The sequence below is a fragment of the Bos mutus genome, chromosome 9, assembly GCF_027580195.1.
Source record: "Bos mutus isolate GX-2022 chromosome 9, NWIPB_WYAK_1.1, whole genome shotgun sequence".
Lineage (NCBI taxonomy): Eukaryota > Metazoa > Chordata > Mammalia > Artiodactyla > Bovidae > Bos > Bos mutus.
Window position 1 is genome coordinate 68,602,509 of NC_091625.1, and position 144,179 is coordinate 68,746,687.

General features: G+C 40.5%; 1 protein-coding gene across 3 annotated transcripts; it reads left to right on the plus strand.

Moving 5' to 3' along the window:
* Positions 1 to 21,180: 21,180 nt before the first annotated feature.
* TMEM200A (transmembrane protein 200A) lies at positions 21,181 to 107,155 on the plus strand. 3 transcript variants are annotated; one of them, XM_070376661.1, is made up of 3 exons: positions 21,181 to 22,110; positions 30,544 to 30,586; positions 104,179 to 107,155. In XM_070376661.1, the coding sequence occupies exons 2-3, from the start codon at positions 30,546 to 30,548 to the stop codon at positions 105,668 to 105,670; spliced, it is 1,533 nt and encodes a 510-aa protein (XP_070232762.1). In that variant the 5' UTR covers positions 21,181 to 22,110; positions 30,544 to 30,545; the 3' UTR covers positions 105,671 to 107,155. The 3 variants fall into 3 exon arrangements, with proteins under 3 accessions (XP_070232762.1, XP_005907464.1, XP_070232764.1); XM_005907402.3 differs by lacking the exon at positions 30,544 to 30,586; XM_070376663.1 differs by lacking the exon at positions 30,544 to 30,586 and having other exon boundaries at positions 21,264 to 21,369.
* Positions 107,156 to 144,179: the final 37,024 nt, after the last annotated feature.

The following is a 144,179-nucleotide window of genomic DNA, read 5'->3' on the forward strand; positions in this document are numbered from 1 at the left end:
CCATGGGGTTGCAAAGAGTCAGATATGACTTAGCAACTTCACTTACACTTTCACTGACAGACAGGGGCTTCCCTGGTGGCTCAGATGGTAGATAGTCTTGCCTGCAATGCGGCAGATCCAGGATTGATCCCTGGGTCAGGAAGATCCCCTGGAGAAGGAAATGACAACCCACTCCAGTACTCTTGCCTGGAAAATCCCACGGATGGAGGAGCCTGGTAGGCTACAGTCCATGGGGTCACAAAGAGTTGGACACGACTGAGTGACTTCACTTTCACTTTCCCTTTATTGACAGACAGAGTGTAAGAATTCAGATATGGAAGGGGAAGGAGAGGACAATGAAATATGGGTCCTAATTTTGTTTTTGTTTAGAGTGACCAATGCTGTAGAAGGTGGTGCTACTTACTGAGAAGAAAAAGACTGAGTAAAGAAGAGTTCGGAGGGAAAAGCAAGATTTACATTTGGGCAAGTTAAATTTGAGAGATACATTACATATTCAAATGGAGATGTCAATCCCTGGTTTTTGGTAGAGGTTTTCAGCATTAAAGATATTTTAATATATTTTTGATACATGCAAAAAAGTATTTATTATGTACTTGCAAGTTATAAAATATGCATAATAAAGGGAAAACCTTGTGCTCTTACCACGCACTTGAGATCTAGACTTTAGAAGTTGATCACAACTACTCACATGCCTATGTGTTCTTCCCTGATCCCATTGGTCTGCTTTATCTCCAGAAGTAGCCAAGATTCTGAAATGTGTGTTGTAGCCTAAGTATGAACTAGCGCTGCATCTTGAGCCCTTCCAGCCTGATGGTTTCATGAGTGACTATTGGCAATTATATTGTTAAATAGACTTAGATCTATTAGCAATTCTAATGGAAACTCAATATAATTTAGTGTAGAATTTTGAGTAGCTTACATTTAATTCTTTTAAAATTACACTGTGAAAGGGGGACCTTATGACAGATTGTAAACAACAGGAAGATAAGTTTGAATAAAGCTTCCATATGCACTTGACTCATGTTTGAGTCACATCCAATACTGCAGAGCAGGTGTGATTCAGCCTATAAACTCTGGTGGCAGGAAATATCACCTATTTATTATTTTAAATTCATATAAAATCTATTCTAAGCTCCTATACAGACAAGGGAGAAATTCAGTCTTAGTCACTAAGATTCAAGGAAGTGTATGTGGTAATGACAAATTGAGGGAAGACTGTTTCATCCCAGTTCACCGTGGTCATCTTATCCTCAGGCTTTTCGCCCACGTGCTCTGTTTCTAAGCCACACGGAGGCTGCAAAGCCTATGCTTGGGACCTAGCCACAATGGGACCGGAGGACATCCAGACCCCTCCATGGAGCTGTCACTTTTCCAGGGCTCTGCCCTGGAGCTCTGCTCAGGTTCCAGCATACAGATCTCCGTTCTTTTCCGTTTCTGTTGAAATCTTTCCACCTCCCTCTGTTAACCTCAAAGGCACTCCTTTCTCTTTCATCTATCCTTGGAGCACTTATCATAAGTTTAGGCATCTACAAAAACTAGGAAAACTCTCTGATTTCAAGGGGTTTCTGCTTTCCAACCTGCCACACATGTCTTCTGAGTAGAAAGAGCATAGCCCTGCCCACTGCTTGAAACAGGCAGTAGGAGAAGAAGGGGGAAAGGAAACACATTTAAACAAATTACTATCTCAGTGTATAATCCTGCAGCACTTCTAAATAAGGCATGGGCATGTCATTAAAGAAAATGTTTTTAAAAGAAAAGGAAGAGAAAGAAAAATAAGAAAGACTATGGCCTTCTTAGCATTGGATTTCGACCTCTTGTGGTTCTCTACTGAGAAAATGTAGATGCCCCATCTAGTCCATATCTTCTACTTTATGGATGAGATGACTTAAGTTCCAGAGGCCACGTGGTATGGAAGAAACTGCAGGGGCTTTACAATGAGCTGAATTAAGTTAGCTTTCTAATTCTGTTGCTTACTAATTCAAGGGTCTTGGGCAAGTTACAGACTCTCTGAGCTTCAGCTTCTTCATCCACAAAATGGCAATGATTATACCAATCTTATAGAATTGTTGGGAGATTTAAAGGATTTACGTGCCCACGTGGTATTTTACCCAGAAACTGACACACAGAAGACATTCAACAATGCTAGCTTCTCCCTCTTTACTCAAAGCCATATATGCAATGTGTGACAGACCCAGAATGAGAGCCTAGCTTCCCCTACTCCCAGAGTGAACTGCACATCAGGGTGGCCTTTGGAGACACACAGCGACTTATTGACAACCACGCTATATTAACAGTAGACAAAGCTCTTATCAGCAGACACATGATATGCATGCTCAGTTGTAAAAAGGACACGTCACTTATCAATCAACACTTTTTACTTAAAAGATGTAGAACCTTTTCCAAAACACGTGGAAACACCAATCACCTTTGTCTCTGGGTGGTAGGGGATAAGCCTAGGCCCAACAGTAGCAAAGGGTCAGACCCCCAGCTGCTGTTTTTCTCAAGTTGGTTTTCTATTCTCACAGGCAAGTCAAATGGTCAGCCAGCAGCTACTTAGCAGCATTTGTCATGTTCCAGGGGCGGGGAGCGGGGATGGAAATGAGGCCAAGGCTGGGAGTTCTCTCCACTCATAGGCAGGTATATTCCAGACAGGGAAAACAATGTGCAGAGCGAGATTAATAATACTAAGTGATGATGAGGCCAGCCCTGAACCTGACTGAGCAACTCTCTGATGTGTATGACCTGTCACCAGGACAAGCACCTGGGGAGGGGATGGCTCAGCTGCATCCATCACCCCCAGGGAGACAAGCCCATTAGTGAAACTTCCTGAGAGAGGACCCTCACCTACGTTCTGCTCAGTGAAGAACAGTGTATTCTCTACATGTTATGCACGCATGTGTGCTGAGTCACTTCAGTCATGTCCGACTCTTTGCGACCCCATATTATAGACTTAAGCAAACCAGGTAAAACAATCATGAATTCTTTTATTCACTCAAACAGTATCAAACCTGGGACTTTGTAACCAACATTATCAACAAATACCTCATGTTAGTAGATATCTATGCTTTGGCTATTAAACTGAAAGCTAACATTTATTAATATAATTTATTGAGGACTTTACATGAATTATCTCTTTAATAATTAAAAAAATAACTTTGAAATATTTTACAGCATCCCTGCTTCACAGAGGATGAAAGTGAGGTTCAGATTGCTAGGGTCACACACAATGGTAAGAGCCAGGACTGGAATCTTGATTTGTCTGTATTTAATCACTGAATCATGCTGTCTTCAAGGGCTACAGCTCAGTATGTGGGACTATCTCTGGGAAATTTTTATTCTTCAAAAGAGAGGAAGAATACTACTTACAACTATAGAGGATATACCAGGTGAGTTGAAGTAACATTTTTCATAGCTGGTTCTGTATTTGTGCATTTTCCATAAGTAAAATAGGTATCTCATAGTGATTTCTATTCAAAAATATTCAGAGGAAAAATTCGCTGTATTCTCCTACATGCTGCAAGGTAGTGGTCTTACATGAGCACTTATTATAATCTGTATTATTGAATACATATTGTTTTACCAGCTCTGCATTAAAGATTGGGTACATACTGAGGTATAAATCATGGTCCTACACCCTCAATTGCTGCTGTAACAAATCACCACACACTTAGTGATTTAAACAACATAAATTTATTTCAATTTTGGAGACCAGAAGTCCAAAATGAATCTGATTGGGTTAAAGTGTTAATAGGGCTGCTTCCTTCTGGAGACTGTAGAGGAAAATCAATGTCCTTCCCTTTTTCAACATTTTTTGGCTTGTAGCCCCTTTCATCTTGATAGCCAGAGCCTTAGCATATTCAGATTTCTCTCTAACTCTGACTCTCCTAACCTCTTTTACCTACAAGGACTCTGTGATTACATTGGGTTACCTGGATAAGGCAGGATAAACTCCTCCTATCAAGGCCAGCTAATTAATAAGCTTAACTCCACCACAATCTTAATTCTTCATTGCTGTATAATATAAGATATTCACAGTTTCTAGGGCATTGGGGCACAGATATTTTAAGGAGCCGTTACTCTGCTAAGCATAAACACTAATCATTTTAGTAGAAAGAAGATTTAAGGTGAAATCAGGATGGATTCTCCAAACCTCATCTTGTAATTCTACAAAAATTCCTAGGATCTCTTAAAAAAAAGAAGAAAACACTACATACAATTAAATTTGATGTTCTGATCATATTTATTACATATTTACATCATTCTGAGTTTCTTTCAAACACCTTAGTTTCTTGCTGTTGTAGCCGGCCATCTGGCATCCTTTATGATTAAGTTCAAGGTTATGTTGTTTCAAATTGTGTTCAATTGCTTCTTAAGCCTTTTTTTTTTTTTTTTTCCTGAGGATGTTTAATTTCCCTGATGAAGTCAAGCCTCCAGACAGACAAGGTGTGTCATCTTTGAGTGGAATCTGTCCGGAAGCAAAAGCTGATGCCAGAAGCATTAAAAGGTTTCCAATGCATTTGTACCAAAGGTTTAGGTGCCTCTAATGACTGAGCCTTACCGACCTTAGATACCACAAACTCCCAGTTAAGATTTGTTTGTGTACTGTTTGACAGTTTTCAAGAAAGAAAGGAAAGCTAAGTGGTGATAACTAATGCTGTCCATCATTCTTCCTTCAACACAACACACGACATCAGCATTCATCAGTTGGTTAACAACTTAGACTATTCTATGGACAATGCAAAATGGTCAAACATTAAAGACATTTAGAATAAAGATGTAGTAGATATGCCGAGTTCTTGCTTTCAATTCAGAGTTTAGTTTTATTTGTTGTATTTTTTTTTTTCACCTAAGAGCCTATTGAGATTTGTTGGATAAGAAATGGAAGAAAACCAAATGAGCCAAACAAATGAAGCTCACTCTAGTTCGTTGAAGCCCACTCTGGCTTACAAATTCCAAAGACATTTAGATTATAAATATGGGTGAACGAAGATATTCTAGGGCTGTAGGTTGATTCCATGGCACAGACTAGGAATGTGGTGTGTTTGCAGTCAAAGCTTTGTGTCATATGCAGTGACTTTCATCTTTGCATGAGCGTGGACCTGGATTGGTCTTGGAATTGGTGCACATCGCCTGGTGTTGATGGAAGCATGTATGAGTGGAAAGTTGTTGGTATCATTGTTGCTATTGTGTTCACTCAGTCGTCTCAGTTCTTTGCAACCCCTTGGACTATAGCCCACCAGTTTCCTTTGTTCATCAGATTCTCCAGGCAAGAATACTGGAACCAGTTGCCATTTTCTTCTCCAGAGGATATTCCTTACTCAGGGGTCGAATCTGTGTCTCTTGCATCCCCTACATTGGCAGGATGATTCTTTACCACTGTGCCATCTAGGTTGGTATCATAGCACGTTGTTAAACTCATTGAAACATGATCTTTTGGAACCTTTTCAGGAAATAAATGGTGAAAAGATGGCATTTCACTATGTCATCTCTGCTTTCTCTAACCTTCTGACTGGCTGAAATATTAAAATATGTAATTATGTGCTTTCCACACACAAACACCTTTAGAAATGTAGCTCAATAAATATTAAATATTCATAAACCCTTCCTGCTATTCTACCGATGGATTAAACTTGGCATGGAAGTAGTTCCTACAAAGCAAAGATACAGACATGCCTTTTGATCTTACATAAAACCTTGACCTGACTCTTGGACAAGGTTCTTAACCTCCAAGGTTTATGGATAATTGAACGGTCCTGCAGGATATCAGGCTGACAGTGAATTCTCTCTAAGCATAGGGGAAAATTGCTGATATAATTGCATGTGTATTTTTCTGGAATGAGAAGGCATAGCTTTCATTTGATTCTGTGTCTAATAGATAATAATGAAGAAAATAAAATGCTAAGAACCAGAGATTTAGAACCTTTTTTTATAACAAGATGTTGCTTACAAACTCAGAAAAACATTGGTTTGGAATCTAATGAGCTGTTTTTGGCTATCATGCATAAACTGAGCAGCCACTTTGGAAAATTAATATGAAAACATAAAAATGTAATTGCTAAGCAACCTGTGCATTAAGCATCATTTTCAATTAATTTTAGCTAAGAATTGGGCTATTAATTTTAATATCTTACAATCACATTCATGGTTAATTAAAGATAATCTCTTTAAAACTCACTTTAGAGGCTCTGCAAACCATGGCATGTTTTGATTTTCACAAGAATTTCTTTCTTTTTAAAGATATGAAATGCCATATCATCTTGACAGAGTCCCCATAATGCTGCAAATGTATAGATCTTTTTCTTTAATGTTAGCTTAAAATCTGAGACTCTATTGTTAAAAAATCAAAAAAGAAAGTTATTTAACCCAATTCTTAATTATGTAGTAAGTTTCACATGTAACTCAACATTTTAGTTAATTTTTAACACTTCTTGACTTACTCTAAGAAGCTAACTAGCTTTCTTGCAAGGTAGAAATAACAAAATTATTAACATTTTATAAAGTTATAGAAATATTCATCTCTAGAGCATAAAAGAAAAGTAAATATTGACCATGCTTTGGTAAGCAGTGTTGCTGGTGAATCTAGAAAACTCAGACCATGTTGAGAGAGGGTCTTGATTCAAAACTACTAGGAACAAAACCTGACTCTTCTAGAGTAAAATCAAATAAGGAAGTTTAGAAAGCTTTTGGAAGAAGACTTAACTTTTTGGAAATGATGATGGAATTTAATTACTTTGGGATTGTTGTTATTGATTTTATGCACTTTGGGTTTTTTTGTGAAATTTTATATTGATTCTGACATAAAAGGTAATTTCAATGCGTTATCAGCAGCTCTCAGAATTTTGCCAAATAATCTTTTTAACTTAGAAAAGATTTCATTGCAATGAACATTCATTCTCCTAGACACCCCTTGAGTCAGCCCCAAATCTCCACAATGTGGAGTCTTAAGTGAATTACCTGTATTATAAGTCATGACTGAGAGATGAAGAGATGCTTTCTAGTCACAGAGGACTTTTTTTGAAACTTCTGACCAGCCCCAAGATAACATGCCGATGTACGGGTGGAGAAATAATAAAGGGCTCGTCTCAGCAGTATCGCCACAAAGCCAAATGTATCCTATAGCCGTAATTCTCTGATACTGTTAGGTTCAAAATGTGTCCACGTATTCTTCTCCTAAGGGTCAGAGGATGAATGCTGATTCACTGAGGAGAGTTCAGTATCGAGGGCAAAGGACAGGTGGCTCAGTAGGAGCTGAGCAAGTTAGAGGCCAGGAGTTCTGTGGGAAAAGGCAGGAGACAAAATGCCAGACTTAGAAGAAATCACCAATGAAGAGCCATGGCACCTCTTTACCCCAGTAAATCCCCTGAGAGAGGGGCTTGCTGGACTTCCCATGCCAGCAGGCAACACTCAGGGAGGAAACTATTTCTGGGTTTTGTTTTCCTTATCTTATTAATGATTTACTTTTCTTATTATAGAGGAACAAATGTTCATTGCAGAAAATTTGGTTTTATATATATATATATATATATATATATATATATATAAATTTACCCTAATTGGAGAAGGCAATGGCACCCCACTCCAGTACTCTTGCCTGGAAAATCCCATGGATGGAGGAGCCTGGTAGGCTGCAGTCCATGGGGTCACTGAGGGTCGGACATGACTGAATGACTTCACTTTCACTTTTCACTTTCATGCATTGGAGAAGGAAATGGCAACCCACTCCAGTGTTCTTGCCTGGAGAATCCCAGGGACGGCGGAGCCTGGTGGGCTGCCGTCTATGGGGTCGCACAGAGTCGGACACGACTGAAGCGACTTAGTAACAGCAGCAATAAGAAAAACTACTGACATTCTGTTATTTTTGCTCCCAGGGGTTTGCTACATATCTATTGCTATCCATCTATATGCTGGAACACTGATGAAATCCCGAAATCTAATTGGTAACCCAATTTTATTCTTTTAATGTATTACGTGTCAATATTTCTCCAGAGACACTGGCTTCTGACTTTCTCTGGTTCTGATAGATATTCCCTCCCTACTGACACTTCATTCCAAATACATACATATTTGGAAGGAAAGGAGAAAGCAAGGAGGTAGGGAGGGAGGGAATGAAGGAAGGAAGGAAGGTAGGAAGGGAGAAACGAAAAGGGGAAAGGAAAGAAACAGAGATAGACTGTGTCAGTTTTACTTTGGCCTAGGAAATTTTCCTTCTGCCATTTCAGGACACCTGCCCCCACTATGCCCAGCTCACCCCTTGCATTTCCTCTATCAATATTTCTGCACACTTTTTTTGAGCCCAAACACAGACTAGTACACAAATGAAGAAAAGAGGGACTCTTTATTGACCTAAAATTGTGCTGTGAATACATTTCTGTTGAATTAATCAACCTCCTTAAAATCTCTTAAAGTTAGGCCATGATCAAGTGGCCCAATAGTTAGTAAGCACTTAATGAATGATTGCTGAACTCAGGTGAATTCTTTGGGTGGGGAGAGGGCAGGGAAAGATGGAAGAAGCCTGAAGGGAACAGGAAGGCATTATGGAGGTACAGGGGGCCCCCCTCCAGGGAGAGAGGTGTTGTGAAAAGGGGCCTTGGGATGAAAAAGACAAAATTTCAAATACTCACCATTTCTTTTCATCAATAGGAAATGAGTACATGCTGCCATCCACTGAGGGATTTCCTGTCTGACAGTCATGGAAACAGCTTCTCCAACCTGGGAGGGTGTCCTCATCTTGAAAGAAGTGCTTGGGACGAAACAGGAAGAACTGTGTTAGGTTGATCAACTGTATTCACCTTGGTGAATAAGAACCCCTTAGGCTGAGACAAACCTTAGGCAGAATCCTGAGTTGTTTTGAAGAGGTGGGGCTAGGCAGAGACTTCAAGTCTCCAGCAACCCCCTTGGAGAAGCAACATTCAGAGTGCTTTCAAGTCCTTGAACCTGGCTCATGGCAGGCTCTTGGCACATGTTCCTTGAAAGAGTAAACACAGAAACTGAGCTTTAGGCTCCTTCCCAGCAATGATGTGAGAATTCATCAGTTGTCCCCAAATGACAAAAAAGAAGTTGGGCTGCTTGACTTCACATATGAACAAAGGGAGCTCAAAAATAAAAAGGACAGAGAATAGATGATCATAACAGGGACTAGAAAATTCTCAGTATCAGTCCTGGGTAACAGATCATGCCCTGTTCCAAGCTGAATATTAGGACAATAAGTAAGGCAGTTCTATTAGTGCCCTGGGTAACAGAGAAATCTAGAAAGGTCAAAAACACACTAGGTTGTTAGGACAAGCTGAATATTTTGTACTTTATCTTGTTGTAATAGGCTGCCATAGAAGTTTTTAGGCAAGAAAATGATCTGATTAAAAATTAATATGGTAAAAAAAAATTAATATGGTCATTTTGGGAAAGAAAAAGTGGGGGTCAACTCCAGTCAAGGAGCTATGTTAATGAATAAAGATATTAAGTCTTTATGAGTAAAAGTCCATTAAAATTATTTCAGCACACGGTTTTCCTTATTATCTTTTAAAACCCAAGTATGACTCACAACTTAAGGAGTTTTGAATTGAAACTGCTTGCTTTATGACTTTTCTTACTATACATAGAACCCCCACCCCTGCCACAGGTAACCACCAATTCTCATGTTTATGAAAACAAATTATTTCCAATGAGAAGGGCCCCAATTGCCTGTTCTTTCAACACCAATGCTAACATGAAATCAGGGATAAGGTGATACAGCTATACTAAAAGGTCATTGAAGAAAATGAAAATCTCTTCTCAGAATTTATCATTGCAAGATGTCTGGGATCTTCATGCTCACTGAGTTAGAAATTAAACATTTTGAAGAGTAGACCTTTTATTTTGCTTGGAATTCATGGTTTCTGTGAGCAGCAAAGAATGCGAGATGTACCTATATCAGCATGTCTTCATTCTGAGATTCTTAGAGTTTTCATATTAATGGGCCTCAGCCAAAAGGATCAGTTGTGATATAACTTATATGTTTAGGACTTTCCTGGTGGCTCAGATCGTAAAGAATCTCCCTGCAATGCAGGAGACCAGGGTTCAGTCCCTGAGTCTGGAAGATCCCCTGAAGAAGGGACTGTCTATCCACTCCAGTATTCTTGCCTGGAGAAGTCCATGGACAGAGGAGCCTGGCAGGTTACAGTACAGTCCATGGGGTTCCTAAGAGTCAGACATGACTGAGGGACTAACACTTTACATATCTTGGGTTTGTGGTTGTTGAAAAACTGTACTGTTGGAGGTGGTTAAAATGTTAATTTTCCATTTTCCTCATGTTTCTCTGGGCAAAAGCATAGTAAGGTTGTTGAAGTACCTACTTCTTACCTCTTGAGTTTCTCTGGGGTCTCTCTGATGGACAGGAAACGTGTATTCTTCTTCTAGGCCTCACATTTATTAGATGTCAGAATCTGGGCTAGTTAAACTCTTTGAGCTCCAACATTCTAATATGTGTCTTCTCTCTCAAGGTTAAAAAAGTAATTTCAAATTCTCTATTGGGTAATTAATCAATCTGTGAAGGAAAACCTTCTGTCACACTATACACTTTATAAAACACTGTAAAAGAGCATTGTTCATGATTGTATTTGGTAAACTTTGTGAAAGCACTGTTCTCAATTTTTTTGTTGGCACCTGTCAACTTTTGCTTAATTAATGAGAAGCTTACAGGAAGACAAAAGAGCTGATTTGACAAACACTTGAAGAATGGGGGTTTATCTTGTTAATAGGAAAAGAAATGCTAAATTAGGGATAAGGCTAGTTAATAGGATTTATTTCTCTAAAAGCAATAGCATATCACTTTCTGTTTTTTTTTTTTAATCATATAATGGTTGTTATTCAAATATACTATAGCAAAAAGTTCTGTTCTCCCATAGGACCAGAAAAGTGTATAAGTAGATAATGCTCTTGCTAGCAAGATAACAGAAAACTAGGCAACCATTACTTTGCCTTTTTCCACATTTGAAGTAAATTATTCTTTAGCACATATACAAGAAGGAAATACAATGAAGCTGCAGCTTGATTGCATTTGCAGAAGATTCCTTGGGACTTCCTTTTAGATAGAACGAAAGCTCAGGAAGCTTTCAATCCAGTTTGCAGATCTCAGAAAGGATTCTAGACATTTTGTATTTCAGTTGATGAATTGTAAAGTGAAATCTGGTTCTTAAATTTGTGGCTGCTTGTACATGACAGGTTTGGAGAAGTTCTAATGAGGTGGATGAAACTGGAGCCTATTAAACAGAGTGAAGTAAGCCAGAAAGAAAAACACCAATACAGTATACTAACGCATATATATGGAATTTAGAAAGATGCTAACAATAACCCGGTGTACGAGACAGCAAAAGAGACACTGGTGTATAGAACAGTCTTATGGACTCTGTTGCAGAGGGAGAGGGTGAAAAGATTTGGGAGAATGGCATTGAAACATGTATAATATCATGTATGAACCGAGTTGCCAGTTCAGGTTCGATGCACGATACTGGATGCTTGGGGCTAGTGCACTGGGACGACCCAGAGGGATGGTATGGGGAGGGAGGAGGGAGGAGGGTTCAGGATGGGGAACACATGTATACCTGTGGCGGATTCATTTTGATATTTGGCAAAACTAATACAATTTGTAAAGTTTAAAAATAAAATAAAATTAAAAAAAAGAAAATATGAAGGTGAATTTCCTAAATCTATCATTTATAAGTAAGATCCATTCTGCTGCTAGGTCCACAGTTGTAGAGAAGTGAAAGGTCTCAATGGTTTTTATTGTCATTTTTTGAATGTTTATTATAAAAGTGATGTAAGGTCACTATAAAACAATTTAAGATCAAAATTGTGTAAAATAAGAAGAATCCTTTCAATCTTTAGTATTTCCCTTGTAGCTCAGCTGGTAAAGAATCTGCCTGCAATGTGGGAGACCTAGGTTCGATCCCTGGGTTGGGAAGATCCCCTGGAGAAGGGAAAGGCTACTCATTTTGGTACTCTTGCCTGGAGAATTCCATGGACTGTATAGTCCATGTGGTCACAAAGTGTCGGAGACAACAGAGTGACTTTCACTTTCACTTTCTTTTTTTCACTCTTTGATTTTATTCCCCACTAGTAGCCTCTGCTAATATTTTACTATGCATCCTTTCATGCCTTATACCACACACACACACACACAAACACACACACACTTTAAACAAAGATGAGATCACTCTTTTTGAGATGTTCTACAACTTCTTTCCTCACTTACCAGTGTCTCCTTGATATCTATCCATATTGCTGGATATAGACCTTTCCTGTTTAATGCTACATGATATTAAACATTATATGAATATATCATAATTTAACCAGTGATGAGCACAGAGTGATTTCTAGTTTTCCCTGAGAAAAGCTAATGTAGTTCTTGAGAGCCCAGACTCCGGCAACAGACCACATGGGCTCATAAACCCAGTTCCTCTACTTCCTAACTTATGTAAATTATTCAACCTTCTTAATTCTCAGTTATTTCATTTGTAAATGGATAAAGACTAGCATTTAATCTGGGAACTTGTTGCAAAGAATTAATAAATATGAAATGCTTAAATAGTGCCTTTCTCATAGTAAATACTACATGAAGGTTCTCCGTGATATTTTTGTTACTAGGGACAATACTGCAATCCATTGCTTTCATATATATATATACACATATATCTGAATTTTAACTCGGACAGATCATACACTTTTATTCATTATTTATATTTTATTTTTGACTGTACTGGGTCTTCATTGCTTTGCATGGGCTTTCTCTAGTTGTGGTGAGTGGGGAACTCTCTCTAGTTGCGGCATGCAAGCTTTTCATTGCATAGCTCCTCTTGCCACAGAGCACAGACTCTAGGCTGGGAGACTCAGTAGTTGTGGTCCTTGGGCTTAGGTGCTCTGTGGCATGAGGAATCTTCCCAGGCCAGCAATTGAAACTGCATGCTCTGTTTTGGCATGTAGTTTTTGATAAATTCAGATTCTTATCCACTGTGCCACCAGAGAAGTCTAATCATATGTTTTTGAGGACACAGAATTAGACTGGTGAAAACAGTCAATGAACACTTAGTCTTCATTTCTTATTTAGCAGAAGTAGTATGAAGAGAAAAGGCAACACATTGCTGTGATCATGCACTATCAGAGCTAGAGACTGTAAATAAAGATATTTATTTTCCGAATTTCTCCAATTTATCCCTGTTTCCAATATCCTAGTTCAGTTTGTCATCTTCCCTTACCCAAGCTGTTAACATCTTCATCTGCCTGCTTCTGAGTCCCCCATCCCTTCCAACCACCCTTTACCACTGCTTCCATAGGAATATTTGAATGTTCCTTAATTTTTCCGGGTTAAAACTTAAACTCTTTAACCTCGCTGGCAAGGCCCTTTGTGAGCTGGTCTGTTTGTGCCTGTCTCTCCAAACCCCCTTTGATAGTTCTGGCTCACTGCCACACTCCAGCCACACTGGTTTTACTGACACACCTCTGGATGTACCATACTGTTTTCTCCTCTGGAAATTGCACACACAGTTCTCCTTATCTGAATCCTGTTCCCCCTTCATCAACCTTTTGAAGCCTTCTTTTCTTTTAAGACCAAGATCTTGTATGTCAGTATCTCTGAACTATAGCTTCTGAATGATTTCTGATGACCCTTACTTTATATTACCATTCTGTATCCTAGTTAGGATACTTTTCATACTACAATCATATGCTTATGAAAATGCCAAACATTTCAGGTCACAAACATGAAGAAAAGAGCTCTGACTCTTTCATTTTTATTGGAGCCTAGCTGAATGATGGATGATGGACACAAAGATGCTTCACTTTCTTACACACTATGCTGACAAGATTGAATCCCTTCATTTTTCAGACCAGTTCTCTGGTCCAATAATTTTTGGAGTATGTATGAGATAAAAATACTGGTCAGTTTTCTTCACTAGCTTTCTGTGTTGAAATACCTGCAAGGTGCTTTTGCAATTACCTTCCCAAATGAGTTTTCCTTTGCTTTGACTGCATGATCGTGAAGGTAATTGAAAACCTATGGGAAACAATCAAATAAGCCCCCTCTGTTTGCGTGTGTCACTGCATGTACGCATCACCCACTCAGTGAGGTAAAGGAGAATCGTACAGACTGGCTGGTACTAAGAAAATACAACTAGTAATCTCTGTCTTTTGTAGTCTAGGGTTTTTTTTGTTTTGTTTTTTAATTTATGATGTGAATCTGTGATGTCTGACTTGTGTTTGATTGATTGCAAATATAAGCATTTTGTAATTCATGGCCTTTTCTGGCTTCCTTCTTTAATGGTTGGGTGAATATATTCTTTCTAGTATCATTTTCAGAGAAGGCAATGGCAACCCACTCCACTACTCTTGCCTGGAAAATCGCATGGACTGAGTAGCCTGGTTGCCTGCAGTCCATGGAGTCGCAAGGAGTTGGACACGACTGAGCGACTTCACTTTCACTTTTCACTTTCATGCACTGGAGAAAGAAATGGCAACCCACTCCAGTATTCTTGCCTGGAGAATCCCAGGGACGGGAGCCTTGTGGGCTGCCATCTATGGGGTCTCACAGAGTTGGACATGACTGACGTGACTTAGCAGCAGCTGAGTATAATGTCCAATACATTGTGTGAATATTTTCTGAATGAAGAAATGAACAAACTAAAACTGAAGTTCGGCTTATTTTATCACAAGGCTGTTTCCTTTGCTGTGGAGGTATGGTAAGACTAGGGAAATGTATATACTTTCAGGGATATGTTGACATTTTTCAATCCCCTTGGCACATTAAAACAGTGTATAATTGCCGAGGTCCAGCCCCGGCTGATCCAGGGTGTTCGAAGTGGGGATGGCGTCGGCGAGGGTCAGGATACAATAGCTTTGATTAGATATTAATTAGAGATGTAACGAGTAATAGAATGAGGATAGTTCCGTAGGAAAATTCAGTGGAGAAAAGAGGCTGAGTAGCTTGGTTTACGCGGGAGACCAAAAAAACTTCAAGACAAGAAGTTTGCACCACTTACGTAGGCCACAGGCGTCCTTCCGTTCTCCCAAAGGAGAGGAGACACTGAGGCCTCCCTGGTCGGATCTTAGAAGCCCAGGCATAATTAGTAAGCATGGTGGGTTCCACGCTCCAGAAGGAGACTCAGCCAGAGTGAGAGAGAGAGCGACATGGGGAGACCAGTATTTCGAGAAACTGATCCCAATTCTTTATTTTCCATGGTCTACTTTTATACACTGAGATGTTATGCAAAAGTCACGCGGGGTCAGCGGTCCTGACTTTTATCAAAGCCAGGTGCTTCATACAAATGTATACAGAGGTCTTAGGGGTGTTACATCATCTTCTGGCCAGGGGGCCTGCTGACAATTTATGACCCTCTCCTTGTGACAGCGGTCAGTCAACCAGGACACTTATTTCTCCAGGGGTGATTATTCTTAAAACAGACGCCACCCAAATAAAGTTACATTCCTACAGGGTGAGGGTATAATGGGTTTTAGTTAAGGAAAGAATTTACTTAGCCTAAGGTCTAACATGATTAATACCAAAGGTTAATACTTATTTCTTCTATATATTCATTAATGTGTGTAAGGGCAGGGGATATGGAGACTTAGCAACAAACATTGGTTCAACAAATGAAAAACCCTTCACCAACACAATTTCTAATCAGCCCATTATACTTATACTTATACTTATAGAAAAGTTTTCTAACTTTTCTAAGGAACCTGTTTTTAGAAGGTTTAAAGCATCTCGTGCCTCTCACAGTTGGGAGGCTGTGAGCAATCACATGTGGCCGGACAAGCCTGTCAGGCAGGCCAGAGAACCTTCAGAGGAGTTTGTAGGTTAAAACACTCTTGTCACACCCAGGAGTTTTGATTAGGAGCTCTAGGTTAACTTCTTCTCCGAAAGAGGTGGTGGGGGACAGCCCCCGTAAAGTCAGAGGTGTAGGTGAGAGCACAAAGTAGTAAAGTAGGCAGGCTCTGGTTATGGGGGTAAATGCTCGAGGATTTCCAGGGGGACTCCTGAGGCTCGATCTCGCCTTTGCGTATGTCCAGCCTCCTTCCTCATGACCTTTGCCACGGGCGGAGTACCTCACTCTGGCCCCCAACATATAATTATCATGTTTTACAAGTGTTGAATAAACACCAAATAGAAATAGGCAGACTCAGGTTCTGGTCATGGTTCCACCACTCTCTGGTTATATGATCCCAAGACAGGTACTTATCTTCTGTTCATAAATTTAAAAATGAAGGAGCTGAAAGGAATGACAACTAATGTATTTTAAAGGTTGTTTTCTAGCAACTTTAAAAACTGAATGTAGTGCCTAAGAGACAATTTGACCTGCTCAAGTTCATTATAGTTCATTCATTTATAGAAAAAGGTGTTTTCAGATCATCAGTGGCACAATGAGCAATGATCCTAAGTGTCAAAATTCATCAAATGACTATTATAATAAAACAGATGATCAAATTTGACATTTCTTTCAAAAAATGAATTTTTCAATATTTCCTCGTGTTCTAAAATAAATGTGTGAAATGTGCCTATCTACAAAACAGAAAAGGACTCTAGACATAGAGAATTGACTTCCCCCTTTCAAAGGGAGAAGAGAGGGAATGGACTGGGAGTTTGGAGGTTAGTAGATGCGAGTTATTACATTTAGAATGGATAAACAACAAGGTCCTAATGTATATTCAATATCCTGTGATAAACCATAATAGTAAAGAATATTTTAAAAAGAATGCAAAATAAAATAAAATAAATCTGTGAAAGGGTATCTTCAGGGCTTCTAAATACCACAATTTAAGTTGCATTCTGTTTTACCAGCATTGTAACTTAATTAAGATCTATACATAATTGTAAATGATTACGTTTACAAAGTCAGCTCTGTGATGTGCACATTTCTGTTAGTAGTATAATTAAGACATCCAGATATTTGTACACATGTTTGATATCAAAATGCCAAGTTATCTCATTCAAATTTAATAAAAAAACATATCTAATATAATTGTCAAGAAAGACATTATCTTTCTTAAATTACAGTTGTAAAAACTCTAAACTGAAAGATTTGGTACATTTAAAATTTCAATTTTATCAAATATTATTAATTTAATATGTATGTGACATGCTGTTGATTTAATTGAGCAGAAATCAGAGATTAAACTGTTTTACAATAAATTTTCTCTATGCCTAGGAGTGTTATGCTAAGAAGGCATCCTTCACACAGTGGTTGAGAGACATGTTAAATATCTGCTATGTAACAGGCTAAGTACTTTACAAATACTATTTTATCATCACTGAATTCTTAAAACAGCATTATAAGGGCATACTATAATTATTGACACTATGAATGAGAGCCATGAAGCTTAGAATGGTCAGTACAAGTTAAGATTTTAACCTAGTTGTTTGATTCAAAGCCTGCGCTCTCTGGGTAACACCACGCCACCATAACCAAAAAATGTAGCTAAAAGAGCAACATTTGGGGTGTGTATCTGGAGAGAACTGAAATGAGGGGTGATATAAGCAGGGCACCAGGGAAGTCAAAGGTGGTGGAAATCGTGTCCTAGGGCAACACTTCTCAAGTTTAAACAAGTAGACTAATCACCTGAAGATGTTGTCAGTTGAAGAATATCATTCAAGAGGTTTGGGTTGGAGCTGAGATCCTACTATTCTAACAACTCCTCAGTGATGTCAGTGTTGCCCAACCTCCAACCACACTTTGAGTAGCCAGGTGCTAATGCCGCTTGACTGTTTCAGTACCATGGACAGTGGACCCAGCGTGCCACACTGCCACCTCTGCCATTTCTCTCAAATCTCTAATATCTTCTGTGGGTAGATTCTTGTAACAAAATGCACAGACAGACTATTAAAAAAAAAACTGCTTCTTGGATTTGTATGTACCCTTTAGGTACGTGCAAATATATCCAGAGGAAAGAACTGGGGCTTTAGAAAGGAGAGAGCATATCTGCTTCTGCAATTTAAAAAGGGATGCTGCTACTGCTCCTCAGGTAGAAAGAATCTAATCAGGACAAATAGGGAATTCATAAAATATTTAAGCAATAGCATTAGCTTCAATATTATAAAGTATCTATTTGAGATATCAAACTTGCACATTTGATGAACAGAAATTAGCAGTGTCTTTCTGCCACTAAATCTACTCAACTATTAGCCAATGCATAATGAGAGAGAAAAATTTAAAATACAGCAAAATGCTACTCAAAAGAAGAGTGAAATTGAAATGATTTAAAATTTTTACTTTTAAATATATTTCTGCTATCTTTTACTTTCTTCTGGATTCTTTCTACCTAATACCATATTTTTAGGATAAACTCAAATAGACAATTTTCTTTGACTTTGTCCTTCTTTACCCCTTACTTTGCTGGCTACTCTGGGTGACAGCAAAGCTTCCTCAGGGGCTTTACGACTATCAATCTATTTCACAGCTGGAGCAGAGTAATTCAGATAAGAATCTGGCAAACAATTCCATTTGTTTGCCATTGAAGATATTTTTATTTTCTGGTTGAGGAATTTTTGCTCAGATCTAGAGATGTTATGGGCTACAATTAATGGCAAAAGCAAATGAGTACCATCCCACATAAACTTCACCAGTCTTCCCTTAGCCTTATTACATGATCTACTTAAGAATACTTGTTCTTTTCCATTCCAATGTGTGTTTTCAAAATCAATTCATTTAAAATGTGTTGCCATCCATTGGGCTTACTTGGTACATTTGTAAATTCTTGGTACATTTGTAGTGTACCAAGAACAAAAATGTTGGTTTGCATATTTTAACATTTTTCTCAAGCTAATTCTAAATTCCAGAGGAAGCATCTTACTCTATTAATAGCATTAAGACAAGCTTGGGTGTGTGTGTGTGTGTGTGTGTAACCAAAAATGTGATGAGGATCTGTGTCACATGTTAAAAGAGTCTTACATGTATTACTTCATTTAATTTGCAAAAAATACTTTGTAAATAAAATACTTTGAAATACAGAATACTTTGAAATAGATTTGTTCCTACTTAAGGGTTGGGAGAAATGAGGGTTCATTTCCCTCGATTAGTATTTAGTTGAATTTGAATTATAGAGATTGTTTTGCTCCCATTACTCACTCTTGTAAGACGGGCTTGTTCTAGTGCAAATTGATGCATCTCAGAAGGACACTGCCAAAAATATTATGTGTGAAGTGCAGTGCAGCTTGATGGTTGAGAGGTGCCATCCATTACCTCAAAGGAGGATATGGAGCTAAATTCAAAACCCATTACAGGCATGGTATTTTCACTGCTCTTTTTCAACATGGAGAGATACTGCCCATTAGCAGAGATTAAATAATTTACCTGAGTTTGTTTTGAGCACTCAATGCCAAGGAAGAGTTTATGAGAATGCCAAGAATTTATCTTGGAAGTTGCTTGGTCTACTGAATTACAAACAATCCTCTATAGAATATTTTATCCTTGTTTTTTCTGGGACTAATAGTAATTCTTTTAAATGCAAATAATTATCCTTTGGTGATCTTACATAGTTTATTTTAAGTTGGATCACTGAAATCTAAGTTCAAAAATGAATCATCAGTATTTATGACCAAAAGAATGTGCTGATGCCTCTTTCAAGGCCTTCATCTTTGAGGCAGGTTCAGTCTTACAGAATGTGAAATGGTTAGATGACCATTTTAAATGTGCCACTACTTGTCTTAGGATGTGATGTTTGATGATCTTGATCACTTGTGCCCATTCTTCATTTCCTAGGAAGCCACTAGGAAACATAATTAGGAAATATCTCTCAGGGGCTGTACAGAAAAATGTGGTTTCAAGATACTTTGTTATGAATTGAAGAGGTTACAACTAAAAGGAAGGCCCCTTGGAATCACAGCCCTTGAATGGGATGCCTGCACAAATGTGTGAGAACACCTAAGCAAGTTGAGCAGGTGGCTGTGGATTAAAGAGTATAGAGACAGGTGGGGCAAAAATAAAACTTACAGATGGTTTACAGGGGTGACTCATTTCTCTACCCCTTCCAACTTCCAACCCCTTTAGTGTTTAGTTTTGTTTTTAACATTTTGATTGTGAAATTTTTACTAAAAGTGTCAAATCTCCCAATGCTTCTAGTCAAGACAGGAAAAGTGTACCAAAGAAATCCATTTCTACAGCAGTCTCTCCTCATTGCCAAATCTGATATCCAAGATTCTTTTTTAATGTTAAAGTTTTTCATGGAATTCTCTTCTTTTTCTCGTACATTTCCCACATCCAGAAACAAATTTTTGTTGAAAATGAAATCAGCAGACTGCACATTGAAAGACACAAATTCACTGCACTAGAATGCCATACTTGTCTTCCAGTCATTAGCTTAAATATATTCAGGAGACCCACAGGTACACCCTACACCCAGCGCTGGGGGATTGTATGCTCTGTACATGGCAGGGTCGTGGGTGGACTATCTGGTAATCCCGTTTTACATAAAACTTTATTTACTGAATTGACCTGCATATATACAATCACCAGTTCGGTCTCTGCCAAATAGGAGGTACCTAGTATAACCTTTAGCAGCTTTCCAGGTGGCAGAGTGGTAAAGAATCCGCCTGCCAATGCAGACAACACGGAGACCGAGGTTTGATCCCTGGATCAGAAGATCCTCTGAAGGAGGAAATGGCAACCCAAGTCAGTATTCTTGCCTGGAAAATTCCACCGAGCCTGGTGGGCTACAGTCCATGGGGGTCACAAAGAGTTGGACGACTGAGCGCGCGCGTGCATACACACACACACACACACACACACACACACACACGCACACGTCAGATAACCTTCTTCTCTGTGAATCGGGGACAGTCCCCACTTACTGGATGTTTGAGGGTAAGGAAGATTAACCCATACTCCTCCTTGGCTGTGACGTTTACAGTTGAACCTAAGTACTGCTCACCGAAGCTCTCAAAGATCCGGTTCGCCCTTGTCCGCCCTGCCCATGACCCTCATATCGGGCCACTCTCGCGGGGCTCTTTTCGGTGCTAGATCGGGTGGGCGCTCCAGGGCCGTGTTGATAGTAGACGCCAGGTCTGGTTCCGCTCGCGCAGCGCTCGCGCAGCCCGCCAGGGGGACCCCGACCAGCTCAGGCAGCGTCTGATAAGAGAGAGTCCGAGGGGCGTGGAGCGAGAGTCCTGCAGCGTCGGCTCCAGGAATACCCAGAATCAGCCGGGGCTTCCCCACTGGTGCAGGGGCTGGTGGGACCCCGGCTCCGAATCCTGGGGTTCCAGTGAGAGGCGCGCCCGGCTGGTGGGTGTATTCTTTTCCACTCTCTGGGCTTCCAGCAGGGAGAAGAGCCCCAGAAAGCGGGTATTTTGTTCCCAACGATAGGTTTTGTCTGCGGTGATCCCTGCACTTCAAGTACAACTTTGAGGCCAGGGTACGCCTCCTGGGGTCTGGGAGTCCGGGGGAGGGGGATTGGATTTTGTCTGCATCCTCAAGGAGGAGGCTGGCGGCTAGAGTGGGGGCGGCAGGGCCTGGGGAGTTCCTACCGGTCGTGGGCAGCGAGAGACTCGCGCGCACCCGGGTCGCGATCGCGTGGCCACGCTCCTGGAAGCCCGCCCGGCACCCTACGCGCCGCCCCCAGACTCCTCTTTCTGCGACTGGAGCGTGAGGTCGGTGGGGATCCGTTCAGTGGGGATCTGAGCACTGCTGAAAACTTTTCTCCTCTCAGCCCCCGTGAGTCTTTTGTCTTGTGCGGCTGAGAGTCCCTGTCCGCTGCCCGGCGCACGGGCCGGGTGACCACCGAGGGCAGGAGCGCTCGGACTCCGTGAGCCCTATGGCTGCGGCCGGCGGCCCGGCGACCCGCGGCTGGCACAGCCAGCGGCGCGCCCCCAGCCCCGAGGCCGCCGCCCCCACCCACTTCGGCCCTCCGGCAGCCCTCGCCGTCCGCCCCCTCGCCTGACTCATCCGCCCGCGGTGGCCGCGCCGCGTCCGCTGCCCGAGCCCCGCCGGGATGGGGAGGGAGACCGCGGCTGCCCAAGGCTGCGGAGGTTTCTGCTGACGCCCCCAACCCCGCTGCCTCCTGCGCTCTGCTCGGGAGGCGCCCGACGTCCCACCCGCTCCGGGAGTGAGAGCCGTGAGAGGCGACTGGACCCCCGAGGCCCCGCGCTCGGGACAGGTGAGGAGGGAAGAAAAGAACGCTGCCAGGGATGGGAAGGTGGGTGGGCAATCGGTGCAGTTGAAACGGGGCGCTGCTTCACCACCCTCTCCCTCCCCGCGCCACCTCGGCCCCCAGAGTTAGGATAAACACTGACTCCTGAAGTTTGGGGAATAAACCAAACCCGCCATCAGTTCTGGACTCCCCAGTACCCGGAGCGCAAGAGGAGCGGTGTAGGGCAGCCTCCCAGGACCCCGGAGCCTTGGAGCGGCTGGCTGGGTTTCTCCAAGCTACACCCTCCTTTGTCTCCGTTCCAGAGTCAGCATTCTCTGTAAAGATGTCCACAGTATTAATTTATAGTAGTTCTTGGCAAAAGCAAAGTGTGGTCAGGGTTTCCTAAAGCAAAATCTGTATGTGGTAGGATCTTCATAGACAAAATGGAGAGGCGAAGCAATTATTTGCCCAATTCAGCGCTATTCTTCTCCGTATATAATCTGTCCTTAAGAGAAAGGGCTGAGCGTTTGCAAGATTTGCTCCATTAATCATTCTTTTGCTCTAATTAATTGCCCAAGCCAGCATTTCACATTTTGTAGGTACAGGCTCTCTGTGGATATTTACTGCCACTAGTTTTCGACTGAGAAGTATGTGTCTGTGTGTGTGAATGGTGTATATAATCAGAATAATTCATTTTTCAGTACCAGGCATAGGCAATGACAGAAAGTCAGATGCTTCCCAATATATGTAATTTACTCACTAAAGTCAGATCAAGTACACCTTAGCCTGGTATTGGACTATGTATGTTGGACCTAAGTGTTTATTACCTTTTTTTTTTTTCTAAAGACCTTCAAAAATACTTGTGGACAACAGAAAGCATTTCAGGAATTGACAATTGTTCTTATTTGTCAGTAAGAATATTGAACTCTTTAGGTTTTGCTGTCAAACCAAGTTCTAAGGTACACTTTTTGTAGTTCTTTACAAAATTATGAACAAATATTAACAGCTCTGTGAAAGCTATTAACTTTGCTGGCTTGTCATGTCTTGCATTACAGAAACACGTAAAATGACCTTCAGTTTGTTATTTGGCCACCAATACCGGAACATATCACCATTTTGTGAAAAGTAGGCTGAACTTCAAAACTTCTCAAACCTTACTTTGTTTTTCCACTACTTTTTCCCTATACAGAAACAGCCACTAAAGCATGAAACACTTTAGTTTCATGCTTCTCAGACAGCTTAAGTGAAGGAGTTGTTCTTAACAGAAAATAATGTTTCTCTTAAGTAAATTAATGCTTGAGATTTTTTTTTAACTCTTAAAATATGTCTTCTGAAGTGTTAGGAATGATTTTTCTCTAATGAAGTCTTAGTATAGAGCTCATTATTGTGAGATGATTTAACTATAATTTGTAACCTTGGTTATAATTAGCTTTGTATCCTAGGCTGGGGAAGCTTTCAGTGAAAGAGTTGTGTGGGGAGCATCTGTATGGTTTGCAGGCAGCTGACAGAGAGATTTAACCTGTTGCTTCTGAGTCAGGTTCAGGGAAATATATGTAATATCCAAAGGCTTTCTGGAAGGGATTCTTCAGCAAAGGTCACTGTAAAGTGTCATGGCTGCTCTTTTTATTCCAATTTAGAGGAATTACTAGTGATGCTTTCGAACATTCCAAGAGAATGCTATACTTGAACTTTTGTAGCTTCAGCATTTTGACAACAGCTCATTGGACAAAGATAACTACTAGCATATAGGGGGAGAGGATTCAAACCGTTTATTTAAATTTTCTTATTCCCATGATAAATCTCAGCATAAAGGAACAGAAATTTAAGAAAATAGGTAAGAACAAAGATAAGAACAGATGTCACTTTTTTATGTTTCTTCAACAAAATTGGTAGATGATAAAATTAAGTCTTCATGGTAATACCTATTACTTATCATATAGAATGTAGAGTCTAAAAGAGGAGGCAATTCTAAAATAAATTTCATTTCATGTTACTTTCGCTAAATGAGAGACAGCATGAGGAGTTCAGTCAAACAAAGCACGTTTGGGAAAAGAACTTGTGTAGAGATGGAAAAAATGTGTCTGCAGTAAGATAGACCCTTCATTTTATTAAGGGATATATGATTTGCAGTTTTGTCAAGGGTATTTGTTTCAGGATTTAAGATATGCTTTGTCTGCTAAGATCTGATATGTGTCCAGCCATTCAGAAAACATCCGTGAACCCTTGTCATGGTGCTAGGTTTGCTGATTGGTGGCAAACTAGCCTCTCCTCCTGGGAGTTTGCAGGCTGGCAGGGAGAGGACTGGGAAACGTGTCAGATCACTGAGCATCTGCAATGGTCCTTGAGCATCAGGGGTCTGGTCCACACTGGATTTCCAAGGGCATTGGATGGGGAGCTGGAAAACCCAAGTTGTTATCCTGGCTGAGATACTGGTTATGTGGCCTTGGATACCTTTCTAGGCTTTTCAGTCTCTCTGCTCTCGTTGGCAGACCAAGGACTTTGGACTGTGGTCTTTTCATCCTCTTTGTAGAATGCTGCGTGATGAAGAGAAATCAGAATGTGGTGGGGCTGGTGCGGTGAGCAGAGTTTGGGTTGGGAGAAGACAGACTGGAGACTGCATTGGACGTTGGGAAAGAGTAATGACCATGATAGTAGGAGGTCAAGGAGACTGAACATCTGGCCCATCACTGATTCTACAAGTTCAAAATACATAACAAAATAATGAATTAGCAACATTCACTTAGTCCTTGATGGTTTTCAGTGAATTTTCACAAATAATGGCAGTTGATTTTCTTTACATTTCCAAGAGGTTATTCAAGTAGAAAGGTGATGAAACCAGGACTAATTTCGCAGAGCATGTTTGTGCCAGTATGCTCCATTGCTTTTTTGCAGGATCTGTAGAGACAAGAGAAGCTAGAACACACTTTGGAAACCTTGTGTAAATAGGAGACAGAAATATGGGTGGCATCAGATTTTAGTGGCGTTTCAAATGTATGAGGAAAAGTTTAGGTTATATTCTGGAAGATGTGTGCGTGCTAAGTTGCTTCAGTTGTGTCTGACTCTTTGTGATCCCATGAACTGTAGCCCGCCAGGCTCCTCTGGCCATGGAATTCACCAGGCAAGAATACTGGAGTGGGTTGCTCCAGAGGAATTTGCCCTGCCCAGGGGTCGAATCCACATCTCCCACATTGCAAGCAAATTCTTTACTGATGAGCCACTGGGGAAGCCTATACTGGAAGCTAAGAATCTCCAATTGTGATATTAAGACCTGAAACATCTGAAATTCTGATTGTTAATCTTTAGTTTGATTACTCCTCAGGGCTTCCTCCTCATCTCATTCCCCTTCCCATCCCCAGCAGGAATTCTGGTGATTTGAGTATTACAGTCATGGATAAGACTCTTCCAGAAACTTTGAGTGCAGTTGGAAAAAGAAAATTCTCATATAAAGATGGGCATTCTTGGGCCATTGTACTATTAATCAATGGAATATGTTCCAGTAGCAAGTTATTCTTTGGAAATTTTGTCACCAGAGGTGAAATTACACAAAATTCATGGGCGCGTGAGCAAAGTGGGAAGATGTGGACATGTAAGTTCTTTTCTACAGTGTCCTTGTCACTCTGCCCCAGACATAGAGTGCACTAATGGAGGTCAAGTCCCCTCCCCTTTACCCTGTGTTCCTGCAGAAGAGAGTTATCAGGATTCATCTGGTTATGCACGCGAGGAACCTACATTTAACTGTGTTAAGCAAAAAAAAAAAAAGTATATTTATTGGCTCATGTGACTGGAAAGTCCAAAGGTGAACTTTGCTTTAATCATGGCTGGAACACAGAGCCTCATGGCTGGAACACACACCCTCCCTCCCCATTTCTCAGTTTCTCTTCTTTCCGAATCAGCTTCATTCTGAGACCCCTTTCCATGTGTTTCACATGCTGAGAAAGGTGAGCATTGGTGGTACCAAACCTGCATTCGTGGGCTTTTGATCCGTAAGAAGAGAAGACTTGTCTCTTCCAGGTCCCATTTATGGAAGTCTTCTAAAAGGTCTCTGATTGGTTGTGCTTGGCGGTCATTGACTCAGTCTCCATGTCCAACCAAGAGTTCTGCTGAAATAGACTTGGACTGGAAGGCGTGCCCGACCCTGTTTGTATGTGGTGCTGGTGGTGGAGTGGGGCAAAGGACTGCGAGGGGCACCATGACTGACGGTTCTGTCAAGAGCTTATAGATCCTCCAAACTTATGAGGCTGCCAATCAAAAACAGCATGTCTATTACTGGGGAGGATTGCTCCCTCCTTTTGGGGGATAGCCTCCTGGACAATGATGTGAAGTTTGTGTGTAGAGGCAACTCAGATGCCCAAGGCCATGCAAAATCCAGAAATGGGACCTTCCTCCCAGCCAAGACAAAGTCATGAGATGAAATAATTCCTTCCATGTCTAGAGTTTGGTAATAGGGTCCAGAGGATTACGGAGTGAGGAACCCACCATTTATCCATGTCCATGTGCTTTTAGGAAACACCCTTGTGCCCTATTTTCAGCCTAGGGATTTTATTTTCAAAAGCCTTGGTCATCCTGGGATCATGAGATTGGAGACCCCCTATTTTGGGCATTACAAGATCTAGTGACACAGTGACAGTTTGAACGAGGAAGTAAAGTGACGAACATACAACTATTGTTTTAAACAGATTTGTTGAGATTGTGGGAACTGGGCAGAGAGGAGGCAGTGGGCAGAGATTAGGGTTATCGCTTAGGAGGCCGAAGATGATTGGTCCCAATAAAATATTGGCTTGTGTGAGCAACTTTATGAAGGTCTGATGAGGACTAGGGAGCCTTTGTGTTGACAGAAGTATTGGAAGGATAAAACAAATCGGGAGGGACAAGACCAGAAGGTAGGCTGGGTCAGTAGGTGAAGTGACTATGTGTTGTACATTTGTTCATAGCAAACGGGCTGTATCAAGAGACGTCCTGTAGCCACCACACATCCTGGGGGCAAAGCCTTTATATGTGTAGCACTGACATTTATCAAAGACCTAACTTCTGTGCCAGGTCCCATGTTACATGCTTTACATCCATTACTCATAAAAGCCCTCTAAGATGCGAAAACAGAAAGTAAGGGAAGTAAATGACTTGCTCAGGGTTATACCGTCATTAAGTGGATTCAAACCCTGGCAATCTGAAACAAAAGCCTGTGCTTAAACTATGCAACACTGTCTCTCAAAGTCAAGATAAAAATCCAGTTCATCAGGCCAAATTGAAGGATGAGTGCCAAACTGGACCATCCGATGGGCATCCAGACTGCCAGGAATACAGGCCAGACAGAGGGGATGGGATGGAGGCTATTGGGGTGAAGAGGTAGAGCATCGGGGTTCAGTAGCAAACTTAGTGCCTGAGTAAGAAAGGCACAGGCATAGATTCTTGGCTTGGGGTTTGGGTGCGGCGAGGAACGTGGGTAGGAACAGCTCAGGAAGTTGAACAGGTGGGCAGATCAATAGAACAACTAGAGCTTGATTGTTGATCTGAGGCCAGGAACTCTGCCATCTGCCTCGCTTTAAATATCCTTCATGATGGAAGTCAATACAAATACAGCATGGGCAGCTCCTTAGAGGGAGACGGAGTTCTATTAGTTGTCAGGCACTATTGGGGAAAAAAGAGCTAACATTTGTAGAGCACCTGCCATGTGCCTTCTATACATAATCTCACCAAATCTTCATTAGAGTCCTGGGAGGAGATGTATTGTGGCTTTTTTTTTTTTTTTTTGGTTGTTGAGCCAGGAAATGAAGGCTTAGAGAGGTTAAATTACTTGCCTGAGCTCCTGGAGCCAGACTGGAAGTTGAAGGCGCTGTCATGGAAACTGAAATCTATCTGTAGCTCAGTCTCATCCTGAGTCTTCAGGGAGTCATCCTGGTTCCAGCAGGGCAAGGTCAATTTCAACTCTGGGCCATAGACTTGGGGAAGTCAGCAGAGGCATATGATTGGAAAGGGAGACTGTGAGTTGAACGTTTAGACATTTGAATGGGAGCTGAGAGCAGGTCATCTGAATAGAGTTGTCCAGCAGGACTGTATCTGGCTTTGGCAGAAAACTCAATAACCTAGTAGATTTTTCCCCTCAGTGCAGGATCTCTATCATTACGCAGGATAGATACGTCAGCAAGTCAGATGTTTGGAGGGCTTAATTTTAGTTACTGATTTCAGTTGAAGAGAAGGGACCTTTGCCAGCTGCTATGGCCTGAATTTACCTTTATACATGCAGGTACTTTTCCCAGAAATATGATAAATAAGAAATAGATACATAGAGGAAGAGCATTAGCACATGCTCAATGTCGCAAGAATGTAGAATACACTCCAGCTATAAATGTCCGTACTTGAAGATGCTCTAAATGATGAAATATTTAGAGTTATTTACTGATGAAATATGAGTGATATATCATTTCCCAACAAATGCAAGGTCAAATTGGTCACTGTGTAAATTTGACTGGATGTAGGCGTTTGCTGTGTGCAGTGAACTGTGTATACATATGGTAAGAAGAAGGGGAATGAGAAGGTACATGAGAAAAAATATTTGAGACATATTTTCGAGACTCCATAGCTCATTTGGAGAAGTGAGACAGTCATGTTTAAAATGTTAAAGCAGCACAATAGAATAGTATGATTTTAGAGTTGACGGGATCTTTCAGACAGTGATCAAGATCACAGTGCTAGCCAGTACTATGAAGTACAAACTTATTAGGAGCAGTTGAACATAAATGTTATGGAAACTAAAAAGAATGGAACTGTCTGAGCCTGGAAGACAGATCAGGGGAGGCTTCCTAGAGGAGGCAAGTTCTGATGAGCATGTGACAGAAGGGGTTTCCAGGTAGCATGCTGCTGCTGCTGTTTCGTCACTAAGTTGTATCTGACTCTTTTGCGACCCCCACGGACTGTAGCCCACCAGGTTCCTCTGTCTATAGGATTCCCCAAACAAGAATACTGGAGCGGGTTGTCATTTCCTTCTCCAGAGGATCTTTCTGATCCAGGGATTGAACGCACGTCTCCTGTTTGGCAGGTGGATTCTTTAGCACTGAGCCACCTGGGAAGCCCAAGGTAGCATGACCAGGAACTTATAAATATCCTGTAGCCAGAGACCACCGGGAAATGACTTGTAGTTGAACAGGTTATGTTTGCTACTTGTTACAGTGAAGGAAAATGTACAGTCCAGGAAAACATGGAGCATTGCAGTAAATGTTAGAAATGAGTGATTATAGGAGTTGGTCTTGTAAGTGATTTGAAAGAGGGTTTAAAGAAATAGGACTTTGCATTGAAGCAGAAATAATCTTATGAGTTTGTATCTTAATAAGTCTTATCTAGAAGTAGCAAGACTAGAGACGCTAACACTATTATTGGCAAAGATGCAGCAAACACTCATTAGCCAGATTAGGAGACTACTGGTCATTTACGGGATTGGATATTTGTGCTTTTGTGTTCAGATAAGATTACACAGTGGTCTTCTTTTTGTCCTGATCCGTCACGGTCACAGAGTGGCCTTATCTGGTGTTGATACTCTGTGAAATCATTTCCATCCAACAAGAGAGCCCCAGGGCCAGTTCCCAGATGCCTGTTCTACTTTTGTGCTCTTTCATAAACTGGAAATTACGTTCCACAGGGTATCTGATTTTATGCACTGACCAAGATACCCATTTACAATAGGAGCCTGTTAGTGAATACTTCTTTGAGGGTTATTGAGGTGATTTTCTTCCTATTCTGTAAAATTGTACTTAATGTTAACAGCGTTTATTAAGTTCTCACTGTTTACTAGGTACCCTGTAAGATTCCAGGGATGTCAAGATAACAAGGATCTCAAGAATCTTATAATCTATTGAGAAAACCACATGTGAATCAGTGATTATGATGCATTGAAATAAAACTGGTAGAGATATGAGAATGGGTAAAGAATAACAGGGGCTTTGGGGATGAAAGTGATGCTGAGAAAAAGCAGGCTCTTCTGCAAACAGTGAGCTAATCACAGAGGTGCTGAATAGGTTGGCAACTGCTGAGGTATGTTTGCAGTTTGGAGAATCAGCATCTTTGGGCTGAAATGCAGTATGAATTCAAAGATTCTCCATCCTCTCTCTAAGCTGATCTTAGCATAGAAGAGGCATGCATTTTTGGCTCACTTGGCAAACCAAGTATCAGATCAGCTCAGTGAAAGAATGAGAACATACATGTGCAAGCATTTGTAATACAGTAGGGTTACTTATTAAAAGGAAAACTCCCACAATTATGGAGAGGATCTACATGGTTAACACCAGGCTATGGTCATTTAGGTTTAAAGGCTCCTGGGAACTGTTAAATCATACTAAAAATGATCAACCTGGTAATTATGAGACAAGGCTGGGTGCTTTATGAACTATGCCTATTATTACCCTTAGAGAGAGTTATTGGTATGTAACTCAGTGGATTTGTGGCACTAATCTATGGCCCTCACATCTACAGGGATGGATATGAAGGTGGAGCCTGGGATTCCCATGAATTTAAGGTCAGACATGTTAACAAATTAGAGGTAACCCTAACCAATCTAACATTAGTATGATCCCATTAGGTAAAAGATCTGTATTCTACTGGTGTGACCACTTAACAGCTTATGTGTGTGTGTGTGTGTGCCTTCAATGGGGTTGGAGGATGTAATTGACCATATCTAAGCCTTAACACGGAGAAGGCAATGGCACCCCACTCCAGTGCTCTTGCCTGGAAAATCCCATGGATGGAGGAGCCTGATGGGCTGCAGTCCATGGAGTCGCGAAGAGTCAGACACAACTGAGTGACTTCACTTTCACTTTTCACTTTCATGCACTGGAGAAAGAAATGGCAACCCACTCCAGTGTTCTTGCCTGGAGAATCCCAGGGACAGGGGAGCCTGGTGGGCTGCTGTCTATGGGGTCACATAGAGTTGGACACGACTGAAGCGACTTAGCAGCAGCAGCAGGGTTACTTAGCATTTCTGAAGGATGTTATTATTTCTAATCATAAAAGTATACATGCTTCCAATGAAAACTTTGGAAAATACATTATGTATTTTTAAAAATCAGGGAGAAAGTTTGCCTATAATCCCATGACCCAGAAGTACCCATAACATTTTGGCATTTTTCTTCTTTATTTTTAATGAAGTTTTTCCATAGTTAAATGCGCTCTGTTTGCTTAACCTTATGTCCTAAATATTTTCCAGCTTCTCGGAAAGCTTTATTAATGTTGTATAATATTTGATTGCATGATTTACCATAATTTATTAGCTATTCCCTTAAAATTGGACCTTTAGGCTGTTTCCAAATATTTGGTATTATAACTGGCATTTTGATGAAATCTTTGTTCATATTTCAGATTACTTCTTTAAGGAAGATCCATGGAAGGGTCATTCCAGGGTCAAAGAGTAAGAATACTTTAAGACCTTTGGTACTTACTGCCAAACCGATTTTCAGAGTAGGTAAACTTGTGATTGCCAGTGCACAGAAATCCCCTCTCACCTGCTTGCATGAGGGGTTACTTATTTTTTTCTTAAGTGAATAGCAGTTTTGCCAATTGCTGATTTTGTTCCTTTGTTACCAAGACCTCTCTTTTAGAATGGTGATTGGTCAGATGTTGCGATGAGTCACTCCATTAAAAAACATTATTCACAGAGTGGCCCTGAATATCCAGATAGGGGCCCATGACAGAGAGAAACATTAGTTTGTGAATGATTTCTTAAAGCCAGTGACAGGCAGGCACATCTTGTAAGGGCACTCTTCAGACCTTTGTGTGGAGCACCTCCTAGTGAAGGTGAGGCTGGATAAAGGCCCCACTTTTCAGGCCAAAATCCTCTGCCAACTCTGTCCTGTAGTTTGGCGGTTGGGTGCTTGGACTCCTGGACTCCTGGAACATTTGGGATCATTGTGCTTGTGGTCCCTACACTGTTGGAAGGGGCTGTCAGCCAGGGAGCATGGGTCTGTGTCTATTTTGTTCACGCTGTTCTCTGAGCAGGCGACCCAGGTGGGTACAATGTGAGGTCGGCTGTGCCCTAATGTAGCATGTGGACACCTGAGAGATACCCCCTCCCCAAAGCCCTCTGCCCTCTTAGTCACTGATCCACCCCCCCCAAACAAGTCAAGCAAAGATCCTGAATTTTGAACTTTCTGGGTTTACTCCCTTTCCCAAAGACTAGCCAACCATATCAAAGTGTCTTGTTTTCAGAGTGATAAACCTTGCTTTATTCCACAAGAAGGAGGAACTTGGAGCTTACTCAAACCTCCATGGGGAGTTTTGTTGTCCAAAACATTGCTTCAGACTACAAGGGAACTATTGAACTTACCACCGCAGTCAGTTTGAGGTGGTTTTTGAGTTCCAATTTCAGTTTTTCCACAACTGCTATTTTGCTGCAGAAATAATTTACAACTACAATAAAAATACGTCTGGTTTTCTTCTAAGAGTTGGAGGGGAAAATTATTATAGTGTTATGATTCCATTTTCTTTTGTGGATCTCAGTAATTTTGAGCAAAATTGTTTTCATTCATTTGTTCACCAAATCATTATTTAGCGAGATTCATTTAGTAGTTGCTGTTGAATCATATTTATGACCCATTTTGGTCAAATGTGAGGTCATCTTATACATGGTAATGTAGAAAAACGGGGAGGAAATCATGACCTAAACATTTATTGGTTGCTTTCTGATGAGACATATAAAAGTCCTCATAGCTTGCATAAAGTAGTACCCAAAGTACCCACGCTCTGTAGGAAGTTCATTAATTAATAATTGATTCAATAAATGTTACATGCTGGTAACAGGATATGGTAGGCATCAAAACAGAGGTTGTGGTGGAGTGTACCTCTAAGTGGGAAAGACAGGTCTGCTTCAGAGTAGAAAGTGCTTGTGAGGAAAGTAAGGAAATCTAATGAATAGAGTGCCTGGGTTTTTGTAGATCGAAGGGTAGGAAGGACTTCTCTGTGTTTGAGACATTTGAACTAAGACCAGTCTTGCATACTGAGGAAGGGGTGTGTGCACGCATGCTAAGTCACTTCAGTCATGTCCAGTTGTGTCCAACCTTTTGCGACCTGATGGACTGTAGCCCACCAGGTTCCTCTGTCCGTGGGATTCTCCAGGCAAGAATACTGGAGTGGCCTGCCATGCCCTTCTCCAGGAGATCTTCCCAACTCACAGATTGAACCCACGTCTCCTGCAGCTCCTGCATTTCAGGTGGATTCTTTACCACTGAGCCACCGAGGAAGCACATTGGGGAGGGGAAGTAGGCTTTATTCTCAGGGCACTGGGAAACCATTAGGAAGTTTTTATTTGGGAGCATGATATTTGAGGTCATTTATTAAAAATAGGGTTGAGGGAGTTTCCCGGCTAAGTGGTTACGACTTTGCCTTTCAATGGAGGGGACGCTTACTTGATCCCTTGTTGGGGGACTAAGGTACCACACACCACAGGATGCAGCCAAAAATTAAAAACCTAACCACAGGGGTTGAGATTAAGAATGTTAAGCAGTTCCTCGCTGTGATGATCGTATTGGAAGTGAGAACAAAAGTGGCATTCGCACTTAGAAACTTCTTGGGTTGTTCTGTTCAAGGTGTGCCCTGTATCACTAAGTGGCTGAAAACATTCCATGAACAGTACGCATATGTGTGTGCACGCTAATTCACTTCACTAGTGTCTGACTGTGACCCTATGGACTATAGCCTGCTAGGCTCCTCGGTCCATGGGATTCTCCAGGCAAGAATACTGGAGTAGATTGCCGTGCCCTCCTCCAGGGGATCTTCTAGACCCAGGGATTGAACCCATGTCTCTTATGTCCCTTCATTGGCAGGCTGGTTCTCTATCACTAGCACCACCTCCATAAACAGTATATCCACCTTTAACAGTATATCACCCTCCATAAACAGCATTCAGTTCAGTCGCTCAGTCGTGTCCAACTCTTTGCGACCCCATGAACTGCAGCACGCCAGGCCTCCCTGTCTATCACCAACTCCCGGAGTCTACCCAAACCCATGTCCATCGAGTCAGTGATGCCATTCAACCATCTCATCCTCTGTCATCCCCTTCTCCACCTGCCCTCAATCTTTCCCAGCATCAGGGTCTTTTCAAATGAGTCCCTTCAAAAAGTTTTTAATATAAATACAAATATTTATTTATCCAAAGAATATAAGCAGCTTAATGAGTCTGCCACGAAGTTCTTATGTAAAGCTTTTTTAAAAAAACAACTGTTCCTAGCATAGTGGGTCTTCCATGGTAGCTCAGCTGGTAAAGAAGCCACCTGCAATGCAGGAGACCCTGATTCTAATCCTGGGTCTGGAAGATCCCTTGGAGAAGGGATAGGTTACCCACTCCAGTATTCTAGGGCTTCCCTTGTGGCTCAGATGGTAAAGAATCCACCTGCAATGAGGGAGACCTGGGTTCAGTCCCTGGGTTAGGAAGATCCCCTGGAGGATGGCATGGCAACCCACTCCAGTATTCTTGCCTGGAGAATCCACATGGACAAGGGAACCTGGCGAGCTACAGGGCATGGGTCACAGAGTCGGACATGACTGAGCAACGAAGCACAGTACAGCATAGTGACTTGTGTATGGTATGCATTCAGTAAATGTTTGCTGAATCAGTTATAATGAATCTTCTATACTGTCAGTAAAATATCATCCTAGGATATAGAATCACATTGAAATCACAGTATTTTTATGAAAAGACCAAATAATATCTTTGGAAAAAAATTAGATAACATGTTAACTGTACTATGAATATTAATGATTTTCAATTAGAGTCAAATTAACAGTTAAAATATTGAATATAAATATCTAATACACAGCTATAATTATCTTCTTTAAATACCTCTCACCACACAGTATAGGTGGAAATCTCTGCAAAGTCCACACATTAGATAAAGATTTTGCTAGTATCAGTTGTTTTTTTCACACTCTATTTAGCACATGTGAAAATAAGCACATTCCTTATTTATTTTATGAATCTCCCAATTGTTGAACCAACCTCTGTTCAGAACTCTTCTGCCAGCCCCCACAGAATGGAGTATAGATGGTGATAGCATATAATTAGTGATGTTTGTTAATGAATGTTTAACTCAGTGTCTTCCAGGAGATTGAGTTCAAAATATCCTCTCTGAGTCATCAGACATTTATGGAGAGTGTGCCAAGTGCCGTCCATTGTGGTCAGTTTTGGGAGTTAACAGGCAGGAACTCACAGTCCAGTGGGCAATCTGGTCAGTACTTAGAGCAAAGAGGAGAGTTTTGAAAGATGATCTTTGGGTAGTGTCCCTGAGTCTAAGCTTGGGGAAAGGAGAGAGTAGTGAGTGAAGCTGTGCATTATTTCACAGAAGTAGAATTTGGTTAAGTGTTTTTTTCAAAGACAGATTACGAAAAGAAGACAAAGATGAAAAAGGCAGCATGTGCCTTCCATCTTTAGGTAACAGGGCCACTTGCGTCCTGATTCTCATTTCTGTTGAGATTCCCGTGGGGATTCCCCGGCTGTCAGTGACTCAGTGTTCATTTGGCACTGGCTGCAACATCCTCCTCGCTTCAACACCAAGCCCCATGAAGCCCGCCCCCTTGGCTCACAAGCCTTGGGATCTACCCCATGGCCTCCACTCCTGCTGACCCTCACATACTCCTGCAGCTTCATTTTATTTTTTTGACCACACTGTGCAGCACATGGCATCTTAGTTCCCTGACCAGGGATTGAACCATATCCCTGCATTGGAAGTACAGAGTCTTAAACACTGGACCACTAGGGGAAGTCCCCACATATTCCTGCAGCTTTAGATTGGCAGATTCTTGACTTTGCTGCCTTCTTGGTTGCTAGCAGAGCATCACTTATTCATTGCTTTATTCATTCATTCACTCATTCATTCTTTCAATAACTATTTTTTTCAGTATCTACTCATTTAAACACTGGCTATATAACGGAAAACAAAGCCAAGTTCCTCTCCTTATGATCCCTACGTTCCAGTTGGAGGAGACAGCCAATGTGTGTATAGTTGTAATGACAAATATTAAGAAGAATGAAGGCCAGCCCAGGAACAGAGAGCACTGGGATGGGGGTAGAGGGGTGGGTAGAATAGCCTAGACACAGAAAGCCTCAGGGATCAGGTCTGAAATTTGAGCAAAGACGTGACTGAAAGGGAGGGAAGGAGTCATTAGAATGTCTGGGTGGGAGGAGAGCTCCAGGCTGAGAGCAGGAAGTGCAAAGGCCAGAGGAGGCAGCAGGAGAGGTGGGAGTAGGTTTGGAATGTTTGAATAGCAAAGAGGCTGGTGTGATTAAAACAATGCACGGGCTTATAGAGGGCCTTGGGACCTTGAGGGAACTTTGGACTTTACTCTGAGACGCAAGGAAGCACCTGCCAGGATCCTAACCTACCCGAAGCTTTGTTAGGCCCAATCCTAATAGAGTTAACTAGTTTCAGGAAGGAATGTGCAGTGAGTGGAGGCCTGTTCATCTCCCGTATGCACTGCCTGATGGGCCTGAACTCCAACTCAAGATTCTTGAAAGTGATGTGATCAAATGAGAGTGCCATTGACAAAGACTTTGAATCAAGGATAACCCAGAGAATTTCAAAGGGGATGTTTTACTTTGGGTGTGAGCAAAATTTGGTTGTGGATAGAAAACAGTATGCATTCACAGATTCAGTGCCCTGAGGAGACTTTTTCATACAGTAAGAAATCTGAAGACTGGAGAACCCGTCTACTTTGGCTAAAGTTCACTCGCTAAGTATTTGATGCAGATACAAGATTAAAATCCAGGCCTTTCTCCTCTTGATTTTGACTCTTGAGAAAAGGGGTGATGCACATGGGTTAAGCAAGAGAAACAATGTGAAATTTGGCCTGAGATTAGCTACCTAATAAGAACCGGAACTGTCAGGGTTAGTGACTTGGAGCATGCCCATCAGCATCAGCATAAGCATGCCCATAAACATCAGCATTTGTTTGGTCAACAGATGCCCATGAAGCAACTGCTGTGTTCTCGGTATGACTGTGTGTGATGCTGGGGGAACAGGGAGCTGTGTTCACAGGGGCAACAGGAAGCTTGTACTGTAGTAATAGAGGCAAATAATAATAATAATAAGTCATAAGTAGTAAGTGTGGTTTGTAACATGAAGACACAGGCTGCTAGGAGAGAGGGTCATGAGTCAGAGGGGAAATGAAAGTTCCCCTGAGAAATGTCTTGTTAAGATAGGACCAGAGACCAGAGGAGCTTGTCTGGACAAGATCCTTGCCAGAGAGAAAAACCCAGGCAGGAAGGTTGAAAAAGGAAGGAGTTGGGTTGTTTTTGAGAAACAGAGAGCAAGTTGTGTTATTGGATCAAAGTGAGCCTAGGAGAGAGAGTGGAAGGAAAAGTTGTAAGCTGGGCCAGCGGCATCATGTAGTGTCCTGAGGGAAGTGGAAATCCGAAGAGCCAGCTTTGAGAAAAAGAGAGTTGACAAATGAATTGCATTTGGATATCATTCTAGGAGTTTTCTGGTGAAGGGGCTGGAGGAAGCAAGAATGCATAAAGGAGAAAGGAGATAACAGGGCGTTGGATTGGGTGGTGGCAGAGATGAAAGAAGTGGAGAGAGAAAAGGGAGGTTTTGAAGGCAGAACCAGTGGAGCTTGGTAACTGATAGCACATGGGAAATTGTGGTCCAGGATGCTCCAAGACTTTAGCAGGGATGGTGGTAACATTCACATAGGTGAGGAAGACTTTTCCCAAGTTCCGTTCATGTGTTCAGTTTTGGACACATAACATTTGAGTTATAGGTGAGATATCTCAGAGGAAAGGGCAAGTAGGCGTTTGGACAGATGGGTGTGGAGCTTAGATGATAAATTTAGAACGGGCACCTAAATTTGAGAGTCTTTAGCCTGTAGTTGGTAATAAAGTCATGCAGAGAATAGAGACTGAACAAAGAAGGTGACTGAGGAGCATGCTTTGGGATTTCCACCTTAAAGGGTAGTCGAAGAAACATACAGAGAAGTATTAATAGCAGCCCTGGAAGTAGGAGAAAAGCCAGGGGTGTGATGTCATTGATGAAAGTCACATGATATTAGTGAAAAAGTTTGTTTGCACATGCTCCTTACTGAGCCCTTTCTGAAGATTTGGGTTCAGTCTCTTTCTCCAATTTAACCTACCGGTGCAACCATAGAGTAGCCTGTAAGTTTTGGGTGAGATGAGATTAGAAGTTACTGAAAATCTTTTTTTTTTATTCCATGGGCATAGTTGTTGATATTAAATTAGAATAGAATAAATGCTCAAATCATACCTTCACAATAAAATGATGATAGAATAGCGTATCTGAAGGTCAGTTTCATCATTATCATGTTCATTATTTTTCTATTTCTGCTATCAATTCCATGGCTGCCTTCCAATTTAGTAGGTGGAGAAGGACATGTAACCCCATTCCAGTATTCTTGCCTGGAGAATCCTATGGACGGAGGAGCCTGGTGGGCTGCTGTCCATGGGGTCACACAGAGTCGGACACGACTGAAGTGACTTAGCATTGAACTTTGTAAAGTATTTGCATATATACTTTTAACAAATTGAAATATAATTGACGTGTAATACATTGGTTTTGGGTAGACAACACAGTGATTTAATATATGTGTGTATTGTGAGATACTTATCCCAATAAGTCTTACTAAATTAGCATCTATCACAACACATAGTTACAACTTTTTTTTCTTGTGATGAGAATTTTTAAGAACTACTTTCATCAGCTTTCAAATATGCAATACAATGTTATTAACTGTAAGTCACCATGCTGTACATTACATTCCCTAGGACATTTATTTTATAACTTTATTTTAAACCATTACTACATCATATTTAATATATTATCTACGTGATAGGCATTTTTTTAAAACCACAAATAGAAGTTTAAGCTATTTTCTTTTCCAGGACAATATGAGGAAAATATATCATGTAAAAGCAAGTTGCTTGGATAACTAGCAAAAGACTCAGAGGATTACCCTGGCTCTTGTTATTAAAATGCATTTTAGCTCATTAAAACTGAAGAGAAAAGACACCTGTTAATTGAGATTGCCTTTGGCCTCTCCCCTTGGGAGCTTAGCCCGTCCTGTATGTGACAGTGGACCCTGAGGGAGCATCATATCTTTGTTTCTGTATTTTCCTACAGGAAAAGACACAGTAGAAAGTCACTAGTAGTACATGAAACGAATGTACAAAAATCGAAAACCATCCTGTGTGTGCATTTTCAGATTAGAAGGGATTAACTACATTTACATTTTCTCTAATCTTCTAATGTAGTCTTTTCATTTTTAAAATATGTTTCATCATATTAAAAGACTGTTTAAGATTCAGGAATAACCTTATTTATAAGAGGAGTTTATAAAAGCGCTTAGTGCTTATTATGTCCATTGTTATTTTAGTCGCTAAGTGGCCTCCGACTCTTTTGCTACCCCATGGACTGTAGCCCACCAGGCTCTTCTGTCCATGGGATTTCCCAGGCAAGAATACTACAGTGGGTTGCCAGTTCCTTCTCCAGGGGATCCTTTTGACCGAGAGGGATTAAACTCATGTCTCCTGCATTGGCAAGTGGATTCTTCACTACTGAGCCACCAGGGAAGCCTGTATTCTGTCCATAGTACTTTCTTAACCTATGATTGAAAAATATATAATAAAAAACTCTCCTGGACTTTGAGTGTTTGGGGAGTTTGCTCTGGATCCCCTGGATCAGTGAGAATCCTCCAGACCTCCTCGGGCACCTTTCTTTTCTTACCTGAATGCTTAGAAGGTGAGCCTACCAATGGTTTTAGGTGTCTTGGCATAAGTGTCTGTAGTTATATGAGACCTTCACAGCAGTGTGTCCTAAGAAGCAGTACTATGTACTTGCTGGCTATATTTGATGATCCATCTTATTGCTTGCTCTTAACCAAAAAAGAAAAAAGAATTTCCCCCTAAATCTGTGCCTTTGGGTGAACCATTGCTGATAATCTTTGAAGAGGGAAGTAGGGCTGCTTTCAGCTTCAGAGAGGACTTCTGTAAGAATTTGTGGAAGTTGACGCCCCTTGGATAACTATGTCTGGTGCAGAAGTTGAGTGAAAGATAACTCTCAGCCCATGGGATACTGTGCTGGGGACTCCAGTAGCTTTCCTACAAGTGCAGTGCTTTTGGAATGTCAGCCACTTTTTTCTGTATGACTGCAGTAAATTGAGTGACAGTCCCTCAGCTGTCTTGTGCAATGTTAGACACACATTACAGCATATTATTCCTGAAAAGCGGGAGACAAACTTTTTTTTTCTGTTGAGGTACCCATTTAAAAAGCAGTTTGTGGAAAGAGAGTGCCATTTAAAATTTTAAGTGTAAGTACCAGAAAGGTTTATTTGGTTCTTATCTTTTATTTCTGGGCTTCTTAGGTGGTGCTAGTGGTAAAGAACCTGCCTCCCAATGCAGGAGACATGAGAGACTCGAGTTTGATCCTTAGGTGGGGAAGATCCCCTGGAGGAGGGCATGCAACCCACTCTAGTATTCTTGCCTGGAGAATCCCATGGACCAAGGAGCCTGGTGGGCTATGGTCCATAGGGTTGCAAAGAGTCTGACACGACTGAAGCAACTTAGCACACAGGTATGCATCCTTTGTCAACAAAGGTCTGTCTAGTGAAAACTATGGTTTTTCCAGTAGTCATGCATGGATGTGAGAGTTGGACTATAAAGAAAGCTGAGCACTGAAGAATTGGTGCTTTTGAACTGTGGTGTTAGAGAAGACTCTTGAGAGTCTCTTGGACAACAAGGAGATGTAACCAGTCCATCCTAAAGGAAATCAGTCCTGAATATTCTTTGGAAGGACTGATGCTGAAGCTGAAACTCCAATACTCTGGCCACCTGATGCGCAGAACTGACTCGTTTGAAAAGACCCTGATTGTGGGAAAGATTAAAGTCAGGAGAAGGGGATGGCAGAGGATGAGATGGTTGGATGGCATCACCAACTCAGTGGCCATGAGTTTGAGTAAGCTCCGCAAGTTGGTGATGAACAGGGAAGCCTGGTGTGCTGCAGTCCGTGGGGTCGCAAAGAGTCGGACACGACTGAGGGACTGAACTGAACTGAACTGAAGGCATCCTTTATTTTTATAGCTTAGCCAATGAGATTTGAGAATTGCTAATTAAAGGTTAACCTTTGATAGTCTGGTTCCCATATCTGAGTGGGATGCCGTGTCTTATCTGCACTCTGTCTTCCATTCATTCCAGAATCCCTACCACTTGGCTATGTAGCTGAGGTGGCTACCCTTCAAGTTCAGTTCAGTTCAAAGATATTTTTAAATATATAGTCAATCTTCGATTATCTGGGCTATTGATTTAAATCAGATTTTGTTTGAAAAAGAGTCCCATTGCCTGGGATAATTTGATAGTCACTGGAGAATTTGAATTTTGCCCCCAAGAGCCATGTGATTTTGTTGAGGTTACTTAAGCTTGCTGAGCCTTAGTTCACTCTGCTTAGCCTGGGACAGTATAACCTCCTTAGAAAGGTAGTTGGGTCATAAATGGTGAGATAGGTAAAGGGTCTGGCACAGGGGGAAGCACGAAGTGGAAACGGTATGAGGCAGCCAGTGTGGGCGCCCTAGCGTTCCAGAATGAGGCCAGAGGGGGAGCGCTGTCTCCTCAACTCGTGCTCAGTTGTGTCCGACCCTTTGCAATCCTATGGACTGTATCCTGCCAGGCTCCTGTGTCCATGGGATTCTCCAGGCAAGAATACTAGAGTGGTTTACCACTTCCTCCTCCAGGGGATCTTCCTGACCCGGGGATCAAACCCATGTCCCTTGCGTCTCCTGCATTGGCAGGCAGGTTCTTTACCGCTGGGCCACCTGGGAAGCCCATAAGAGGGGGAGTATTCAATGGCAGTAGATAATCCAGTCCTTTACTTGTCCTTTTTCTCCACTGGCTCCCACCACCATGCCCCGGTGTGCACATATGCTCTGTGTGAAACAGCTGTTTTCTCTGCCTGCTACTTAAGCTGAAATTCTTTCTTGGGGTGGGGGAAGCACTTTTCATTCTAGACACACTTTGACTGCACCTCTTCTGTAGTCTTCCCCTGCCTTTCCAGGGAGAGTAGTTGTACTTTCCAGCACCTTTGAGATACTTTGCTCATGCCAGCAGTTAAAACTGATACATAAAGAGTGACTTCTCTGCTCTCTCTGTTGCAGACCTAAGAGCATGAGTAGTAAAAGTGGATCTAATGTCTCCCTCAGGACAACAAAAAGAGTTGAATGGAGAGTGAAAGGGGAATTATTTTCTTCCACTGGTGGTATTATCACCAGCAATGTTACCGAAAAAAAAAAAAAGGAACTGCTTCAGCTCTAAGGATACTGGCTTGAGCACTTGCAGTTTGGAGACCAGTGGACAGGGGTCTCAAGAAGGGCTGCAGCCCTGAATTAAGTCGGAGTATGCCATGAAGAGTTACAAACGAGCTACTGTGTATAACATAGAACAGCCACCAGGATATACTCTATAGCACAAGGAATTATAGCCATTATCTTATAATAAATTATAATGGAGCATAATCTATAAAAATACTGTTTTGCTGTGCTGTACACCTGAAATCCTGAAACTAAAACAACATTGTAAATGAACTATTGTGTTTAGTTGCTAAATCATGTCTGACTCTTTGTGACCCAGTGGACTACAGCATGCCAAGCTTTCCTGTCCTTCACTATCTCCTGGAATTTGCTCAAATTCATGTCCATTGAATTGGTGATGCTCTCCAACCATCTCGTGCTCTGCCACCCTCTTCTCTTTTTGCCCTCAATCTTTTCCAGCATCAGGGTCTTTTCCAATGAGTTGGCTCTTCGCATTAGGTGGCCAAAGTATTGGAGCTTCAGCTTCAGCATCAGTTCTTCCAATGAATATTCAGGGTTAATTTCCTTTAGGAAAGTCAACTATTCTTCAGAAAAACAAACAAACAAACAAACAAACAGTAGAAGCACCTCCTTCCCATCCCCAGGAAGCTTCTCTCTCTCTCTTCTGGGGGCAGGGGCAAAGTAGATACACTGGGCAGGGAAGCTTCTCTCCTAAGTTTGCTAAGGTCCTGCTATTAAGTTTCTCCTGTGGCCAGGCTCCTGGCACCTGCTCTGGCCCCGTAGGGACTCCAGACTAGAAGTGCACCCTCTTACCTGATGAATGGTGTGAGCTCCTTAAGGCCAGATGTGGTATTCTATCTATTGTGTTTAAGACTCCTCTCTAGTTTTTGGATGGTATAATTCAGTTGAATTAAGACAGAAGCTCTGAGGGGTTCAGAGGTGCCTGTAGCATCAGGTGGGATAATGTCACCTTGATTGATGGGCAGGTCTTATCAAGTCTAAGGTATTAACTAGTTCAGAGGAAGAGCTACCCTAGACTTAGAGGTTGACTTTTTCCTGATAGCTGAGAAGTCAGCAGTGGCATCCTGAGTTGAATGAAACAGTATGAGGCAGCAAGTCTGGGCGTCCTGGCATTCCAACTCATAGCCAGATGGAGAGTATTAAATGATAATAGATAACCAGGCCTTTTCTTGGCCTTTTTCATTTTGATATTTTGAAATATCCATGAAGCTATCTTAGTAAAATTCAAAGTTGAACACTTGGAATGCCTGGTGGTGACATATAATCTGCTTCCCAAACATAGTTCATAACTCAGCTGTGTATCTAGATATTACTTCCTGGATCTCTCTGAAAACACTGATCAATAAATTATGAGCTGTCAGGTTCAAAACCCAATAAATGTCTTCAGTTTTAATTTTTAGTGTTTCAGTAAATCACATTTTGTTGGCATAGAGATAAAAATGAATATCCAAAAGTGTGAATACTATCTTCATTATAAGTACAAAGGATTATTAATGTATTAAAATTTTTTTTGAATAATTCTGACAAATATTAAAATTTTGAGGGCCAATGGACTCAAAGAGTTCAATAGGAATAATTTATTAAAAAAATGTGAAAAAAGAAGAAATCATTTCTTAATTACTTTCTCAACATTATAAGTTGTTTTTATGAGTACATATATAAAATAAGTTTATTATTTATGAAAGATTTTATTTTACTATAAATATCTGTCTTGTTACTTAAGTTTTGATAAACATACCTCTCTAAAGACCACATGATGGTCTGTTACCTGCATTTCTAAATTATAGTTTTTAATTAATTAAAAAGGAAATATTGAGTCTTCTGATGTTTAAAACTTTGCAATTTCTTTGCAGTCTTGGGAAAGAAAAGCATGATTTTCAGCTGTATCATTGGACACTTTGGTATTTTTTAAATGAAGCTTAACCTTTAAAGTGATGATCAGATCGTGCTTGTTAACTTGTCAGAGGGCAGATAGCCATTCCCTAAGGCGTTCTGATGGAATTTTTTTCTCTTCTTAGAAGGTTCACCATGTCAGACACTTTGGCATTATTTTTTGCTTTTCTTTTAATATTACAACAGTTAACATTTGAAGTAGATTTATTATCTTTTTTGTAAAAGGATGTATCTTTTTACCATCTCATCCAGTGGTAGACAGAAACACAGGAAGACTATCAATCAGGTTTAATACAATCTTTTGAATATAAATATGGAAGAAAAATGTCTTTATCTAGAAATGGGATTTTCTTTGTTAACATTATGCTCCATGCATGCATTCTGAGGGAATTATCAGTTACAGAGACCACATGATAAAATTTTGGATTTCCATTAGCCTTAAGCCACTGCAAGGTTTGATGGGGACCAGGGCTCCCTACTGGGACCATGTGCCCGGAGGGGAGTGAGCGACAGTGTGGGCTGAAGTCAGGGCCCTGGTGGGCTGTTGTCACCCTGAAGGTGGCTTTTTATGATTATTTTTATATCCTGTTTATTCTTCCAAGGATCTAACAGAGTTCCTTTAAATTCCTAACAGTTTATTGTCAGGGATTTGGCAGGCTGTTTCTTTTGTTAACGTTATTATATAAAACGGTTGTATTATTTTGCCAAATCGAAGTTTCTCCAATAAATACTTTTAACACACAGTAAAGACAGACCACTACTCTGGAAAAACACTTACTCTATAAACGAGTTTACAGATTGTTTTGTTGGGGAGGCTTTTTTAGCAGGATTGTTCCTCATTCCTCCCCAAAAGAAAATACCCTTAATTAGAAGCTCATTGTTGAAAGGAAAAATTAATTTCTTTGCACTTCTGTAATTTTAAAATTACATTATGTTCTGCTTGAGATTAAAGGAGGTTTATAACCTTGCAACCACTGATCTTGCCTGTCCTTTTCCTTTTGAAAACCTTAGCATCAACGAACTCATAACACTATGTAATCTCACATTATTATAAATAAACTGCAAGAAGAATTTTCAGATGAGTTTTTAAAGGTGACCTGTTGCCCTTTGGTTGTGCTTTGAAATGCAAAATAAACAGTTGAGAAAATTATCCTTCAGTTGAGGAAGAAATTCCAGTTTTTCTGAAATCCTATTGCTATTCTAAGGAAAACTGTTAATATATTTGTGAGCAGAGGGCTTTTAAATTTACATTATCTAGAATTCTATCATTTTTTATTTCACTTCTGTTTGTATCTGGGTTTATACAGTGACTGTATAGTCATTGGTAAAAAAATGTCTATAAAGTATGGGAAAGTATTTCAGTATCTAATGTATTAAAAGAGATTTGGGGGTTTCTGCAGGATTTGGTTCCCATCCTTGAAATGATCTCTAATAAAGTAAAACAGTAGTTCCACCCTGTCCTGTTTCTTCACCAAAGCTCAGAGGAAAGGTGTGCGATATCCATGGCACTTGGGTGTTTTGAAATCTTCTCTGCTGAAAGGGTGGTGGCTAAGTTTTGGTGGAGATGAAAGTTGCACGGGACCCAGATTCTGTGTGTCAGAGCAAGCTATGATGGCCCTAATCGTGTACATTTACAGTCTGCTGTTTACAGCCGCTGAGGAAATCTTGTATTGTCAGCCATAAGCACTGGCACGTGGAAATCAATGATCTTTTCAGAACAGTAGAGAGAATCTGGGAAAGTGATTAGAAAAGCCTTCTAGCCTCATCAAGCTTCCCTGGTAGCTCAGCTGGTAAAGAATTCACCTGCAATGTGGGAGATCTGCATTCAATCCCTGGGATGGGAAGATCCTCTGGAGAAGGAAATGACTACCCACCCCAGTATTCTGGCTTGGAGAATTCCAATTCTACTGCCCCCCCTACAGATGTAACAGTGCCCAATCTCTGTCCCTTCTGAACATCAACATTTTAGGGCAGAAAGGAAACCACAGGTCTTTAAAAGCTACTCTAGGTCATTGGCATTGAAATACTTTTTCACTGCCCCCCCATCCAAAAAAGAAAGAAAAAAGAAACTAGTAAAAATGTAATCTCAGCAGATATGACCTTGGAACATATTATAATAAATTTGCTTTGCAAATTTTGTCTTGTTAATTTAAAACCATGCTCAAAAGTCAACATTTCTAGTTCTCCATCAGCAGCAGTTGAAAGCCAAGTCCTTTTATAGATTCCCCTGAAGGATTCCCAGGCACTCCCTTCTGGAGGACCTATTTCTAAACCGGAAACCTTTCCTTTCTGATGAAGGCAGTCACACAACACAGCTCATTCATCGATAATCCTTTAATGCTGTTAAAATGAGTGGGTAGAAGAGGGCCCTTTAATTATCAATTATAAGAAGATTTGACCTTTATGATCCTCTTCTATTATCTTGTGATAGTATATCTTTGGTGAAGTTGGTGGTGCAAGACTTTGAAATGCATGAAAAGAAAGAAGGGGGAGTTACCTATCTGTAACTGTCCCCTAGACCTATTGTATTTATAATAAAAATACATTAGAAGCCCATAATTCCTTTGTATCAGAAGGGATGTTTGTTTGCAAAGGGTTTTAAAAGGGTAGGTGACCCTGCGTGTTTTGAGTGGATTCAACCACGTGACTTTTCAAGTTTGTTTACAAGTGGTTGAGCCGAGCGGACTCAAATCTGTAGAGGGAATTCTAGAACAAAATCATAACACAGTTTCCATACCCTTAACTATGTTTTCTTGGAACAGTTGTGTGAGGCTCTTTGGCAGCCAGACTTGGGAATGTGTTATGCTAAGTCTTGTCAGTCGTGTCCAGCTCTTTGTGACCCAGTGGACTGTAACCCGCCAGGCTCCTCTGTCTATGGGGATTCTCCAGGCACAAATACTGAAGTGGGTTGCCACTTCCTACTCCAGGGGGGATCGTCCCTACTCAGGGATCAAACCCACATCTCCTGCAATGGCAGGCAGGTTCTTTACTACTAGTGCCATCTGGGAAGCCCTGGGAATATTCAAGTTTAAACTTTCTGACTAGAGCAGCTCAGAGCCCTGTCCAATTGCTGGGGGTTTTCTCTTTGGAAGTTTCAAAAATCCTGTTTGCCTTTGTGAAAGTAGGAAAGGGTACAGAGATGTTAGGAGTAGGTATGCCAGTGTCTTAGAGAACTGAAAATTTAGTTTCTGCTTCTTGAATAGTTTTTCTCACAGGTGGATGTTTTCACAGTGAGTAGTATGGGAGTGGAAGGGAGAAAGGCACACTCCCCTCTGCAAAGAGGAGAGTGAAACTTTAAATGTCAGTAACTACCTTCTGCTGTACCCTCGCGGATGGCCCATGGAGATTATTGTGTCCACTTCAATGGTGTCCAAATGAAGAGGGATATGAGGGAAATCAAAGTTTAGGTGAGCCATAAGGCCTGATTAAGATGTTGCAAAATGTGAAAGGAACTAGAGCTATTCTGGAGAAGAGAAAGTTTTATATTAAATGCTTTCAAATATAAGGATCAGATATCTCCTCCTTAAGAAAAAAAATTAAAAAGGAAATACATTTAAATAATGGTATTAGGAAATTAGCTACCTGGATATTTCCTAAATTAAATAATCCCCAGAATGCATTCTCAAGAGAGGTATTATATATGTACTCAGGGAAAATGGGACCTAATCATGTCTTCAGAGTGTGACGACTCATTGCCTGGATAAGTGCAGCATCTGTTGCTGCGACGTGTGTTTTCACTCCATAATCTAAGTTCATATAGTTTTTCTATTTTTCCTACTAACGAATTTTTTTGTAAGTGGCATGATTAGGTAATCATGCTTTCTCAATCTTGTTACCAGAAACAAAGGCAATTAATTTTTATGTTTATTTATTATATAATAATAATAATCAATAACAATTAATAATCACAATTAATAAAATTAAATTAAAATGAATACAATTTATTTATTTATTGAAATAAAATTATCAAAAAATTATCAAAAATCAAATATGTAAGCATATATTTGATCTTTAAAATAATTCCAGTACCTAAAAAATACTTGCATCACTCGATTATAAACACTAAAATTACTGAGACTAAAAAAAGGAAGCATTTCAGTATCCTTACAGAAAGCATAAATTGCACATTCAGTTTCTGTAAGTTACATCAACCATTAAAGGTATATATGTTTACAAAACCATATGACTCATGTCATTCAGCATATCACTGAATGGCAATAATTTTAACACTGATCATTGTATTTAAGGAGAAGACAAAAATGCTTATAAAAAAACTGTTCATCATTCATCTAATATTTTATATTGAATATAAAAATAAAATAAAATATGAAAATACTACTATAGTCTATCATAGATTATAGATTATAGAAAATCTTCTAATAAATTCATCTAATTTTTACATATCAGAGAACAAAGAAATCGAATTAGGATCTGGTCATACAGCGAGATATTAGTAGAATATTAGTGAAAGCAGGAAGCAGATTGAGAAGTGGGGAAAGGGTCTTCTGGTTCCCAGCCCAGGGCATGTTCTACTGAAGTGTGCTGTTCAGAATGCTAAGTGTAGATTTTGAAAAGGGCAGTGAAGGCCTGTGCTGAGAATAAAGATGAAGGAAGTAGATATGTCAGTGTCTGTACCGTTAAGGGAAGAGGGAGGTGTAAGCTCGCAGAGCAGGATTAAGGAAAGCTAGGAGCAGGGACTGGGCTTCCCAAGTGGTGCTGGTGGTAAAGAACCTGCCTACCAGTGCAGGAAACAAGAAATGCGCATTCGATTCCTGAGGTAGGAAGAGCCCCTTGGAAGAGGGTATGGCGACCCACTCCAGAATTCTTGCCTGGAGAACCCCATGGACAGAGGAGTCTGGTGGGCAGTACAGCCCGTAGGATCACAAAGAGTCGGACACGACTGAAGCAACTTAGGATGCACATTTGAGCAGGAACTGCATCTCACCAAGCCAGCGTCACTGTAATGGCCCCTGTGAAAGGTGGCCTTTCCAAATATAAAGGGCTGTATGAGGTAATCACTTTAGAACTTGAACTTCATCTTTCTGTGAAGGAAAATGTCTAACATTTGTTAGTATGTACTCTGTGGACCTTGCTAGGTACTTTGTTCATACCTTTTCCCTTGATTCTCACTGGACCATGTGAAGTAACAATTCTCTACCTAAGAATATTCTATTAAAGTGAAGGAACTTGTTCTTTGTTGTTCATCAAGTAATGCTATGAATGCTTTATCAGTTTCCAAAAAAGTGTAAAACATTAAATGCCCAACAGCCTTCAAACTATTTTTGACTATAATTTAATTTTCTTTGATTATAAGATTTCAGGCCTGATAGACATGATTATAAATCATATAATTTTATTTATTTTATCTCAGTTGTTTGGAGAAACGAGATCTTATTATACCTCTCAGTTATCTAGTGTGTTCTTTTTTAAGATTTTATTTTATTTTCATTAACATATAGTTGATTTAAGGGCTTTCCTGGTGCCTCAGCTGGTAAAGAATCTGCCTGCAGTGTGGGAGACCTGGATTTGATCCCTGGGTTGGGAAGATCCTCTGGAGAAGGGAAAGGCTACCCACACCAGTATTCTGGCCTGGAGAAATTCCATGGGGTCAAAAAGAATCAGACACGACTGAGTGGCTTTCACTTTCACTTTCTTTCATAGTTGATTTACAATGTTATTATAGTTTCAGGTGTACAGTAAAGTGATTCAGTAACACACACACACACTCACACACACATATATATATTTTTTTCAGATTCTTTTTCATTATAGCTTATTACAAGGTGTTGAGTATAATTCCCTGTGCCATACAGCAGGTCCTTGTGGTTTATCTATTTTATGTGTGAAAGTGAAAGTCACTCAGTCGTGTCTGACTCTTTGAGACCCCAAGGACTATACAGTCCACGGAATTCTCCAGGCCAGAATACTGGAGTGGGTAGCCTTTCTCTTCTCCAGGGGATCTTCCCAACCCAGGGATTGAATTCAGGTCTCCCACATTGCAGGTGGATTCTTTACCAACTGAGCCACCAGAGAAGCCCAAGAATACTAGAGTGGGAAGCCCTTCTCTTCTCCAGCAGATCTTCCTGACCCAGGAATCAAACTGGTGTTTCCTGCATTGCAGACAGATTCTTTAGCAGCTGAGCTACCAGGAAGGCCCATTTTATGTATAGCAGTATGTATTTGTTAATTCCAAACTCCTAACTTATCCTTCCCCCTACCCCCGCAGTCATCTAGTTTTAACCAAGAAGCACTCTGAAGTTCTTCACTGTAGCTGTAGAGCAAACTTTCTGTGCCCCATTTTGGTGAAATAATAGGTGTCTTTTGTCATGTCAGGTGAGTGTGACCCACATCCTGCAGGGTGCTGTCATGCAGAGAGCAGAAGGTGCAGGAGGATCAGGATGTGTCAGTGTTTGGAGTAGCACCACCACTTTCTGTGTGGTCTGAAGTATGTCATTTAATCTCAGTGAGCCATTTCTGAATTTACAAAGTGCATCAAGTACTACCTGCTTCACAGGAATTACTCTGAGATTTAAATGATGAAGGATGTGAAAAAGCTTGCTAAGAGTTAGTATTCTTTATACCCTTAAGGGTGTGAACCCATCTTTCTTATGAATATTTCTCCTCCATATCATGGGGGGATTGCATTGCATATGTGTTAGTCTCTCAGTCGTTTCCAACTCTTTGCAACCCCATGGACTGTAGCTCACCAGCCTCCTCTGTCCATGCATATAGTAAGTGCTTAATAAATGCTGGTAATGGATTGGGACTGTAGAAAAAAAGAAAAAAGAATACTGCTCATCAAGGGACATGGGTGCACTAAGATCAGATATCCACTCATTTCCTGGCAAGTTTCTTCTCTTGGAATCTGCTCCAGTGTTGAGGTTGCTTGATCCTCCAAGGCAGCCTTGAGTTTTTGTCCGTCTGCCCTGGATTTTGTCTGCTCCCCCTCATTACAACAGGATTTTTCAGCCCTCTCACTATTGATAGCTTGAATCAGATAATCCTTTGTTGTGGCAGATTGTCCTGTGCATTGTACGATGTTTAGTTACGTCTGTAGTCTCTACTTCTCTTTCTGTGCTGTGCTCAGTCATGTCTGACTCTTTGCAACCACTTGGACTGTAGCCCCCAAGGCTCCTCTTGTCTGTGGGATTTTCCAGTCAAAAATACTGGAGTGGGTTACCATTTCCTTCCTCCAGGGGTCTTCCCGACCCAAGGATTGAACTCCCGTCTTCTACATCTCCTTCTTGGCAGATGGATTCTTTACCACTGAGTCACCTCTTGCCAGTAACTTCAGCCTTAAGAGCAGACCAAGTTGAACAATAAAAAAAATATCTCCAGACGTTGCCTTTGTCCTCTGAGGACAAAATTGCCCACAGTTGAAAAATCACTGTATACAACAGTCATACAACAGCCTCGAATGTGTGAAAGTGAAAGTTGCTCAGTTGTGTCTAACTCTTTGTGACCCCATGGACTATACAGTCAAAATACTGGAGTGGGTAGCCATTTCCTTCGCCAGGGGATCTTCCCAACCCAGGGATAGAAGCCAGATCTCCCACATTGCAGGTGAATTCTTTATCAGCTGAGCCACCAGGGTGTAATCATTATTAATAGCTTGCCTGTGCCTGCTCCCCACCAGACTGCCAACCCCTAGAGGACAGCACTGTGTCTTTCTCTGAACCCATGTCCCACACCAGGCAGAAGTACACTGAATATGGAAAGAAAAGGAAAGCACTTAAAGAACTACTCAGTAATTATAGTAATTGTATTGGTTCATTATATGGATTTTTTGTTTTCTTCTGGACCAAAAGGGCAAGGACTCACCAAAACCTCAAGTCTTGTTTCTAAAACCATTAGTGCCACCACCTTTTCCTCAAGCTTCCTTTTCCCATGCCCTGATTGCTGACAGAATTATTCAGTGTGTTCACTCTAAGTGGCATTGGCTACTTGAGACTTTAGGCTTCAAGGTCCAGGCAGAGATCAAAGGTTCCTCCTTCTCTCTTTCTCTCCACCTCTTTTAAAAACTTCATAACACCTTCCACCCCCAGGTTCCAAAGACCACCTATACCCTGAAGATTCCTAAATTCTTAGCTTAGAACCTCCCAATGAATTCCAGAATCATGTATCCTAGCCCTACTAAGATATCTTCTCTCACATATTTCACAAACTCCTGAAACAAAAACCCCATGTGGGTACAGTTGAACTCATGATCTTACTTCTTTGTCCGTTTTCTGGAGCAGGGCTTTGGAGTCAGAGTCTTCCTTTGTTCCTTGATAACTCAGTGACCTTGTGAGATGATTTCTCCTTTTGTTGCACCATTGTCCTCATCTGATAAATGGATACTTGTCTTCCAGGGTTCTTGAGAAGATTAAATTAGGTAATGCATGTAAGCCACTTAGAAAATATTGCCTGAACTGCTTAATAAATGCGAAGTGTTGTTATTGTCTAAAAACATGCCTCCATGTTTACTTATGTTTACATTACTCAACTGTAAGTGGTTATTAAATGATATTATGTGCCAAGAGATGAGCTACTCACTATAGAAACCAAAATGAATGAGAAATCAGAATGATTCTCATCTCTTACTCCTCCCCTTACCATTTCCCTGTTGCCACCCGGCAAATCCCTACGAATCCCTTTTGTTAATCCCACCTGTCATTTTATTCAGTATAGTCCATTCTTATCCATTTCAAGTGCAATGGCTTCCATGAAGGTTTTGACCCTTTCTTGCTTAGATTATTACAGCTGTCCTTAAAACCAGCCGTTTTGCTTCCAGTTTCATCTCCAGCTTGTCCGTTCATTGTCTGGCTTCCTAGTGTCTTTCATGGCCTTTATAATGAAGGTCAGCCTCTCTAGCATGATGTAGATGGCCCTCGGTGACCTGCTTATCTTTTAGGCTCACGATGGGTGGTATCCCAACATGCTTTAGCACTCAAACTCCAACATGACAGATTCACTCATATTTTCATACCTTTCTGGCAGCTGTTCCTGCCTCCTTGTTTTCCCTCTTTTCTTTGTTAAGCTAACATCTATTCATCTTTCATTCAAAGCCCCATAATTCCCTAAATTGTGAATTTTTGACATTGTACTCATTTTGATTTCTCATTCATTTCGGTTTCTATAGCGAGTAGCTCATCTCTTGGCACACAGTAGGATTTAAAAACCATTTATAGTTTAGTAAAGCTACGATTCCATAAGACTGAATCAGCCAGTGCAGCCTTATAGAACTGCAGGAATAAAACTGAATCAGAATAAATTGACAGAACTAAGCAGCAAAATTAAGAGTGAAGAAAACATGTAGGTATCTCTAATGGGTAGAATACAGTGGCCAGTAGATACAGAATCTTAAAGCTGAGATCGAGTTAGAAGCCTTGACGGAAAAAGCTCATCTGTAATAGATAATAGAGGGAGGAGTACCTAGGGGCCTGGGGGTTAAGGCATGCTACCTTCTTTTACTGTCCCTGCTTTCAAGGAGTTTGATCTCATGAGGGAGAAACCCCAGAGGAAAAAGTGAATCATTTCTTACAATAGAGTACTATTTAAAAAGGTACACACCTAGTATTACGGCAACAGAGATGAACTAATTTTTCAACAAATGGGGTCACGTCATTGCCTGGGGGCCAGAAATGACCAGCTCAAACATCAAAGGCACATGTGCAGTGGGCAGATGTTTTACATCATAGCCAAGCCTCCCGTGCCAGTAACAGCTTCTTATAAAGAGCCTGATCAAAGATCGTGTTCAGCGGACCAGACTGCCTTGGGATCACATGGCCTGAGCCACAAAAGATGCCAGTGTTTCGTCATTTTCTACCTAGGTGTTTTTTTGACTAGTTTGCTGCTAAAAGCATGTCTTTTTTTTTTCTCTCTCTCTCTCTTTCAATCCTTTTATTTTAACTCAAACTGTTCTGCTAAGAGATTACTCTCAACTTATGTTACCTCCTAATACTCTCTGCCCACAACGTGGCCCGAGGCTCTCAAATCCTTGGATTAGCCAGGGGGTTGGGTCAGAGCACAGCACATGCTCGGAAATGGACACTCTGCGGGATACATGTGGTCCCCAAGTCTGGAGGGCGGCATGGTAGAACCTTGAGAACAACCCCTGGACTGCAAGAGCACCTGTCCCAGGCTTCTGAGTCCACTCCATCTTTTGCTCAGAAGCAGCCCTGGTTCTTCGGGAACCTTCATCTTTCTCTACTTGAAATGCTGGCTGAGGACAGAACCAGGCAGTGTTTGCCCAGGAAGCGGGAATTTGGGCAGAGCAAGGGAACAGTGCCTCTTTTGTGCACCTCCATGGGCAGTCCCCCGCAACCCTGCTGGCCCCCTCAAATCATCAGATAGCCGGGGATGAGCTAGAGTTCTGTCTCAGGCTCCAGAGGGAAGAAGGAAGGAAGCCCACGCAGTCTTCGGTGCAGCTGAAATATCCCTGATCTGACAGGGGCCCGGTTGCAGGGAGGAACGGGACTCTTCTGATTTGATTTTAATAATTACAACAGCATCAAAAGTATGAATGTTCAGCACATCCTCTGTGTGCATGCATAAAAGTACATCCTTTTTTCAGGAAGATTATTTTTCAGACCTGACATGTAAAGTGGGGAAGCATAGGATACTTTCTCAATACTAAGAAGATGACCAAAACATCATTTAGTGTCACTAATCGGGAAGATCCTTGGAGAAATGGCAACTCACTCCAGTATTCTTGCCTGGGAAATCCCATGGACAGAGGAAACTGGAGAGCTACCGTCCATGGGGTCACAAAAGTGTCGGACACGACTGAGCGACTAAACAGCAACGATAAACCATTTTAATCCATGATTTCCTTGAAGGAACCATGTTGTTCTGGTTGGGTCAAGGAATGCATTTCTTTGTTGTTCAAATATGTGCCTTTATAAATTATATTGGGAAAATCTCTAATCATGTTTTATCTTTTGAATTGTCAGCTCATCTTCTTGGGGAGGATTTCTCTTCGTTTTTTTTGTTTGACAGATTGAGTATCACATGCTGCCCTTCAATTAGGGTAATGTAAGCAGTTTCCACTCCTGTTATGTGTACACCACTTCATCGTTGAGGTGAAATAGCAGTGAATCACATCCCTGGTTGTGTTTCGGGATTCAATAAACTATTTTCAAGCCAGTTGTTAGCGTTTGAAGTCAATGTCCATTTTTCCGAAACCTTTTACCAACCCCAGAAGACTTGGCTCTTGACTGCTTTGTGTGGAAGGAGCCACCACCCTTGCCCTCTACCCAGTCTAGAGTCTGTAAAGCCTGGGACTGTTTCAAGGGAAGTGCTGAACTGATGTGCAAGAAAGACCCTTTATCAAGACTTGATCTGATTTTGCTGTTGCACAACTGTCACACTGAAATCCCTTCCGCTCCTACAGAAGGGAATACTTACTTCTGCCAGCAGCTTCCTGCCAGAAGTTGGAATGCTTCCCTGTAAATAGTCGGAGTAGCGGGGGTGGAAGAGCTTTCTTCTCTCCCCACGCTGCCTCTGCTTCTGGCAAAGGTTTGGATATTGGCAGGGGCGCCCCGCCTCTGCACAGTCTGTTCCTGGAGGTGGGGGATTCCTCTTACTTCCAATTACCAGTTTCTTTACACGAGGGAGGACATTTTTTGGCACAGATTATCCTTTTCGCTTCATGTCTGGCTGACAGCGCCCTTGCTAATTTATTTTTTTGGCATTTTTTATGCATTTGTTAAGATGTCAAATGGTACGCACAGACCTTTGGAGTGAAGGCTGAGTTTACATCCTGGAGCTTGCAGTAGGTATGGGATGTTGGAAGTTCTCTTTGGAATAGAAGTTATAGTACTGGGTAAATAGAGGGTGTTAAAAGTCATTCAGTTGGGTCTCTTTGGGATCCCATGGACTGTAGCCCACCAGGCTCCTCTGTCCTTGGAATTCTCCAGACAAAATTACTCGAGTAAGTGGGTAGCCATTCCCTTCTCCAGGAGATCTTCCCCACCCAAGAATGGAACCCAGGTCTCCCATGTTGAAGGCAGATTCTTTACCATCTGAACCACCAGGGAAGTCCAAATATAGGGCATCATGTGTGATTTACTTGTCTTCTTGCAAAAGTCTCATGACCCTTTAGTAAAGAGTGAATCACAGAATCCTAAACTTATAAGTAGGTCAGGATTTGAAAATTCATGTTCCCCATTGCCTCCATTTCCTTGCTAAGGAAGTTAAAGCCCCAAAACACTTAAGTGACTCACCCAAGGCCACCCAGCTGGCCAGTGCTAGAACCTATGCCAGAATACCAGTCTTCTCTTCTTGTCTTGCATTATTTTCCCTATATTTCAATGCTTTGAAAGTACTGGTCACTTGGTACATTGTATTAGGTACAGCAAATTTATCTTCATAGTTCCTTCTGTGTAGGATGGGGAAAAAAAGAGAAAACCTTACCCCTTTCCCCACCAAAACAATTCTGACTAGCTGTATAGCCATTCTCGATGGATTGGCTATAATTCTTGCAACTAGCTTGAGTTGCCTGGAAAAAGGGTCATGTCAGTGGTTTTCTCCTCTCCCAAGTGGTTGGAACCCTTTGTGGAAACGCCAGCCAGCTGAAACATGTCAAAATCAATCTGTAATTTTGGAGGCTGTGGAAAAGCAGCTCCTGTTGCCTGCCCTGGACAGTCTGTTCTATTATACTATCTGAAACATTAATAGTGCGTTTGTGAAGGCATACTCAGGAAGAACAGAGCTCACAAATTGTTTCTTCAGAGGGGGTGATTATAATAAACAACTAATTTGAGTGAAAGTGGCTCAGAAAATATTTCAGGTTCTGGCTGAGACTCCTATATGCTTAATTAAGTAATTTTTACAAATCTCTTATGAAACCTGATGTTAGGAAGTGCTTTTTTTTTTTTTTTTTAATAAAAAGTTAATGAACACGGTATCTGTTCAGAACAATTGCTTTTAAATTCACTGGTGAGATGGGGAAGGTTTTTCTGGTAATGATGTTAGAAGAGACTCATCACACATTTCTTGACTGGATTGTGTTATACCAGAAGGTTACTAGCTGGATCAGAGTCTGATTGAATTTTTTTTTTTCTTTTAAGCACTGATCTTCTAACTCGAATTTTAGTGCCCTTTACCTTACAGCCCATTATTTTATTTATTTTGTTTCGGCTGTGCTACACAACATGTGGGGTCTTAGTTTCCTGACCAGAGCTCAAATTTGAACCCCCTGCATTGGAAACCTGGAGTATTAACCACTGGACACACAGGGAAGTCCTGTGATTAGATTTAAAGGAAATTTGAATCCCCTGCATTGGAAGCCTGGAGTATTAATCACTGGACACCTAGGAAAGTCCTGTGATTGAATTTAAAGGAAATGCTGCACATAATGGTAGTTAAAATCCAGAGCCTGTAACAAAGTGGTCTTTTTTTTTTGACAGCAGTTATTAAAAGGGCAAGGATATAAAACTTGTGATGGTGTCATTAGTGGCTAAAACTTAACACTTTAACATTTAAATAAGAAAACGGTGATAAAGGACATTTGGTGTTGGAGTTACATTTTGGGGGGGTTGTTGGAGTTACATTTTGGGGGGGCTTAATAAAACAACTAAAGCTTTAAAAAATGTTCTCTACCCTTAGACTTTATATTTATTAGTATTTCTGACATTTATGGTCATGGGACTGACAGTTTCTTACACACAGTGGGTGCTCTGCAGATATTGGCAGGTCATAGTATATAGAAGATTAAAAATTTTAAGGAAAATTTTTGTATCAACTTTTCATTTATGTATTTTAAAATTTATTTTTGAAGTATAGTTGATTTACAATGTTGTGTTAGTTGCAGTTGTACAGCAAAGGGATTCAGGTTTGCATATACGTATATACATTCTTTTTCATATTTTCCATTATGATTTATAATAGGATATCGAATTTAACTTCCTTGTGCTAAATAGTAGGACCTTTGTTGTTTATCCATTCTATATGTAATTATTTTCATCTCCTAATCCCAAACTCCCACTCCATCATTCTCCTGTCCCCCATTGGAAACCACAAATCTGTTTTTTAGGTCTCTGAGTTTGTTTCTATTTTGTAAGTAAGCTCATTTGTGTCTAAGTTTAGATACTACATATATGTGATATCATAGGGTATTTGTTTTTTTCTTTCTGACTTACTTCATTTAGTATGATAAGCCTCTAGGTCCATAAAGGTTGCTACAGATGTCATTATTTTTTTATATTTTATGGCTGAGTAGTTTTCTATTGTATGTATGCACCACATCTTGTTTAAACATTCATCCCTTGATGGACATTTAAGTTGTTTCCATGTATTAGCTGCATTATTTATATATTTTTATTGCTTAGAATTGTATTATAATTTTGAGAAAATCCTCAGACATTTTGGATTTTTACCAGTTCTTTTAAATTAATAATATTCTAAATTGATATGATAAAAGTTATTCTAAAAGATATGATAAAAGTTCAAATTTCCCAAGAGGAAATGAGGGGCTGTTTTGTTGGTGATGGTTTTGTGAATATAATACTCAACTTTTCTCTTTAAAAAATCATATAATTTAGGAAAGTTCAGTTCAGTTCTGTCACTCAGTCATGTCTGACTCTTTGCAACACCATGGACTTCAGCATGCCAGGCTTCCGTGTCCTTAACCAACTCCTGAAGCCTGCTCAAACTCACGTCCATCCTGTTGGTGATGCCATCCAGCCATCTCATCCTCTGTCGTCCCCTTCTCCTCCCGCCTTCAATCGTTCCCACCATCAGGGTCTTTTCCAATGAGTCAGTTCTTCTCATCAGGTGGCCAAACTATTGGAGTTTCAGCTTCAACATCAGTTCTTCCAATGAATATTAGTATTGACAGGATGGATCTCCTTGCTGACCAAGGGACTCTCAAGAGTCTTCTCTAACACCACAGTTCAAAAGCATCAATTCTTCAGTACTCAGCTTTCTTTATAGTCCAACTCTCACATCCATACATGAATACTGGAAAAACCATAGCTTTCACTAGACAGACCTTTGTTTGTAAAGTAATGTCTCTGCATTTTAATATGCTGACTAGGTTGGTGATAGCTTTTCTTCCAAGGAGCAAGTGTCTTTTAATTTCATGGTTGCAGTCACCATCTGCAGTGATTTTGGAGTCCCCCAAAATAAAGTATCTCACTGTTTCCATTGTTTCCCCATCTATTTGCCATGAAGTGATGGGATGGGATGCCATGATCTTAGCTTTTTGAATGTTGAGTTTTAAGCCAACTTTTTCACTCTCCTGTTTCACTTTCATCAAGAGGCTCTTTAGTTCTTTTTCACTTTCTGCCATAAGGGTGGTGTCATCTTCATACCTGATGTTATTGATATTTCTCCCAGCAATCTTTTCCCTTTAAAAAATCATATAATTTAGGAAAGTATAAAGAAATAAATACCCATCAGTACACCCTTCATCTTCCAAATCTGCCATAGCTTAATTTCATATTATCTCTGTCACTGGCAGCCTTGCCTTGCATCTCTTTTTCTATCACTAGGTGCAGCTGCACCAGGTAAAAACATTTGCAAAAAATACATGGATGGAACATCTGTCGAATTCCTCACACTGATGATCCCCTCCATGCTGAGAGGTATCTGACATGTGACTGTATTCAGTTCAGTTCAGTTCAGTCACTCAGTCGTGTCCGACTCTTTGCGAACCTGTGAATTGCAGCACGCCAGGCCTCCTGTCCATCACCAACTCCCAGAGTTCACTCAGACTCACGTCCATCGAGTCAGGGATGCCATCCAGCCATCTCATCCTCTGTCGTCCCCTTCTCCTCCTGCCCCCAATCCCTCCCAGCATCAGAGTCTTTTCCAATGAGTCAACTCTTCGCATGAGGTGGCCAAAGTACTGGAGTTTCAGCTTTAGCATCATTCCTTCCAAAGAACACCCAGGGCTGATCTCCTTCCGAATGGACTGGTTGGATCTCCTTGCAGTCCAAGGAACTCTCAAGAGTAGTGATCACTAATAACTTATTTGAATTCTGTTGACAGTATATCACAGATTTCCTTTCTCCTTGTTCAGACAGAATGTATGATCAAGGAAGGTATCACTTTCATACCAAGCAAATTCTAGATCAAGTTGAGTAGTGGAATCTTCTTTATTATTGTTATTATTTTGATAAATAGTGTCCAGACATAGTGCTCTCTCTCTTTTTTTAATTTGAAGACTTTTTTTCCCTGCTAATTTACACTGGTGATCACTTACATGATTAGTGTTATTGGAAGAAGCAAATGTATATTTAATATTACTGAATTTTGAAAGAAAAATGTATAATCTTTGATAGCTTATATTTGAACTGCAAACGCATGGGTCATTTTATGGTTTTTCAGTGAATCATCCTTACAAAAGAAACTTTGAAGAATTGCTCCACTCACTTAAATCCACTATGGCAGAATTTGTTTTGATTTCTTCATACCATTTACTTTCCATTAGCTGATTTTGTCTCATGGTAGGAGAGTCATTTTAAGGGGGAGAAAGGATGTGCACTCACATTCATGTGAACAGTCACCCACCTCTGACAACTGGATTGCTCAGGGCTGCTGGAGATAACGCCGCAACTTTCCAAATCACTGCCCTTACTCAGTTGAGGTTTGCAGCCTGGAGCTTGCTTTCAGCCCTGCCTCGAGGTCCTCTTGGGAGTCTCTTGTGCTCTCCATGTGCTGGTTCACACCATCCTCCTCAGGTGTCCTCATCTCCTGTTTCCTGGTCCCGATGACAAACCTGCAATGCTTACCACCTCTCTGTACCACAGCCTTTCCACATATTGAACAATAATATTGAACGGACATGAAATTTTCAATGTTTGACTGGTTTTGACTTGCAAAATCAGCAGTCACATCTGCTTCAAGCCACTGCATGCTTGTTTTCATGTTTTCATCCTTCTACCGTTCCCTGACTTCTGGGAATAGTCGACCCTTCCCTGAAAGGTTCATTCGTCCATCTCAGTTCAGCTCAGTCACTCAGTTGTGTCCGACTCTTTGCAACCCCATGAACCGCAGCATGCCAGGCCTCCCGGTCCATCACCAACTCCCAGAGTCCACTCAGACTCATGTCCATCGAGTCAGTGATGCCATCCAGCTATCTCATCCTCTGTCATCCCCTTTTCCTGCCCCCAATCCCTCCCAGCATCAGGGTCTTTTCCAATGAGTTAACTCTTCACATGAAGTGGCCAAAGTACTGGAGTTTCAGCTTTAGCACCATTCTTTCCAAAGAACACCCAGGGCTGATCTCCTTCAGAATGGACTGGTTGGATCTCCTTGCAGTCCAAGGAACTCTCAAGAGTCTTCTCCAACACCACAGTTCAAAAGCATCAATTCTTTGGCGCTCAGCTTTCTTCACAGTCCAACTCTCACATCCAAATGTGACCACAGGAAAAACCAGAGCTTTGACTAGATGAACATTTGTTGGCAAAGTAATGTCTCTGCTTTTCAATATGCTATCTAGGTTGGTCATAACTTTCCTTCCAAGGAGTAAGCGTCTTTTAATTTCATGGCTGCAGTCACCATCTGCAGTGATTTAAAATAAAGTCTGACACTGTTTCCACTGTTTCCCCATCTATTTCCCTTAAACTATTTCTCTTCTGGGATCCACGTCCACCTCCACTGGTTATCCTTTTCTTTTCATAGCTTCCACTTCTAACATTCACCTTGGCTCCTTTCATTAACATATAACATAACCAAGTAATTTCTGTCTTTATATTGGATTTTAAAAACTATAGACAACATTCCACATGTATACACAAGAAATATAAAATGTGTGTGCAGTATAAAGAATTATTGTATAATAAACGCAATTAGTTTAGCTTAACACTAGATCCTTTCTGATACTTCTGAACAGTTATGTGCTCTGATCACTCTTCTTTATCTCCTCCAAACAATATCCTAAATTTTATATTATTTTACCCTTTTTCTTTATAGTTTAATCACATATGTATGTCTCCTTAAAGATCTTTTGTAATAATCTCACATGCTATTTAATATAAATGCTACTGGAGAAGGAAATGGCAACCCACTCCAGTATTCATGCCTGGGAAATGCCCATGAACAGAGGGGCTAGTGGGCTACAGTGGATGGGGTTGCAAAAGAGTCAGACACAACTTAGAGACTAAACAACAACAAGTATATTCTACAAGAAGTCCTTAAATAAAATATAAAGTCTTTAAAAAATATAAATGCAATGATAATATCTTCTGAAACCGGGCTTTTCACTCACATTTGTGAGATTAATTTACATTAACACGTAGTTTTCTCTCATCTGATTTCCATTTTCCAGGTGTGCCGTTGGAGACTCTATACCTGATCATTGTTGTTGTTCAGTCACGCAGTTGTGTCTGACTCTTCGTGACCCCATGGACTGCAGCACACCAGGCTTCCCTGTCCCTCACCATCCTCTGGAGAGTGCCCAAGTTCATGTCCGTTGAATTGATGATGCCATCCAACCATCTCATCCTCTGTCACCCTCTCTTTCTGCCTTCCATCTTTCCCAGCATCAGGGTCTTTTTCAATGAGTCAGCTGTTCACATCATGTGGCCAAAATATTGGAGCTTCAGCTTTAGCATCAGTCCTTCCAAAGAGTATTCAGGGTTGATTTCCTTTAGGATTCACTGGTTTGATCTCCCTGCTTTCAAAGGGACCCTTGAGAGTCTTCTCCAGCAACACAATTCAAAAACATCAATTCTTCAGCTTTCTGCCTTCATTATTTCCAACTCTCACATCCATACATGATTACCAGTAGAGCTATACCTGATGCATGTCCTGAATTCCAAAGTAACTTCTCACTTTTTATTCCCTGACTTTAGCTTATTTTGTTTCACTTTGTCAGTTTTGTTGCCAGAAAGAAAACTCTTCTGTCTTAAACAGAAAGGCAAAACCCTCTGCTTAATTGTGTCTCTATTTCTCACTGCTGTCCTTTCTCTTTTCCTTCAAGACTAAAAGCTTAGAGTAGTTCACATTGATTGTCTCTATGTATTGATGTCCCAGCCAGGCTTCATTTGACCTCTTGATGGTTGGCTTCTGCACGTTTTTATTTTTCTTTAATCTTCATGACAAAGCTCATGACAGACTCTTTTTTCCCCCTTTTTCTACTTAATGTTAAATGTAAGCCTCCAAGACTGTATAATCAGATTTTCTTGGTTTGAGTGCACTGTAACTGATTTTAATAAGCATTCCTTTTATTTTCATATTGATGGCGTAAAGACTCCCTTACATAATGTAAAAGGCTCCTGGAATTATAATTATGCTCTTAAAGTCTCATATTAAGACAGTGTGGGTGACGTGGTAAGAGAAGGAGGAGAAACAACTTTGCATCAGAAAGTGCTTAAACATATTTTAAATACCTTCTGAATAATAGTGATAGAAGTAAAATTGGAAAAAATTCTAATGGAATATTTTCTTTTATCCAGGGATTCAGTTCACTTGGGAATGTGACAGTTATCAAGACTCTGAAATATCACAGATGTTTGGCAGCAGGATTAATAGTGTCTTCTCATTTAGACCAGGAGATTACTAGTAGGATTATTGTGCTTAAGACATATATTTGTCTGCATTTGCAAAGTTTAGCAAAGATTATTAAAACAATGATCTAGGTAATTCAAAACCAAGAACTTTGTTGCCTAAATTACTAATATCTCTATTCAAATAATTATCTCAATAATTTAACATTGATTATACCTTTACGCCTATGTTCATGAAAATACCCAATGTGGTCAATATCATGGGGCTGCATGGAGAAGGAAATGGCAACCCACTCCAGTATTCTTGCTTGGGAAATCCCATGGACAGAGGAGCCTGGCAGGCTCCAGTCCATGGGGCTATAGAAGTCAGACAAGACTTAGTGACTGAACCACCACCCACCATGGGGCTGCAAGCAAGTGATGAATAGCAGAGATAGCCCTCAAGTTGCTGCCAATCGAGAGAGAAAAAAAAATCAAAGTAGAGAAATAGTTTATATTGCAGATCGGCCTACAAATGGCATTTACAGAACAGAAAAGGTATATAAAGATTCATGTGAAAGGGGAACTTGATTCTCACAAACTGTATGACAATTTTCCTTTGGAGCAGATTTAAGAGACTACATCTCAAACCTGATTTATGAAATTCCTTTTATTTTTATATAGCCACTGTATTGATGGGTTATTTGCATATCATCTGTGTTCTAATACATGATAAATTTATTTCATTCATCAAACCTGTGTTGTTACTAAACTATATTCCACTACAAAGAACAGGCACACAGAGCCTGATAAGATGTAGTTGAGAAGTTTAGGGTAGTAAGGAGGTAGATATGGACCATGGGACAAGGGAAGGAAGCATTAGAAATTTGAGATTAACAGATGCAAAATATTATATGTAGGATGAATAAGCAACAAGGTCGTACTGTATAGCACAGGGAGCTATATTCAATATCCTGTGATAATTCATAACAGTGGGCTTCCCTGGAAGCTCAGCTGGTAAAGAATTCACCTGCAATGTGGGAGACCTGGATTTGATCGCTGGGTTGGGAAGATCCCCTGGAGGAGGACATGGCAACCCACTCCAGTATTCTTGCCTAGAGAATCCCCATGGGCAGAGGAGCCTGGTGAGCTACAGTTCATGGGGTGGCAAAGCATCACACATGACTGAAGCAACTTAGCACAGCACAGCATAAAGCATAATAAAAGAGAATATGAAAAAGAATTTATACATATATATATGTATAACTGAGTCACTTTTGTGTACAGCAGAAATGAAACACAACATTGTAAATCAACTGTGCTTCAATAGAATTTAAAAAAAAAAGAAACAGTATTCTCAGTACAATATAAAAAGTGCTCCAATGTGTACGGTACTATAGATGGAGAGAGGCAGGCAGGAGCTCTGACCGATTAGATAAAGCAGGTGCACAGGCTTCCAGACCCAGTGGAACTCTTGAAGGATAAGTAGAAACTTAGCAGACTACTATTTGCTCAGTCATGTCCGACTCTTTGCGACCCCATGGACTATAGCCCACCAGGCTCCTCCATCCATGGGATTCTCCAGGCGAGAATACTGGAGTGGGTTGCCATTTCCTTCTCCAGGGGATCTTCCTGACCCAGAGATAGAACCCAGGTCTCCTGCATTGCAGGCAGACACTTTAACCTCTGAGCCACCAGGGAATCCCTCAGAAACTTAGCAGAGAGACACACAAAAAAGAGTGTTCCAGGTTTTCTGCCAAGGTGGATATTTTTCAAGGATTTTTCTCCAACTATGCATGGGACTGGCAAAAGTCTATGATAGACCTCTTCTGAGACCCCGTGATTCATTCTAGCATTGCTCCAGTCTCCACCCTCCATCCTCTGATCCCAGCCTCTTATTTTTTTTTTAATCTACTTTTCCTGAATTCTGACTCTAGGCTCTGAATGGTCCAGTATGCATTTGTCAGGTGTTGCGGTTTGGATAAGGCTGGGGAACCAGACACAGCAGGAAAGAAAGGAGCCTGAGAAGAGTCAGAGAAGCAAAATGGGTGTGTGGCACTTGGGGAGCAGGAGTGAATATGCCTGACTAGAGCACAGGTGGGATGCTTATGGAGAAGAGGTGAGAATGGAGTTGACCAGAGAAAGCAGGGTCCAGAACCCAAAGCAACATATGTGCTTTGCTGAGGAGTTTGGACATTATCATGTTCAAAATGGGAAAACCCTGAAAGGCTTTCCAAGTAGCAGAATGACATGAAAGGCTTGTGTAGTAAGTGTATGTGTACTGTTTAGCTAGTTTTATTGTTTCTGCATTGAAGCCATTGATGAGGTTGCTGTTCTGACCTGCTTTCAGGAAGGAACTTCTGTGGGAGTATTAATAGTTGGTCAGCAGCCTTCAGGTGCCATATCTTCTGCTTTGCCACTGCATGCCCACAGAGCTTCAGGGGTAATGACTGAGCATGGCAAGGAACCGGGGCCAGGCTAGTCTGCCCAGAGCAGACTCATTCTAGTGAGCAGTACACTTGAGGTGAAGCTGGCAGACTTTCTCAGAGCCGAACACATGAGTCTCCTCTTATTCAATCCTCTTTCTTTTCATGGTTGCCAAGGGTTTATGGTGGTCTGTGGGTTCCTCTCTTTCTTCTCAAACCCTCCCTCTTTATCTGTCACAGGTGTTTTCCCCAATAATCTCTTTTAGTTCTAATTCTGTTTTGACATTGGCCTTTCATAGAGTATGAACTGACATATGATGCCTCAAAGCCTATTTTTAAATTTTAGTATGTACCTTTAACTGGTTGTTTACATTTTTACCCTCTGAACTAGCATGCTTTCTTTATATGAAATACACTGTTTTATGAAGTCAGAGGTAATCTTAAATAAATTATCTCAGGACAGTTTGGACCCCCGGGCATGCCAAGCTTCTCTGCACAAGTTTATCATTACAACTACTTGGGATCTGACAGGCTTCTGGGGGACTAGGGCAGAACTGCCAGCCTTACTTAGTTCTACTTAATAATGTATTTCCCACATCCCATCATGGCAGGATTGGCTCAAGTTCAATGAGTTGATGGACAGGAAATGCTTCAGACAGAGGAGATTTTTTTTTTCTTGACTGTCATTCTTATAAAGTATTTTGATATCTCATGACTAGCAGGTGGTTAGATAAAGGAGGAAGATAATTTAGCATCTTAAAAGCCTATGACCTAGCATTTGGGAAGACAGGATTAATTACAGCAAATCACTGTGTGATTTTTGCTGCATTGTTTCTCTCTGGAATATTATGCCTTATGGATGAAGAGCAATTCCTCTCTGTTTCTTTAATAAAAAGGCACTTTCAGTAAAAACAGTGAATCATGTTCTTGAAGTAGATTGTGATCTTCAAACATGAGAAAAGCATGTACGTTAACCTTTTTGTTTTTAGAAGGTCTGTCATATTGCAGTTTATATAATATGACTAACGGCAAAACTGTGCACTATATTTATTTAAAATAAAACGCTAGGCTGAATATCAAGATTTTTGAAACTAAAGTGAATTTGTTTAAGTTGTAGAATTGAGTGTTATTTAATCTCCTGGGCAGACTTTCAAGTGTCTCTGTGATCAGAGCTCTTCTGTGAATTCTCTGTGAATGGGGATTCCTGGTGTGGTTCAGGATTTAGGGAGGGATGGAAGACCAACCTCATGGTTTTGAGTGTACTGCGTTGCTCTCAATTTATACATTTAGATCTCTTCAGTAAGTAACAACTAAAAGGCTGAGAGAAATTCAAATGTATTCAGAATACGTGAAATGATAAAATGTTAAATATCTTTAACATTAACTTTTACATTAAATATATATATATCTATTAAGTCCTAATGATATAACTGTAATTGTGGGCATTTTCTAGTAAGTTTTCATTTAAAAAGAATACATAGTAGTTGCTTAAAAGTGAAATGAACCATGTGACAAAAGATCTCCTATTTATTTGAATTTGTTCAATAGTACTAGGAAGTCTATCTGGTAGAAGGACTTCATTTGATATAATTTTATAGTATTAAGACCCATGCACAATTGAGATATTGTTCCTGTTCATGTGACACATTCCTTGCTTAAACAAAGCTAAATTATAATCAATGAACATGAGAAGAGTGATTATTTCAAAAGCCCAAGTGAAATGCTAATGAACTCATGTCTTAATTCTGGTAAGATTGAATTTGGGGGGGCATGACCTTCTTATTCAACTAAAAATAGGTTATCACTGTTGCTCTAGAGAAACCACAGTGGATTGTAGACTTGGCTACTGTTGGGAGGCTGCATTTGTCAAGTGGAAGTTTTGGAAAAGTCAAAATGCACCTCCCATTGACACTAGAAATTTGTTTTAAACCTGCAATGGACCGTGTTGGGATAAGTGGATAAGGCAATAAAGCAAAACAGTGCCATTTTTGGAAGTGTTTATTTATTTATTTTTTAATCTTATGCTTACAGAATTTTTGCAAGTATAGTACAAAGAACATTTATTCCTAAGTCACTTGAAAATATTCAATAACTTGTTGGCATGATATCCTCACCTTCAAGGACTCTAATGTGCATTTCTTACAAACAAAGACATTTTCTACATAACTTACATTATAACCACTGAATTCAAAACTTTCACATTGGTACATTACCACCATCTAATTTTCAGGCTTTACCCAAGTTTTGCCAGTTATCTCAGTAAAGGATCCAGTCCGGAATCCTGTGTTGGATTCAGTAGTCCTGTCTCTTTATCTCCTTCAATCTGGAATGCTTCTTTAGTCTTTCCCAGACTTTCATGATCTTGAAAGGCTAGTTATTGTAGGATGTCTTTTAGTGTGGGTTTGTCTGATGCTTCTTTGTTAGATTCAGGTTTGGTGGGAATATCAAAGAAGCAGGTTTGGGGGTGGAAAATCACTTCTTTACCCTCTTTAGTTCTGACAAAAGACAGATTAGAAGAGGAAAGAAAAATGAATTTAATGCACGTATGCACAGGAGTTCAGAAAGAAATATGACTCAAAGAGGAAGTTAGGATTTGGAGCTTTTATACCATCTTGATAGGGAATGGGGAGAGCCAGAGGGACACTTCCGGGAGAACAAACAACTTCCTAGAAGGGGAGTAGAAAGAAAGAGCACTTAAGGAAAAAATGACTTTTTGAAAGCTAAGTGGACATTAGGAGAATAGATGGGATATATAATAGTTTTGTGACTGTTTGGTTGTAATACTAACTTCTTCTTCTGAAAGAGAAGATTGGAGTTGTTCCCAGGGATGGGATTTATGACAATTGAATTTTTTAGTTCTTTTGAGAGGCTCTGCTTTTAGGCAGATAAGGGATTTTAGAAACTCAGATGGCTTTAGCTTAAAATCATTTTTATGCCACAGTGGCTTATTCTGGATCCCTTCTTGGCACTGTATTCTCACTGTGTCATTTAAGTGTACAATTTCAGTTCATCTCTTGATAATGATGCTCACTTTGATCCCTTGATAAAGAGGTATCTGTCATTGTAAAGTTTCACATTGTTTTTCATTTGTAGTTAATAAGTAGTTTGTGCAGGGTGCTTTGAATTTACGCAAATATCTTTAAATTTACAAATATCTGAGTTTTTGTTATTATGGTCACCTGGTTTAATAGGTTATAATCTGCTGTGCTGTGCTGTGCTTAGTCGTGTCTGACTCTTGGTGACCCCATGTAGCCCGCTAGGCTCCTCTGTCCATGGGGATTCTCCAGGCAAGAATAGTGGAGTGGGTTGCCATGCCCTTCTCCAAGGGATCTTCCCAACCCAGGGATTGAACCCAGGTTTCCCTCATTGTAGAAAGATTCTTTACCATCTGAGCCACCAGGGAAGCCCAAGAATACTGGGGTGGGTAGCCTATCTCTTCTTCAGGGGATCTTCCCAACCCAGGAATCGAGCCAGGGTCTCCTGTATTGCAGGCTGATTCTTTACCTGCTGGGCTACCAGGGAAGCCCTATAATCTCTACTGTCATATATTTTGATGCTCAGTTATCCCATATTTGGCTAGTGGTAGATGGCACCCCACTCCAGTACTCTTGCTTGGAAAATCCCGTGGATGGAGGAGCCTGGTGGGCTGCAGTCCATGGGTTCACTAAGAGTCAGACACGACTGAGCGACTTCACTTTCACTTTTCACTCTCATGCATTGGAGAAGGAAATGGCAACCCACTCCAGTGTTCTTGCCTGGAGAATCCCAGGGACAGAAGAGCCTGGTAGGTTGCCATCTCTGGGGTCGCACAGAGTTGGACACGACTGAAGTGACTTAGCAGCAGCAGCGGCTTATTCAAACTGACTTTTCTGTTGACACACCCCCACTATTCTTTGAACATTTCCTTGCTTTTTTGGAAAGCACATGTTGTTTTGAGATCATCTTATACTTTCCTTGCCTTAGTTCTGAAATGAGCCATTTTCCCAGAAGCCCTGATTCTTAGAAACTAAGATCAGGATGATGGGTGTGCTCATTGCTATCAGGGTGTTGGCTGCTGCTCACAGACCCTCTTAGTAGGTATATAATCTCTCATCACTGCTGCTCCCACTCTATCTCTTGGGGACACCCTCTTCATTATCAGGGCTCTGATCCTCTTCACTGGGCTCCTGTGCAATAACACTCCTTCCTCATGTTGCCTGGATCTCAACACCCACATCAGACCATCTTGCCCCCTCCCACAGGGAGTCCTACATCATTTTCCTCAGGCTCTGATACCATGTGCTGGGTCACAGCCCCAGGTAGAAATACTCTGCTTCACTTGGGCTCTGAAACTCTGTATCTGGACACCTGCCCCTCCTACCTCCCCTGGGGATGCCTTCTTTCCTCCACTCAAAGTTTGACACCTTGGTTGGAGCTGCCACCCCTCTGAATGTACATCATCCTCATCCTAACCAGGATCCAGTACTCCACTCTTGGCCATCATGGTTCCTCTACTTCTGTGTGGATTTCTGTCTTGCTCAGCTTCACCAAATGACTTCAGAAATAAATTGTTCATGAAGGGGAATGGAGTTCAATTACATTTTAAAGTGTGGATTTAGAAGTTACCTAATAATTTACCAAACTTGGAAGATCTGCAGTCATATTTTTTAACCAAGACTCTGGAACATATAATTGAAAAGAAATTATTGTATGAGTCTCCATGCATCAGTTTTTTTAATATTTATTTTTAATGTAAAGGTACATATTTTAATAAGGCAAAGCTCTGATGTTTAATCAAGTCTGCAATCAATGAGAAATGGACACATTTACAGCTTATCTTCTTGAAAATGTACACATGCATTAATTACTTAGAAATAAGTTGTCTTCAGAGAATTTTGTGTTCAAAACCCATGATGAAAATTTCAGAATCCCAAGTAGCAGCGAGTTCCTCATTTACATTCCATCAGATTTTATGGCCTTTTAAATTAGACAAAAAGGTCTAAGTTATTTTGTTTTACACATGGAATGTATACTTAGGACATGGAATTTATATTTCCAACCCAGATCCTGACCCTATAACTACCTTCAAACCCCCTCTGTTTTCGACTACCCTTTAGTTCACTTGTGCACTAAGATGCCTGTAACATAAAGTGCAGATGTCAAGTACGCATCCCCTGTGCTTCATGCTCCTACAGCCAGTGCCTACGTGGCATCTGCCTTTTGACGTGTCACGGGCATCTCATGGGCTTCCTGGTGACTCCCAGATAAAGAATCTGCCTGCAGTACAGCAGACTCAGGTTCAAACCCTGTGTCGGGAAGATCCCTTGGAGAAGGGAATGACTAACTCAACATGCCCATATCTGAACTTTTGACTCTTGATACTGCCCTCTGAGCACAAATCTTCTTTCCAGTGTCAGTGAACGGCAGAACCACCCCCACCCAACCCTGGCCAGAAATCTGGAAATGTTCTTGGTTCTTCTTTTCTTTTATTGAGAATAGATCCGTGTATGCTATGGTCTGTTCTGTTTTTTTCAGCAGTTCCTGTCTCAAGCCTAGTCCAACCCACCAACATCTCTCACCTGGTATGCTTCTTACTCCATTCTTGCCACCTTGTGATTCATTATCCTCACAGCTGCCAAAGTGATGTCTGTATATTGGATCATCTTTCTAACCCACTTAAACACACTTAACAAATTCCACAATTCTTATATACACCTGCACAACCAGCCCCCTGCTCATCTCTCTAGCTTCATCTTGTGTTCTTCATTCCCAAGCACTTGGCCTTCTTTCTGTTCCTAAAACATATCAAATATTTTGCTACATTAGAACTTTTGAATATCATCTCCCTAAAATATCATTAACTTCCTTGTTCCAAATAGAACCTTTGTATCTTTATACTACAGCCAAATGCTTACTGATGAATATGATTTGGGGACCAATTTCTGTTCTCTTACATATTACTTATTTTGTACTCAAAGGAGAATTTCAGTGACAGTATGGGATAATTGTTGAACTTAATTTACTATTAAGAAAAAAACATTAAAGTTGCTTCCAACTGCTTCCAAAATAAAAATCTTAATAAAAGTCAATGTAATTATGACATTTAAAATGTAAAAAAGAAAAAAAGGGACTGTGTCTATAAAATATTCAGTATATGAAACACTTTGAAACCTTAGAAGGAAAGAGAATTCAAAGTATTATTGTTACCAAATTATTACTAGTTTAATTTTCATAAGACTCATTTCAGTAAAGATGGTGAATTTTTATTAATGGTGTTCATAAATACCATAAAATAATTCCTTATATGTACATTGCACAGTCCAGTGTGTGCACACATTATTTTTCTTGAATTCTGACTCATGAGCACAGAGAAGTGACTTGTAGCATCACTTGGCCAAGTCCAGTTCTTTAGACTTCATCTTCATTCAAGAAATATTATCTGGAAGTATATTGTGCTACTTTGCCTACAAAGGTCCATCTAGTCAAAGCTATGGTTTTTGCAGTAGTTATGTATGGATATGAGAGCTGGACAATAAAAAAGACTGAGCATCAAAAAATTTATATCTACAAAGTGTGCTGGAGAAGACTTTTGAAAGTCTCTTGGACAACAAGGAGATCCAACCAGTCAATACTAAAGGAAATCAATCCTGAATGTTCATTGGAAGGACTGATGCTGAAGTTGAAGCTCCAATACTTTGGCCACCTGATGCGAAGAACTGACTCACTGGAAAAAGCTGTGATGCTGGGAACGACTGAAGCAGGAGGAGAAGGGGACGAGAGAGGATGAGATGGTTGGATGGCATCACTGACTTAATGGACATGAGTTTGAGCAAACTCCAGAAGATGATGAAGGACAGAGAAGCCTGGTGTGCTGCAGTCCATGGGGTTGCAAAGAGTTGGACGTGACTGAGTGACGGAACAACAAATATTGTGCACCCTGTAGAGAGGACAGGATAAAACTGGAAGCCGAAGGGATGAACCATTTAGTATGTGCTTCTCAATTCTGTGTGCTTGACTTACCAACAGCAAGCTTCATTATTAAGAACTGCACCATTACCTGGTGAAGAAGTCAGCTCTTTATAATTTAAAGAAAACTACACGTCAGTAGTTGGCAAAAAAGAGAGCCAAAGTCGCCATAACATAATAGATCCTTAACTTTTGAAAGGACATTGGTACTCCTTGGAACCTCGTTTTTGTAGTTTACTAAATAATTATAATAAATGTGCCCCCCTTTCCTGCTCATGAGATCTATTTTTCTCTACTTAGGTGTCATTAGATGTCTCCTTTCCACTGCCCACAAGACAGTTCTTGGAGGGTGTCTGAGACTGTGCCTTTAAAAAGGGCAACTGCAATCTGATGTGTCAATGAGTTACTGTGCTGTGTGTGTGTAAAGAAATTAAAATTTATCATCTTTATCGAAACAAATCATTTGAAAATTAACTGGAAATATTTGGTTAACAATAATACACTGAATTCCCTTTTCTTCCAAGGCAAAGTATTTCATATACTGAATATTTTATAGACATTGCAGCCTTTTTTCTTTTTGCATTTTAAATGTCATAATTACAATGATTTTTATTAAGACATTTATTTTGGAATCAAGCTTTTTTGGGTTGTTGTTTTCTTAATAGTAAATTAAGCTTCACAATTATTCCATACTAATTACTACTGAGATTCTCTTTCAAGTTATGAAATAAATAATATTGTAAGAGAACAGAAACTAGTTCCAAAATCACATTTATCATGTAGTATTTGACTAGTGTCAAAACGCCAAGATTCTATTTCACTAAGGAAAACAACATTATTATGATTCATAGTCATTAAGCCTCATGCTTATTTTATGGATTGAATTTTCAGCTTTTGATTATCATGTGTATATGTCTGTGTGTATATGCATTGTGAATTAACAATAAGTCTTTAGGAATGTAAGATCCAATAACATGTTCAAAACTTAAATTTACTCTCCAACAGCTTCGTTTCATTTGTTCCTTATTTCTCTAAATTTGCCATCATTCACATCTAATTGCACAAGCCAGCCACTGGGCATTGTCTTGATAATTTTGTCTCCTTTACCTTCCACATCTACTCTAATGCCAAGATCTGTTTATTCTACCTTCTAAACTGCCTTCTTAGTTTTTCCATTCATTGATCCCATAGCTGCCACCTTGGTTCAAGTTATGATCATCTCTTACCTAGATTGCTGTTGGGCTTCTTAACTGTTCTTCCGAGACTGTTTTTGCCTCCTTTCCATATAGCAGCAGGAATCTTATAATAATGCAGATCTGATCCTAGTCTGGGCTTCCCAGGAGGCTCAATGGTAAAGAATCCGCCTACCAGTGCAGAAGATGTAAGAGACTCAGGTTTGATCCCTAGGTTGGGAAGATCCCCTGGAGGAGGAAATGGCAACCCACTCCAGTATTCCCACTCCAGTATCCTTGCCTGAAAAATCCCATAGACCGAGGAACCTGGTGGGCCACAGTTCATGGGGTTGCAAACAGTTGAACACTGAGCATGCATGATCCTAGTCTGTCTCTGCATGAAGCCCATTCACTCTGTCTCCTAAGGGAAAGTTCAAAGCTTTACAATCTGTGAAACTTCATGTGATCTTGACCCTACTGCCTTTTCACTCATCCCTTTGCCAGAGTGCCACTGCTTCTGTTCATTTCTTTGAGAACCGGGTACTTGACCCTTTCAGCATCTTAGAACGTGCTGTTTTCCCCTCTCTTCTGTACACTGTCTCAATGTGAAGTCAGATCCTTATACTTCTCAGACTAAGATAGGCCACCATGACATTCACTTCCATGCCATCCTACATTTCCCCTTCTTAACACATGTAATACATAATTACTTATTCAAAGTCTAGCTTTTCCACTCAACAGGAGGTGAAGATCAAGTCTGAGTTGTTCGTCATTTTATTCCTTACCCCAGCTGAGTGCTTGACACATCGTGAATGCACAGCAAGCATTTGTTGAGTGAATGAAAATGAATGAATGGAAGACGTATATGAATATCACTCAGATATTTACTTTTGATGTCGAATTGTGACAAATGAAGTTCAAAAAAATCAAATAATGAACATTTGAGCCCAGGTGAGTGGTGCTTTTTAAAAGTTTATTTGAAAGTATCATCACCAGTCATGTCTACTAGGGTTCTTGGCAATGTATGGATACATATAGAAAGAATCTTTCAGATGAAGAAACTTAAATATATTGGTAAGCCCTGAACAAGTGAAAAGGATTCCCTTTGAGAATACACATGGAATGTAAAATCTAGAAGAGATTTGTTTTCCCGTAGGCGTTTTTTTATAGCTGTTCAGTCCAGTCATCTAAACAACTCTCAAACATATGAAGGATGATTACATAATAATTTTAGACTCACTGGAAATTTGCAGATGTATCAAGAATAAAGCAAAAGAAGAAATAGGCACATACCCAAAAGTCAAAAAGCAAGTCAAATAGATGTCATAAAGCCCAAAGTGTATGTATTCTCAAAGTCTTTATTCCAACTTTGATTGCTCTCAATACACCTATTGCTTGGCTTTTTCATTTCTAAAACCAAAGCCCCAAACAGGAACTGGAGAGAGAAAGAAGTTGTAGGAATCCACTGTTCCCAATGGCAGGGTTAGCAGACAGCAGAGTCATCTCGCCCTCCTCCAGACTTCTGCGGAAATTGACTGCATGGCAGCACTGACCATATTCACCTAGTGGCGTGATTATGCTTTTAGAAGGTCATTTTCCATTCTTGATCATAAGCTCATCAGGAAAACCTTGACTTTTTACAAGGCTTTCAGAGAATCACACAAAACCATGTCATAGTTGATATTCATAATCAAAACAAAGCAAAACAACTCTGAGTCATCAAGAGAAAATTAAATTATGTTCAATATTGTTTGAGGAGCCTGGAAAGAAATACTGTATTTTAGAAATGTTTTCTTCTCTAATAATGGAAATAAAAAGCTTTTCTTCTAAAAGAGCTGAATATAAAGTTATTGCTTCCATTTTTTTAGAGCCATGCATAAACCATGGAATGTCTCAGAGCTAAAGTTTTATTATTTACTACTTCTAATTCTATTGATGTTTAGTTCAGAAACCCTTTAAACAACCTAGCTGATAGCAACCTATGAAGAAAGGTAAGTGTTCATACAAGTAAAAACCTGAAGCTGTAACTTAAATTCTTATCTCAAGATCACAGCTATTAAAGACCAGAAATGTTTGGTCTTTCTGGATACACTTAGCCATAAAAACAATGTAGCATTGTGGTAAAATCACAAGCTTTAGTCAGATACATCCTGGTTGGTATCTTTCCTTTGGTCAATACCAACTGAGGCACAGTGGGCAATGTGCTTAATCTCTTTAGGTGAGAGAAAACTGAGCAACTACTGTTTGTTGTTGTTGTTATGTAGTTGCTAAGTTATGTCCGACTCTTTGCAACCCCATGGATTGCAGCATGCCAGGCTTCTGTGTCGTTCCCTATCTCCTGGAGTTTGCTGAAACTCATGTCCATTGAGTCATGAGTTGTGGTGATGCCATCTAACCATCTCTTCCTCTATCTTCCCCTTCTCCTCCTGTCCTCAGTCTTGCCCAGCATCAAGGTCTTTTCCAATGAGTCAGCTCTTAGCATCAGGTGGCCAAAGTACTGGAGCTTCAGCTTCAGCATCAGTCCTTTCAATGAATTTTAAGGGTTGATTTCCTTTAGGATTGACTGGTTTGATCTCCTTGCAGTCTAAGGGACTCTGAAGCTATGACAAGCCTAGGCAATGTATTAAAAGGCAGAGACATCACTTTGCCAACAAAGATCCATATCGTCAAAGCTATGGTTTTTCCAGTAGTCATGTACGGATGTGAGAGTTGGACTATAAGGAAGGCTAAGTGCTGAAGAACTGATGCTTTTGAATTGTGGTGCTGGAGAACAGCAACTATTAGTCATGTGATATTATCACTTATCAGTTTGGCAAAGTATGAACTGGAGGCAGGAGGGGGGAAATCTTTGAGAAATCAGCTAATGAATTTCCTTTGGGTTTTGAAGCCAGTGTGTGTGTGTGTGTGTGTGTATTAGTTACTGTGTTGTGTCTGACTCTTTGTGACCCCATGGACTGTGGCCCACCAGGCTCTTCTGTCCATGGTATTCTCTGGGCAAGAATACCAGAGTGGTTTGCCATTTCCTTCTCCAGGGGATCTTCCCTTCCCAGGGATCGAACCTGAGTTTCCTGCATTGTAGGCCGATTCTTTACTGTCTGAAACACCAGGGAAGCCCAAGATCAGGTATTAAATAAAAAGACATTTCCCAATGACACCAACCCTGTGTGTTTTAGTAAGTTATTTTTTAGTTCATCTGCCCCTCAGTTTCTCTGAGTATATCATTGGAATAACAGTAGTACCTATCTGTACCAGCCAGAATAGATCATGTACAATAACAAACAGTCCCCAAATCTCAATGATTTAAAATAACAAAATGTATTTCTCATTCATTCATGTCAGTTGTGGGTTGGCCAGTAGCTCTTTCACATCATCCTTATATGAGAACCTGGAGTGATTGACGTTTTTTATGTAGAAGGTTGTCAATCATCATGGCCAAGGGGGGAAGAGATCATAGCAAATCACACACTGATTCTTAAAGGTTTTTGCCAGAAAAAGGCATATATCTCTCCACTTACATTGACAAACCATGGCAATTCATCTCTCTTGCCTGACATTATGGAGTTGGGACAATGAAATCCAACAATGGGCCAATAGGTCTGGAAAGAGAAGTGAACTATTGATGAACAGCCCTAATGATCACCACCTGGATTTATTAGGGTTGTCCGGAGGATTCATTTAGTGATGCAAATAATAAGGCTCATTCCTGATACCTTACAAGAACTAAATAAATGTTAGGGACCGTTATGACGTACATTGATTACAAACTTTATTCATAATAATGACTTGAACTTTATTTTAGTGTCCCTTAAATAAAAAAAATTTTGAGCATTCTTTAGCATTGCTTTTCTTTGGGATTGGAATGAAACCTGACCTTTTCCAGTCCTGTGGCCACTGCTGAGTTTTCCAAATTTGCTGGCATATTGAGTGCAGCACTTTCATAGCATCATCTTCCAGGATTTGAAATAGCTCAATTGGATTTTCATCACCTCCACTACCCTTGTTCACAGTGATGCTTCCTAAGGCCCACTTGACTTCACATTCCAGGATGTCTGGCTCTAGGTGAGTAATCACACCATCGTGATTATCTGGGTCATGAAGATCTTTTTTGTTCTGCTTCTGTTATGTCCCTACCATTTCTGTCCTTTATTGAGCCCATCTTTGCATGAAAATGTTCCCTTGGTATCTCTAATTTTCTTGAAGAGATCTCTAGTCTTTCCCATTCTATTGTTTTCCTCCGTATGTTTGCATTGATCACTGAGGAAGGCTTTCCTATCTCTCCTTGCTATTCTTTGGAAATCTGCATTCAAATGGGTATATCTTTCCTTTTCTCTTTTGCTTTTTGCTTCCTTCTTTTCACAGCTATTTGTAAAGCCTCCTCAGACAGCCATTTTGCTTTTTTGCATTTCTTTTTCTTGGGGATGGTCTTGAGTCCTATCTCTCGTACAGTGTCACGAACCTCTGTCCATAGTTCTTCAGGCACTCTATCAGATCTAGTCCCTTAAATCTATTTCTCACTTCCACTGTATAGTCATAAGGGATTTGAATTAGGTCATATTTGAATGGTCTAGTGGTTTTCCCCACTTTCTTCAATTTAAGTCTGAATTTGGCAATAAGGAGTTCATGATCTGAGCCACAGTTAGCTCCCAGGCTTGTCTTTGCTGACTGTATAAAGCTTCTCCATCTTTGGCTGCAAAGAATATAATCAATCTGATTTCAGTGTTGACCATCTAGTGATGTCCATGTGTAGAGTCTTCTCTTGTGTTGTTGGAAAAGGGTGATTGCTATGACCAGTGTATTCTCTTGGCAGAACTCTATTAGCCTTTGCGCTTCTTCATTCTGTACTCCAAGGCCAAAGTTGCCTGTTACTCCAGGTGCTTCTTGACTTCCTACTTTTGCATTCCAGTCCCCTATAATGAAAAGGACATCTTTTTTGGGTGTTTTAGAAGGTCTTGTAGATCTTCATAGAACTGTTCAACTTTAGCTTCTTCAGCGTTACTGGTCGGGACATAGATTTGGATAAGGCAGAGGAACCAGAGATCAAATTGCCAACATCCACTGGATCATGGAAAAAGCAAGAGACTTCCAGAAAAACATCTATTTCTGCCTTATTGACTATGCCAAAGCCTTTGACTGTGTGGATCACAATAAACTGTGGAAAATTCTTCAAGAGATGGGAATACCAGACCATCTGACCTGCCTCTTGAGAAACCTGTATGCAGGTCAGGAAGCAACAGTTAGAACTAGACATGGAACCACAGACTGGTTCCAAGTAGGAAAAGGAGTACGTCAAGGCTGTATATTGTCACCCTGCTTATTTAACTTCTATGCAGAGTACATCATGAGAAATGCTGGGCTGGAAGAAGCACAAGCTGGAATCAAGATTGCCGGGAGAAATATCAATAACCTCAGCTATGCAGATGACACCACCCTTATGGCAGAAAGTGAAGAACTAAAGAGCCTCTTGATGAAAGCGAAGGAGGAGAGTGAAAAGTTGGCTTAAAGCTCAACATTCAGAAAACTAAGATCATGGCATCTGGTCACATCACTTCATGGGAAATAGATGGGGAAACAGTGGAAACAGTGTCAGACTTTATTTTTTGGGGCTCCAAAATCACTACAGATGGTGATTGCAGCCATGAAATTAAAAGATGCTTACTCCTTTGAAAGAAAGTTATGACCAACCTAGACAGCGTATTAAAAAGCAGAGACATTACTTTGTCAACAAAGGTCTGTCTAGTCAAGGCTATGGTTTTTCCAATGGTCATGTATGGATGTGAAAGTTGGACTATAAAGATAGCTGAGTGCTGAAGAATTGATGCTTTTGAATTGTGGTGTTGGAGAAGACTCTTGAAAGTCCCTTGGACTGCAAGGAGATCCAATCAGTCCATCCTAAAGGAAATCAGTCCTGGGTGTTCACTGGAAGGACCGATGCTGAAGCTGAAACTCCAATACTTTGGCCACCTGATGTGAAGAGCTGACTCATTTGAAAAGACCCTTATGCTGGAAAAGGTTGAAGGCAGGAGGAGAAGGGGATGACAGAGGATGAGATGGTTGGATGGCATCATCAACACAATGGACATGGGTTTGGGTGGACTCCAGGAGTTGGTGATGGACAGGGAGGCCTGGCGTGCTGCAGTTCATGGGATCACAAAGAGTCGGACACGACTGAGTGACTGAACTGAACTGAAATGAAAATTTTAAATAAACCCTGTGTCTGGGAAAAAATAGAGCTGCATAAGGAAGCATTACACATTCCTTCATAACCTGGCATGAAGGAAATGCCTCAGTGTGCTGGACAAACTCAGCATCAGGCCTTGGATGACTTAGATGTTACAGTAGTCAGTTATTCTTTCTGTCCAGTTGGGAAATTTATTATTTATAAACTGCTAAATAACAAATTTTAAATTATACATTTCATGTTATGGAGCCAACTTCATCATTTTCGAGTGTCCAACCCTGTTTCTGCACATTCCTTGTAAAGGTAATGTGTATTAAAATTGTGGATATATAAAGTTGAATGTAAAGCGCAAAGCCTTGCTTATGGTTCAGGGGTTCTTCCAAGTTGAAGATAGGCAGGTCAGATCATAGTCAAATTCGTTTAGGCAAAAATAGGTCTTCTTAGGTTTTAGAGTCCTCCTTCATTTCCCTTTCTTCTTGGGGGGGACCTTTCTCTCTTTGGGTCATTGTGATGGATGGCTGATTGGCTACATTTTAGCACAAATGACTTTGTGCGTTAGTTGGGTCTTAAGTCTTAAATGCGTTGATCTGGCCTGTGAACTTCTCTACAGTGAAGACTCTGTCATCCTTGGGTGTGGGTCCCCAGTGCCCAGAAGCATCTGGAACTTGGTCTTCATTAACTGTGAGTGAAAAACAGAAGGACTGTACAACAAAGGTATTGTTCCCAATTAAAGCTATTTTGGGCATCAAGAGAGAACAAGGGGGCATTTTCTTAGTGCCGGGCCCTGAAATCCTTTGCTAATTGTATTTATCCTTTCTCATTTCTTTTGTCCTCATGGCTGGTGGTGACCGTTAGGGAGACAAAAGTGGGGTCTCTTGATCCTCCAGCACCGCTGGACACTGTTGCCTCAAGCCATATTTCTCTAATTACAACATTCCCTTCCCCGCTTCCTTCCACCCCTGGAAAAGCATCTGTTTTAGAAGAAATAGTCAGCAGTCCTCTGCCACTGTTTGATCTGTGTAAAGACTGGGTCTGTTAAGAAAATCCCTTCATCTCAGTGGCTCTCAAACTTCAGTAGCATCCACATCACCTAGAGGGCTTGTGAAAACAGATTGCTGGGCCCATCCCCAGGGTTCCTGATGCAGTAGGTAGCACTAAGCCCATTAATCTGTATTTCTAACAAGCTCATGAGTTATACTAATGCTGCCCTATGTTGAGCACACTTTTCCATCTGAACTCTTCCAGGGCTCCTTCCCCAACCCGCCCCCAAATTTCCCAGTGCTAGTTTTTCTCCAGGTACTGGTTTTGCTTTTTCATATTACTTTTGAACTACTGGAATGTTCCTGATTATTTCTCTTTCTGATATTTTATGTGTCTACCCAAATGTTGTTTTGATTGTTATGGATTATGAATTCTTACTCTTGTGAACTGTCTTATCCCAGAAGACTTTCTAGAGAGAGAAATCTGAGGGAGTTGCCTGCCCAGCTCATATGAAGGCTGTATTTGGTCAGTAAAGGGATGGTTTCCTTATAGCAAACATTTGGGCCCTTTAACTAATTATTTAAGAAATGTATCATTTTTGTTGTTGTTGTTATACTCCTGGTATCTAGCTTATTAGCTCGTCGGCCTTTTAGAAATTATTAAAAAAAGAATCACTTCAGTATATTGGTGAAAGATAAAATTAATGTGTCTGCAATTTTGCACAAGGAGTTTTGTCATTTAGTTGACTGCTTCAAGCTTTAAATTCATGGTTGTAACTCTGAAGTTGAGCTTGGCATAACAACAGAGCAATTTGACTTTTAAGAATAAAGACACATGTGAGCCTAAAGAAATGAAAGTCCAGGGGCTTCCCTGGTGGCTCAGTGGTAAAGAATCCACCTGCCGATGCAGGAGACATGGGTTTGATCCCTGATCCAGGAAGATTCTACGTGATGCGGAGCAACTAAGCCCGTGTGCCATGACTATTGAGCCTGTTCTCTAGAGCCCAGGAGCCACAACTACTGACCCCACGTGCTGCAGCTACTGAAGCTGGCACTCCCTAGAGCCCTGAACAAGAGAAGCCACTGCAGTGAGAAGCCCTCACACTGCAGCTCGAGAGTAGCCCTGCTCACCTCAACTAGAGAACAACCTGTGCAGCAGTGAAGACCCACCATAGTCAAAGATAAATACGCAAATAAAATTCTCAGAAAAAAAGAAAGTCTAAATTTTGAGTGATCTTTGGTATGGGGAGGGAGGAGGGAGGAGGGTTTGGGATGGGGAACACATGTATACCTGTGGTGGATTCATTTCGATGTATGGCAAAACCATTAGAATATTGTAAATTTAAAAAATAAAATTAAATTAAAAAAATGTTTGTTAATAAATTAGTAAACTACAAGTTACATTTAATGAGACCATAAAGTCAACTTTTTCCAGATGGCTTATCTGGGTATTTTCTTTATGTGTATCTTTTCTCTGTGTATATCTCTAGTTACAAGCGGGGCATTTGTATACCTCAGTTGGTAAATTAAGAACAGCTGTGTACATTTTGGTGCTCGTTCTCCAGTGGTGTATGTGTGTAGTATACAAAATATATTTTTGAATAAATGAGAGCTTACTACATTTTTCTTTTTATATTAATTAGCATATTTATTGAACATTTCTTCCTGTCATTAAATGATTTTTTACATTTTAAAAACTGACTACATAATTTATGTGAATGTATCCTAATTAGTAGATCAAATCATTGTGCTAATATAGTCAAAAGAAAAAAGAAAACCATGTTGCCAGATTACCCTCTGGAAAGAGAGAAAAAACTTTTGTATAAACATTACGCAAAAAACTTTTTGCTGATATTTCCTTGGTTTATACTTCTTATCTGATACTTTAGGTAAAAAGTGAAGTCTTTATATTGATTGGGTACTAAAATATTATCTATGAGTTTAGGGTAAATAGGAGTCAATTTTTTATATTCTTTTCAGTTTGGGAAATAGATAGTCCAATCTGTAGCAATAAAAAGATGAAATACCAAAAATTATGCCCCAAAGTAATGAGATACATAAGAAACTAAATAGATTGAGTGTTACCATCTGTTACTTTCTTTGGGGAATATTTGATCTTTATTTCATCTATGCATTGGGTGATATGGTATTTGTTTTTTGTTTTGAGAAACTTGATTACTTCTCACATACCATCTTGATAATTTTTATGTAACTAGTTCTTATAAAGGTTAGAAGCTGAGCTCATTTTGTCATCACAACACTTGGAAGTGATTGAGGGCATGCCACTGTGCCATTCAATTCAGAGATGCATATGATTTCATTCTTTAACATATTTTTTCTTTAAAGGATAAACTTTGTTCTTTCTTTAAAGAATATATTTTTCCTCACTACATTCTAAATTCATGATCATAAACTCTTCTTTCTCCCCTTTATCTCCTTGTTTTCTCTCAGCCTTTCCAATTAGACCTCCTTCCCCTAATTCTGTTGCTGTTAACAAGCAGTACATTTGAAGAAGGATCACATGATTTCAAGCTAAACAGCTCTGGACTTGAAATCTTGCTTTTCTACTTCTTTACTGTGTGCTGTTGAGCAAATTACCCTCTCTGAGCCTCAGTGAAATGGTACAGTTTTTCCTCCCTCACAGACTTTTTCTGAAGATTAAATATGATGATATGTACAAAGTTCCTAAAAAAACTCAGTAAACACTAATACCTTTCTCATCTTAAATTTTTTATTCTTTGTTCTCAAGTTGCATCCTTTCCCCCAGAGTCTCCAGATGACTCATTTGAACCTCTTGGCAGATCTCTTGGAAAAGATTCAGGATAAACCTTTTCCCGTTCTTTCTGGGATTCATCAGTATTAAAAAGTCACCATTTAACTAACATTTACTTTGATCTCAGTAAGTCCATAGAGTTTAGTTTAGTCAACTTTATTCCATTTAAGTCTGAATGAATCCTAAAATGAGTTTTTAAGCAGGACATAGTCCTCAAGTCTTTTATAAGAAGGAATTACTATCTGAGATCACAGGTCAAGCAAGGAGCTATAATGGTGACTAGTGTCTCCAACAAGCAAGGCTTAAGTATGTTACCACTGAATTCTGTGTTCTGCTTTGGAATTGCTGACAGAAAGTGATACTTTTTGGGTCTAAACTTCCAGCCAGTCTGAATTCGCGCAAGTGCACTTGTGGCTTATCTTCCTTCTGTTTCCTCTGTTGGGAATTCCTCTGCCTGTCTGCTTTTGCTCTTCCCTTCTTTTAAGACAGCTTGAGGGTCATCTTCTTTATGAAATCTCTCCTACTCATTCCTTCTCCTCCCCAACTCCAAGGTCATTATCTCCTTTTGACCCCTTGAATACTCGCATCATCGTGCCAAGAACCTTTTTCAGTACTTGCTTGTCCTCCTGCTCCAGGCGCTCAGCCCGATAAGAGCACAGAGGATGTCAGATTTACTTTGAAGCTCTGGACAGAATCTGTGTTCAATTGGAAGAATTAGGAATGTTATTTGATTTACTTAATTACTTGATTTCATTATCTTACACAGATTTTAAGAAGAAATGATGAAAAGTCCTCTTCATCATTCAAAAAGTAATAAAACAAAATAATCCAGACACCCTATAAATACATGGTTTAAAGCAAAGGACACTAAATCCTGAATAAGCTGGGTGATCAATTCTCTACACTGTTTTTGTTTTAAAGATACAACCAGTTCTTCAGGAAGTGATGTCATGGCTACAGAAGTTGTATAGTCAGAACTGGAGTTGGAGATCCTACAAAACAGTTGTTGTTGTTTAGTTGCTAAATTGTGTTCAATTCTTTGTGACCCCATGGACGCTAGCCCTCCAGGCTCCTCTGTCCATATTTCCCAGGCAGGAATACTGGAATGGGTTGCCATGTACATCTTCCCAACCCAGGGATCAAAACTTACATATAAATTACATGTGTTCTTGGACTCTTTGTTCATTGGTATGATGGGGATATTGATAACAGCTTTTCACAGTTATTGAGAATTTAAGGAGACAATATGAGAATAAGCCAACCTATGTCTGGTTAAACTCGAAGAAGCTATGAATAAAATCTGTGGTATAAGCATGTAACTATAAAAAAAAATATATATATATACTCAGTACACAAATGAAAATTTACCACTATAACCCTACTAGTATTTGATTTTGATGAAAAAAATCACGATTGAAAGCATTTTATTCATTTATCTGGAGGAAAATTCCTTTACAATGTTATGTTGGCTTCTGTGAACAACAAGGCGAATTGGTCATAATTATATATATGGGTCCCCTCCCTCTGGAGCCTCCCTCCCTTGAAGACATTTTAAAACTCAGATTGAAGTCAAGTGAACTGATCAAAAAGCCCAACCTTGGCATAAACTCATCTTAAATAAGCCCCAAGGATGTTAATGCCTTGAAGAAAAGTTAAATGTAAATATTAATAAACTAGTTACTCAGTCATGTCTGAATCTTTGAGACTCTGTGGACTGTAGCCCACCAGTCTGTTCCATTCATGGGATTCTCCAGGCAAGAATACTAGAGTAGGAAGCCATTCCCTTCTCCCAGGGTTCTTCCCGATCCAGGGATAGAACTTGAGTCTCTTGCATTGCAGGCAGATTCTTTACCATCTGAGACATTAGATTAAGCGTGGAAAAGGCACATATGAGGTAACCTTTGAGTGCATGGATGGTTTCTACATAGCTCCTGCCATAAGGACCTGCCAAGTCGGACCCATGCACTGGGATAATTCATGGGTCTCTGTAGACATAAGCTGTGCTGCATATGAAGGATGAAATGGTAAATTGAGGGGATAGAAGAGAGAGTTCATTGCAGAGTTTGAAAATTAAATAAAGTTTAGTCTTGCTCCATCATCTTTAGGAGAAGATGAATGTAACTCAGGTTAAGTGGAAGACCCCTTTCCGGACCCCCAGCCCAGTTTCCCTCTCATAATGAAGCTAAAGATCTCCATCCAGCCTTGGTGGCTGCATGCTTTATGAGAATAATAATTTTGAAGTTTCAGAGTGCTTCTCCGTAAGAAGCTCATTTGCATAACTGAGTCAAAACTAGAGGTCAGAGTAACTGAAGGCTGTGAGCAAGGACTGGGCTTTGGGCAAAGGAAGCAAACCACACCACCTCCAAAAGCCAGAAGGGAGTTGTGTGAATAAGTTAGGATAACCCAGGCACAGAGATAGCTGATCAATCCTGATAAAATATTTTCTTTACAGTACACAGCATTATCCTTGAGAATATTCTAGATTATAAATTTCTTCAAGACAGACACCAATTCTTAATTCATCCTTTATATTGCCTTGTATCCAGTAAATGCAGGTGTTGCCAGAAAAGGTAGAATTGTTTTCTGTGTTTCAAGATTGTGATGTACAGTAAGTAAACCTTTCGTTCCTGAATTTCTGATTTAGTCGAGTTAGTGATTTTAGCCATTTTCTACTTTTTCAAGCTCTGCATTTTGGCCTCAAAGGTTATATTACACCTGCTTTTAAATTAGCAAGTCCACTGAATTACCCAAAGATCTAGCAGGTCTACCTTTTACTCTGTTTTCCAAGTTTCAGGATCTTTTTTGTTGTTGTTGGTCTATATTTAATTAGAGTCCCACAGTGGAAATGAAATAAAAGTAATGCATGCTTCATGCAGAGGTGAATAATTAGATATGCAGAAAGTGAGTGTTCTGTTTCATATTCTCCACAACCCCACTCTTCAAGCATAAACCTTGTTAACAGTGATGCTGCTTCCCACATCACTTCAGTGCATATCCAAACACATATCTGTATGTTTGATGTAAACAGGACCTTACTCTTACAGTTGTTATAAAATCTCAAAAATATGATGTGAATGTTTTTCCTTATTGGTCCATGTTAATCATTTTGAATATCTGAATAATACTCTATTCTACAGATGCAGCACAGTCCTCTGTTAATGAGTCTTAAGTTGTTTCCAAGCATTTTCTATTATCGTGGCACTGAATGCATGATTTTCTATGTACTTCTACAAGTCTTTCTAAAGGATGTCTTCTTAGAAGTGAAATGGGGGCATCACAAAGAAAATGAACATTTAAACTTTGGAAAGTCATTCTCATATTAACCTCAAAAAAATACCAATTTGTCCTCTCATGCCAGCTTGTTAGAGTTTGTTTTCTTGCACCTCACCAGTAAGGGGCATAATTAATCCCTCTTTTTTTCCCCCCATGTTTATCAATTAGCTACTTTACTTCTGAAGTAGCTTTTGTTTGCATTTCTTTACTTACTATTGAGTTGCCCCCTTTTTATTGGAGTACAGTTGCTTTACAGTGTTGTGTTAGTTTCTGCTGTACAATAAAGTGAATCAGTGTAAAATATATCTGCTCCCCTTTGAGCCTCCCACCCATCCCCACCATCCCATCCTCTAGGTCATCACAGAGCACTGAGCTGAGCTCCCTGTGCTCTACAGCCACTTTCTGCTTGCTATCTATTTGACACGTAGCAGTGTAATATACCGGAGAAGGCAATGACATCCCACTCCAGTACTCTTGCCTGGAAAATCCCATGGACGGAGGAGCCTGGAAGGCTGCAGTCCATGGAGTTGCTGAGGGTCGGACACGACTGAGCAACTTCCCTTTCACTTTTCACTTTCATGCATTGGAGAAGGAAATGGCAACCCACTCCAGTATTCTTGCCTGGAGAATCCCAGGGACGGGGGAGCCTGGTGGGCTGCCGTCTATGGGGTCACACAGAGTCGGACACAACTGAAGCGACTTAGCAGCAGCAGTGTAATATACATCTCAATCCTACTCTCCCAGTTCCTCCGTCCTACTGCCCTTTTCAGTTGTTAACTGGACTTTTGAATTTTTTCTTCTGTGAATTGACTATGAATGTCTTTTGTCCATTTTTCTCTTGAATTGCTATCTCTCACAGGAAACTACCAATGAAGCAAACCATTCTAAAGTATAACAGATAGTTGAAGCTAAAAATATTTCAGGCGTGATCCCAATATGCCCTGCCCCTGTAGAAAATCATAATGCACATGTATAATGTTTTTAGAAACACGGTGTTATGCCCCGTTGATTTTAGGTTAGGTCTCTCTTGAATCATTTTTACTGCTAAGCATTCTTTCCAGTCTTTTTCATATTCCTGACATTTCATGTAGTCTATCATTATTCTCAGTTTTCCCTTTTTAGCTAATCTGTTTAGAGCCAGGATTTGTGGAAGATTCAGTCATCCCAGCAACCCTCAGAGGACAAGTCTAGTCCTTATATGAATGTTTTTTTAAAAGAGGTGAAAAAAAGTAAGGACTTTAAGGAAATATACGGGAGTTGTTTATGCCTTCAGATAGTTAATGTTTGCAATAATAATCCATAGTTTTCTCCCCCAGTACATTTCTCATCCGCCACTTTCCCACCTTTCTCTCTTCCTTCTTTTCTGCCTTTTGCCCATTTTCTCTGTCTCTCTTCTCCAGCACCAGCTCGAATCCATTAATTTTTGTCTCCTGGAATTCTAGATAGAAACTCAGTAAAATAGGTATCTACTGGTAATTCTTCAATGGTGAAACAGTGGTTGTTCCCATTCAGTAGACCAGAGAGAGGCAAGGATGTCACTTATCCTGTTGTTTACTTGTTTGCCTTTGTGCTCTGGGTGGTAGGGGATATAGATAGGTAATAGCAATTGTAAGTTTAAACTTGGGCTTCCCTAGTGGCTCAGATGGTAAAGAGCCCACCTGCAGTGCAGGAGACCTGGGTTTGATCCCTGGGTTGGGAAGACTCTTGGAGAAGGGAATGGTTACACCCTCCAGTATTCTTGCCTAGAGAATTCTATGGACAGAGGAGCCTGGTGGGCTACAGTCCATGGGGTTGCATAGAGTCAGACATGACTGAATGGAGATTTAAACTTGGGAAAAGGAAAGCTAAAATGTATCTGGATGATATAATTATATTTCTAGAACACCTAAGAGAATGAACTGGAAAGTTTTTTCTTTTTTATTACTAAGTGAGCAAGTTCAGTAGAAGTAGCTTAGTTCAAAACTAATGTATAAAAATCAGTAGGCTTCCTACATCCAAACAGCTACCTGAAGATAGAAATGATACTGACAGAAAACATACCAGTGTGCAACAGAAATCCAGTGATAAAATACCCAAGGAATAATAAGTAACAAAAAATAAGAAAGATCAATGTTTAAAAAAAACTATGACATAAAACTTTTTAGATAAAATGTTGCAGTGGTATAACAAAGCCAAGTTTCCTTTGGCATGATCCCATAAACATACTAACCAGATTTTTAAAAACCAAATTTGTAAGTTCATAGGCAACATAAAATATGTAACAGTAGACAAGAAACTTTTGGCTAAACAGAATGAGAATGGGCTAATCTTATCAGATATTCAAATATACACTTTAATACAAATGCTAATTAAATCAGTTTGGTTCTGGCAAATTAATAGACCAATCAATGGAACGAAATGGTAAGTCTTAATTTTGACCCATATGCACATGAGATTTGGTATATAGTACAAATATATGAAATTAATATGTGATGGAAGTAGCATTTTAAACCAAGGAAGGAGAGATTGGTTACCTGTTCAACAAAGTAGATATTTATCTCAGTTCTTACACAAAAAGAAATTCCAGATACATTAGAAAATTAAAATGGAAGAGAATTGGAACATAGAATTATTGAAAGAAAACATGGGAAAATTTTAAAATATGATCTAATCTTGAAGATCTTTCTAATGATCATATGAGGGGCCTTGACCTTCCACGGCTTGAAGTGGAGCTTAGCTTTCCAGGCAGAGACTGGGTCACATTGGAGAGAGCACCAGATCCTAGCCACTAGACCAGTGGTCAGTGACAAGGGCCCTGGCCCTTCAGAAAAGAATTTCCACAAGGGAGGAAAGTAGTGAAGCAGGTATTTACTAGGAGGAAAAGAGAGGATAGTACCTGTGGATAGTCACACAGGACACAGGTGAACTCGCCCACACAGAGAGGGAGAGACGTGCCCTTGTGGTAGTTTAAATCACTTATATGGGACATTCCTTCTGACTTTTCTTTGGCCAGTCATTTTGGTTTGCCTGGTTCACAGCCTATATCTGGGCTTCCTTGGTGGCTCAGTTGATAAAGAATCCCCCTGCAGTGCGGGAGACCGGGGTTCAATCCCTGGGTTGGGAAGATCCCCTGGAGGAGGGCAGGCAACCCACTCCAGTATTCTTGCCTGGAGGATCCCCATGGGCAGAGGAGCCTGGCGGGCTGCAGTCCATGGGGTCACAGAGTCAGACAGGACTGAGTGACTGAGCACAGCACAGCTCTGTCCATATTTGGTAGATCTCAGGATCCTCCTTTGTGTGTGCGTGCATCTCTTGACATCACACCCGTTTGACCAACAAGGAGCCTTTCTGCATGTGTGGTCAGGGAGGTCTTCTGACTTGAGAATGAGAAGTATGTGGTCTGGGCAAAGCCCAGCCACCTCCCTTAATTGTCCTGCTATTCTCTCCTTGGAGTTTCCTCCACAGGGAATGAATCTCCAATTGCTTTACCCTGGGGTGGGGCGGCATCTACCTCCTGCCTCAAGGCCATCAATCAACATACTGATATTTTCTGTTTGCTTAAAGATACAATCAAAAAAAGTAAAAAATATAAATTAACTATGGTTGCCAGCATATCACTACCAGAGAGCTGATTTCTTTGGCATATAAACAGCTTGTATAAATCAATTCTAAAAAACCAAATGAGAAAAAATTCTCCCCTTCTATGGAAAGTAGTATGAGAAATCCAACACTGGGCTTACCTCTGGGAAGGGGAACTAGAGAAACCATGAGTGGGAGAGATTTCCTCTTTGTACTGTGGGGTTTTTATAATACCTTGAGCACAAGTAGTTCCGAAATAAAGATGAGAGAAAGACAGATTGGGCACCGAGTACTTTTTGAAGCTGGAAGCTTCAAAATCTGTTTTCCCCAATTCCCCTTGCTGCCTGCCACCAACCTGTACAAGTAGGAGAAGAAGGGGAAGAAAACGAAAATAGAAATAGTTACATGCATTTCCACTGCCTTCTTTTTTTTTTTTTTTTTCTTTAAATACATTTACCATTAGCAGAGGCTTCCCTGATGGCTCAGATGGTAAAGAATCTGCCCACAATGTGGGAGATGTGGGTTTGATCCCTGGATTGGAAAGATCCCCTGGAGAAGGGAACGGCAATCCACTCCAGTATTCTTGCCTGGAGAATCCCACGCACAGAAGAGCCTGGCGGGCTACACAGTCCATGGGGCCGCAAAGAGTCAGACACAACTGAGCAACGGACACACACACCATTAGCAGCTTTTCTCTAAAGGACCTATGGAAAATGTCTTGCTCTACTCACCGCAGGGTAGGCCAATAAATCTGAGACAAGGTATTGAGACAAAAGGACTTTATTTGGGAGCCGGCTGACAGAGAAGATGGCAGGCTAGAGCCTCAAAATAAGCACTTGTCAAGGCCTGGATGGTTCTTTTAGGGATCAGAGAGGAGACGGGAGGTGAGGAAACAAACAAAAAAACATTTACTTCTTACAGATAACTTCTAGAGCAGCAAACTTCAGGCAGGGGCATGTGTTAGTTTCACTTCCATACAATCCTTCACTGGTGGGTCAGGCTATCTCCTTGAGGCAGGCCATGATGTTACCTACAAAAACAAAAGTGGCTAGATTAGGGATCCAGTCACAGAAGCAAATTCAGTATGAATTCAAAATTAACCCTTCCTGATTACATATCCTCTAAATGCTGAAGGACTTTTGTATTTCCAGGCTTAATAGATTGCTTTTGTGTGTGTGTGTGTGAGTCAAGAGGAGTTTGATCTTGCCATCCCTCACAAGGCCTCTCTTCATACCACTTTTTATCTTGCCTGAAAGGCATTCTTGCTCAGATTTTACTTACGGGAAAAATAAGTAAGTTCTCTAGAGGGAATGATGGACTTTGAACTATTTCCTAGTGTTTTTCTAGGATTTTAAAAATGCTACATAGCTTAGAGCTACTGAAATTTGATGTACTATCTTGTTACTGAGGATTAAAAAGATGACATGTGTGTGTCCGACTCTGTGCCCCCATACACTGTAGACTTCCAGGCTCCTCTGTCCATGGGATTCTCCAGGCAAGAATACTGGAGTGGGTTGCCGTACCCTCCTCCACGGGATCCTCCCAACCCAGGGATCAAACCCGCGTCTCTTTTGTCTCCTGCATTGGCAGGTGGATTCTTTACCACTAGTGCCACCTGGGAAGCCTGAAAGATGACATGGCTCACCTCTAATTTAAATGGTGTTTTTGCTTCCCTGGTGGCTCAGAGGTTAAAGTGTCTGCCTGGAATGCAGGAGACCTGGGTTCGATCCCTGGGTCAGGAAGATCCCCTGGAGAATGAAATGGCAACCCACTCCAGTACTCTTGCCTGGAGAATCCCATGGCGGGAGGAGCCTGATAGGCTACAGTCCCTGGGGTCACAAAGAGTAGGACACAACTGAGTGACTTCACTTTCACTTTCCTCTAGTGAGAGATGTTCCTTCTTTACAGTAGAGAAGAAGGTAAGACCTTTTGCCTTATTAATGGTATTGGCACAGCTGTGTCACACGCAAAGCTGATAGATGTATCAAGACACTGGCTTCAAAGTGGAGCAGCTGAAATCGAAACTTCCTAGTGCACTCTAGCTTTCCCCCTCATCTTATAGGAATATCAGCCTGTGTTTGGATTTTCCAGGCATTTAAAATAACTGGAAAGGACATTACTACTACTTAGAGTCTCACTTTCCAAAACCATCTTCGAAAACATGGTCATGCTACCTGTAAGTGAAATTACCAGATATGTTCTCCTGCAGAGGAGGAATCCATATAAAAGGTCCAGTTTGTGATTTAGATACTTCAGCTCTTTTTCCAGGAGTATCTCAGCTAATTTCGTGCACCTTAGTAAGTCTGTGATTTCTTTAGCTTCTTTATACCAATTCCAAGTCCACATCCTGCCAGGAAATGCAGTGAACATGGGTCATTACAGTCCTTACAAAAACTTCTTCAGATTCGAAGAACTGGGGTCCAGGGTGAGAAGTATATTTCTACTTTGGGGAAAATAAGTTCTGATATCTTCTGTTCCTGCAGAAAATGTCTCCCACTGTCTCTCCGCAGGGTTTTACCTAACAGCTCATTATGGAGCTGTTATTTGGCCTCCTGAAGATTTTTGTGTTCTGTGGGCTTCCTGGCTTGTAGCTCTTAGAGAAAATTGTTCCATGTCATTGTTGCACAGCTCATGATTGGTTTAGGCCCATATTTTATAGTTTGTCAGGCCGGCAGGTTATGGAAGCATCAGTAACAAAGAATATATATAGATTTCCAAGTGCATTCTACATTCTTAGCATTTTCTGTATGTTTAGAAGGTACTTGACCATAAAGTGACATTTTTTCTGGGTATCGTGTTGATAATTATAAAAAATTCTGTATATCCCCTTAGTTCCAGCATTCATGTGGAAGTTGAACTATACTAAGTATAAGAATTGATACTTTTGAACTGTGGTGCTGGAGAAGACTCTTGAGAGTCCCTTGGACTGCAAGGAGATTCAACTAGTCCATTCTAAAGGAGATCAGTCCTGGGTGCTCTTTGGAAGGAATGATGCTCAAGCTGAAACTCCAGTACTTTGGCTACCTCATGCGAAGAATTGACTCATTGGAAAAGATTCTGATGCTGGGAGGGATTGGGGGCAGGAGGAGAAGGGGACAACAGAGGATGAGATGGCTGGATGGCATCACTGACTCGATGGATGTGAGTTTGAGTGAACTCTGGGAGTTGTTGATGGACAGGAGGCCTGCAGTGCTGCAATTCACAGGGTCGCAAAGAGTCGGACACGACTGAGCAACTGAACTGAACTGAACTGAAGTATAAAGAAACCATTCTCTCCAGGGCAGACCAGCAAAGGTCTTCAGAATGTACATAAAATCATAGCTTAAATTTGTCACAAAATTCACATTTCTTGAATTTTCGCTTTCTATCAATATCTTCCCTAGTTCTCATATTCCCAACCCATATTCTTCATTTTCAGTCTGTTTTATGTTCAGGTGTCCCAGTGGGAACAGAATGGTGCTTGCAGAATTGATCAGATTACTCAGGCGTTTGATTTAATTGTGTCATTAAAATAAGTAAAAATATCAGATGAACTGGTTTGGGTTTGTCTACTTTGTTTTTATTATTGCTAATATTATTTTTTGACACAGATGTATCTAAATCTCAACAAATAGAATGAATTGAAAAAGGAAATCATGCTTTATTCTTTTGGTAGTATATTTCCCACCTGTCTCTCTCTTATATACACTCAACTCTTCTTGCAACTACCACATTTTTAATGCTTCTAGCACTAAAATACACAGATTCCACTCAGATAGTTTTTGACTGTAAATCCCGGAACAAACTTGCAGTCATAATTTCCTTCCCCTGCGCAGTGACCCATCACTAATTATTTAACTCAATATATTAAAATATGTTTTTAGTTTGCCTACCTGAGCAATGAAAGGGTTAATAATATTGAACAACGAATTAATAATAATAGCTACTGTTCATTGAGAAGTTATTTTAACCAACACTATAGTGGACAGTTTATATATATATATATATATACACACACACACACACACATGCTATGCTAAGTCACTTCAGTCGTGTCCAACTCTGTACGACCCCATAGACGGCAGCCCACCAGGCTCCCCCGTCCCCGGGATTCTCCAGGCAAGAACACGGGAGTGGGTTGCCATTTCCTTCTACAATGCATGAAAGTGAAAAGTGAAAGTTAAGTCGCTCAGCCGTGTCCGACTCTTAGCGACCCCATGGACCGCAGCCTGCCAGGCTCCTCCATCCATGGGAATTCTCCAGGCAAGAATACTAGAGTGGGTTGCCATGCCCTCCTCCAGGGGATCTTCCCAACCCAGGGATCGAACCCAGGTCTCCTGCATTGCAGACAGATTTTTTACCATATGAGCCACCAGGGAAGCCTTTTCATGTATAAATGTGTGTGTGTGTGTGTGTATAAAACTTAGCTTTATCCCTAAGAAGATCTTAAAGTCAGACACAGATGCTGACCGTAGCTCCCAGACACTGAACTGTATTATTTCCTCTGCCTATTAACAACCCTATCGGTATTATCCTCATTTTACAGGCAAGGAAACTGAGGTTGCAAGAAGATGAACCAGTTTTTCAAGGATAGTTGTTAAGTGATATGCAGGGATTCAAGTTCCCTCGGGTCTTCTGCCACCAGTGTACTGTATCCTCTCTATTCAGGACAGGTTTTGTCATTTTATACATGGAGGAACCAATGTAACAAAAATTTAAAACAACATGTCCAAAATTGCATGGCTATCAAGTGATGAAGCAAGGATGTAAAGTCTTGTCTTTCTGATTTCAAGGTCCACATGCGAAACCATTATGCTACACATTAAAAAATGATTTCTATTCTATCCTTATTTTTTAAACTTTAATATGATTGAGCTATCAGTCACCCATAGGCATTTTCTCTTTCAACTCTGGGAAGTATGTAGATTAGAAATACTCTTCTAAAAAAGTTTCAAATGTCTCTACAGGGAAGAAAGTCCTAAAACTGTTCTAGCTTGAACAGAAAATATTTCCATCTGTCACATTTGTGGATACCACATGGGGTTTTTATATAATGCTTTTGTTTGGTCCTGAAAGCATAGATTAATTTTTACTTCCCTTTGGCAGATAGCCGTACCGTCTGGCAACTTGTTAAACCTTGAGATAAGAATAAAAATTCAAACAAAAAAGTAAGGCGATATCAAGTATATTTAAAATAATAGGCAGACTTCAGCTGAGAAGATGAAGAAAACCCATGGAGCAAGGACCCTTGTGAAACAGTGAGAAATAATGATGACTTTGAATCTGTGTGGCAAACTTCTACTGATGCCCCAGGTGTCCATGACCTGCTGCTGCTTCTTGGAAGCCTCCCTGATTCCTCCAGATAGTATGGAAGAGCATTCTGTTGTAACTTCATCAGAGCTGTTCATTCATTCGATTTTAAATGTATACTCTGTGTTCCCACTGGACTGCATACTCTTTGAAATCAGGGACTGAGTGTTATTATCTTTGTGTCCCTAGTACCTAGCATATTTCAGTTGTATTTAAGCTTTCATCAAGGCAGTTCACAGTCAACAGATAAACTTGCTGAGCACTAATTACATTCTAAGCACTGTGTGAGGCCTTGGCAGATAGCATGAAAAATAATAGAAAAAAGGCGTCTAACCAAGAATGAACATTGGACTTGGAGTCAGAAAACTTGAATTTCAGTCTTGTTTTCTGCTTCTTCATTGTTGGATCTTAGACAGCATTCTTGGTTCTTAGTTGGCTAGAAGGAATGTCCGGATTCAGAGTCTTCTAAAGCTTTTAACTCTCCAAATCTAGTTACTTCCTCAGATATAAGGATATGAATACATCTAGAATCACATCTGGTGGATAGTAGGCTCATGTGTGGTCAAAAAGTAGGTCAGTATGGTTAACAGAAGACCTAAGTGTACAGGAATAAACTTCCTTCCATGAGGGTGTAAATATTAAAAACCGGATTTAGGGCTATGAAAAGCAAATCTAGGATGTGCTTAAACTTGTTAAAAAAAAAAGAGTAAAGGACAACAGAAATAAGGTTTTTAGAATTACAATCAGAGCAAGAATAGGAGAGGATAAACCTGATGTTTAGATGAGATGGTGTAGTGTTGATAATGTAACACACAGGCAGAAATCTTCTTTGTCAAGGAGAAAGAGTTTTTGGCTGAGATGTGTAGAATAAAAATGGTCTGGAGGGGATATGAGCTCAAGGTGATGAGTAGATGGTAATGGAGTCCCTGAAACAATGCAAGAGTCTGCATCTCTAGCAAGAAAGGTAGCCAATAAGATTGAATTCCTACTGATGATTTCTGAGCTCTCCAATGAATGGGTATGATCACAGAGGCCCGGAGATGGCCCAATAGCATCCTGGTTTGCAAAGTGAAGAAGCAAGCATGTTGTGTGAAGTTGAAGCTGCTGATCCTAATAGCTAGCAGTTTTGCTAGCAAAATTGTAACTGATTTATGAACACTGAGGATGAAAAATAGGATAATTGATATATAGCTAAAAGTTCAGTTCAGTTCAGTCACTCAGTCGTGTCCGACTCTTTGAGACCCCATGAATCACAGCACGCCAGGCCTCCCTGTCCATCACCAACTCCTGGAGTCTATCCAAACCCATGTCCATCAAGTCAGTGATCCCATCCAGCCATCTCATCCTCTGTTGTCCCCTTTTCCTCCTGCCCCCAATCCTTCCCAGCATTAGAGTCTTTTCCAATGAGTCAACTCTTCACATGAGGTGGCCAAAGTATTGGAGTTTCAGCTTGAGCACTAGTCCTTCCAATGAACACCTAAGACTGATCTCCTTTAGGATGGACTGGTTGGATCTCCTTGCAGTCCAAGGGACTCTCAAGAGTCTTCTCCAGCACCACAGTTCAAAAGCATCAATTCTTTGGTGCTCAGCTTTCTTCACCATCCAATTCTAACGTCAATACATGACTACTGGAAAAACCATAGCATTGACTAGATGGACCTTTGTTGGCAAAGTAATGTCTCTGCTTTTTAATATGCTATCTAGGTTGGTCATAACTTTCCTTCCAAGGAGTAAGCGTCTTTTAATTTCATGGCTGCAATCACCATCTGCAGTGATTTTGGAACCCAGAAAAATAAAGTCTGACACTGTTTCCACTGTTTCCCCATCTATTTCCCATGAAGTGATGGGACCAGATGTCATGATTTTAGTTTTCTGAATGTTGAGCTTTAAGCCAACTTTTTCACTCTCCTCCTTGGCTTTTTTTTTTTTTAATAGACATTTATTTATTTTAATTGTCCTCCTTCACTTTCATCAAGAGGCTTTTTAGTTTCTCTTTACTTTCTGCCATAAGGATGGCATCATCTGCATCTCTGAGGTTATTGATATTTCTCCTGGAAATCTTGATTCCAGCTTGTGCTTCTTCCAGCCCAGCATTTCTCATGATGTACTCTGCATATAAGTTAAATAAGCAGGGTGACAATATACAGCCTTGATGTACTCCTTTTCCTATTTGGAACCAGTCTGTTCCATGTCTAGTTCTAACTGTTGTTTCCTGACCTGCATACAGGTTTCTCAAGAGACAGGTCAGATGGTCTGGTATTCCCATCTCTTTCAGAATTTTCCACAGTTTATTGTGATCCACACAGTCAAAGCCTTTGGCATAGTCAATAAAGCAGAAAATAGATGTTTTTCTGGAACTCTCTTGCTTTTTCCATGATCTAGCGGATACTGACAATTTGATCTCTGGTTCCTCTGCCTTTTCTAAAACCAGCTTGAACATCTGGAAGTTCACAGTTCACGTATTGCTGAAGCCTGGCTTGGAGAATTTTGAGCATTACTTTACTAGAACGTGAGATGAGTGCAATTGTGCGGTAGTTCGAGCATTCTTTGGCATTGCCTTTCTAAAAGCTACAAGTTAACCCAAACTAATTTTGTTGTTGTTGTTTTGGGTAACTTACAGAAGAATATCTGTCAGCTTGTCATTTCACAAAATCATATCTCTTGGGAGAATATGGAAGCACCGAGTGTAACTGACTTTCTTGCTAGACTTATTTATAACTAGTTGAATGACTGCCTAAAAAAATAGCTGCTAATCATCATATTCTTCAGGCCAGGATGCATATTTTGAGGCCCACATCTACTATAGTACCAGATACCAAGTTTTACTAGTTACTTGAATGAATATCTATATAAATTAAAAATGCCCACCTAGGAGGAGGTCTCGAGTGGAAATTCACAGGGTGTAATTCAAGTTTCAGAAGTTTGGGTGAAGCCTTGGATCATGAGAGATAGATTAAAAAACAAACTCTGTGCCCAGGTTAACAAAGTGAAATTCAGTATAGAAAACTTCTTCACTTGAATCTTTAAGAAAAGTCCCAGCCCTACTCTATCCAGGATGGTAGAGAAAGGAGGAGAGTTGGGGTGGTGATTGGTTTGTTCTGAGTCTGCCCCTTCATATCCTGAAAGGGATCTAGACAGATGTGAGAGGTCAATGCTCACCCAAGGACACACCTTCACTCTCATCTATTCCCAATAAAAATGGAAATGGAAGTCAGTTGTTTCATAGTCACCATTCTAAAGGGGGCTTCGTAGGTGGCATAGTGGTAAAGAATCCTGCCAATGCAGGAGATGCAGTTCCATCCCTGGGTTGGGAAGACCCCCTGGAGAAGGCTATTGTAACCCATTCCAGTATTCTTGCCTGGAAAATTCCATGGACAGAGGAACCTGGTGGGCTGTCCATGGGATTGCAAAGAGAAGGACACAACTGAGCAACTGAGCCTACAATCACTGTTCTAAAGGTACAAAGCATTCTTTAGGGTCTGGTGTTCTGATAGAAACAGGAATCAAAATAAGAAAAATGGGCAGGTAAAGAAGACCTCAAGTGAAAGCAAATGTGGAGGCCCATGTCATCTCAAATTCTGTAACAGCACAGGCTTTGTAGCCATCTCTGAGCTGTGCGACCTTAGGCAACTTACCTAGACTCCCTGAGCCTTAGTTTTCTCATCTGCAAAATAGAGATCATAAAGATTGTGTCCACTTCCAGAACTGCTGTGATAATAAGTATATTCTTATACCAAAACACTTAGAATGGTGCCTGACTGTGACCAGTGTGTTAGCTATTATTACTATTATTATTATTAAAACCTAGAAGGATGCTATGATTTGTTATGGTAAGAAGGCTGTAGTTTACAGGATCCCTATTCTCCCATCCCTTCACCTCCAGCCAAAAATGTGGTAAAATGTAGAATGGAGGAGATGTGGCTTTGCAGAATAAATAAACAAGTAGACTTAGGCTATTTTGTGTATACTGAATACTTTGGGTCAAGTTGACAGTGCAGTTTGATGCTGCTGAGGCTTGTGTATTCACTGCTTCTAGATTTTATAGTTTCACTAGGTTTCTATGGTTTTTCTGGTAGTCATGTATGGATGTGAGAGTTGGACTATAAGGAAAGCTGAGCGCTGAAGAACTGATGCTTTTCAACTGTGGTGTTGGAGAAGACTCTTGAGAGTCCCTTGGACTGCAAGGAGATCAAACCAGTCCATCCTAAAGGAAATCAGTCCTGGGTGTTCATTGTTAGGACTGATGCTGAAGCTGAAACTCCAATACTTTGGCCACCTGATGCGAAGAGTTGACTCATTTGAAAAGACCCTGATGCTGGGAAAGATGGAAGGCAGGAGGAGTAGGGGATGACAGAGGATGAGAAGGCTGGATAGCATCACGAACTCAATGGACATGAGTCTGAGTAAACTCCAGGAGCTGGTGATGGACAGGGCGGCCTGGCATGTTGCAGTCCATGGGGTTGCAGAGTCTGACATGACTGAGCAACTGAACTGAACTGAATTGTGATTTTCCAATATCAACCCCTCATGTACAAGTTGAGATTAATTTTCCTAAGATGACAACAAATGTATTTTGCATCTTCCTCTAACTCCACTGAGCATGAGTCTAGCATTCAAGCATTTGGGAATGACTGTTGCTACCTTTCAAGACCTGGCCCTCCGTCTCTCTCTAGGCCAGCCTGGTTCCCGCCCTTGGTGCTGTGTGCTAAGGCCAGCCAGAGCTCTGTTCCCTAGTCTTTCTTTCTTTCTTGACCTTATCTGAAGTGCCATTCACTTGCTTTCTTTCACTCTGATGAATGTTAGAATGCTCTCATCTGTATGAAGCCTGCTGTAAAAGTCCTGCCTGATGGAAATTTTTATTCTAGGGGTTATCACATTCTGTTCTATGTAGATATACCAGCCCCTTCATTAGCTTTCAAGCTCTTTGAAGCAGTGACTGAGTGTGCGCATTTTTGCTTTTCCTTTAGGGTCAGTTTGGTGCTCTGAGTCCTGAAAGAAGCTCATTTAGTGTTGAATTGTTTTGAATGGAATCAAGGGAGGACATTGACATCCAACCTGAACTTGCTAATCCTTGGGCGTCTTGGTGCCTCTGGCTGGCTGGTCAGGGTGGTCTGGCTGAAGAAACTGTGTGAGCTTTTATTTTCCCCTCATTCTGGACTTAATTTCTGTACTCCTCCAGGTGTCTTTCCTTCTCTCAGTCACACTGTTATTCAGCCTGTGCTTTTTCTTCCTGTCCTGCTAACCAGCATTGGTTCTTCCTAAAAGAACCCAGTCCTCCACTGCTCTTTTCCAGCTTTCTCTCCTCATCTGTATTTCTCAAAATATTTTTTTTTCTCTTCCATCCCCCTTTCCTCTATCAACTTAAGGAATAGAAAATGGCATCATAAGGAGAAAATGTTTTAACAAGTTGGGGAGGACTCGGAATGTATATGGAGTGGGAATTCACCGTGGTTGCTTTTAAACCAGATGCAAGCCTTTTGCCCTTGTTTTCATTCTATTCAGAAAGATTTCAGATGAAATCCTTATCCTCCTAAATGGAAATAACTGAGTTAGATGGCTGTTATCTAATCTAAGCATTTTTTTTCAAACACTCGAACTGGTATTGGGTTCAATAAAACATAGATGGACACAGCTTTGTTTTACCCAAGGTTTAGTGGGTGCCCTCAACTGTAGTGTGCATACTTTGATAAACTTCATAGGCTAGAGCTGTGGGTTAGATGATGGTTTGTTCTTCCAACATTCAACTATTTTAATCCAAGCTATAATTCCAATGAAGGATGGATTTATTCACCAGCTTGTTCAGCTAACTAAAACTGTAGGTACCATCCACCACCATGTTATTTAAACACAATTCAGAAATCATAAATAGAAATCCAAAAGGAGAGCTTGATTTCGCAAGACAGAATTTGATACCACGAAGAAACTCTTGTAGAAATTTGCCAGAGACCTTGCGGGTCTTAAAATATTCTCTGCTTTCTACTAGCCAGATTTGGCAGCTTGAGAACTATTCATTACAAATAATGACAAATATTTTACCAACTCACAAAATGTTGCTTTTTGTTTTGGCATTACATTTGTTCAAATTTTAAACTAGGAAAGCTAGTACCAAAATCCTGTGGTCATACAGAAATCTCAGGAGAAGTATTATTCCCATACTGAGCATTTTAGCAAATATTTCTTGACACTAACTATGTGTAAGGTATTATATCAAATATTTCTGGTAACAAAAATGAGAGTTAAACTTAATGTTTGACCACAAGTGGTGGAAGAACTAAGACACTGTAATATGGTGAGTGCATAGAAAATTTGCTAAAATGCTCTGAGGCACGAACTCGCGTGGGATTTGCTTAACCAGAGAAGGCTTTATAAAGAAATGGAATATTAGCTTTATAGATTAGCCAGAGGATAATATGTGAAATATGTGAAAGAGATAAAAGAGGGTCTAGACAGATGAAACACTATTAATGAAGTCTCAGAAACATTGTATGGAGTACAGGCAGTATGATTCGGTTTTAGTTTTATGTAACTGAAAGAGAGTAGTTGGAGATGAAGCTAAATTCCATGGGTCTGAAAACCCAGAGTAAAACGTTGGTGAGTAGTGAGAATATTTTACCTATTCTTCCACTCTGTAAACAACTTCAGAACCATATTTTTAGATAATTAATCTAAGCTTGATTGCGGAGGAAGAGAAATGGAGTTTGGAAGACCAGTTGGGAGGTTATTATAATAGTCTAGTAAGTGTTAATAAGAATAGCACTAAGCTGGGAAGAATAGGATTGGAATGAAGGAGTAGAATTCAGAGACATTCTATAGTGAAAATTTTTAGGATTTAGAACCTGATTAGAGGATAAGAGGCGGAAGAAAAGGAGGACTTAAAGGTAGCTATGAAGAGTCAAGCACAAGAACTGAGGCCATTGAAAAAGTCGGACAAGTCAAGTGGCGGGTAGAAGGTGAGTCCAGCCTGTGTGGAGGGGATGGAGGGGAGCTCAGCTTTGCTGGAGAAGCATGATTGTGCGTAAATATGTTCCCCAATGGGGAGCTGGAAGTGTGAAACTAAAACTCAGGCTACAGTTCAAAATACAGACTTGGGACGCATTAGCATTAAGGAAATAGTGGAAGGTGTAGGAGGGAATACGAATGCCAAGGGAGAGCATAAACAGAAGATGGCCACGGACAGGACACTTGGGGGAAGCTTGTCTACTTTTAGGTGAGGAAAAATAAGCTCAAATCGAAATAGTCAGTGAGGTCAGGAAAGAGCCATGAAGACACAGTATCATAAAAAAAGGTGGACAAGAGCAAGTTTCAGGAAAGGAGGGCTCGGGTAATATCATGGAAACAGAGAAGTCAGGAAGATGAGAATTGAGCAGGAGAAATTAAATTTGATAGTTGAGAGTTCATGGGTGGCTTTTGCAAGAGTAATCTTAGAACTGTGAGCTGATGGAATGTATTCTATTTGTAAACCTAAGGTTTGTTTGGGGCCTATTAGGTGTTTTGGGTATTTTCATTTCTTTAAAACAATAATGAAGGATGGTGTGTGTGTGTGTTTAAGAGAGAGAGAAAAAAAGAGAATATGTGTATCTTGTGGCCAGGAAACCGTTTTATAATTTTAAGCAATAAAATATAATTTTAACTGATAAAGTTACTTAAGGAAAATGTACCTTGAGCTCACATTTCCCTAATAATAGAAACACTAATTCAGCCAAAAAAGGAAATCTCTAGAATTTTATATTAGCCGATAAACAAAACTTCTACCCAAATTATGTTGATTAAAAAGACATTCTTCTGCCCCATTGCATTACACGAAACAGCAACAACAAAAATATAGAAACACTTGCTGAAATGATGAGCGTACCTCAGAACACAGATTTATCATCGTTTTCTCTTCTTTCCAGAATAAAAGACCGAGCTATGATAGCAACTGGTGGAGTGATAACTGGCCTGGCTGCCTTGAAAAGGCAAGACTCTGCCCGATCACAGCATCATGTCAACCTTAGCCCGTCGCCTGCTGCCCAGGAGAAGAAACCAGTCAGGCGTCGACCTCGGGCCGATGTTGTGGTTGTTCGAGGCAAAATCCGGCTTTATTCCCCATCTGGTTTTTTCCTCATTTTAGGAGTCCTTATCTCCATTGTAGGAATCGCAATGGCAGTCCTTGGATATTGGCCTCAAAAAGAACATTTTATCGATGCTGAGACGACATTGTCAACAAACGAAACTCAGGTCATCCGGAACCAAGGCGGTGTAGTGGTTCGCTTCTTTGAGCAACATTTGCATTCTGATAAAATGAAAATGCTTGGCCCTTTCACAATGGGGATTGGCATTTTCATTTTCATTTGTGCTAATGCCATTCTTCACGAGAACCGTGACAAAGAAACCAAAATCATACACATGAGGGACATCTACTCCACAGTCATCGACATCCACACTCTGAGAATCAAGGAGCAAAAACACATGAATGGCATCTACACTGGTTTAATGGGAGAAACGGAAGTAAAGCAGAATGGGAACTCCTGTGCTTCGAGACTGGCAGCAAATACCATTGCTTCTTTTTCAGGTTTCAGGAGCAGTTTTCGGATGGACAGCTCTGTCGAGGAGGATGAGCTTGTGGTGAATGAAAGTAAGAGTTTTGGGCATCTTGTGCCACCTTTGCTCTCTGACAGCTCTGCCTCTGTTTGTGGCCTCTATCCGCCTCCTTCCAAGACAACTGATGATAAAACCAGTGGCCCTAAGAAATGTGAAACCAAGTCAATCGTGTCATCGTCCATCAGCGCTTTTACATTACCTGTGATCAAACTTAATAATTGTGTGATTGATGAGCCCAGTATAGATAACATCACTGAGGATGCTGATAACCTCAAAAGTAGGTCAAGGAATTTGTCAATGGACTCCCTTATGGTCCCTTTGCCCAATCCCAGTCAGCCTTTCCAGCCAGTCAGTCTGATGCTCCCAAGGAATAATTCCGTTGGGGAGTCATTGTCAAGTCAGTACAAGTCCTCTGTGGCCCTTGGACCTGGAGCTGGACAGCTCTTGTCTCCTGGGGCTGCTAGAAGACAGTTTGGTTCCAACACATCCTTGCATTTGCTGTCATCACACTCAAAATCCTTAGACTTAGAGCGGGGTCATTCCACATTAACCGTTCAGGCAGAACAACGAAAACATCCAAGCTGGCCTCGGTTGGATCGAAGCAACAGCAAAGGATATGTGAAACTAGAGAACAAAGAGGACCCAATGGAGAGGCTGCTTGTGCCCCAGGCTGCAATCAAGAAAGACTTTACTAATAAGGAGAAGCTTCTTATGATCTCAAGATCTCACAATAATTTGAGTTTTGAACATGATGAGTTTTTGAGTAACAACTTGAAGCGGGGAACTTCTGAAACAAGGTTTTAATGTGGAAAACATATCTTATTTTACAAGGATATATATATTTTAAACCTATTTTCACTGGTGTTTCCTTGTTAAAATTTTGGTTACAAGCCTTTTTAATCAAATGGTTTGTAGTATGTTAGACCTGGCTGCTTAACTGTGTAATGGAGATGGTTATATGTTTGGATTACTTACTATTGCAATACTCTGTATACTAAGTGGGATTTTATTTTTTTCCAAAAGCATGGTCTCTTTTATTAATATGAATACAAAGTATTTCCATCCAAATTAAAGTTCCTTTTCTTTACTTTAAAGTTTTTTCATTGATAAACATATTCTTTCATCGATGATCATATTCTTTCATCTTGATGATCACACATAGAGCAAAGTGTCCAATTTAGAAAAGCCAGGGTACCAAAGTGTGGACTGGAAGTATAAATTCAATGCAAATAGTAGGTGTCATTTTCTGAAAAATTGCTTTAGGATTGGTTAAATTTTTAAAAGGCAAAATATCTGGCTTCTGTTCAAACTAAATAATTGAATTGGTTAAACTTGTTTAGTTCTGTGTAAGTAACTGATATGAATTGGTAAAGTTGGTTGTGACTAGTACCCTGAGCTCTAGGTAGGTTGTATTTTTTCAACATCAGTTCTATTTTAGTGATATTTTATTAAGAAACCATGTATTCAAGAGCTACAGCTGAGAATGCCAGATATTCTTAGGGGTAAGTATCAAAATGCTCTTAGCTTTAACTTTAGATATTCTGGATTGAAATTTCTTTGCAACTGACTTGAAAAATGAATGAACCAATTTAGTGTTTAGAAGTGCTATCTTGAAATAATTATATATATGAAGAAAATGTTGACTAATGAATGAAAATATATGCTAGTAAATGCTAACTAGTCTCAGTACCTTTCCCTAGCCATCTCTCTCCTCATCTAATATCCACTCATTCCTACATCCTTGTTTTCCCCTAATATTTCTTAGTTCCTGTTATTTGGAAGAAAATCAGCTAACCTTGACTTTTCTTTTATCTTTGCATATCACTAAGTTGGTGGTTGAATAAAATTTAGTCCTTGGTACATTGCCTTGAAATTTATCTTGTTCTAGAAAGCCTTATGATAATTCCAAAGACTTTCTTATGGCATAATAAATATTTAGGATTATGGTTCTCAGTTATTGAAGATAATAAATATTAAAATAGATTTTCCACCAGGAAATTTTCATGTTTTCCATTAGGGTAACCTAATTTAAAAAAATTGTTTAATGGAACACTCAGGAAATTTTACAAGTTTTTCTCAATGTGTAAACATTTCTGAACATCAGTATTGCAGTTGTAGAAGAGGAAAAGGAAAATATCTCTGTATTTGTAATTCCCCACAATTCCACCTTGTATTGGCATCATGAACTTCCCTCGATTGAGGCACAGTGTTACTTGTTAGAACATCAAACCTGTGTATTGTAATAGTGTGGGCTTAATATTTTATGATAAAGCATTTAATAAACCTCTAGTCTTAATATAAGTGTGTGCTCTTCATACATTTGCTATTATTTTTTGAATGAAATACATTTCTGCTTAAAGTACTGCTTTTCAAACTTTCAGATACATTCTACTGAAGGCGCTTGATACCCTAACATCTGCACTGGGTACTGTGGCTTCTTTATTTTCATTTAAAAATTTTTTTATTTTTGGATTAATGAGCTAGGTCCATCCATATATTGAATTAAGCTATTTTGATATTTTGTTATTTGGATGTGATGCTTAATTTTATGTGTCAAGTTAGCAGACTAAAGGATGTTCAGACTTCTAAGTGTGTCTATTAAGGTGTCTCGCAAACAGACTACCGTTTCAATTAGTAGACCAAGTAAATTGCCCTTACCAATGCAGATGGATATAATCTAATCCACTGAAGGCCTGAATAGGACAAAAAGGCAGAGGAAGGATGAATTCCCTCTCTCTACTTGAGCTGGGGCATCATTCTCTCCTGCCCTAAGAAATCAGTGCTCCTGGGAACTCAGACTGGGACTTATACCATTGGCTTAAACCAAAGGCTCCTTGGTTTTTAGGCCTTTGGGTTGGGCTAGAACTACCACCTGCTTTCCTAGGCCTCTAGCTTGCAGGCGGCTGGCAGATAGTGGGACTTCTTGGCTCCAGAGGTAATCTTTCATAATAAATATATGTATATATATCTAAAAATATATATCTGTTAATATCTCCTATTGGTTTGGTTTCTCTGGAGAACCCTGACTAAAACACTGAGGATCATTTTCACTTAAAATTTCTCTGACTTTCAGGAAAATAACCAGATACATAGCATCCAGCAAATGTCAGTGATACTCCTAGATTTGAAAACAATGGCTCACAACACCCCTGATGTGACAAATGACTAAAGCAATATAATTTGCTCAGCTCGCCCCTGAAAGAGCTCTAGCAATTTGAAGAGGATTAAACAGCATGGGTCTTGGAAGACTTAAAAAAAGGAATTGGGAGCTCAAGCAGTGATTTCCGTTCAATCTCCTCTCCATCAAAAAGCCTGAGTTTTTACTTCCAAACAAATCAATTTATTAAACAACAAATAATTTTATTTTAAATTAATCAAAAATGCATATTGCCAAGTAAAGCTTTCGATAAATGTGAAGTAGCTGATGTTGCCATATTGACTTGATGTCATTCCACCCCAAAGCCATGAAACTGGAATTTTAGTTAGACTATATTTTGAACATTTCCCTTAGTCTTTTACAAATACTGCAGATTACTCATAAACTCCATGTCTTCTTCTAGTAAACCCATGTCTTCTTCTAGTAAATCTGGACCATGAACTAGCTGCCTCCAGCTTAAAAAGGTTCTAAGGCCTGTGGCCTATCTGGGTTATATTAGTTTGCTCAGGCTGCCATACAAAATACCACAGATTGAGTGGCTTAAAAAGTAGAACTTTATTTTCTCACAAGTCTGAGGTCTAAGATCAAGGTGTTTGGCTGGACTCCTTGGCTTACAGAAGACCACCCTTTCACTGTGCGTCTCTAGTGTGTCTCTGTCTTCTTATGACCATACCAGTCATGTTGGATTCAGGCCCTACCCTCAAGACCTTATTTCACCTTAATTACATTTTAAAAGGCCCTGTCTCCAAATACGGTTACATTCTGATGTACAGGGTGTTAGGACTAAACATATGAATTTGGGGGGTGTGCCCATCAACTGAGGTGTGCCCTTAAGAAGCAGGAAAGCTGAGTGTTCTTAGCCTGGAGTAGATGACAAGAACACAGTATGCTCCCGATGGCGTCACCCCCGCTGCGTACCTTGAATAAGTCACTTAATCTCTGCATCTTGATAAATACAATTTTAACTAATTCCTTAATTTCAAGACTTCGTTCCTCAAATAGGTAGTGGAGATGAGTAAGAACATAAAATATAAAGTACTTTCTATCTCTAAACATCCAGGGTTTTTGGTGCCATGGGATAAAGATCCATTGTTATATATTAAATGGTTCAATGCTCAGAGAGAATCAAGGATGGTGCTTGAATGGGCCCATAGTGAACATTCAACATAAATAAACTATTACTGCCTGAAAGTATCACCTAAGAGCTTTTCAACCTTCATGCTGCCCCCACCGTATGCCCCGGTGGTAGGGTGAATAAAAGGCCTTTAAACATGTCCATGTCCCATATAGCAAAATGGACTTACAACTCTAAATTAAGGATCTTAAAGCAAGGGAAGTTATCCTGGATTATTCAGGTGCGACCAGTGTAATGAAAAGGTCTTTGTAAGGAGGAGGCAGAGGAGAAGCTGAGATGACCAAAGCAGCCAGAGAACAGAAGATGCTAAGATTGGGCTTTAAAGATGGAGAGAGGAGCCACCAGCCAGAAAATGCAAGGAAAAAAACTCTAGAAGCTGCTAAATGCAAGGAAATGGATTCTGCCCTCAGCGCCTCTCTAGGAATCAGCCCTGCTGGTTGGCCTTGACTTTAGCCCAGTGAAAATGACTTTGGACTTCTGGCCTCATGAATTGTAAGAGAGTACATACATGTTCTTTTAACCCACTGATTCTGTGTGGACTAGTTTCACCTTTCACTTTCATACATTGGAGAAGGAAATGGCAACCCACTCCAGTGTTCTTGCCTGGAGAATCCCAGGGACGGGGGAGCCTGGTGGGCTGCCGTCTATGGGGTCGCACAGAGTCGGAAACGACTGAATCGACTTAGCAGCAGCAGCAGCAGTGTATATGTTTCCATGCTACTCTCTCAATTTGCCCCACCCTCTAGGAAATGGCAACCCGCTCCAGTATTCTTCCCTGGAGAATCCCAGGGACAGAGGAGCCTGGTGGGCTGCTGTCTATGGGGTTGCACAGAGTTGGACACGACTGAAGTGACTTAGCAGCAGCAGCAGCGGTGGATGTGTATGTGTATGTGTAAGTTCTGTCTGATTCTTTGCAACCTTATAGACTAACCTGCCAGTGTCCCCTGTCCATAGGATTTCCCAGGCAAGGATACTGGAGTGCACTGCAATTTCCTTCTTCCAGCAAACTCATAAGCAGGGTCATAAGCAGACTCATACCAGGTGATGGCAGATGGCCCTAAGCATATGTGGCATATGTGATCAACGTATGACCAATTTTAGGTTTACGTCAATACTGATAATGTAAGTGTAATCATTTAAACTAAAGTAGTAGAGCTTTTTTGAAGCAGGAATTACTGATTTTGATACATAACAAAAAACACAATAGTTGCTTAGGAGCAACCATCAATTATAAAACCTTTCAGGCTCAAATCAGTGTTTCTATCTACATAATTTTAGAAGAAACAGTGGTCAGATCAGATCAGATCAGTCGCTCAGTCGTGTCCGACTCTTTGCCACCCCATGAATCGCAGCACGCCAGGCCTCCCTGTCCACAACCAACTCCCGGAGTTCACTCAGACTCACATCCATCGAGTCAGTGATGCCATCCAGCCATCTCATCCTCTGTCGTCCCCTTCTCCTCCTGCCCCGAATCCCTCCCAGCATTAGGGTCTTTTCCAATGAGTCAACTCTTCGCATGAGGTGGCCAAAGTACTGGAGTTTCAGCTTTAGCATCATTCCTTCCAAGGAAATCCCGGGGCTGATCTCCTTTAGAATGGACTGGTTGGTAGTCAGTAGAAATCAGTAAAAAGAAAAACATTTTACTGAAACTTTGTTTCAGAATGGATATTATGCCAGAACTTAACAATTTGCTAGATGAAGATGAGTTTTTAGCTACTTGTTTTAGCAGTACAAATATAATCTTTTTTAATCCTTATGGGAACACACCATGAAAAACTAAAAAAAAGTAGAATAGATTCTTAAAAAGATCCACCAGTTTGCCAAAATTTTTTAGTGTTTTAAATATTAAAACATTGACCTGTCCAGTGGAATATATTCAACTTTTACGGTATTTAGCTTGTTCAAAGGTCTTAATCACTAGTTCTCTAAAAGCCATACATAGATTACTCTGTCTCATACTTTCAATGAATTGCCCTGTTCCCCTTCACCCACCTTACATGTAATTCTGTTTAAGATATTGTATCAATTATAAGGCACATAAACTTGATATTAGATCCCCATTTGATGATTTTAATCCTTTGTGATCTGAATTCAAACTGAAATAATTCAATTGGTTTCTCTGTATATGCTCTTTCTCCCAGGATGATGGCACAGGCGTAAAGGCCCACTTATTTGAAGTGCCTTTTTAAAAATAGTTGATGTCATCTTGATATAATAATTTAAAAATCAAAGAATGAAATATTGCCATTTACGGCAACATGGATGAATCTGGAGAATATCGTACTAAATGAAGGAAGTCAAACAGAGAAAGACAAATGTTATATGGTATCAATTATTTGTGAAATCTATTAAATGAATTTATTTACAAAAGAGAAACAGACTCACAGACATAGAAAGCAAACTTATGGTTACCAAAGATAAAGAGGGGATAGACTAGGAGTTTAGGATTAAAAGATACACACTACTATATATAAAATAAACAACAAGGACCTACTGTATAACACTGGGAAGTATCTTCAGTATCTTATAATAACCTATAATGGAAAAGAATCTGAAATATATATATATATACATGCACACATACATATATTTGAGTCACTTTGCTGTATACCTGAAACTAACACAATATTGTAAATGAACTGTTCAGTTCGGTTCACTCAGTCATGTCCGACTCTTTGAGACCCCATGGATTGCAGCATGCTGGGATTCCCTGTCTATCACCAACTCCCGGAGCTTGTTCAAACTCATGTCCATTGAGTCAGTGATGCCCTCCAACCATCTCATCCTCTGTCATCCCCTTCTCCTCCTGCCTTCAGTATTTCCCAGCATCAGGGTCTTTTCCAATGAGTCAGTTCTTCACATCAAATGGCCAAAGTATTGGAGTTTCAGCTTCAACATCAGTCCTTCCAATGAATACCCAGGACTGATTTCCTTTAGATGGACTGGTTGGATCTCCTTGCAGTCCAAGAGACTCTCAAGAGTCTTCAACACCACAGTTCAAAAGCATCAATTCTTTGGCGCTCAGCTTTCTTTATAGTCCAACTGTCAAATACATACATGACTATGGGAAAAACCATAGCTTTGACTAGATGGACCTTTGTTGGTAAAGTAATGTCTCTGCTTTTGAATATGTTGTCTAGGTTGGTCATAGCTTTTCTTCCAGGGAGCAAGTGTCTTTTAATTTCATGGCTGTAGTCACCATCTGAAGTAATTTTGGAGCCCCCCAAAATAAAGTCTCTCACTGTTTCCATTTCCCCCATCTATTTGCCCTGAAGTGATGGGGCTGGATGCCATGATCTTAGTTTTCTAAATGTTGAGTCTTAAGCCAGCTTTTTCAATGAACTGTATTTCAATTAAAACTTTTTTTTTTTTTTAGTAATAAAAGTCAAACCTGCCCCAAGAATAGGGCTCATTAACATGACAGAATTTGATCACTCAACCTTCATGTGTTAATAGGTCAATTCATATTCTTGAAACACAAATATAGTAAACCTGTATGTAAAATATATGTATGCATATATACGTGTGTGTGTGTGTGTGTGTGTGTAAGATAGTATAAGAAAAGAGAAAATAAGCCATAAAGAAGATATAGGAAACCTCTGTACATAGTATCTTGTCATTCTCACCTCAGGTTGGCTTTTTCCATAATCTTAAAATTCATTTATTCTCTTTTTTTGTTTCCCTCTACTACTGGTTGACTCAGCAATTGTTTTATACCACAAATGCTTGAGAAAATTACTTTTATTTTTGTCTCTTCCCCTATTAATTCACTACTTAGTAGTTTGAGATTTTGTATTAATTTTCTATTTCCTTCTCATTACCAAGTAATATTGATTCTCCAAGGGCTCCCCTGATAGCTCAGTTGGTAAAGAATCTGTTTGCAATGCAGGAGACCCCGGTTCAATTCCTAGGTCAGGAAGATCCACTGAAGAAGGGATAGGCTACCCACTCCAGTATTCTTGGGCTTCCCTTGTGGCTCAGCCGGTAAAGAATCTGCCTGCAAAGCAGGAGACCTTGATTCGATCCCTGGGTTGGGAAGATCCCCTGGAGAAGGGAAAGGCTACCCACTCCAGTATTCTGGCTTAGAGAATTTCATGGACTCTATAGTCCTTGGGGTCTCAAAGAATCAGACACGACTGAGTGAATTTCACTTCACTATATACTCTCCAGGAACATGTATTCTCTAGAAATTAGATGTAGAGATTTTGTTAGCAGTGTAACGGTTTACAATCTAGACAAGGTCACAGTGTTTGTGGTACAAAAGATAAAATACTTGCTAATAGAAACATACAAATCTAAAATCAAGAAGCAATAAGAACATAAGAGTTAACGCACAGTGGAACACACAAGTTCATGGCAGCATCAAGACTTGAATCCAGGACTACTGATTCCCAGTATCAATGTCAATTAAAATCAAATCCAGCTTTTTAAAAAAATTAGTTGAACTGAGGTAGGCAAACCTAGAGCCTGTTACATGGAATGAAGTCAGAAAGAGAAATCCAAATATCATATATTGATGAGTATATTAATGAACATATATAAGGCTTCCCTGGTGGTTCAGTTGGTAAAGAATCTGCCTGTAACGCAGGAGACCCAGGTTCAATCCCTGGGATGGGAAGGTCCCCTGGAGAATGGAATGGCAACCCATTTTAGTAGTCTTGCCTAGAGAATTCCATGGACAAAGGAGCCTGGGGAGCTACAGTCCATGGGGTTACAAAGAGTCAGACACAATTGAGTAACTAACAGAGAGAGAGAGAGAGAGAGAGGCAAACCTAGAGTCTGTCTTACAGAGGAAAGTAAGTCAGAAAGAGAAATAGCAAATATCATGTATTAATGCACATATATGGAATCTAGAAAAATGGTACTGATAACCTGTGTGCAGGGCACGAATAGAGATGCAGATGTAGAGAAAGGACTTGTAGACACAGGTGGAGAAGGAGAGAGTGGGATGGATTGAGAGGGTAGCTTTACACATTACCAGGTGTAAAATAGACAGCTAGCGGAAGTTGCTGTATAACACAAGGAGCTCAGCCTGGTGCTTTGTAATGACCTAAAGGGGTGGGATGGTGGGTGGAAAAGAGGCTCAAGAGGGAGGGAATATATATATATACTTATGGTTGATTCACATTTTTGTATGACAGAAACCAACACAAAACTAAAGTGATTATCCTCCAATTAAAGATTTTTTTAAAAACATACATTCAAAATCTGATGAATAGATTTTGGGTTTATTAGAACTGGTTAAAATTTCAGCCAGAATCTATAGTTTGAAATTTTCATTACATCTTAGAAGTGTGTGGAGGGGTTGTTGGGGGTGTGGTGATATACTAGAGACTAACATTAGAGAAAGCACAGTGTTTGGAATGAGAATTTTCAATACCTATTTTATAGTTTGACTTCTTGTGTTTGATTTATTAACTTTGTAACTCTGCCATGAAAATTATGCCATTAAGCTCTTCTGAGCCATTATTTTATCTTTGAACAAGATCTATGGAACTAAAATGAGTCATTTGCATCCATATTCAATAAACCACATGTACTAGAGGAAAGACAGGAAGATAAGGAGGAGGGCAGGAAGAAGTATGGGACTTGGGGGAGAGGAGAAAATGCCATATGTTTTTTCTGCTTATTAAAAACCCATGCCCAGCAAAAGGCATTCCATTTATACTTTATTTTGGAATAAAAGAAAGCTTATAATTTTTAATCACTGAAGTAGTGAGGAAATATTCTTAGTTGATTTTAAATACATTTTAGTACACATTAATAGTGTTTGTTATACAGCTCATTTGAATCAGTCACCCTCAGGGTTTGCGAATTAATCATTAATTTGAGGTTGTCAACTAATGAATCATCAATAACTAGAAGATGTTCAGAAATTATTATTCTAAAAACAAAATCACTTTTTTCTGCACTTAGGTATTTTCTGTGTTCGTTAAGTATATATTTTTCCTTAAAGCATTTCCGAACTCCCAATGTGTTACCTTCTGTTATCAGTTATAATGTTAATATCTTGAGACGGCATATTGACTTTCCAGCCAGTTAGCTGAAGAGTTAGGGAAATATCTTTCAAAGGCTCTTACATTTTATGAGTTCACTATTATAGTTTCTTACTGTTTCAGGGCACTAAGAGGGTCAAATAAAATATATATGAGCAAAAAATATGGAGAACATTTAGAAACTGGATCATATTCAATATAGGCTATAAATAATTGTCCTGTACAGCATACCATGCTCATTATTATTTGACAGGGAAAAAATTATGAACTAATCTAAGTGAAATATATTCACTTTGGCATGTGAATACTACCTTGTATTTTATATTGGCTAACAAAATATGCAGCAGCTTCCAAAATAAATTTCATATAAACCATTTTTTTCTTACTCTAGAGGTCTGGCAATGATATGCACTAAGAAATTCTGACACAAAATTATTATGTGTTTATAAAATTATACCAAAAGGGCCTAGTCCTACAAGCACAGCCTCAGTCAGTCATTCAGTTGCTCAGTCGTGTCTGACTCTTTGCAACCCCGTGGACTGCAGCATGCCAGCTTCCCTGTCCGTCACCAACTCCCAGAGCTTGCTCAAACTCATGTCCATTGAGTCAGTGATGCCATCAACAAGCATAGCCTACCCTCAAGTATTTATTTAGTGTTTAATCTGTGGATTATTCACATTCTTCTCTTTCAACTTTTAAAATATATCTGTATATTTTATTATTTACTTTTGCTAACATAATGTTATGGTTATGTTCTCTTTGGACTACAGGTTGAAGGAGAGGTAACAATGAATACTGACCATTCTGCAACAGAGTAGTAACACTGCCATGGGTTCAGAGTAGAAGCAAAGAGAGAACATCTGAGAAAATAGGGGTATCTCAAAATATGTATTTTATATTTGTTATTTTTGTTCTTTCACTCTTGTTGCCACAGTCTACCAAGAGTTGACTCTTGGTCAGAATAGAAGTTATTGTCAATTCAGGTATGTCATTGAATTATTTATATATGGGAAAATTTGGGAAATTCTGGAACTGATTTTAACATATTCTTTGTAGACTCTTCTCAATATTTCTAATTTTCTAGACTTCAGACTTTATTCATCAAGATGCCTCAGAGTCTTGCACAGTGTTGGTACTTATTAGACTCCCAGCGGACACTGATAGAATTAATTTAAATTTTTTTTCATGAGTGAAAAATAAAGGTTATATTTCAGTGTCCTACACTTAAGGGTCAGTTCCCCAAAGACCCTATGATAAGAAAGGGAGAACATACATGAGTGATTATAAAATGTTAACTTTTAATTTAACTTTAAATTAAATTTTAAGTTTCAATATTTACTGGAAAATAAAGCATGAACTGGCCTGTAAACCAGTTGCTAGACGTGAAGAAGGAATTAGTCCAGTGGAATTCTTGGTCCTTTAATCCTAGGATGAATAAGGAAAGTAATTTCAAAAGCTAGGTTATCTTTCCAAAAACAAAGAACATAGAAAAGCTATTTTAGAAATGCAAAAGCAATTCAGTACCTGCAGAGCTGGTCAATGGCCTTTTTGAAAATTAACTTTTTATTATCTGTCTGCCATATACTTGCTTTTTAATTTTAATGCCCAAGCTCTATTTGAAATAAAGCAGATATTTCCATTTGATCAATGGAGCAGTTCCCTGGTGTACATAATAATTCAATTTCATGAATCTATATGTCAAAATAATCATTTGCAGTTAGTGTTTCTAGAGAACCACAGGTTATAATCCATTTACCAAGGTCTTGTGATTGGTATGGCACATCTTCCTCATTCTCAAGTTTCCCAGGAATTCCAGTGTTACCTCAACGTGCAAATTATCTTCATTTCATAGATATAAACCTGAAATAGAAACTTGCTCTTCATGAGATTTTATACCTGTGAGCTAACAGCAAATACCAGAAGCGTGGGAAAATCGAAATTTAAGATGCAAATATCCCTCTTCCAAGTTATGTGAGAAAAAATTCAGATGTTACTCATTTTATTAAAAAGGTAAAGAAATTGACTTTTAAAAAAATCTCAAGTATTGCATGGGCTTCCCTGGTGGCACTAGTGGTAAAGAACCCACCTGCCAATGCAGGTAATATAAAGAGACAGGGGTTTGATCCCTGGGTTGGGAAGATCCTCTGGAGGAGGGCATGGAAAACCACTCAAGTTTTCTTGCCTGGAGAATTCCCTGGAGCCTGGTGGGCTACAGTCCATAGTTTTGCAAACAGTTGGACGCTACTAAAGTGACTTAGCATGCATACATGCAAATATTTTATATTGCATTCTTGGGATGCTGTTGATGGCCTTGGGAACCAATTATGAGAACTGCATTATCCTTAACACCCTGAAAGAATATCAAAGAGAAGGTAATGCTCTCTGAAAGAAACAGCTTGAGGTAGACTTTGAAGGATTCGTATAAAACAAAGAACTATCTCAAGAAAAATCATTTAGAGGAAAATAGCAGCCACGGTTAAGACTTAGAACCAGGAAGAGTAAAGCCTGCAAGACACATGGCCTGTCTGAAGTACTGAGTTTGAACTGAAGAGAAAAGAAGATAAGTTGCAAAGGAACAGAGTTCACATTCACAGTAACTTCAAAAGCCAGGCCAAGGAACTGGTTTCTAGACTCATGATAAGACCTCCTAAGAATAAGAGAAATACACTGAGGAAGGTTTCCTAGGAATATATGCTTAGTGGTGATATGCAGAGAGGTTTGGGAAATATTGGAAGCAAGGAGAGAAAGACCTTGGGACCTAGATCAAGGTAATAGCAAGGAAAATGGGGAAGTATCAATTCTCAGTCATCATATTATTAATTTGCTAGCTTTACTTGTCTGTTTTTCTCTCCCTCATCTTTGGTTCCTTGGACACCATATCTTGATTTTTTTTTTTTTTTTCCTGCTTCATTAGCTCCTTCTTCTAAATCTCCATGGCTGGTCTTTCCCTTTCTTCACTAACACTGGAGTGCCCTAGGGCTGTCCCTGGTTCTTCTTTCTTCTGGATCTATCCTCACTTACTTAGTGATCAGATAGCTTTTTAAACCATCTCATGTCTATGACTCCTACAGTCTCCCTTTTCCACTTGGATTCCTACTAGACAAATTAAATTTAACATATCAGAACTGAACTCCTGTTTTTCTCTCTAAACCTGATCTATCTGTAGTCTTCCCCTTCTCAGTTGTTGGTAACTCCATCATTCCAATTGCTTGGACTCACAACCTTACCACCTTCACTGACTCTGGTTTCCCCACATCCAATGTTTCAGCAAATGTTATTGGCTCTGCTTTCAAAAAATATCTATAATCCTGACATTTCATACCCACCTCCACTGTTTCAATTCATCATAATATCTCACCTGGAAATCTGAAATGCTCACATAACTAGTCTTCCTACTTCCATCCTTCAGTGTAGTCTGCTCTCCACGTGGCAGCTGAATGAATCTTGTCACCTGTCTCCTCATGCCCTGCAGTGGCTTTTCAACCCTGGCAGGACCTACATAGCCTGCCCTTTGTTAAATACCTCCAATCTTCATCTATTACTACCTGGCTTGCTCAGCTACACCCATTCATTTTCCTTCCTGATCATTGAACACAACAGGCATTTGCCTGTTTCAAGGTTTTCCACAGTGTGTGCCTTTTTTTCTAGATGTTGTTCCTTCAGATACCTGCCTCTGCCCAACATCAAATGGCATGCCTGGGGAACCACTGAGCCACTTCTTCATTTCAGAGCCTGAGATAAGTATTTATGGTTTACTCTTGTTTCATGTTCTGACCACATACAAGGTCAGAAGGGGCGGCGCTGAGGAGATACCCCTCGTCCAAGGTAAGGAGCAGAGGCTGTGCTTTGCTGGAGCAGCCGTGAAGAGATACCCCATGTCCAAGGTAAGAAAAACCCAAGTAAGATGATAGGTGTTGCAAGAGGGCATCAGAGGGCAGACACACTGAAACCATACTCACAGAAAACTAGTTAATCTAATCACACTAGGACCACAGCCTTGTCTAACTCAATGAAACTAAGCCATGCCCATGGGGCCACACAAGACAGGCGGGCCATGGTGGAGAGGTCTGACAGCATGTGGTCCACTGGAGAAGGGAATGGAAAACCACTTCAGTATTCTTGCCTTGAGAACCCCATGAACAGTATGAAAAGACAAAATGATAGGATACTGAAAGAGGAACTCCCCAGGTCAGTAGGTGCCCAATATGCTACTGGAGATCAATGGAGAAATAACTCCAGAAAGAATGAAGGGATGGAGCCAAAGCAAAAAGAATACCCAGTTGTGGATATGACTGGTAATAGAAGCAAGATCTGATGCTGTAAAGAGCAATATTGCATAGGAACCTGGAATGTCAGGTCCATGAATCAAGGCAAATTGGAAGTGGTCAAACAAGGTATGGCAAGAGGGAATGTCAACATTCTAGGAATCAGCGAACTAAAATGGACTGGAATGGGTGAATATAACTCAGATGACCACTATATCTACTACTGCAGGCAGGAATCCCTCAGAAGAAATGGAGTAGCCATCATGGTCAACAAAAGAGTCTGAAATGCAGTAGTTGGATGCAATCTCAAAAATGACAGAATGATCTCTGTTTGTTTCCAAGGCAAACCATTCAATATCACAGTAATCCAAGTCTATGCCCCAACCAGTAACGCAGAAGAAGCTGAAGTTAAATGGTTCTATGAAGACCTACAAGACCTTTTAGGACTAACACCCAAAAAAGATGTCCTTTTCATTATAGGGAACTGGAATGCAAAAGTAGGAAGTCAAGAAACACCTGGAGTAACAGGCAAATTTGGCCTTGGAATATGGAATGAAGCAGGGCAAAGACTAATAGAGTTTTGCCAAGAAAACGCACTGGTCATAGCAAACACCCTCTTCCAACAACACAAAAGAAGACTCTACACTCGGACATCACCAGATGGTCAACACCAAAATCAGATTGATTATATTCTTCGCAGCCAAAGATGGAGAAGCTCTATACAGTCAGCAAAAACAAGAGCGGGAGCTGACTGTGGCTCAGATCATGAACTCCTTATTCCCAAGTTCAGACTGAAATTGAAGACAGTAGGGAAAACCACTAGACCATTCAGGTATGACCTAAATCAAATCCCTTATGATTATACAGTATAAGTGAGAAATAGATTTAAGGGACTAGATCAGATAGATAGAGTGCCTGATGAACTATGGACTGAGGCTTCTGACATTGTACAGGAGATAGGGATCAAGACCATCCCCATGGAAAAGAAATGCAAAAAAGCAAAATGGCTGTCTGGGGAGGCCTTACAATAGTTGTGAAAAGAAGAGAAGCAAAAAGCAAAGGAGAAAAGGAAAGATATAAGCATCTGAATGCAGTGTTCCAAAGAATAGCAAGGAGAGATAAGAAAGCCTTCCTCAGTGATCAATGCAAAGAAATAGAGGAAAACAACAGAATGGGAAAGACTAGAGATCTCTTCAAGAAAATTAGAGATACCAAGGGAACATTTCATGCCAAGATGGGCTCGATAAAGGACAGAAATGGTATGGATGTAACAGAAGCAGAAGACATTAAAAAGAGGTGGCAAGAATACACAGAAGAACTGTACAAAAAAGATCTTCATGACCCAGATAATCACGATGGTGTGATCACTCACCTAGAGCCAGATATCCTGGAATGTGAAGTCAAGTGGGCCTTAGAAAGCATCACTACGAACAAAGCTAGTGGAGGTGATGGAATTCCAGTTGAGCTATTTCAAATCCTGAAAGATGATGTTGTGAAAGTGCTGCACTCAATATGCCAGCAAATTTGGAAAACTCAGCAGTGGCCACAGGACTGGAAAAGGGGAGTTTTCATTCCAATCCCAAAGAAAGGCAATGCCAAAGAATGCTCAAACTACCGCACAATTGCACTCATCTCACATGCTAGTAAAGTAATGTTTAAAATTCTCCAAGCCAGGCTTCATCAATACGTGAACCATGAACTTCCAGATATTCAAGCTGGTTTTAGAAAAGGCAGAAGAACCAGAGAGCAAATTGCCAACATCTGCTGGATCATGGAAAAAGCAAGAGAGTTCCAGAAAAACATCTATTTCTGCTTTATTGACTATGCCAAAGCCTTTGACTGTGTGGATCACAATAAACTGTGGGCAATTCTGAAAGAGAGGGGAATACCAGACCATCTCACCTGCCTCTTGAGAAATTTGTATGCAGGTCAGGAAGCAACAGTTAGAACTGGACATGGAACAACAGACTGGTTCCAAATAGGAAAAGAAGGGCATGAAGGCTGTATATTGTCACCCTGCTTATTTAACTTCTATGCAGAGTACATCATGAGAAACGCTGGGCTGGCAGAAGCACAAGCTGGAATCAAGATGGCTGGGAGAAATGTCAATAACCTCAGATATGCAAATGACACCACCCTTCTGGTAGAAAGTGAAGAGGAACTAAAAGCCTCTCGATGAAAGTGAAAGAGGAGAGTGAAAAAGTTGGCTTAAAGCTCAACATTCAGAAAACGAAGATCATGGCATCCGGTCCCATCACTTCATGGGAAATAGATGGGGAAACAGTGTCAGACTTTATTTTTTTGGCCTCCAAAATCACTGCAGATGGTGATTGAAGCCATGAAATTTAAAGATGCTTACTCCTTGGAAGAAAAATTATGACCAACCTAGATAGCATATTCAAAAGCAGAGACATTACTTTGCCAACAAAGGTCCGTCTAGTCAAGGCTATGGTTTTTCCAGTGGTCATGTATGGATGTGAGAGTTGGACTGTGAAGAAAGCTGAGCACCGAAGAATTGATGCTTTTGAACTGTGGTGTTGGAGAAGACTCTTGAGAGTCCCTTGGACTGCAAGGAGATCCAACCAGTCCATTCTGAAGGAGATCAGCCCCGGGACTTCTTTGGAAGGAATGATGCTGAAGCTGAAACTCCAGTACTTTGGCCACCTCATGCGAAGAGTTGACTCATTGGAAAAGACTCTGATGCTGGGAAGGATTGGGGGCAGGAGGAGAAGGGGATGACAGAGGATGAGATGGCTGGATGGCATCACTGACTCAATGGACATGAGTCTGAGTGAACTCCAGAATTTAGTGATGGACAGGGAGGCCTGGCGTGCTGGGCTTCGTGGGGTCGCAAAGAGTTGGACACGACTGAGCGACTGAACTGAACTGAACTGAACTTGTCTCATGCGCTCTTCCTTTTCTGCCCCACAAGGCATAACTTGAATTTACCTCTCTGACTCATTTTACAATGGATGCTGATTCCAACCAGAGCTCTGTCTTCCACATCTCCTTCTCTTACTCTTTGTGCCCCTTATTAGTTTCTGTCTATTTAATCTCTCAACATTGTCTAGGGTTTTTCCCTTAGCTTTGAGCACCCCAAGCTGCTGCTTCACCTTTGCTTTCAAGACTTTCTTGAACTATTATTCATACATCTAAAATTATTTGCATGACATTACTGGTTTGGAAATAATCTGCAGTCATTATTGTAAAAAACACACATATCCCAAAAAGAAGAAACTGTATAACTTAGAAAGTGCAATATCTCCCATGATCCTATCCTCAGATAGACACAGCAAAAATCACTTTTAGAGAGCCTACTGGGCACCAGGTATTGTGATGAGTACTATGGAAACAAAGCAAAATAAACATGGTTTGACCTTCAAGGAGTTTACAAGCTCAAATAACCAAGTACCTCTTTGCTGCACAGGAATAGCCACTGCGCTGTGACCTTTAGCTCATACCTTGCTCTGGACACTAACCATCCACTCTGGATGCCTGCTCTGGCCCTGCAGATGCACAGCACCCCTGCGGACAGCATGAAGGCTGAGGAGGTGGAAACAACGGACCCAGAGTGAAGAGGCTGGATGAGACCAGGAAGACCAAATGCAAACAGTTTTGAAAAGACTGTTTCTGAGATGATCCAGAAACTGAAAAATTATTGTCATGTCACCTACGCTTAAATGGATTTGAGTATACTCTGTTTCTTTCTTTCTCAGTGACAGATCTTCTCAGAACTTAAAAAAAATTTTTTTAAGTCCCTTAGTATAAAGCAAAATATTCTCAAAACTTGAGAAGCAGAGGAATGCATCGTCTTAACTACACTTTGAAAAAGAAGCCAGGCAAGGAGGGCTATTTGACCCAACCCAAGAGGATCCTAGGAAATTTGTAGTATATGTCTGTTTGCAATTCAGCCTTTGTGACTCTCCTCTTCCTATCTCTACACATGGCTCTTTGGAACAACTTCCTCCAGCCTCTGAGCTTCTAAAAGAAGAAGATCTAAAATGACAATTTATGCTATTTAACTATTAATAATTGATGACACTTTGATGAACTGTAGGATGAATGTCTTGGTTCTACAGTTGAATTATCCCAGTCTTTGCAAGAAGTTGGGGCAGAGGAAAATAATACTTCTGCAGGCTCTATTCTTCTTCTGGAAACTTCTTTTTCAAGAAGAAAAAGCCAGGCTGGCTAGCTACCAGAGAACTTGTCCAGGAATTCCTGGGAATGAAAGAGCTGAAGTCCCAGAATACGTGCTATTTCTAGGACCTAGAACAGCCTCCGCATTCCCTCTAGGACCTAGAACTGCCCCTCCCCGAACTCCTCCTCCTCTCTTCTTGAGTTTGGACTCCATTCTTTCTTCTCATCCTTTCGCCTTATTTTTTCCTCCAACTTCCTAAGTCTCTATTCCAAGTCTCCTGAGCATTAGCTTTATGGTTTTCATTATTCCTACGTAGAGGATCTAAGCTGCTATGGGCACAAATAACCATGAAGTTCTCACCAACAGCTACAGATCCGAGCAAGTAGTCTCTTTCTTGCTACCAGGTTATAATGAAGGCAAGTCTCTTACTGAGTTGTGTGACAAGATAGACATTAATTAGCAAATAAGAGGAAAAACTGTTCTGTAAGTTGGATAAAGTTCAAATTTTTTCCAAAATATATATGTTCCTATTACACCATAGTGGAAAAAAGTGTCCCTCCATTTTCTGAGAGTCCTTGGTTGGGTCTGAAATTAAACTGACAAAGGCAGACAAGTAGGAGAAAAGCACAGATGTTTTAATACATTTTTATATATGCATGGGAACCTTCACCAGAAAATGAAGACACCTGAAGATCTGATCAGAGCAGGAAGCCTTCATAGCCTATTAGACAAAGAAACAATGAATGTGTGAAAAATTGACACGACAAAGGGGTTTGGACTGGGGTAGTAAATGATAAAGTAACAAGTTTGTTTATTCAGCTTTCTCAGCTCAGTATTCCCTATCCTTCCCCCTTCCTCCAGAAACAAGGAGGATGTGTTTCACATGGGACATTTATCTCTTGCTTTCAGGGAAAATAATATGAGTGGGGAATATCGCAGTGACCTGCCTGTTTCTGCCATTTTCTCAAATTTCTCCATCTTAAGATATTTAAAACACCAAGGTGCCATATTTTGGGGTAGCATGTCCTGAACCCCCTCAACATCCTCCATGACAATTTCACTCAAGGCAGACATGGTTATCTAAAGAAGGGGTTCCCAAACTTTTGGGGTTCAAGAATCCTTTACATTCTCTAAATTTATTGAAGACTCCAAAGAGATTTTGTTTATGTGTCTTATATTTGTGGTTATTTGTTGCATTGGAAGATAAAACTGAGAACTTAAATAAATATAAAGACATCTCCCTCTAGTTTTCAGAGCAATGATGCTTTCACATATGGAGTCTCTGGAAAACTCCACTGTGTACTCATCAAAGAATGAGAATGAGAAAAGCAAATTGAACCTTATTATCAGGGAAATAATTTTGACCTCATGGACCTCTTTCCAGTCTCTAGAGCCCCCAGAAGTCCCCAAACTGTACTTTTTTCTCCTAAAAAAAGGTTTATGTATTTATTATTTATGTATTTTTGTTTTTTGGCTGTGGTGAGTCTTCACAGTTGCAATGAGAAGGGGCTACTCTTCATTGTCATGGGCACAGACTCCTCATTACAGTGGCTTCTCTTACTGCAGAGCACAGGCTCTACACTGCTCTGGCTTCAGTAGTTGCAATGCAAGGCCTCAGAAGTTGTGGCTCATAGCCTTACTTGCTACATGGCATGTAGGATCTTTCCAGACCAGGGATCAAACACGTGTGTCCCCTGCATTGCAAGGTAAACTCTTAACTACAGGAACACCAGGCAAGCCCATGAACTATACTTTCAGAATCACTCATCTGCGGTTACAATTCAGTAAAAGAACAGATGCAGCTAGAATCTTCTGAATCAATATCTTGGATATTGAAAAATAAAATTCTTAGGCACCATCCCTATGAGTAAAAGATGAAGAATGAGATAAAAGGTATGTCAAGTCTTTAGAACCTGTTCATAAAAGTGTAGGAGAAACTCCAAAATGTTTCAGCCAATCTCCTTGTCTTGAATATCACAGATTTCGTAAATAAGAGCTCATCTTTCACAGCCATTTTGCTTTTAGAAAGCCACTGATTTTAACAATGGAGGCTCCTTTCTAATATCATAATACTAGTTAACAAAGTTGGTTCTAGAGACTGAAAAAACAAAAAGGCAAAGGTCTCACCGCAACTACCCCACCTCTACACTACCTTGGAGCGGATCCCAGAAACACCAGTTCTTCTGTAAATGTTTCAGCATTTATCTCTAAAGGAGTCTTATCTCATCTTAATCTGATAACATCATTATCATAACCAAAAGCGTAACAGGAATGTCTTAATATTATCAAATGCTCACTTGATATTAAAATTTCGCCAGTTGTTCCATAGATTTTTCTGTCAATTTCCTCATATCAGGATCCAAATAAGATCCACACCTTACAAGTGAATAGTGTCTTTTAAGCTTCCTTTAATCTTTAGATTTCTCCTTTTTTCCCCTCTTGCAATTTCTTTGTTGAAGGAAATAAACCATTTGCCCCATATTGTTTTCCACATTCTGGATTTAGCTGACTACATCCCTCTGGCATTATTTGACAAGTTTCTCTGCCCCATATGTCCTGTGTATGGGTTGTTAGGAGTGAGGTTTTTTTTGGATCCCCTTAAGGAGACACATGAAATGCATGGACACTTTTTTGTGAATTGCAATAACAAGAAATATAGGTAATGATCTCTACTCCCAGTTCCTGGCAGCAAGCTCCTGAAACCCTTATCATTTCCTAAGTGATAAGAGTACTAAGAGCATCTCTTAGTCTACTATTTATCTTTGACTTGACCTCATTCCTGACACAGGGCTCCTTAAAGTGTTACGATTTCCTAAGTGATAAGAACACTAAAAGCATCTTTTGTTCTAATGATGCAACTCTGGGTGGGTTCCTGGGTGACTCCTGGGTGGGGACTGGTCACCAGAAAGACCAAGTCATGATCAGAAGCTTGGAATTTTCAACCCCAATCCTCATATTCTAGAGAGGAAAGAAGGAGGCGAAAATGGAGGTAATAATCGATCAGGGCTGCATGAAGAAACCTCTATAAAATTCCCATAGTGGGGCATTCAGAGCTTCCAGGTTGGTTGAACACATCTGCACCAAGGGGACATACCCTGACTCCAGGAAGACAGAAACTCCTGCACTCAGGACCTTCCCAGATGTCTTCCTATATATCACTTCATCTGGCTGTTCATCTGTGTCTTTTATCATTTCTTTACAAAAACTGGTAAGCTTGAGTGTTTCCCTGAGTTCTGCAAGCTTCTCTAGCAAGTTAGTCGAGCCCCAGGGGGGTCTTTGAAACCTCTGACCTACAGCTGGTTGGTTAGAAACACAGGCATCCAAAGTGTGTATGGGGGAGGTGACGGAGGTCTTGTAAGACTGAGACATTACCTGTGGTATCTGACACCATCTCCAGGTAGATAGGTTCAGAATTATGTTAAACTGTAGTACACTTGGCTGTTGTTGCAGAGAATTATTGGTGTGGGGAAAACCTCCACAGATTTGTTGATCAGGAGTAAAGTGTTTTGTTAACTCACAGGGGAGAGAAACACGTAGGGAAGAACTCAGTTTTTCCTTACATAGACAGGGAAAAAACTGAGTTTTAGCCAAATAGTGACATTAAGATGAAGTGAACAGTTAAAATTGGATTGTGTAGGGATTGAGAAAAAATCTTCATTGAATTAAACCCTGTGATTGATCAGATTATCTGCTACAGAAGCCATGTTACTTACCACTATTAATATACCTATAGTAATATCACTTTGTCCAGGAGAAAGTACTATAAAGTAAATTACAGGCATCTCAATAATCATCTTTGACATTAACAATTTTAATACTATTTTCCTAATGTAGTCTTCTTTACCTGAAAAGCACAACTATTTCTGTTATTATTTCTCTTTCTGATATTTAAATTTCTGAGAGGAATATATGACTGAAACATTATTGATAATAATTTTATTGTCCTCTAAAGTTAGGACATTCTAATATTCAACCAATGATGCCCAGTGACAAAGACTTTTTTTTTTGTCTCAACATCCTGTTAAGAATTTTTTTATTTCAGTTTAGTTCAGTTCAGTCACTCAGTCGTGTTTGACTCTGTGATCCCATGGACTGCAGCATGCCAGGCCTCCGTGTCCATCACCATCTCCCGGAGCTTACTCAAACTCATGTCCATTGAGTCGGTGATGCCATCCAGCCATCTTGTCCTCTGTCATCCCCTTCTCCTCCCACCATCAATCTTTCCCAGCATCAGGGTCTTTTCCAGTGAGTCACTTCTTCCCATCAGGTGGCCAAAGTATTGGAGTTTCAGCTTCAGCATCAGTCCTTCCAATGAACACCCAGGACTGATTTCCTTTAGGATGGACTGATTGGATCTCCTTGCAGTCCAAGAGATTCTCAAGAGTCTTCTCCAACACCATAGTTCAAAAGCATCAGTTCTTAGGCACTCAGCTTTCTTTATAGTCCAACTTTCACATCCATACATGACTACTGGAAAAACCATAGCTTTGACTAGATAGGACTTTGTTGGCAAAGTAGTGTCTCTGCTTTTTAATATGCTATCTAGGTTAGTCATAACTTTCCTTCCAAGGAGTAAGCATCTTTTAATTTCATGGCTGCAGTCACCATCTGCAGTGATTTTGGAGCCCAGAAAAATAAAGTCAGCCACTGTTTCCACTGTTTCCCCATCTATCTCCCATGAAGTGATGAGACCGGATGCCATGATCTTCGTTTTCTGAATGTTGAGCTTTAAGCCAACTTTTTCACTTTCCTCTTTCACTTTCATCAAGAGGCTCTTTAGTTCTTTTCTGCTTTCTGCCATAAGGGTGGTGTCATCTGCATATATGAGGTTACTGACATTTCTCCAGGCAATCTTGATTCCAGCTTGTGCTTCCTCCAGCCCAGCATTTCTCATGATGTACTCTGCATAGAAGTTAAATAAGCAGGGTGACAATATACAGCCTTCATGCCCTTCTTTTCCTATTTGGAACTAGTCTGTTGTTCCACGTCCAGTTCTAACTGTTGCTCTCTGACCTGCATACAGATTTCTCAAGAGGCAGGTCAGGTGGTCTGGTATTCCCATCTCTTTCAGAATTTTCCACAGTTGATTGTGATCCACACAGTCAAAGGCTTTGGCATAGTCAATAAAGCAGAAATAGATGTTTTTCTGGAACTCTCTTGCTTTTTCCATGATCCAGTGAGTGTTGACAATTTGATCTCTGGTTCCTCTGCCTTTTTTAAACGCAGCTTGAACATGTAGAAGTTCACAGTTCACTTATTGCTGAAGCCTGGCTTGGAGAATTTTGAACATTACTATTACACAGTAATAATTTCCATAATAAACTTTCTTGATAACATCATCATGTATTTGATGGTTCTGGTAAAGTTCTCTCAAGCAGGGCAACCTCTGGAAAAGTCAGAAATTTTTTAAAACCTCAAGTATCATAATAATTTAAATTCACCTGATTCTCAAAAGATGAGGTTTCATAGCAAAAGGAAAACAATAATAGGAAAAATAAGCTTGAGAGTTTTCCTTTATGAGGTGGACTTCCTTTTCTGCACCATTTAATAAATACCCCCTACATTTGAACTAGAAAATAGTTGTTCAGTCGATGGAAATATAATTGTTTACCAGGAGACTTCTTTACTTATAGAGAACAAAATTTGATAATGTAATCAAAAGTGGGGTCCAGCTCCTTGCCACTTAAGGTTAGTGGAAAGGGAAATTTGCTTTATTTTGGATGTGGGCAACTGAGGGTGGGGGAGAAAGGACAGATGCCTGTCAAAAGATCAACCCTCTATGCTGCCCTGGAAATCAGGGGTCAAGAGCTTTTCTAGCCAGTTGGTTGCGGGGGTGGGGGGATTATGTCTAGAAACAGAACCGTTAACTCTGACAGTCATCATGAAGTTGTTCTTCGGTGGTCTGATCAGCATCATTCTGATTGTTTTAAGTATAGTTACCCTTCAGTTCTAGGATCAGTTTGTTCCCATATTCTTGAGGTCAAATCTCGGAATTGTGGCAGCTTGTGTCATAGCTACAGTCTGGTCATCATGTAGTTAACTTCTACCGGATAGAGGTTTCAGTATGTATACCACGGCTCACAGGATTAGCTCAGAATATTATCTAAAGCCCTTGAGAAGGAACTAAAGGTCCTTGACTATGCTTAATGATTAAATGATTATTATTTAGTCTGTTGGACTGTTTTTCTTTGTTTCTGCATTTTCTCACTTCTCTGATTAAACTTATTCTTTGGCTAAAGTTTTTCCACAGATGAAAGGCAAGCAGAGGACACAGGGGACAAGGACCATAGGGTCTTGCTCCGTTTCAATAATACTTAAGTGGTCTGCAAAAGAGGATTTGGGCTTATGTGCCTTTATAAAAGTGTTTGTTGCTCTTTGTTTGATCATGATTAATTTGGCCAGAAATGATGTGAATGCAGCCTCCACTGTTAGCCCTATGGGTATTAATCATCTCCTAGGTGATCTCGGTTTCCATGGCAACTGTAATATTTATGTTTTCACTGTAGCACTGGCTGGTCTCCAATGGTTGGAAGGGCAGGGTAATCCTGAAACATTAAGTCTCAGTCATAAATTTCTCATTGCTGTTATTAGAAAACCAGTTCACCACTTTCAAGTATTATTACTGATCTGTATTCAGATAAGTGAATTACAAACAAAAGTGTTCTGAGACAACTCTGTCCTTTTTTTCTATGTTACCAGGCTTTTCGGTCCAATGGGTTTTTGCTGACTAAATAAGTTCCTGGTATTTGCATCCTTATTTTCATGATAACTTTAAACATACATAATATATCATTATGGAAATATATAATATTTAGAGTATATACATATATAATACATGGAAATAGATTGAATAGGTCTAGTATAACTCCCTAAAGGGAAAAGAAAATAAATATTAAGTATAACTTTATATATTCTTTAAAACAGAGATATCAGTTAAGCCCAACAGACAGTGAATTAAAGTTTCTGAATTATGTCAAAATTAAAAAGAATCAAGAGTGAATTGTCCATGAGAAAAAGTCTCTGATCTTTCCTGCCTTCATCAGAAGTCATAAATATTGTATCAGTTATCAGGATTTTCCTAGAAAGAGTTTCCAGAACAATGAAATCAAGCAGACTGTCTTACACCTAGGGGGATTCAAGGGTGGAAGAAAGTCTTTTCTGAAAGATGGCCTGGAGCAAAATTATAGATTCTTGGTCCCTTGAATTAATGATGTCAGTATCCCTGCATCCTTTCTTCAAGTTCTTTTCATCCTGCATGTCTTCTAAAATATACGATTAACCCATTAGACTGATAAATTTTAAAATGATAGTTCTCTTAAGCTTTAAAAAAAATCTTGCCATGGAAGCATCTTCCATCCTTGATCATGCACAAAATTGGCCCCTTCTCTTTCTTTGGCCAAAGGATGTCAATGGTACCACAGAATGATGCACTATCCTCCTAGAAACCTGTTTTTATCATCTCTGGGATAGGAGGCAGGGAAAGCTGCAGGGCGTGGGGGACAGAGAGGGGAAAGGATGAGGACCGAGAGTGAACCATTAACATTGAGTCACTTTGTGGGGTCTCACTGCTGTGTGCACCAGGACTCCTAGACTGTCCTCTAACGAGCAATACCTCCACTAAATTCAGAAGTGTCCATACCTCATGCCTGGTGGCTGAGGAGACAAAGTTTAGTGAAGTTGAGCACTTAGAAGAGAGTCTTTACACACCAGGTGCTCAGAGGACACTGTGCATTATCGAAGGAAAACTTTAGTCCAGCCGAACGGCACAGTTTTAAACAGAGAGCTCTTAAATTGGAATATTGGGATTGACATATACACACTACTATATATGCAATGGATAACTAATAATAACCTACTGTACAGCACAGGGAACTCTGCTCAATACCCTGTAATGGGCTACATGGAGAAAGAATCTAAAAAAGAGAGGATATATGTGTACATATAACTGGTTAGCTTTGCTGTACACCTGAAACTAACAACACTGTAAATCAATACAATAAAAATTTTTAAAAAAGAAAAGTGATCCCAAAGAACTAGCTAAAACGTAGCAGCAACAGCAACAATTAAAAAAAAACTGGAAACAAAAAAACAAAACAAAGAGCGATCACCTAGGTGACATATATTCAAACTTTTGAATTTGTCTACTGTATTCCATAATTCAGATACAGTGGATATCTCCAAATATGAAAATAGGGCCATACAAAATGAATTCCATACTGAGTCCCTGCTCGTTCTTCCAAAATTGGAAACTCAACAATTAAGAGACTCTATTTTGTCTTTCAGTGCTTCCCCTATAAGGGGGCATGGGGAGGACAATAAAACACTGCCAGTGTTGGGATACAGTAATTAGGTCTGCTTCTCTGTGACGTTTTTGTGCTCACATTATGGAAAATCCCCATAGAATCTCAAACTGATTTCAAAGTCTTTTGTCATCATGATAAAAGATCATTTGAATTAGACATGCATGTAATTAGCTCAGTTCTCTTACAGGGAGCACCTTATCTTTGAAGTGGCTATTCAGAGTGGACACTCCCTGAGCAAAGCCTTTGCAATAAACAAGATTGATATGATTCTTTAAAAGCATGTTGGTTTATGAATGCAAGCTCCAGTGTCTGGGTTCCTGGTAGTGGCTGCTCTCTCCTGGATGAATGGAAACTAAGGTTTCCACTTTCATGTATGTGTGTGTGTGTGTGTGTGTGTGTGAGCAGAAAACAAGTCACTTCCTGTGTGGAAGCCAGGTTTTGCCTCCTATATTTCTCTTCAACTTTAAGCATTTTTCTCCTTGTGTAACGGGCATGTCTGCATCCCAAACATGGAAGCACGAATATACTTGACGGAGTGAAGAGCTCATGCAGCACAGGACACAAGAGCCTTGGAATGAAAGCTCATCCTTCCCACCAATTGGCACTTTGCAAAGGAAAACAGGTATTAGTGGTTTATTTTGAGCTAAATCCTCCCCAACAATAAACATAAGTGCACCAGCCTGAAGTGTCAAGAGACCCTGAAGGAAGTGCTAGAAAAGCCTTCAATCGCAGCATTTTGGATTTTGCAGGTGGCTTACAGGATGAAGGAGAAAAGGAGCCTTTGGGTGGCCCTCTTCCTCGGCAGGTCTGTCTGTGACCTTGGCCAGTGCTGGTCCTCTCTGGGGTGTGTCCTACTTTTGTCTTGTTGTTTAGTCACTAAGTCCCGTCTGACTCCTTAGTGACCCCATGGACTACAGCCCTGTCCATGGGATTTCCCAGGCAAGAATATCAGAGTGGGTTGTCATTTCCTCCGGAGGGGGATCTTCCTGACCCAAGAATCAAATCCACATCTCCTGTGTCACCTGCACTGGCAGGCAGGTTCTTTACCACTGAGCCACCCAGAAAGCCCTATGTCCTACTTTAGGGGCACAATAGGTTCTGAAGACAGATATATCTCAATTTTATGTTCTGACTGACATTCTCTACATGACTTGAGGAGATGGGACTTTGGGGATTGCCGGCAGGATAACCAGGCAACGCTGTGCTGGTAACTGGAAAAGTCCCCTTGTCAAGGTCTTAAGTTCCTGCCTCTGGAGGTACCAGTTTTCCAGACCAGTTTCTCAGACCAGGTGAGAAGAGAGAGCGAACACAAAGGACAGAAAAGATAACCGAATCAGGGAGGCACAGAGTATACCGATATAAATAATTCTAATGTTAATCCACTTGATGGAGTTTAAGATTCTGTGGTCTCATAAGAACATCACATGTTCTCTCTCTGGCTCCCGTTTTAAATACAGCCAAGCCTGCAGTCACTTCTGTTCAGACACTCGGCTCTGACAGCTGACTCCCTTTCAGCCCTCACCTAATCTCTCCCCAGTGGTGACTGGCGGCTCACAGACTCCTCTGGGGTCTCCATAGAACCAGAGACACAGCTTTCCCTGTGGGAACACAGAGCTAGAAAAATCAGTTGGAATCATCCTCATTTCCTTTCCATTTTTAAGTGAGTAAATTCAAATGAAAGAGGGTGTCTTAGAGGGGAAAAGAAGGCACAAAATGAAGGCTCCAGCAGAAAGGCAGAGCACAAGAAAAGCAATTGGAGGACTCTGAATTGTGTGAAGAGCTCCTACTCATGCTTGCAGCCTCTGGGAGAACTGCCTTCTGTTCCACAGGCCCTGGGGTGCCTGACTTGCTGCCCATCCCTGGGGGATGGTCCAGCTGACCCCATTCGCATTCCTCCAGTCCCTGCCTCAGCCCTGGGACTGCTCTGCTCCTTCATCCCACCACCCACGGCAGTCTGGGCAGGCAGATATGATGCAGATACAATAGAAACCCCGATTGTGAACCAAATCAAAAGCCATGCTCGTATACTAGAGTGACTGCTGGATCCACAGAAGCCTGTGAACCTCTCTTCCCTCCAGGGTGTTTTTCAAGTCTAATTCTTTGGTGTCTAGTGAGAGGACTGATTTGATAAGAGGTCTGCATCCAGGTCATGGTTCCACCTCTAAACTGGAGTTTTCTCATCTGCCATAGGAAATAAGAAGAGTGCCTGCCTCCTAGGGCTGTTGAGAAGATTAAATGAGATGATACCCATTAAACATGCAGTAAAGGCATCACAAATGTTACCTATTATTATTGGCAGAGTCAGCCTTAAGCACAAAAGGAAGGCAGGCTCTGTTAACTTTTAGAGCCTTTTTGTTCTACTTTCAGTTCTCCCACACCTTAGTGGGCAGCTTTCAACCTCCGATGTCCAAAAGAATGTCTGTATACTACATTGCCAGTAACCGCTGCATCCAAGCCTCATGACATAAGCTCCTTCCCCGAGTTAATCAGGCACACAGCACCTGGCCTCCATGAATCAAAGAAGGTTCTGACTGAAGTGGTCTCCACAGAAGTATCTCCAGAGATTGTCTAGTCTCCAAAGTTTAAGTTTTGTTCAGAGCTCAGAAAACATCTCATCTAGATTTAAAGATCTGTTTTTATATCCTTCCATGCACTGCTGCTGCTGCTAAGTCACTTCAGTCGTGTCTGACTCTGTGCGACCCCATAGACGGCAGCCCACCAGGCTCCCCCATCCCTGGGATTCTCCAGGCAAGAATACTGGAGTGGGTTGCCATTTCCTTCTCCAATGCATGAGAGTGGAAAGTGAAAGTGAAGTCGCTCAGTCATGTCTGACTCTTAGCGACCCCATGGACTGCAGCCTTAAAACTAAATGGGACTAAGTTTTACAGAGTTTCGTTCATAATAACAGGGAATTTCCCTGCCCAAATTTACATACATGCGTCCAGTGGTAGGGGATTTGCAGGATATGATGGGCAACTAGAGCAGGAGAGATGTTGACTAGTGCGGTAAGGAATGTTAGAGCCAAATAGACAACAGCATTTTATTTTAGAAAATATGTTAAGGGACCGTGCAAGGATTAGTTAGGATATCAACAAGCCCTGACCTTGAGACATGGAAATGTCTTCTTAACCCAAATCCTGTATTTAAAGGAAATTCATTAAGCCAGTTTTAGTTACAGGCCAAATATTATTGAATTATCAAAACAAATCCCCATTTCAAATATTAGTGAAAACCATACAGTACAAATTTTATGTGTATAAGAATTTCTTAGAACACTCATCAAACATACAAATGCTACCATCCCAGTGATTCTGGAATGGTCTGTGGGACTCTGTATTCTAATGAGCATACCAGGTGTTTCAGAGACAAATAGGTTAGAAAAATGTTTTGAGAAAAACTGCTGTAGACACATTCTATACTCAGGCATTCTCAATTGGAGGTGAAATTTTTCCCTCAGGGAACATTTGACAATGTCCAGAGCTATTTTGGGAGAAGGCGATGGCACCCCACTCCAGTACTCTTGCCTGAAAAATCCCATGGATGGAGGAGCCTGGTTGGCTGCAGTCCATGGGGTCACGAAGAGTCAGACACGACTGAGTGACTTCACTTTCACTTTCCATTTTTCTGCATTGGAGAAGGAAATGGCAACCCACTCCAGTGTTCTTGCCTGGAGAATCCCAGGGATGGGGGAGCCTGGTGGCTGCCGTCTATGGGGTCACACAGGGTCGGACACGACTGAAGTGACTTAGCAGCAGCAGCAGCAGAGCTATTTTGGGAGAAGGTGATGGCACCCCACTCCAGTACTCTTGCCTGGAAAATCCCATGGACGGAGGAGCCTGGTGGGCTGCAGTCCATGGGGTTGCGAAGAGTCGGACACGACTGAGTGACTTCACTTTCACTTTTCACTTTTCACTTTCCTGCATTGGAGAAGAAAATGGCAATCCACTCCAGTGTTCTTGCCTAGAGAATCCCAGGGACGGGGGAGCCTGGTGGGCTGCTGTCCATGGGGTCGCACAGAGTCAGACATGACTGAAGCGGCTTAGCAGCAGCAGCAGAACTATTTTGGGCTTCCCAGGTGGGGCTAGTGGTAAAGAAACTGCCCACCAATGCAGAAGACATAAGAGACCTGGTTCTATCCCTGGGTCGGGAAGATCCCCTGGAAGAGGGCATGGGAACCCAGTCCAGTATTCTTGCCTGGAGAATCCCATGGACAGAGGAGCCTGGCAGGCTACATACAGTCCATAGGGATGCAAAGAGTCGGACATGACTGAAGCAACTTAGCATACACACATGCAGAGGTATTTTTGATTGTCACAACTTGGTGAGGTGGGAATGGGGAGCAGCACTACTGGCATTTACTGGATGCAAGTCAAAGATGCTGCTATACATGCTACAATGCACAGCCCTGTTCCCCACAACAAAGAGTTATGATTCAAAATGATACTGGCTCTGCTCTATAACCACACTGACCTCGGCAGACTTGGGGCCCAAACTCAAAATATTCTGCTTTCAGTTTGCGGTTTCCCTACAAGTCAAGCTGGTGTTGGTGGTTGCTCATCACTCACTCCACTTTCCTCCGTGTCCACTTAGTCTTAGGAGTTTACTACAGAGCATTCTGACAACCTGGGTACAAAGATGTAGGGTGGAAAATGCTGGCTCAACTCTGACCCTTTGGAGGCAATTATCTTCAGAGGCTTGAAGGACGATGGGCCCTCTCTGCAGCCACTCCTGAGTCATCACTGCTGTTGGCAGACACAGTGATGCTGGGAAGATTTCTCTGTGGATTTCAACTCCACTTGCAGTTCGGAAATAGTGTTGAATCAAAGTAGATGATCGAAAAGCATGGTTAAACAAGAAAGCTGTGGAGGCTTTGCTGACCAATTAAGTCTGTTTCATTTCAGCTCAACAATTCAACAAAGGGTTCTGTGCCAGACAAAGTGTAAGACACAGGGAAGGATTGAAAATTGCATAATATTGTTCCTTCCTCAAGGAGTCACAGCCTCAGCTCCCTCTGCCTTTCTTCTCTCTGCAGTTTACCTTCCCCCTCGAACATCTGAAAAGCCCTTCCTTATGACTGACTTCTATTTATTGGCTGCTTAAGACCTAAGAAGCTAAAAAAGAGCCAAAGAGACTAATCTAGAAGTCCCAGAAAGGGCAACAGAACAATATCCCTCTTTATAGGGAGGTTCTGGTAATTTATCATTAACAAAGAAACAGCCTTCAATGGGGCTATTAAATACTGAGTTTCTATATACCAGAACTATCTCAGCAAATGTCTCTAATTTCTAGACAGTTTCTATTTTCAAATAAGGTTACTCTGCTTGCTTAGGTGGAATAACCCTAGAACTTGAGTTTTGCTGAGGGAAAAATGCAAAAGGCATTGAAGTGTAACATACTTTAATCATGTGAGAAGAATGACCCCTGCCAGCCCACCCAGTGGACTATGGTCAGACTATACAAAAACTCCATGACAATTTTTGAGAAAGAAGCGTTCAATGGAACCCCACCCATTCCCTTTTCAGTCACATCATTTACTCTTCTTTGTAGTTTTTGAAAGGTTCATATTTCTGGGCTCTAGGTTCAGGATAGAAGCTTCTTTTCCAGGTCAAGAAAGGCGGCCTGAGGAGGGTACCTATGGAGCTTCAACTGTGGGCAGTATTCTTTTTTTTAAGCTGGGTGGTGGACATTTAGTGTAGTGTAGTGCATCATTTTTAAAAAATATTTGTGACTCATATTCCTTGGGATATATAAACTATTTCATTGTAATGGAAAACAGAAGTTCCGAAGGTAAATCTTACAATCAGCCAGATGTACATTCAGTGTCGTTTCTCCAACATTCATCATTCTTCTCTGCTTCTTCCTGTTCCTCTACCTCCTATTCCCTGCTCCTGAACTCCCTCTCTGTCGTTCTCAATCCTGTATCCCCACCTGCCACTTCCTCCCACTGCCTCTTCTCCCCGTCTGGCTCTGTGTCCCATTTCTGCAGAACCTCCTACTCTTTCCTCCCACAGCCTGGGCATCTGTGAGGAGGGAGGGGCTGGTGTGAGCAGGCAGTCAGGTTAATTCTAGACCAAAAGCTTCACTTTGAGATTGTCCACATGGTCCCCAAATCCTCAGATGTTTTCATAGCCATACTTCTTTAAAGTGTTCATTACCTAACTTTCTGCACCAAGGATTTGAGAGTAATTATAAAAACATGTAGACTATAGCAAGATTGAATAAATAGTTGAGAGAGTCAGAACAAAGATCCCATCACTTTATTGGGCAGGGTTTGTATTAAATCATTCTGCTATCAGCTTAATTAAACTGCAGCTGTATTTCCTAGAACTCCCATTGTTTGATGGTTCCAGGTTAGAATTGGCTGTAAGAGAACTGGGTATAAAATATGAGGGGTAGGCTTTAGCAGCAGCCTCCCTCTCTGGATGTTTTGTGATCAGAGGTGGCAGCCAGTTCCAGTTTCAACTCACTCTTTTCTGCTTCTTCTTCAACTGTCCTTCCTGACTTTTCACCCTGTTGACCAACTTTTCACCCTGCGGCCCAAGTCTATCTCCAGGCACTTGCTGTGGCCCCATCGACTTCTCCCATAGACTCCTCCAACAGCTCCCCCTCAGCTGGCTTCTTCTGTGCCTGCCTGTGTTTGGCTTCTCAAGTAAACAGGTCAGGCACTCTGTCGTCTTTTGCCTCCCTTTGAGACCATCACTTACCCAGTGCCCTCTCCCTCTCCACAATTGTGAAAGGTCTGTGTGCTCAGTCACTCGGTCATGTCTGATTCTTTGCAACCCCATGGACTGTATGCTGCCAGACTCCTCTGTCCGTGGGATTTTATAGGCAAGAATACTGGAATGGGTTGTCATTCCCTTCTCCAGGGGAATCTTCCTGACACAGGGATCCATCTCTCACGTCACCTGCGTTAGCAGGCAGATTCTTTACCACTAGTGCCACCTGGGGATCCCCGTGAAAGGTCTAATTCCAGTAATAAGTCTACTGTCCCTTAATTCTTAAGAGGTTCAGCTTCTGGGATTGACACCATGAGAACAGTGTTCAAGATCAAAAGATGACACAAATCATTCTCTTTGAAACACTGATTGTGGGCACAGTTGAGTCAATCTATCCGCTAATCTCATTTACTGATGAAATACTGAAACCCAATGACATGAAGTTACAACCATAGTCCATCGAGGTCACAGCTACACTGGCAGACATAGGAATAGAACCCAGATTACCGATTTATACAGTTTTGATTTTTTTTCTCAACAGTGACTATAGCCATATTTTAAATAAATGACTATTGAATCAGTTTGCGTAAAAAAAAAGAAAAAAGGATGTGTCAAAGGAGAAATTAGTACTTTGACACTGCTTGGATCATTCTTTTAGAAAACAGAGAACTGTAATGATTATTCTGCTTAATAACTGACAGGAAGCTAGATGGCATATCATACAGGTGCTGAATTAATTTAAAAAAACAATAATAAAAGTTATTAGAGTGAAAAAAAAATTGAGCATATGAGAACATCAAAGTTGATCCTGAATCTAAAGTAACTATGGAAACATTGCTTAGAAAAATTATATGTATTAACTTTGTGGTTCACGGAAGACATTAGCATCTTCAATATTTAAAAGTAAACAGTCTCAAGATGTTCCTATTTACATTTTTAGCAAGTAGATATGTAGTCTATGGAGCATATTTTAGCTGTCATTAAGAGAGTCACTAACAGTGGAATTTCCTCACTTCTAGCTTTGAAATTTCCCCCTTAAGACAAAATTTGCATTGATGAAAATACAAATAGGATATGTCTTGATTGAAATGGTGATAGTTGCATGAAATTATTTCCTAGGTATGAAAGAAAAGAAAGACAGAGTTCATACAACACATTGTTTGTATAACTCCCAGATAAGATGTAGAGCCCAGCATCCTCCACATTGGTATGTGGGGCTTATTCTCAGGCGACTCATGACTAGGAGAAGGGGCTCCGGCTACCCACCGTGAGGTGATCCTGGGAAAATCATGTCCCCCCTTCAAATTCTAATCTGTTGCCTCATCTGCAAAAGAAGAGAGTACATATGGATAACCTCTGAAACACCTTTCTCTCCTTAAATCTCATTTTTGTGTTGTGCCAAGACATAGCATAATGGTATAAATGAATTTTTAAAACTCATAGTTTACAATGTTGTGTTAGTTTCAGGTGTACAGCACTGTGATTCAGTCCTCTCTCTCATATATATATATGTCATATATATATGTATATGCTGCTGCTGCTAAGTCATTTCAGTCGTGTCGGACTCTATGTGACCCCATGGACAGCAGCCCACCAGGCTCCCCCATCCCTGGGATTCTCCAGGCAAGAACACTGGAGTGGGTTGCCATTTCCTTTTCCAATGCATGAAAGTGAAAAGTGAAAGTGAAGTCGCTCAGTCGTGTCCGACCCTCAGCGACCCCATGGACTGCAGACTTCCAGGCTCCTCCATCCATGGGATTTTCCAGGCAAGAGTACTGGAGTGGGATGCCATTACCTTCTCCAATATATGTATATGTATGTATGTATATATACATATACATCAGATTCTTTTTCCTTATCTTGTTGTTGTTCAATCACTAAGTCATGCCCAATTCTTTTGCAACCCCATGGACTGTAGCCTGCCAGGCTGCTCTGTCCATGGGATTTTCCAGGCAAGACTACTGGCGTGGGTTGCCATTTCCTTCTCCAGGGGATCTTGCTGACCCAGGAATCAAACCTGGGTCTCCTGGATTCTCATGATAGAGGGTAAAAAGGAAAGGGCAGTGGGCTGTGAATGGCTGTGGGTAGCCAAATCATAGCATCTGCATCAGCATGCTCTACAACTTTTTCTGAAATGGAGCTAAATTTATCTTAGACCAAAGGCTGCTCTGATGGTCATCCTGCCTCCATCATAGATGCCTAGAAAAAAATCAGTTTTTGATAATGATTGCCAAAGTATCTAGAAATATGTCAGAATTATAATTACATAAATTAGAGGAGTATATCTATACCAGTAAAATAGCCCTAATAATAATATAAAATAAAATTATAATAATAAAAATAATAATAATAAAATTTCAGAATGAAATAACGCCATTTGCAGTAATATGCATGGACCTAAAGATTATCATACTAAGTGAAATAAGACAGAGAGAAAGACAAATATCATATGATATCACTTGTATGTTGAATCTTTAAAAATGATAGAAATAAACTTATTTAAAAAATAGAAAAAGATTCACAGACATAGAAAACAAACTTATGGTTACCAAGGGACATGACTTAGTGACTAACCACCACATGAAAATCCAGAAAGCCAGACACCCACCTACCCAGGCTTTCTTCTATCCGAACTGACAATATGATCCATTTCTGGCCAGTGAAAATCAGGAAGAAATCACCAAGAAGAGCTTTGGGAACACATTACAGAGGAGACAGGCAAGCTGGTTCTCTCTTTTGTCCTTTGGCTCATGTCCCTCCCACCTGAGACGTGGACTCAGAAGCTGAGAATTGCAGTAGTCCTCCAGCCACCATAAGGCTAAGGCCACATGTTGAGGAAGGAGGAGCAGCCAATAGGAATCTGGGCCAGATAGTATCTCTGAGCTATTATGCAAATTAATCTACCCCAGATTCCTTGTTGGGGGTAATAAAATCCTGATTGCTTGAAGCTTTCAGTGTCCTATTGCTTGTAGCCAAACACAGTCTAACTAGTACACATGGACTCTGTGGACAGTGTTAAAACAGGGCTCTAACTTGTATGGCTTAAAGTGGAGAAAAGGGACAAATAAATTTGGACCACCACACACAGCGCCATTATCCAAAACCACAGATTTTTAGGTATACATGGTGAGAGCAAGAACAGTCACAAACAGAACTGCAGAGAATGCCACTGCTTTTTAGAGAAGATGAGGAGCAAAGCCACAAAGCCACAAGAGAAGTGAAGGAAAACAATGATGAGGTGCCTCCTGAGAGAAGTGAGGAAAATGGTCTTGCTCTTCCTTCCCTTCCATGCACCTAAAATGGCAGAACAGTCAGAGGAATGTGTTTTTAAATTGGTTGAAAGGGAATACAAGTTTTTAAGACTTTGATTATATTTCCTCTCTATCCATCATTACTTAGGGGTTGTGTAGGATAATTCTCATATCTCCACATTCTCAACAACACAGATGATTTCTAATCATTGTGTTTTTTTTTTTTTCCAACCAGCACATTAGATTTTTATTCACTATGATAAGCCTCAAAGATGTTCACATTCTAACCCTTGCTGCTGCTACTGCTGCTAAGTCGCTTCAGTCGTGTCTGACTCTGTGTGACCCCATAGACGGCAGCCCACCAGGCTCCCTTGTCCCTGGGATTCTCCAGGCAAGAACACTGGAGTGGGTTGCCATTTCCTTCTCCAATGCATGAAAGTGAAAGGTGAAAGTGAAGTCGCTCAGTCGTGTTCGACTCTTAGCGACCCCATGGACTTACTGTAGCCTACCAGGCTCCTCCGCCCATGGGATTTTCCAGGCAAGAGTACTGGAGTGGGGTGTTGTTGCCTTCTCCAGATTCTAACCCTTAGAACCTAGTAAATGTTCCTAGTAAAATGAACTTTACAGATATGACCAAGTTCAGGATCTTGGAAGAAGGAACTTAAGATGGGTTACGTCCTACCTAGGTTATCTGCATGCTGCTGCTGCTGCTGCTAAGTCGCTTCAGTCGTGTCTGACTCTATGCGACCCCATAGATGGCAGCCCACTAGGCTCCTCTGTCCCTGGGATTCTCCAGGCAAGAATACTGGAGTGGGTTGCCATTTCCTTCTCCAATACATGAAAGTGAAAAGTGAAAGTGAAGTCACTCAGTCATGCCCAACTCTTAGCGACCCCATGGACTTACTGTAGCCTACCAGGCTCCTCCGCCCATGGGATTTTCCAGGCAAGAGTACTGGAGTGGGGTGTTGTTGCCTTCTCCAGGTTATCTGCATAAGCTCAGTGTAATCACAAGGGTCCTTATAAGAGAGAGACAAAAGGTTCAGAGTCATAAAAAGTCTGTGTTATGACATAAGCAGAGAGTGGGTGATGCTATGTTGCTGGTTTTGAAGATGAAAGATGGGGCCATAAGCCAAGGAATGCAGGCATCCTTACCAAGCTGGAACAGGCAAACTAATGGAAGAAGAAACAAGAAGAATCAAGCCCTGCCAACACCTTGATTTTAGTACTTGTGACCTCCAGAACTATAAGATAGCAAATCTGTACTGTTTCAAGCCATTAAATTTGCAGGCATTTGTTACGGTAGTAGTAGGAAATGAATACACAGGACTTTTGTACCTCAGAAGAGTCTAATTGACCATAGCAAGCTGGCCATAAGTGATCTCCATGGTGAAGCTCAGACAGGTTTTTTTGTGGGGCTGGGGGGGTGGGTGGGTTGAGGAATACTTGAGATAAAATTTGCATTTTTGTTTTGTTTTCCCACTTTTGAGATATTATAGACATATGACATACATAAGTTTAAGATGTATATTGTGATTATTGGATATATGCATATATTACAAAATGATTATCACAATAAAGTTGGTTAACACCATGGCCTCCTCACATAATTACAATTTGGGTGACAACACTGAAGATCTATTCTCTTAACAACTCTCAAGAATATAATACAGTATTGTTGATTAGAATCATACTATGCATTGGATTCTCAGATTCTATTTATATTATAGCTGGGAGTTTGAACTGTTTGACCAACATCACCTCATTTCTTCCACCCCACCAGCCCCTGCAAACATCTTCTCTATCTATTCAACTTTTATTAGATTCTAGAGAGATGTGAGAACATATGATATTCATCTTTCTCTGTCTGACATATTTCAATTAGCATAATGCCTCAAGGCTCATCCATGTTGTCACAGAAGACAGGGTTTCCTTCTTTTTGGTTGAATAATATGCCACTGTATGAAAATGGATGGATAAAGACAATGATGGGCATGTAGGTTGTTTCCACGCTGGGGCTGTTGTGAATAATCAGGCCGTTTTAAAGTGCAAGGCAGGTGGGCTTGTTTCAGAAGTCTTCCTTTACCTGCGTCCTACCCTTTCTCTCCACAGGTACCCCAGGTGTCCCTGGCCTTTCTCGCCTACTCTCTGTGTCTTGGGTTTCTCCTTCTTCTCTCTTAACATGTGTTCTCTGCCCCATTTCCTCAGAAAATGTAGCCTCCTCTTGTATACTGAGGTCATAAATGAATTCTCTAATATAAGGTAAGGTGAGGAATCCCAGCTTGGAAATTTGACTGCTAAGATTTACTAGCATGTGGGCTTGTGCAATGTAGTAGTTTTCTTCATTTATGGAAC

What these genes read in the sequence shown, in the direction of transcription:
- TMEM200A (XM_070376661.1), top strand. Translation starts at nt 30,546, where the DNA reads ATGGATATGAAGGTGGAGCCTGGGATTCCCATGAATTTAAG. An exon ending in GGGATTCCCATGAATTTAAG is followed by an intron (nt 30,587 to 104,178) that starts GTCAGACATGTT and finishes TCTTCTTTCCAG; the next exon opens with AATAAAAGACCGAGCTATGA.